A 144179-nucleotide genomic window follows, 5' to 3' on the forward strand; every position below is an offset into this window, starting at 1 on the left:
TCTGGTGTGATAATGATAATATGCCAGTATACTCTTAGAAAAACTAACTGCTTGAATTCTGGAAATGAACAAACTTGTTAGTTTTGAGAGTTTAACACATATATAATTACACGTTGAGATGCAATGTTCCTAGACAAATAACCCTTTTCTATCATGCATTTCCTCGGCTGCTTGTGTCATCCCAGCTTTTCTTGATATTTCTTTTTATTGTCACTCACTCTTTATTTTATTCCTTTTTGTGGTCGAATCTTATAGAGATTGCCTACGTATCATGACCCCGCATGAATCAGACCTTGCGTAGTTCGGCGTAAAGCAATTGTCAACACTTTTATTTATTCTTGAAATAATACAAAGATGGAATAGACTTTACATTTGGAAAACATTATAAGAAAATGGTTTAAAAACTCGACACAAACCCAAAACAAAAGACATAACTCTTAACAGCTCTGAGCATGCTCCACTCTCCACTTTTGTTTTCAATCCTTGGATCATCTACTCACGGTGGGGCTTGACCCGGCTGACCTCCTAGCATACGATACATTATTTCTAACTCCATTGCCAGATGACGGGCAAAAATAGGTGCATGCTCTATAAACCTTTCATAATCCATCCCTTGGTAGTTCACATAACTTTGAGAGGTGTAAACCGCCAAATCATGGATTTGTGCCCTGAAATCTTGGAGACGTTGGTCTTGGTTTTGCAGTTGCTGTTGGCGAGTGGTGGCTATATCTCTGATACGGTCTTCGCGATCTAAAGCTGACTCTAATTGAGCTCGGAGTCTGGCTTGATCGAGTATTGCCTGTGCTCTTTCTCTGTCGATGTCTGCGTGTTGATGTTCTCTATTGTACCTTTTCGCTTCTTCCAATTGTGCATGGAGTTGAGCTTCTGAATGTATCGGTCTTTCTCTTTCTTGAATTGTGCCTTGTCTTCTTCGGATTGCAATACTTGGCGTTCCTTATTAGATCTGGCCTCCTCGTTTAATTGTATGATTCTTTCTTTAGCTTTGCCCAACGCCTTTTCGGTTTTTGCCAAAATGGAATCATAATCTTGCATTTTTTTCAAAACACTAGCGATGATTTTTTGATCTTTCCAACTTCTCATTGGTGTTTCAGAAGCTTTCTTCATTTTTGTGAAATTGAGCGTGAAGCTTTTTATTTTCACAAGCCAGACTCTTCTTTTCACCTTCTGCTTCTTGTGCTTGCAAGTCTTTCTCCAAATTGAGGTTCCTCAGACTTTCATTTAAGGCATGAATAGTTGCTTTGTATCCCTTTTCCTTTTCTCCCCCAAACCAATCGTTCTTGAATTTTATTGTTAAAGGTTTGAACATGGGGTCTTTTTATAGGCCTTTTTAGATCGGGTTCTGGTGCATCATCCACGCGGGATCGTTTCTCAAACCACCTTGCATATCTTGGATTTATCTTGCCCTTTGTAGTGTCTGGAACTTGAGTATCATCTTTCAAGTATCGACATCCATTCCACATCTGCTGAATTAAAGCTTCGGGAAGAGTGGCTTCGGGGTGTAACTCGATTACTTGCATACTCAAATCCTCATCATCAGGCACCACTTGGTATCTCCCTAGTTGTCTTAGAACTCTCTGCGGCGCATATGGCTGGACGCTTCTCAATCCCAATAGCAGCAAATAACTATTCAAGGTTGACATGTGTATCACTTCCCTTACCGGGAGCCATCCCAAAGTCCACTCAATTTGACTTGCCGTTAAAGATCTTAGATGAGATACCTAGGCTTCCACCCCTTCTGGAGACTTATAATCTTTTATTCTTTCTTCATAACTCTCGATGAAATTATCATTGCTTGGACCATACTGCATGAACTTGGGGTGATGTTGGAGATGTTCAATCATCCACATTTGCAACAAAATTTTGCACCCTTCGAAGACCTTTGCCCCTGATTTACATAAAGTCAACGCCCGATAAATGTCTGAGAGAATGATCGGGGCAAGGGTGTGATTTTCCTTGGTAGTGAAGACCTGTACGACTTTTGCTGTGCAAATATCAATTGTTCGTTCTTTGTTTGGGAAGACCATGATTCCCAAAAAAGCCACCATGAAAGCGAAGCGACGGTGAATCTGCCAGGTGTCTTTGTTCTGTTTGTTAGTAAGGCCCTTTTCATGAATTTCAAATCCGTCCGGCTTTCCGAACCTTGAATATAGGAAGTTGAAAGAACAACACCCGTGGACAACATTGCTTTTTCTGATTTGATTACTGATGTTCAGAAGACCAAAGAATCGATGCACTGAGGGAGCCTTTGGGAATATCAGATTTTGATTTCTTAAATCTCCGTCAAAACTAGCATATCCAGCTATCACTTCTAATGTAGGAGTAAGCTCGAAATTAGAGAAACGAAAGACATTGTGAACAGGGTCCCAAAAAGTTACTAACGCCGCAATCAAATCATCACGTGGTTTAACTTTCATAATATCTGTGAGAGTTCTCAAATGCTTAATGACCCATTTCTGACCATCTTCTCCTAACTCATGCCACCATATCTGAAGCCGAAATAGAAGCTCATCTACATTTGCGAACGGTGGGTTTTGGGTGGTGCTCATTTTGTATCTGCGATTAATTTTAACAAAATCAAGACTCCTTTTGAAAACAGACACTCATAAAAAGAAAATCATTTTTTTATTTATTTATTTAACAATTCTTCTTCTTTTTTTTCAAAATGTAAAACTATTTTGGGAATTTTCTAAAACAGCCCATTTTATTTCTCGGTTCTCACAATGATTTTTTTTTCAATTAAGCTGGTCGATATGCAAATCCGAGGCAAATGAATGCACAAGTAGCAAGTAAGATGCATCAGGATGGTCTTTTTATTTCGGGTTCACCTGTCCTAGACAGACCCAACCCCTGTGTTGAGTCTCCAAGGTCAAATGTACATGATGCAAATAGACGTTCCTACTAGGGATCCGGTACGAGGCTGAGTTATTCTAAGTGAAAAACCTGAGGCAGATTGTTCTAGACCTGGCTTACCCAAACGGACAGCTTGAGCCGAAATGGGGGAAACGTACCGGGAGCACGAAAGTCTACCCGGCCTAGTTACTTGTCCCAACTTCGTCTTATTTGGTATGACTTCTAACAGAAAGGTGGGCCACGCGCACGTGTGCACCATAAATTCAGAAGACTCAGAAAGAAGAAGGGTTTCGTAGAAGTTTTATATATACAATTCAGATAATATTAAAGCGGTAAAAAGCAACATTTAGTACATTAAGCATAAATATGTGGAAAAATCAGATACCGAACAAAGCCAACTATAACAGTTATTTCAAGCTCGAATTCTCGAACCCCGAACCAGTGGTTCTGGGTTCACATTATCTTCCCCAGCGGAGTCGCCAGAGCTGCTCCTTTTTCCGCCCCGCAAGGGGTGAAGGAGTTTTTTCCAATTAAAGGACAGTCGAAACGGGATTTGTTTATTTATTTCAGAGTCGCCACTTGGGAATTTTATGTCATCCCAAGTCACCGGTTTTAATCCCGAATCGAGGAAAATATGACTCTGTTTGTCATTCTGCGAACCAGAAATCCAAGTAAGAAATTCTGTTAGTCCGGGAGAAGGTGTTAGGCATTCCCGAATTCCGTGGTTCTAGCACGGTCGCTTAACCATTTTTATACTTGGCCTAATTATCTTGATTTTACTAAATACATTTTTCTTGTTGCATGATTTGGTTACCGCTTTTGGTTAGATTGTTTACAATTATAGACCTTCCTTGAAACGAATCACGCGTACGTATATTCGTATTATATATTTTTTTTTATAAATGTAAAGAATCGTGTCACGCATACGTGTACACAATAAGATTGATAATATTTTTTTATATATATTTTTATTATAAAAATATATTATGGCCGAAATTGCGCGTGATTAAAATAAAATTATGAACATTCGTCACTCTTGTATGATTAAATAGTGAACTGCACATCTCGGGTTATATGAAATTAATTTAATTTAAATATCCTCCGAAAAACCCCTTTTATTAAGAAAGTTTGCTCGAAGTTGCGCGAACGCATACTCCGAATTGTCTTTAGAAATGTAATCATGTCACGCGAACGTGTCCCCAATTACACAAAATATTTTTTGATGGTAATATAAATTTTCTACAACTGTTTATTATGTCCATTTAATTTTTAAATATGAGAACCATGGGAAATCACCGAATGGAATGTCTTGAGATTTCTTAAAAAATCAAAATTTATTAGGTGTTGACCACAGATTATATTTTAAACGCGTGAATTATATACCTCAAAACTATTCAAATTAAAAGAATTAATGAGATGAAAAATAAATAAATAATGCGCAACTAAAACTATCATTTTTATCGTGAATACGGTATTCGTATTTTGCTTATGTATTTTTAATACTTGATAATTATATGCACAAGTTATTTATCATTTTCCTAAGCTTAAGACTAAGTGTATATGTTTGAAAACTTACCAAAAGCGAATTACGAGTAACAACTAGGAAAAATTTAATTGATAAGCAAACTAATAGTTTTCGTAGAATTTCCATTATTCTATTCGGAGCGAACTCTACTTTGCATATCTTTGACTTAAAATATTGCAATTCGTATTTATAAATCCGACCTTCTTCTACACGACTAGTTTTTAGTCCAAAGGTCAAATTATTTGGTTAATTTGCTTACGATGATTGAGTTTGGGATAAATAAGATCAAACCAATTTTTATCTAGGCTTATGCAAGCTATTTACAAATACTAAATCTATACTTTGTACAAATCATTGACATTATTTTTATATACTATTTATAAGGAAATGGGTTAATCGCATTCCTCAAATAAATGGCCATTTGTTGTTAAGAAAGAAAACTAATTTACAAATTTGATTAAATAAATTGACATTATATACCGCAAATACACATCTAAACCTTTTGGAATATCCCAATATCGTAACGGATTATGCCAATTTTCCTCTCACTTATGGTTATACACATAACCATTAACATGCCATATACAAACAAGAAACTCTTACATCAACTAGAAAAAATCTGATGCTTGACGAGATAAATGTGCAGAAAAATAAAAAAATAGCTCCTGTTTTGAAAGAACGAAATAACAATTTCAGCTTGATTTCATAGGCTCTCATCTAGATTTACTTCAAGGTTCAAATGTCTTTACATACCTGGAAATGAGGGTAAAAGAGGTGGTATTCAGCAGTAGCAGCACAAGAAGCTCAACAACAGAAATAAAATGCCAAACAATTCAGCAGATTTGAGCAAAACCGATAGAAACCATGAAAACCAGACGAATAGTAGCAGAAATTTTAAGAAAATTTCAGATTCAATCAAACAGTATCACCAAACAAACCCGGACAGATATGAGGAAATAATATTTCTGATTTTTCTTTCTTTCTTCTCTATTTTTCTGTTCTGTTTTCTCTTTTCTGTGTGTGTGTGTGTGTGCTTTTTTTCCTGTTTTTCTTTTTTCTATCTCTCTTTTCTGTCTGTATATCTCTCTGAGTGTCTGTCCTCTTTCTTCTGTGTTTTGTATATCTCTGTGTGTCTTTTTTTTAGAAATCAGTCCCAACACCCCTTCTTATACAACTTATTTTCCCCTCCTTTCCTACTGCCCGGACCCCTTCTGTTATCCAAGGCAGATTTTTCCACTCAAATCTGCCACTAAACTGCTTTTCTAATGAATCAGCCACTAAGGAAAACTTTCCCTTAATTTCAGCCCCTCCACTTCCTTTGGTTTCCCATTAGGATTAATTAATACCCCATTGATAAAGCACTAGCAATAAAGTATCATACTAACTGTTTTATTCCCCAAACACCCCTGAAATTCCCTTACTATTACTGCCCTGAAATTACTGCCCTACCCACTCCCTTTCAACCTGCATTAAACCTCTCCAGTCTACTCAAAATCCAACCACTATCTGAATTCAATTAACTACAACAGCTATAACCAATTCAAAGGTTTTAAGGCAAAGAATACCTTAAATACTAAGACTCCCAGGATTCAGAACATTGTGTACAATCAAACAGAACTTTAACTAATCAGACCATCAACCATCGAAATTAAAACCAAACAGAATGCCAAAAATGATTTAAACTTATATGAACAAACTGAACATTGACATCTAATCAATCAATTACATACATACAACACAAACAGAGTTAATCATACTAACAGGGTAATTCATGGTTTTGTTCAACACAGGGGGTTTATGAAGCTAACTATTCGACGACATTAATCAAATCGACTACGTAGTTTATAACATGTACAACTTAATTACGGAAGAGAAATCGACCAAATAAAAGGGATACTGGGAATGAAAAGATGAATTGAAAGAGTGTGGAAAATTAATCAAAACTAAAATACACAAATACACAGATAAACAAAAACCATAAATACAGGAAAAGAAAAAGGAAAAATACCTCAAACCTTCAGAACTTATACGGACATAGGCTCAAACTAGGATTCGGACATTTTGAGGTTGAACAGACTTTACTCGAAGTATTCTCAATTGAGAATACCTCGATTAAAGTCTCTTAGACCCCAATCTCTCATTTAATTTGGACAAATTCCACGATTTGGATTTTTAGGGTTCCTGATTCTTTGATCTAAAATTCGAGCATTTCTAGACATATTCGAACCAAACCAACGGTGTTTTAGGCACGAGGGAGGTCAGGTGGATAACTGGTGTGCGTTTGGGGTAGGGTTAGGTTTTACTCGAATCTTCGATTGAAGATTCGAGCAAAATGGTTAAAGGATTCATGGAGAGGGAGGTTAGGTGATCTAGTGGTGTGAATTTCACGGCCACCGGAACCGGCGCCGCCGGGTTTACGGCGAGGGAACGGGGTGGCGGCTATTAGGGTTCCTCGTCTCTGAAAGAGACGAGGTTTGATGAGAAATGAGAGGAGGGGGCCTGGTTTGGGGGGGCGGGGTTAGTTTGGACCCTTTATATATGCATGTGAGGGTTGGATCCAGACCGTTTGATCTGATGAGATCAATGGTCTGGATTTATCGAGTAAGTGGAGCGACGTCGTTTTGTTTATCCTCTAGACCGGATCAATTTTGGACGGGCACGGGTCGGGTGTGGAAGAATTGATCTGGAGCGTTGATCAAGTGAAATCAACGAACCAGATTTGAGCATGATGAAACGACGTCGTCTAATTTAGCTACAGGTGGACTGGATTTGGCCGGGTATAGAGAAAGTTTTGGGCCTGATTTTTTGTTTAAAATTTCTTGGCCCAGATCTGATTTGCCTATTTTCAACTCTTTTCATTTTCTACTTTTATTCCAAATTTTACACAATTCTTAATTAAATTGTAAAATCAATTAACATTTTGACATACAAATTAAAACAAGTAGTTAAAAATCACAATCACTCAAAGGCATACTTAAATGACAAAAATTATAATAATTATATATTTTTTGTGATTTTCCTTCTTTCAAAACCAAACTATGGTTTATAATTTCCTAAATATATTATTTTTTATTATTATCCTTTTATATAAACCAATGATTAATTAATTCTAAAAATGCAATATTAATTCCGGAATGCATACGCATCTACATTACTATTTTTTTTTTTGTATTTTTCCTTAATTAGAATAAAAATGAACATGCACAGACGAAATGCCACGAAAAAATTCAAAAGTTGCACACAAAGGAAAATTATTTGTAATTTCTTTTGGAGTAGTTCTTGTGAGGCAAAAATCACGTGCTCACAGGAAGCAGTTCTAAAAAAGATAATTTCTAGTTAGAAGAAAAATGGTTCAGAGGGCAGGAAGGAGCAACAGCAATAAAACGCATTGTTAAGAAATTGTCGAAGTCAGGAGCCCGCCTGGAAAATGGAGGTATTATCTCTAAATTGTTTATTTGAAGTCAGGAGCCCGCCTGAAAAATGGAGGTGTTATATTTCTTGAGAAGGTTGAAGCAGGAGCCGCCTGGAGAATGGAGGTGTTATGTTTTTAAAAAATTGTCAAGGTCAGGAGCCCGCCTAGAAAATGGAGTTGTTGAAGTCAGGAACCCGCCTGGAGAATGGAGGTGTTATGTCTTTAAGAAATAGTCGAAGTCAGGAGCCCGCCTGAAAAATGGAGGTATTACATTTTGAGTTACTGTTGAAATCAGGAGCCCGCCTGGAGAATGGAGGTATTATATTTTTAAGAAGTAGCCGAAGTCAGGAGCCCACCTGTGAAACAGAGGTTGTTATAATTTTAAGTCAAAGAAGACAGGAGCCCGCCTGTAGAACAGAGGTTGTTATACTTTAAGTTGAAGAAGTCAGGAGCCCGCCTGTAGAATGGAGGTCATTAAATTTCAAGTTGCTGTCGAAGTCAGGAGACCGCCTGTAAAACGGAGGTTGTTATAATTTTAAGTCAAAGAAGTCAGGAGCCCTCCTGTAGAACAGAGGTTGTTATACTTTAAGTTGAAGAAGTCAGGAGCCCGCCTGTAGAATGGAGGTCGTTAAATTTCAAGTTGCTGTCGAAGTCAGGAGCCCGCCTGTAAAACGGAGGTTGTTATAATTTTAAGTCAAAGAAGTCAGGAGCCCGCCTGTAGAACGGAGGTTGTTATAATTTTAAGTCAAAGAAGTCAGGAGCCCGCCTGTAGAACGGAGGTTGTTATAATTTTAAGTCAAAGAAGTCAGGAGCCCGCCTGTAGAACGGAGGTTGTTATATTAGAAGTAGCTGAAGTCAGGAGCCCGCCTGTAGAACGGAGGTTGTTATATTTTAAGATAAAGGAGTCAGGAGCCCGCCTGTAGAATGGAGGTTGTTATGGAGGTGTCATGTCTTTAAGAAGCTGTTGAAGTTAGGAGCCCGCCTGAAAAATAGAGGAGTTATATTTTTAAAAAGTTGTCGAAGTCAGGAGCCCGCCTGAAAAATAGAGGTATTATATTTTTAAGAAGCTGTTGAAGTCAGGAGCCCGCCTGTAAAATGGAGGTTGTTATCATTGCAAGTTGCAGACGAAATCAGGAGCCCGCCTGGAGAATGGAGGTATTATATTTTTAAGAAGTAGTTGAAGTCAGGAGCTAGCCTGTAGAACGGAGGTTGTTATATTTTAAGATAAAGGAATCAGGAGCCCGCCTGTAGAACGAAGTTTGTTATATTTAAAGTTGATGAAGTCAGGAGCCCGCCTGTAGAACGGAGGTTGTTATATTTTAAGTTGAAGCAGTCAGGAGCCCGCCTGTTAGAACGGAGGTTGTTATATTTGAAGTTGATGAAGTCAGGAGCCCGCCTGGAGAATGGAGGCTGCATTATCTTTAAATTGCTATTGAAGTCAGGAACCCGCCTGGAGAATGGAGGCCGTATTATTTTTTTTTTAAAAAGGTTAAGCTGGAGTCAGGAGCCCGCCTGTAGAACGGAGGTTGTTAAATTTTAAAGTTGTTGCATTTGGGAGCCCACCCGTAGAACGGAGGCGTTACTTTTTAAGTTGTTAAAGTCAGGAGCCCGCCTGCAGAACAGAGGAATACATTTCAAGATCAAATCAGAGGTCAGTAATGCGGAGGGTTACAATAAAAATACCCCCAGCATGAATCCCATTTCAGAAATCAGAAAGAAGACTACAAGAGCAAGTCGGAGATAGATAAGATTTTGTAATTCCTAGTTTAAGTCTAGCTTTTTGTTTTCTCTCTAGCAATGGTGTAATAAGGAGGTCGGAAAGCAGTAGTAACAACATGTAATAGCAGTAACAGCAACATCGCAGTCCCATGGTAGTCCCACCTACCAAAACTTCTCGAACTACATTAACCTGATTCCCATCTAACCAGGGATATGTAGAAAACCTTTGAAGCAAAGGTTCAGTTAAATCTTTTCAAAAATGCTTCACACGGAGTATTCCAACGGGCAAAAATCACTCGTATCCGTTCACTTTATCTTTGCACGAAAACTCTTTGTGTTTTCGGACAAAGAGGGGCAGTTGTGAGCACGAGATTTTTGCCCTATGAGAACTATTCCCAAAAATTCAAAATAAAATGGTTTTGTGTTGTTTGTGATTTATTTGTAATTTGTCTGTGCATGTTTATTTCTACTTTAATTAAGAAAAATACAAAAATATGTGTTGCATGTACATTTAGGATTTAATTTTACAATTTAGGAATTAATTAAACAATCAAGTTTGTTTTACAAAATGGAAAAATCACAAAAATATGTACTTTGCATTTTTGCATTTAATGTCTGAATTATGTGATTTTATCGTTATTCGATGTTTAATTTCGTGTGATAGCTATTATTAAGAGTAAATATTTTTGGTTAATTGTCGATTTTATAATTTAATTAGGATTTTTAGTTTTATTGTTGAAAAGGAAAATTGGAAAAAAAAAAGAATAAGAAGAGGAAAATTTAGTTGGGCCAATTTGGCCAAGCCCCACATCCAAACACAGCCAAACCTAGCCCAAAAACCAGCCCATACCCGCCCCAAATCTAGTCCACCTGCGACTAATCCAAACGATGTTGTTTTATGTCGGTCAATCTCAACCATTCGTTTGAATGGATCGGACGGTCCAGATCAACTCCTCCAATACCCGACCCATTCCCATCCAAGACCGATCCGGTCATCCAGGCAAGTGAAGCGACGTCGTTCCCATTAAGGAATGGAGCCAAGCCGTTGATACGACTTGATCAAATAGCCAGGATTTAATCCCCTCCCCCGTATATAAGCCCAACCTTTTACCCCACACCCCCCCTAAGCCATACCCTCCGTTCATCCTTCGTCTCTTTCAGAGAAAAACCAAACGACCCTCGAAACCCTAGCCGCCCTGAAACCCTTTCGCCTGAAAGCTGATGGTAACAATGCCGATGACCATGAAACTAACACCCCTAGAGCACCTGACCACCCTCTCCACGAATCCCTTACCCATTTTTCTCGAATCATCCTGTAGCTTCTCGAATCTTCAATCGAAGATTCGAGCAAAACTTGAAACCCACCCCAACTAGTCCCGAACTCACACCAAGCCACCCCTGACCACCCTCGTTACAGATCTGTTAACCGTTTGCCTCGAATCAGCCTGTAGTTTCTCGAATCTTCAATCGAAGATTCGAGCAGAACCTAAATATACCCCCAACCAGTACCAAACTCATACCGGACATCTCCCTGACCTCCCTCGTTCCCAAACCACCCTTAGGTTGCGTCGAATCACCCCGGAAAGTCTCGAATCAAAAGTTTCAGAATGGTGATCTGAAGCTAGTTCAGAGACTGAGGTCAAAACAGACCTTAGTTGAATGTGTTCTCATTCAAGAACACTCGACTAGGGGCCGTCTTGGCCCCAAGTCCAAAAGGCATCGGAGGTTCGAACCCAGGCCCCGTTTAATTGGTAGGTTTTCGTTTTATCTTCTTTTTCTATTAGTTTTTGTTCAGTAAATTCATCCTCTACTCCTTTCTTATTTTTTGTTTAAATTCGAATGTTTTGTGCTTACTCTGTATTATGTTTCTTCTTTGTTTTCCTGAATGATTCGAATCAGTCAGTATTAATAAGTTTTGTATAAACTGTAGCTACTCCCGTAATTGCTCGCTATTACTGTTAGTTCAAAGTATGTCATCTATGATTGCCCATCACTTTGTATATGAACTCAGTGTTTTCATTCAATGTATTTACAGTGTTCCTTGTTCGTATTTAGGTTTAACATGGAATTATGTTTAGTTTATCCCCTGAATCACCGTGTCCTTTATCTTGTTGCAATGTTATTTTGATCTGGTTTGAATTCAGTTGTTGTTTGAGTTTGCTGAGTTAAATAACAATGTTTGGGGTCTGATATGAATTAAATTTGAGTTCACCTTTGAGCCTTAGTTTATTCAGTTGTTGGGTTCCCCCCCCCCCCATAAGAGCATTGGTTATAGCTGATGTGTTCTTGGTCTAGATACAATTCATTATGTTTCAGTAATTAATTAAGAATGGGTTTAGGTTAATCAGTGATTAGGTTTCTTGTTAGATCAATTGGTCATAGTTTATGGGTTACAGGGGTGAGGCAGGACAGTAGGGGATTCCAGGATAATACACGGGGCTTTAGGAGGGTAATATGGGAATTGAAAAGTTTAAAATGGTTAGTTTAAGTGGGATGTTAGTAAAACACTTAATTAACCTTAAACTAATGCATTTGTTTAGTGCTAATGGGAAACAAAACATGATGGTGTGGAAGGTCTAAAGGAAATGGATTAAGAAATAGGTGTCCATACCTGTTTGAACAATTAAATAAGGAAAAGACAAGGGTAGTGGGGAACAAGTGAATTAAAAAGAGAGCAAAGTATGTAGTAGTGGGGGAGGAATATTATGGGCAGAAAATCTGATAAGGCAGAGGGGGAAGGCCTGTTCTGGGGGTTATATATAGAGTCATTTTTAGACAGAAGGGGAGGCTTTTTTTCTACACAGGATAGGGGGCTGGGTTTTGGAGCAGAAAATCAGTTCTTTTTCAAGCTTTTGAGTTTGGTCTGGCTGTTCTTTTAGGCAGACTTTAGAGGAAAAAAAAGAGAGAGCTTAAGAGCTGGGGAGAGGGTAACAAGATACAATTACAACTGCTGTTTCAGGGCATTTTGAGTGAACTTTTAGTTTTCTTTTCAATTCTTGAAATACTTTGCCGAGTAGGTTGAGACTAGAAAATGGATTACGCTTGATACTGTTGTGTGATTATATGGGTTTTGAGTTTGTCTGGGTGTTTACTGTGATTGTTGTTTCACACTTCATTCCTGCTGTGTTCAAGTGTGTTCTGGGCTGAACTGGTTGGGTTCATGGCTATTTGAACTCCAAGTCTGCTGTTATGCCTGCTGTTTGCTGCTACTGACTGCTCCTTCTTCATTGTTGTAAATCCCAGTTTTGAATTAGAACTCAGTCCCTTAATCTAGTGTTTAGTTCGTTTAAAATCGGAAGAGTGATGTGTTTTGTCGAAAAGAGATCGATAGCCCGTATTTAGGCGGATTAGGCCTCAGCACTTGAATAAGATGGCCCAGGTCATGTTTTTAACATTACATTTGTTTGGACCTGGGCCCAGGTTGGTGAATAGCCATGCCCGTCTGCGTACTTAGGTTCTGATCTTAAACTGGTGGTGTTCATGACCCGATTATAATAGCTCTTAAACCATATAATTAACCAAGACTCCTCGTTTCATTTTAGAAACGAACTAAGTAGAACACTATAGATTACTTTAGGTTTGCCCTTTAATTAATGAACGAGATGAGCCTCGCCAAATAAAGCACCTAGATTGCGGGGCCCTCGATAATTGTATATATTAAAATACTTAGATTTCGGGACATGTCGTTTAGCGAGTTTCACGGCCATTTCCCAAAATAACCCCGCGTTAGTCTTTTTAGGCGCGTACTTTAAATAACATTACCTTCTTAAACCCGGGTGCACATTTAGGTGACCTAAATCCAAATCCCAACGGAATCGAAATGTGTTGCTAATCACGGGTACATTAATTGTGATATGGTTCGAGATGCATTTCCATGATGTTGCAATTCTTTTTAAATAATGAATGAGACGAGCCTCGACAAACAAAATACATAAGCTGCGGGGCCCTCTATAAGTGTTTGTAAAATTCCTTAGACTTCGGGATGTGCCGTTTAGCAAAAGTTCACGGCCTTCCTCAAAATGATAATACGCTAGTCGCTTTAGGCGCTCCTTTAATAATTTACTTTCTTAAACTCGGGTGCACATTTATGTGACCCAAATCCAAATCTCAACGAAGTCGAAATGTGTCGATAACCACGGGTACATTGATGTGACGTGGTTCGAGATATGTTTTCACAACGTTGCAATTCTCTGTTAAAATAATAATGATAATAATAAAAGCGGTTAAAAGTTAAAATTTGCACATAGGTTCATAATTGTATAAAAATCAGATAATTAAGCCGAATATGACAGTTGAGTGACCGTGCTAGAACCACGGAACTCGGGAATGCCTAACACCTTCTTCCGGGTTAACAAAATTCCTTATCTGGATTTCTGGTTCGCTGACTGTAATACAGAGTCAATTTTTTCCTCGATTCGGGATTCAACTAGTGACTTGGGACACCATAAATCTCCTAAGTGGCGACTCTGAACTCTAAAAAAATAATCCCGTTTCGATTGTCCTTTAATTGGAAAAACTCCCTCTGCGCCCCTTTGCGGGGTGTAGGTAAAAAGGAGGTGTGACACTCGTCATTACACAAGTTTGATAACGAGGCATAAAGAAAAATTCATATCCCAAAATTTACGTATATTTTGCTAGTCTCGCAAGTTACGTATATTTTCCTAATTTTGTAAGTTACAATATTCTCCTTATCGGGACTTCATATTCATTTGAGTATTTCCTTCTTCCAGTCAAGAGAGCAGAGAGTCTATATATAAAGTATTACAGTATTTTCATTACCATCGAGCTATAATCGATAGGGAGGCCCCTATTGGGCAACCTCTGATCAGATGATAAGTTATATACCGAGCCTACTGTGGTCGAGCGCCTATGAGCGAGCCTAGTTGGTCAAGATACAGAGCCTAGTATGACCGAGCGCCTATGAGTGAGCCTACTACGGTAGAGCAGTTATACATATATATACCGAGCCTATAAGGCCGAACAACTATTTTACTTACTATATTGAGAGAGTTGAGTCATTATCAATAGGTAAGCATATCTTCAGATTATCTTTGACTTTCAGTTACTTGCAGTTATTATATTATCAGTTCAGTTTCAGCTTTCAGTATATTGCCTGACATACTCGGTACATTATTTCGTACTGACGTCCCTTTTTAGGGGGCGTTGCATTTCATGCGTGCAGGTTCAGACAGACAGGCGGGTAGATCTCCTCATTAAGTGTTTCCCGAGTTTAGCTTGATCGGTAAGCTCCAAGCCTTTAGGAGTTGCCGGGTCTAGAGCTTTAGGTCGGGGAACTGTTCCGATCACAGTATATCCATCAGTATAGGCTTGTAGACATATCTTGTCAATTAGTGCAGTATGTTGGGCTTGTAGGTCTTGTATATATATTCTGTTGGTTTGTCAGCTGTAATAATTATGATGGCCTTGTCGGCCCAGTTTTATATTGACATTTAGTCAGCATTTGCAGTTGTCTTGCAATGTGGCCCATGCCAAAGTATGACATCATATGTTCAGAGTCCATTAGTTGCAAGTTGGTACGCAAGGATAGGTGAGGCACCAGGTGCTGGTCTTGCCCCCAGGTTCGGGGCGTGACAAAGGCGGTGAGTATAAGCAGTCTTATATTTATTCCTGTTGGGGAGAGACCTCTTGCAGTTGATGTTTAGGCCTTGGCCGATCGGTTCGTGAGGTTGGATATTTCGGATCCTAATCGGGTATTGGCTTGTATGATTTCTCGGTCTTTCTTATTTGATAGCATCAGAGAGTGCCAGTATGATGATCCTTATTTGCTTGTCCTTAAGGACAGAGTTCAGCACGGCGATGCTAGAGATGTGGCTATTAATGATGATGGGGTGTTTAGGATGCAAGGGCGGATATGCGTGCCCAATGTGGATGGGCTTCGGGAGTTGATCTTGGAGGAGGCCCATAGCTCGCAGTATTCCATCCATCCAGGTGTCGTGAGGATATATCAGGATTTGAGATAGCATTACTGGTGGAGAAGAATGAAGAAGGATATTGTGGAATTTGTAGCTTGGTGTCTCAATTGTCAGCAGGTGAAATATGAGCATTAGAGACCCGATGGCTTGTTTCAGCAGATAGATATTCCAAAGTTGAAGTGGGAGCAGATTACTATTGACTTTGTAGTTGGACTCCCACGAACTTTGAAGAAGTTCGATGCTATTTGGGTGATTGTGGATTGACTGACCAAGTCCGTACACTTCATTCCTGTTTCCATCATTTTAGATAGAGGTACTCGGTTTACTTTGTTATTTTGGAGAGCCGTGCAGAGAGAGTTGGGTACTCAGGTTGAGTTGAGCACAACTTTTCACCCTCAGACAGACGGGTAGTCCGAGCGCACTATTTAGATATTGGAGAACATGTTGCGCACTTGTGTCATTGATTTTGGAGGGTCATGGGATTGGTTTCTAGTGCTTACAGAGTTTGCTTACAACAACAGTTATCAGTCGAGTATTCAGATGGCTCCATATGAGGCTTTGAATGGGAGACGGTGTAGATCTCCAGTTGGTTGGTTTGAGCCGGGTGAGGCTCGACTTTTGGGTACAGACTTGGTGCAAGACACTTTGAACAAGGTGAAGGTGATTCAGGAGCGGCTTTGTACAGCCAGTCGAGACAAAAGAGTTATGCTGATAGGAAGGTCCGTGATGTGTCCTACATGATTGGGGAGAAGGTTTTGTTAAAGGTTTCACCCATGAAGGGTGTTATGAGATTTGGGAAGAAGGGTAAATTAAGTCCTCGGTTCATCGAGGCCTTTTGAGGTGCTTCGGAGGATTGGGGAGGTGGCATATGAGCTTGCTTTGCCACCTAACTTGTCGAGTGTGCATCCAGTATTTCATGTTTCTATGCTCCGGAAGTATATTGGCAATCCGTCCCATGTTTTGGATTTCAGCATGGTTCAGTTGGATGATGATTTGACTTACGATGTGGAGCCAGTGGCTATTTTGGTGCATCAGGTTCGAAAGTTGAGATCAAACGATATAGCTTCAGTGAAAGTGCAGTGAGGAGGTTGGCCTGTGGAGGAGACTACTTGGGAGACCGAGCGGGAGATGCAGAGCGGATATCCTCACCTATTTGAGGCTTCAGGTATGTTTCTTGACTTGTTCTAGGATGAACGTGTGTTTAAGAGGGGGAGGATGTAATGACCCGGGCGATCGTTTCATGAGTTACCGCTCCATTTCCCCCATTTCTGCTTTTTATGTCCTGTTCAGCTGTATTATGTGGTATAGGGTTAGTTGGTTTGGGTTCAGAGTGATTTCGGAGAGGTTTGAGACACTTAGTCTCTTTTGAGTAAGCTTGAGTTGGAAACGTTAACCGGACGTTGACTTATGTGAAAATGGGCTCGGATGTGACTTTTGATGGTTCGGATAGCTTTGTTAAGTGATTTGGGACTTAGAAGCATGATCAGAATGTAATTTGGAGGTCCGTGGTAGATTTAGGCTTGAATTGGCGAAGTTGAAATTTTGGCGCTTTCCGGTTGGTAGTGGAAATATTGAAATCGGGGTTGTAATGGAATTCCGGAGATTGGAATAGGTCCGTTGTGTCATTTGTGACATGTGTATAAAATTTTAGGTCATTCGGAGGTGGTTTGATAGACTTTTTGATCGTTTGCGAAATTCGGAAGTTTTGGGAATCTTAGGCTTGAATCCAAGGGTGTTTTGACTATTCGATGTTGTTTGGGGTGTTCTAAAGGTTGGTATAGGTTTGAATAGTGTAATGTGACTTTTTCATACTTTTGGTTGAGGTCCCGGGGGCCTCGGGGTAATTTCGAATGGTTATCGGGAAGTTTGTAAGTTGGAGTTTGCAGCTGAAGCTGCTGAAGTTCTGTTATAACAGCACCTGCGGTTAGGGGGCCGCAGGTGCGATGATCGCAGAAGCAAGATCAACCCGCAGATGCGGTCATAGGTGAAGAAGGCAGAAGCCGCAGATGCAGAGAGTGGAGCGCAGATGCGGAGCGCACATGCGAAGGCGCAGGTGCGGATATTCGAGCATAGGTGCGGTAAGGGCAATTAAATAAAAAACCACAGAAGCGGTTGGTTATGCGCAGAAGCGGTCCCGCAGGTGCGGGAATTGGACCGCAGATGCAGTATTGCTGGGCAGAACATATAAATAGATGCCTTCGCGAAATTTTGCTAAGTTTCACCATTTTTGAAGATGGGAAGAGAGCTAGGGCTGTGATTTTCAAGGAAATCGAGGGGTTTCAGTTGGATAAGCTTCTTAAGCCTTATTATTTGTGTTTATGGCCATTTTCCCATTGTTTAATCATGGTATTAGTGAAAAATTAAGGAGAAATGTTGGGAGATTAGGGTTTGGAATTGGAGACTTTGATTTGGGGATTTGAGGGGTCATTTGTGGTCAGATTTTGGTGTATTTGGTGTGAGCACGTAATTTTTGCCCTATATGAATTGCTCCCATAAATTCAAGGAAATAGATTTTTTCCAGTTATTTGCCATTTTATAGGATTTTTGTAGAATTTTATAAATTATTTGCATTTTTGTGCACATTTAATTTCCACTAAAAATTATGAAAAAACCAAAAATAACATGCATTGCATTTAGGTTTGTTTTACATTTTTTGGAATTAATTAGTAATTATTTCTTTTATTAAAAAATAAAAATCACAAAAATATCTCATTTTACACCTTTTAATTTTTAGTTTATTGATTTTTCCCTTTTAATTTAGGATTAAGTAATTTTTATAATTATTATGATTAGGTAATTAGTTTAATTTTACAATTTAGATAATTTAGGATTTCATTAATTTAAATTTTTTTTTGAAAGGGTTAGTTTCATTTGGGCTGAAAATTCAAAGGGACCCAACTTCCCCCAGCCCAAATACCATTTAAACCGCCCCAGCCTAAGACCTGTGACCCTAACCCGCGACCCATTCCCTTGACCTGCCCCACATTCCCTAATATACGATACAAACAAATACACCCCAGCCTTAAATCTGATCCCAAACGACGCTAAGTACTATTCACTATCTTCTTCGCCCAAAATTTGTTCCGAAACTCGCCAAAATTAAGGCCAGAACCCAAACTCACACCACGTATTCCCCCTTCTCTCCTCTTTTCATATTGTAACGGTTTCTGACACCAAAAGATTCCTCCCCTTACTCGCCCGATTTCGAGCTATATCACGCGATTGGAAGGTTCTAGAGGAGGAGTGTTGGATGAGTGAGAGGCGTTGGATCAATTTCACTCAATCCGAGCCTCACATTCATCAGGTCCTCATTTTCAAAAGGACCTCATCCGATTTTGTAAAGGAGAGAGATTTTCGGGTAAAACGGGAAGAGAAAAGGTTGAAGGATTTTTCTTTCTTTGGCTTTTCATTTTTTCTCTGAAAGCTTCTTTTAAAGGTTAGAAGAAGAATACACGAATTTTCTTTTTAATTTTCAATCTGACTTTGGGTTCCAAAGACATGAAAAATGAGTTGAGGTCTATTGATTGTTCGTGAGGTTCACGTTCGTCGACTTCGTGTTCTACTGTTGTCCTGCTAATTTGCTACTGAACCTCGCTAGGATTTGGAGTAAAAAGGTGTATTGTTGATTCTATAATTAATAATGGAAGTTTGTAATTTCATGTTTGATCTTTTCTCCTCTGTAACTCTGTTTTTTTAGGTGTTCTTGAGCTATGGGATTTCTGTCTTAGAATGGTTTGGTCTTTGTTCTGTGATCAAACTTCATGAAGGAGTCGAGCTTGGGTTGATCATTTAGTCTCGATTCGTATTCGAAAACGATATTCGATATGTTATTTTGCAAATGAATCCCTTCTCACTGGTTTGATGCGCTGAGCATTGTTCAGTCAATAGGAGCTGATTTGAGTGGTTGTCTTCTATTCCTTGTATGTTGTAATTGATATTATGGTCGAAATATATTTTGAGTCAAGATTTCATCACTTTCAAATGAACGATGTGTTCAGTTTTTGTGATTTTTAAGCGAGCATGAATCTATGATGCTTATTCTCGTGATGTTTGTTTTCCGGGCTCTAAATGATTTGTTCTTGTGAAATATTCATCATCTACTAGAAGCTTTAAACTAGAACCACCCTCTTTATTCGAGCAGTTGGTTTTTCAAAGTTTTGTTGGTCAGAATTTTTGGTCATGTTGTTAAGGAACGATCGCTTCATAAGATGAGCTTTCCTTGTGTTTCTTCTGTTGCATATGAAATACTTTGATATTGAAGGATATCTGCTCGTATCTTCTGTCTTGGTCTCAATATATTCGACATGAATCACTGAAGAGTTTCCCCTTTCTCTGATTTCATGATCATTTTCGCATGTTTTTGCTGGTTTGAAGCTGCTGAAGTTCCCCTTTGATAATATTTTCTCTTTGAGGCTCACCATGTTGAAAGGATCAGTGGGTGTTCATGTTTTTTTAGCATGTAAATTCTGTCACTGAACTCCTTAAACAGAATATCATATGAAGCTTGTGTAATAGTGTGGATTTGCTTTCTTTGAGATCATTTTGCATTTGCCAGTCGAGCTATATGCCTTTGTCCATTCTGATAAGCATTGTATTTTAGGTACAAAGTCGCGTTGAGTTCTGTTGAAATTGCCATGAGCCAGCTACCTTGTTTAACATTCTTTGTGTGCTTGAGTGCCCTTTCAATTGTCTTGACTCGCCAATTCAGGTTGTCCATATGTCCTGGAATTCTGAATTCAATTAAGAACGAACCTAGGAGTTTGACACGAATTGAGACCGAGAATACCTAAACAGTTCCTTCCGATGGCTTTGATTCATATTTTGGCTTTGTTGTTTACTGACTCTGGTCCTTGACTCGTTCAAACGTGTGTTCGTTTGGTTTTACTAATTGTTTAGTTAGATTTTATATTGCTTTCATATTCTTTAATTGGCTTTAGAGAAAATTTGGCTGACTATTGTTTTTTTGTGGAGAATCCCTCTGTTTCTGTCCGTTCCTTCAAATTCCTTGGCAGCACTTTGTATCTGATTGAGACATTCTTTGTCTACAATGGATGTCTCCTTAAAGGCTCTAATTCTGTTGCAAATGTAGCTACTGAAAATTAGATTTTCTTGGTCCATTTGAATCTCGTTATGCAAACTTCCCCCTACAGGCAAGCCTTCTGTGGTACTATCATCTATGGTTTCTTCAGTTGTCTTTTTATCTGGGATGGAAATCTTCTGTAGTGTATAAACTTTTCTAGCAGAGGCTGAAGCAATTTTAGGATCACTATGGTTGACTTAATGAAAATTGAGGTGTGCCATACAATCACCTAGTCTATGGCCCTCACGTCGATATCTTAACTAATGTAGAAAAATGCCCTGAACTCTCGTAGTTTGCTTTAGGTGCGTTAATTAAATAAATAATCATAGCTACGGGTACGGTTCCCGTGATGTAGTGGTGATGCTTAATTTCTAAAATCCGGGGGTACATTTATGTGATCCAGCCCTAATTTAATCTTGTTAAATAAATAAATACGTTGTAGATCGTGGGTACGGTTCTCGTGACATAATTTGCAATGTGTAATTAAATAATTATTTGTATAACAATTAGATTTTTAAAAGCGGTCAAAGGGTAAAAAAATGCACATAGGTTTCAAAGATGTTGTTAAAATCAAATAAATTGGCCAATAATAACAGTTGAGCGACCGTGCTAAAACCACAGAACCCGGGAATGCCTAACACCTTCTCCAGGGTTAACAGAATTCCTTACCCGAATTTTTGTGTTTGCAGATTGTAAATAGAGTCAAACTTCCTCGACTCGGAATTTTAAACCGGTGACTTGGGATACCACAAATTATCCCAAGTGGTGACTCTGATTTTAATAAATAATCCCGTTTGGATTGTCACTTAAATTGGAAAAAACTCCCTTGTACTCCTTCCAGGGTAGTAAAACGGAGGTGTGATAGCTCTGGCGACTCTGCTGAGGAACAAGAACCCAGAATCTCTGGTTCAGGGTTCAAGAACTCGAGCTTAGAATAATTGTTATATTTGGCTTTATTTATTATCTGACTTTATTTACATGTTTGAGCCTAATGTGCTAAATGTTGCTTTTTACTGCTTTGATATTATTTGAACTGTATATAAACCGCTACGAAACCCCTCTTTTCTAATCTTTTGAGAAGTGCACGCTGGCGTGACTTCTTTCTGTTAGTGTCATATCCCAATTTAGAACGAGGTTCGAACAAGTTGCAAAGCCAGATGATCTTTTGGTTACCGGTACGCTGCCCCCCTCGGCTCGAGTTGTCCGCTCGGGTAAGCCAGGTCTAGAACAATACACCCAAGTTTTAAACCTAGAATAATTCAGCTTCATGCCGGATCCCTAGTAGGAATACTTGTTTGCGTCATGTGCATTTGATTTTGGGGACTCAATACACGAGTTGAGTCCATCTAGGACAGGCGTACCTGAAAATAAAAAGACCAACCTGATGTATTTTATGTGCTACCTGTGCATTTAATTTGTTTCGGATTGCATGTTGACCGGCTTCTAGATTAAGTGAGGAAAACCAAAAGAAAAAAAATCAAGTTTGAGGTATGAGAAAGAATTTCACTCGTTTCCAAAAATGGTGCCCAAAATATCCCGAAACTCTGCCGAATTTTTTGAAAAAAAAAAGAGAAGAAAAAGATTTCTTGAAAAAAAGGGTTTCTTGAGAAAGAAAAGAGTTAGTCCAAAATGGTTTATATTTTTTCTTTTTCACGTCAAGATTGGCCGAACTACGCGGGTTTGATTCTCACCGGACGTGGGATACGTAGGTAACTCTCATCGCGTTCAGCCACGTTTTTTGGAAAATTTTGGAAAAATATATGAAGTGTCGTCATTCTTGTCATAAATAAGTGGGTAATGTCGTTTTGTCTAAATAGCCGAATGTCCCAGCGGGACGCCGGAAGGCTGCTTTGCAAAAAATAGCCACCGACGGTTTCTTTATTAATTTTGGCCATTAGCGAACACGGCCCTAAGAACTTCCATTCCGAAGTAATTAAAGGCCGTATTCGCAAAAGTAGCCCTGATTTATTTTTGTTTTGCAAAAATACGCCTTCGTCAGTTTTCAAATAAGATTCACTTTGTCTTTAAACCAATCGCCTTAATCTAAATGTGCAGAATGAGCACGAGTCAAAATTTACCAATGAAGGTTATGTCCAAGATTCTGTTGGATCTACTCGTGTGGTGGGAAGATTTGGGTAAAGAAGGACGAAATGTGGTCAACTTTTATTTGGAGGGCTCACCGGATTGCTAAAGATCAGGCCTAGAGGAGACATAATAAGGGCACTTGTAACATTTTGGGACCTAGCTCACAACGTCCTACATTTCTCAGATTCTGAACTCACACCCACCTTGGAAGAGATAGCGGGTTATGTGGGAAGTACTGAAGGTCTAAGGCATAAGTACCTGATCGCTCCAAGGGTCGTTACCCCTTACAAGTTCCTAGATTTACTAAAAATAAGCAGGGGGTCCAGTATGCAGATTTGGCGGTTGGTTTTTCCACTCTACGCTTCATATACCAGAGGTACGGGCATGTAGGAGGATTTGACAACCCAAAAAGTGGGATTTGTAGCAAAGGGAACCGAGCGAAATGGGATGAGCATAGGCGCTTCGCTTTCATGGTAGCTTTCTTAGATCTCGTGGTGTTTCCCCGGAAGGATGGGAACATTGATTTGCGGGTAGCTAGAGTCGTCAATGTTTTTATTACCAATGCCAAGAGCACCCTCGCCCCTATGATAATGTCTGAGATATATCGAGCTCTCACGGCTTGTAAAGCTGGGTTAGATTTTTTCGAGGGGTGCAATTTGCTACTACAAATGTGGATGATTGAGCATTAGTGTCACCGCCCTCAATATATGAATTATAGATCCACGGAGAAAAGCTGCATTGAAGAGTTCGACACAAGGATCTCTGGGTTCAAATTGCTAGAAGGGTTTGGAGATTGGGTATCCCGCCTTCGCTCCATAACTGCGGGGCAAATAGAGTGGACACTGGGTTGGCTTCCTATTGAAGAAATTGTATATATGCCTGCCACCGGTCCTTGCCTCATCCTAATGGGTCTTCGAGGCATTCAGCCTTACGCTCCATATTGGGTGATGAGACAGTTGAGAAGATGCCAGGTGACGCACCCAGATGAAGATCTTAGTGTTTATGCGGTCGAAGTCAGCTCCGACGGCTAATTTCATGAAGAAACAGTTCGTCATATTTGGAACGAGTGCCAGTATTTGACAGCAAACACTCGAGTGTGTGACCTATATAAAGGCGAGGACTCGCCCGCCTATCTTGCTTGGTATAGAAAGAAGAACACTGCAAGGGCTGAACCTGAAAGACCAACCAAAAGGCCCCACATCCAGGAATTTGTTGAAGCGTCGCAGGAACAGTGGGCTTGGTTGGCCAAGGAGAATGAGTACAGGGCCACAATAGGCAAATTGGAAAAACAAGTCAGGGATCTTCAATTTGAGAATGGTTTGCAAGCCACCGCGGATGAGGGTGAAAAGAAAAGATTAGCCAAAGAAAATGACGCCCTCCGAGCCCAAATTCAGGAAATGAAAATAGCAGCCGAGAACCCCGCCAGAAGTGTAAAAGATGAAAAGCTTATAGATAACCTTAGACGGAAAGTGGGCGAATATGGTTTTTATCTTAAGAACACCAAGGGCGAACTGACAAAGGCTCCAACAAAATTGGCCAAGAATGCGGAGGAACCAGCACTCTTTGTTCAACAGTTAAAAGGAAAATATGACAATGGAATAATGGGGTTGAAGAAAAAGATCACCCTTCTTGAGAACGAAATGACCAAGCAGGCAAGAGATTTCAAAGCAGAAAGAGAGCACTGCTATGCCCTGATGTCGCAGCTAGAAAAAGACCTACAACAGCTTCAAGAGCAAAATCATACAGCCAAACAAGTTTTGGGGACCAGATCTCAGCAGATCGGGCGGTTGCTACAAGAGAAGGGTATTATCAGGGAAATGGTTAGGAGGATTGCGGACTACATTATGATGAAGTGCAACAAATGTGAAGACATGACCAGGTCCATGTTCTTCGCTTCCGTTATGATTTTTGTCCGGCAGATTATGGATGACCTATTTTGCCTCCAAGAAGATATGGCGCGTAGGCCCGCAGCGACTGATGTTTTGGAGACCGACTGATGTCCCGCGGGCCCCTGGAGCAGCAGTTGAGGCACTCATGTATTTCTGATTTTATTGTTCGAGTCTCTGTTTTCAGTTTCTGTTGGAGTTCATTAGTCCACTTTCGAGTCTGCATTTTCATTTTTTCTTTTGGAGTCTATTAGTCCACCTTTCGAGTTTGTTAGTTTTTATGATTAATTCTGTAGGAGAAGTCGTTGTAATTAGGATATTTGGTTTTAATTTTATTTTATGAAAATTTGAAAACCCAAAAATGTATCTTTCTTTTATTTTACACTTATCTCCAGAACTACGTAATGATCTGATTCATGCGGTGTCATGAAACGTAGGCAATCCCCATAAGATTCAATCATAACCATAAAATGAAAAGAAAAAAAAAGAGAAAGAAAATAAAGAAAATTGAGTGGAAGGAAATAATGGCAAAACAAGAGAGAAAATGAGTGCAAAATAAAAGGGAAGTAACAAAAACAAGTGGGAAAGGCCAATAATGATCAAAGAGGGATTGGAGTAAAAAGAAAAGAAAAAAAAGAGAAGAGAGAAAAGAAAGCGCAAAATGCGAAGAGTTAGTTAAAAGCCGGGATGAAGCATGCAGCCGTTCAAATGCACGATAGAAGCTTTAACTGTTTAGGTGCATTGCATCCCAAATGTGCGGTTGCCTATCTGTTAAATCTTTAACATTGACAAGTTCGCCGTTGTCATTTCAGTACAGGAAGGTGGTTAGTTTGTGTGACATTCTGCAACTCACCCGTACAACACCAGGTCCAAAGACAAGTTGATCATAACTGGCCAAGAATTGGATTCAAGCATTATTGATCCACCGAGGGAGGTGGAGGAAACTGAATCGGGTCTGAAAGAGGAGTTACATAAGTTGAAACACCAGATGGCTGAAATGTACCCGGTGTGGATGAAAGGGCACCCCCCACCATCATACCCTGCCAACCCTGTTTTCATTCCGCCGCTAGCTCAGTACCAAGAACCTCCCACTACAGGTTCATCCCTACAACATGCACCAGGCTTCATCCCTTACCACAACTATCATGGCACCACTTCCCAAACCATACAAGCTCCACCAACCAAAACAGCCCCTTACCCTCCTCCACCAGCTACCCTTATTTTCGTAGCACCTCCACTAGCTACACTCCATCAATCTTCCAGTAAGCCATTATTCTTGACCCAAGATAATCAGTACTATCCCCTAGAGCCCACTTTCAAGGCCCCAAATCATTACTCTTACACTCCTCGTTTCGACCTCCCTGTTGAGATTGAGAAACCACCTAAAAACCTGGAACAGGAGGAGATATTAAGAAAGGTGAGAATCTTGGAACAATCGCTCAGAAACATGCAAGGGTTGGGGGGGTCAAGTAAGTGTAGCCTACAAAGATCTATGTTTGTTCCCTGATGTACAGCTACCTGTTGGATTCAAAATGCCCAAATTTGATTTGTATGAAGAGCACGGAGACCCAGTGGCCCACATAAGGGGATTCTACAGTAAAATGAGAGGAGACGATGGGAAAGATAAGCTATTAATGGCATACTTTAGCCAGAGTTTGAGTGGCGCGACATTGGAGTGGTACACTCGTCAGGATCACAGCAGATGGTATACTTGAGATGATTTGGCCCAAGAATTTGCTCGTAATTTCCAATACAACATCAAGATTGTTCCTGATCATTTGTCTTTAACTAAGATTGAGAAGAAGCCTAGTAAAAGTTTTAGGTAATACGGTTTCCGCTGGAGAGAACAGGCAGCAAGGGTTAACCCTCAAATGGAGGAGAACAAAATGGTGGAATACTTTCTTCAGGCCTTAGAGCCTACTTACTTTGGTCATCCGATCTCAGCCATAGGTAAGTCTTTCAATGAAGTAGTAAAAATGGGAGGAATGGTAGAGGAGGGGCTCAAATCAAGCAAAATCATGAGCTACTCCGCTATCAAAGCAACTACGCAGGCAATCCAGAATGGCACCAGAGGCGTTCTTAGGAAAAAGAAGAAAGAGGATATCGCTATGGTCGTTTCAGGATCATGGCATGGACCAGGGGATTCTCCTACCCACTACACCCAACCTTGGTCCCAACTTCAAGCCTATACCTCAACTCTATATAGTCCACCCCAGCACTACTTCCCACCACCAGAGCCTCAATACTCAGTCAGGCCACCCCAATATCATGCCCATCATGCACAGTCATATGCTCAACCCCCTCCTCACCCGCAATGACGTGCACCAGCCCCACGAAACCCTTAACCACCACCACAAACATACCGAAACCCCACTGGTCCAAATTTTCGAACCAAGCCAGAATTTAGGAATGAAAGGTTGCAGCGGAAGAAAACCTTCACCCCGCTTGGGGAATTTTATACTAGCTTATTTCAAAGATTGAGGCAGTTGGATGTTCTGAGGCCAATTGAGTCAAAACTACCAAACCCCCTCCAAAGAACCTAGACTATTCTCTCAGATGTGCGTACTGTTCTGATACTCAGGGGCACGGCACATAAAAGTGTTGGCACTTGAAGAACGCCATCCAAGAGCTCATTGATACAAACCAGATTGTGGTCCAGAGCACAGAAACACCTAACATCAATCAGAACCCATTGATGGCCCATGCTGAAACGCACATGATTGAGATAGTGCACAAAGATGGGAAGCCCAAGAAGCTTTCACAATCTGTCATGATGATCTGGTCTAGTGAAAGTAAGTCGGTCAAGGACCCGGTTGTCACAAAAGCAACCTCTTAGATAGCTGAAGGATTGGTGGACAAGTTGAGCATGCCAAATGATAAGCCAGTTGTGGTAGTTGAAAAGAGGTCCCTAAGTGATGTTGTAGCAAAGCAAGAAAAGCCAAAGGTGATCGTGCCGGGGGTCGCAAGTAAACCAGTCATAATTGTGGAGGGTGCTAGGACAGACCCTATCATTATCAAACCTGTGACCCAGCTGTCGGTAGCTGACACCAAGACTGTCCCATGGAATTATGAACGAGTGATAGTGACCTATACGGGGAAGGAAGTGAAAGTGAAAGTTAACGAGGCCCAGAGATTAACTCGTTCGAGGAGATGCTTTGCCTCGAAAGAGTTAAGGAAATCTAAAACACTCAGAGACAATCCAGTTCTAGTGAAGAAACCAGTCACTGAAGAAGAAACGGAGGAGTTTTTGAGAAAAATGAAGGTACAAGATTACTCTATCGTAGAACAGTTGAGAAAGACTCCTTCTCCGATTTCCCTGTTATCATTGTTGATCAATTCATATGAACATCGCCGGGCCCTGATGAAGATTCTGAACGAAGCTCATGTCCCCGACAAAATCACTGTAAACCATCTGGAGAAGATTTCCAATAAGATATTTGATTCTAACCGAATTACATTCTCTGATGATGATTTGCCTCTGGAGGGTACGAAACACAATCGAGCTTTCTATCTCACAGTGAAATGCGAAGAGTCTGTGGTTACAAGGGTGTTAATTGACAATGGTTCCAGTGCAAACATCTGCCCTCTCTCTACTCTGAACAAGTTAAAAGTTGATGATGAAAGGATTCACAAGAACATCATATGCTTCCGAGGTTTTGACGGAGGAGGAAAAGACTCTATTGGCGACATCATGCTCGAATTGACAATAGGACCAGTCGAATTCACCATGGAGTTCCAGGTATTAGATGTGGTTGTTTCTTACAATTTGTTGTTGGGTAGGCCTTGGATACATGTTGCCAAGGCGGTTCCGTCCTCTTTACATCAAATGGAGAAGTTCGAATGGGATAGACAAGAAATTGTCATGCATGGCGATGAGAATTTATGTGCTTTCAATGATACCTCCGTCCCATTTATTGAAGCTGAAGAGGATAAGGGGTCGTGGGTCTATCAAGTGTCTGAGACGGTGTCAATTGAAAAGGTTCTAGAAGGGGAATACATCCCGAGTCCAAAGTTAGCTTCGGCAATTGTCATGGTAGCAACCGAGATGTTGAAAAATGGTTTTATGTAGGGCAAGGGAATGGGTGCATCTCTGCAAGGTATCATGCAGCCAGTATCCTTGTGGGAAAATCTGGGCACACTTGGTCTGGGGTTCAAGCCTATTGGGGATGATGTGAAGAAGGCTCAAAAGTTGAAAAAGAAGGCATGGTCGCTCCCTAAGCCAGTCCCACGTCTCTCTAGGTCTTTCATCAAGGTAGGGGTGGTGAAGCGTCCAGTGACAACAGTTCCAAGGCCGGTGGTTGATTTTGATGAGGAAATGGTTAAAAGGTTGTAGAGTCTGTTTGATGAAGTGAACATGGTAGAAACTGGGAAAGGTTCCAGCAAAGTGGATGTGCAGTTTGTTGGGCCAAAAGTGAAGATTAACAATTGGGATGTCACTCCTCTCCCTACCCGGAAGAAGTTTTGGTAGTTAGCTTTGTTTTCCTTTTAGTTTATCTGGATTATTCTAGGGTTGTAATTCAGATTTTATTTTCCGTCTATTTTGATGTACAAACCCTTCTATCCTTTATTTTAATAAAATGCAATTTCCCTTTTCCATTACTCCTAATAGTGTTGTTTTCTTTTCTTTCCTTGCATAGTTCTTTTTATGCTGGTTTCAATGACATGACATGCATGAGGAATCTTCAGCCAAATCTTAAAAGCCAATCTAACTCTGAAATAATAATCCAAGAAATAGAGTGTGATGATGAAATGGAATATGATGAGGAGGAAGCATTTGAGGAAATTAGTAAAGAGCTAAGTCACTTCGAAGAGAAACCCAAGCCTAATTTGAATGAAACTGAAGCAATCAATTTAGGGGATTCGGATAATATCAGGGAAACCAAGATAAGTGTACACCTGGAACCACAAATCAGGGAGGAAATGATCAAAGACTGTTTGAATATAAAGACATTTTTGCATTGTCATACGACAACATGCCGGGTCTAAGCACTGACTTTGTGGTTCACAAATTGCCCATTGACCCGGCATTCCCTCCCATCAAGCAGAAGTTAAGAAAGTTCAAAACTGACATGAGTGTGAAGATCAAGGAGGAAATCACAAAGCAGTTGAACGCAAAGGTCATTCGAGTCACGCGATACCCCACTTGGTTAGCTAATGTTGTGCCAATACCAAAGAAGGACGAGACCAGGGCGTGCGTTGATTACCGCAATCTCAACAAAGCAAGTCCAAATGATAATTTTTCATTACCAAATATTCACATTTTGATTGACAATTGTGCCAAGCGTGAGATTGGTTCTTTTGTGGATTGCTATGGGGGATACCACTAGATCTTGATGGACGAGGAGGATGCAGAAAAGACCGCATTCATCACACCATGGGGAACTTATTGCTACCGGATAATGCCATTTGGTTTGAAAAATGCAGGGCAACTTACATGAGGGAAATGACTACTATGTTCCATGACATGACACATAAGGAGATTGAGGTTTATGTGGATGATGTGATCGTAAAGTCAAAGCAACAGGCTGACCATGTCGGAGATTTGAGGAAGTTTTTCTAGAGGCTCTGCGGGTACAATCTTAAGCTCAACCCTGCCAAGTGTGCATTCGGCATTCCATCTGGAAAACTGTTGGGATTCATAGTTAGTCGTCGAGGCATTGAATTGGACCCGTCAAAAATCAAAGCTATCCAAGAATTTCCACCTCCAAGGAACAAGACTGAGGTGATGAGTCTGCTCGGGCATTTGAACTACATCAGTAGGTTTATTGCTCAACTCACAACAAATTTTTGAGCCCATCTTTAAGTTGCTGAAGAAGGATGTTGCGGTCAAATGGACTGATGAGTACCAGGAGGCATTTGATAAGATCAAGGGGTACTTGTCGAACCCACCTATGTTGGTCCCGTCGGACCCGGTAGGCCTTTAATTATTTATTTGATAGTCCTGGACAATTCGTTCTGTTGCGTACTGGGTCGACATGACATCACCGGCAGAAAGGAGCAAGCCATCTATTATCACATCAAGAAGTTCACATCCTATGAGGTTAAGTATACTCCCCTTGAAAAGACATGTTGCGCCTTGACTTGGGTGGCACAAAAGTTGAAGCATTATCTGTCATCCTACACTACTTACCTCATTTCTCACCTGAATCCTCTAAAGTATATCTTTAAGAAGCCTATGCCCACAGGAAGACTTGCAAAGTGGCAGATTTTGCTTACAGAGTTTGATATCATCTATGTGACTCGGACCGCGATGAAAGCCCAAGCATTGGCCGATTATTTGGCCGAGAATCCGGTAGATGAAGAGTACGAACCATTGAGAACTTATTTTCCCGATGAAAAGGTGATGCATATTGATGAGGTGGAGTAGGTTGAAAAACCAGGTTGGAAACTTTTCTTTCATGGAGCCACTAATATGAAAGGTGTCAGAATAGGGGCTGTGCTTATTTCTGAAATAGGGCATCACTACCCTGTTACAGCCCAGCTTCGTTTCTATTGTAACAATAACATGGCTGAGTACGAGGCATGCATTTTAGGATTGAGGTTAGCGGTAGATATAGGGGTTCAGGGAGTCTTGGTCTTGGGAGACCGTGATCTTTTGGTGCACTAAATTCAAGGAGAATGAGAGACTCGGGATTTAAAGCTCATACCGTATCGACAATGCTTGAATGATCTTTGTTAACGGTTTCGATTAATAGAATTCAGGCATATTCCGAGGATCCATAATGAGGTTGCCGATACTTTGGCTACCTTGGCATCAATGTTGCACCATCCGGATAAAACTTATGTTGACCCTCTACATATTCAAGTTCATGATCAGCATGCTTATTGTAATGTGGTTGAGGAAGAACTTGATGGTGAACCGTGGTTCCATGATATCAGAAAGTACATCAGGATGAGGGTATATCTGATACAAGCCACAGGTGATCAAAAGAGAACAATTCGACGTTTGGCTAGTGGATTTTTCTTGAGCGGAGGAATTTTGTACAAAAGAACTCCAGATCTTGGGTTATTAAGGTGCATCGATGCTAAGCAAGTCACGACTATCATGACCGAGGTACATTCCAGAGTTTGCGGGCCGCATATGAGCGGGTATGTTCTGGCAAAGAAGATTCTTCGAACAGGGTATTACTGGCTCACCATGGAACGAGATTGCATTAGTTTTGTGCGCAAGTGCCATCAATGCTAAGTACACGGAGACTTGATTCATTCTACGCCATCTAAGTTGCATACAATGACCGCACCGTGGCCTTTGTTGCTTGGGGCATGGATGTCATTAGACCAATTGAGCCCGCAGCATCAAACATGCACAAGTTCATTCTGGTGGCCATCGATTATTTCACTAAGTGGGTTGAAGCTAAGACTTTTAATTTTGTGACCAAGAAGGCATTGGTAGATTTCGTTCATTCAAATATCATTTGTCGATTTGGAATTCCAAAGGTGATCATCACAGATAACGGTGCTAATCATTACTGTCATTTGATGAAAGAAGTATGTCAACAGTTTAAGATCATGCATCAAAATTCCACTTCGTATCGCCCCAAGGAAAATGGAGCTATTGAGGCAGCCAACAAGAACATAAAGAAGATACTTCAGAAAATGGTGCAAGGTTCCAAGCAATGGCATGAAAAGTTGCCCTTTGCTTTGCTGGGTTATCGCACTACTGTTAGCACTTCAGTAGGTGCAACTACTTATCTGTTGGTATATGGCACTGAATTAGTGATACCCGCGAAAGTTGAAATTCCATCCCTTCGGATTGTTGCTGAAGCCGAAATTGATGATGATGAGTGGGTCAAAACCCGTTTGGAGCAATTGAGTCTGATTAACGAGAAAAGATTGGTTGCAGTGTGTCATGGCCAGTTGTATCAAAAGAGAATGGCAAGAGCATACAATAAGAAGGTGCGTCCCCGGAAATTTGAAGTGGGTCAGCAAGTATTGAAGTGCATCCTTCCACATCAGACGGAAGCGAAAGGCAAGTTCGCACCAAATTGGCAAGGGTCGTTCATTGTAAAAATAGTGTTGTCCAATGGTCCTTTGTATTTAACAGATATAGAAGGAAAATGTGTAGATATGGATATCAATTTTGATGTAGTCAAAAGATATTATGTATGATTTCTTTGGTTTAAATCGTGTTGTTTGTACTTGGCATGTTTTGAAAATTGGAATGACGAAGGCATTTTATTCCGCTATCTAAACACTTTATCCTTTGTTACCCCTCTTGAGACTTATTTATTTTATTTCATACCCCTTTTTGGAATCAGTATCAAAGTTTAGAAATACGAACACGAAAGGTAAATAAAGAAGGAAAGAGGAAAAAGAAGAGAAAAAGATAAAGAAAAATGAAAAAAAAAAGAAAAGAAAAGAAAAAAAATATATAGAGAAAGAAAAAGAAAAAGAGAAGAGTAACAAAAACAAAGCAATTCCTATGACATGAACTACGTTCGATCTGATTCCTTTAAAAGGATACGTAGGTAGCCTCATGGTTTGGTCCCATCAAAATAAAAATTCAAAAGTCCCCAGGCAAAGAAACTGAGGCAGAAGTTGCAGTTTCGCAAGAGATCTGATTCCAAAAGTTGTAATCTTGAACCCATTTCAGTTGTTTTTGAGCCTTTATAATATCCTTTCCCCCCCTATCCAATAGCCCATATTACGGTCCAAAGAAAGACCTTCCGATCAATCTTTGAGGAATGCCAAGACAGGCGAGGTAAAGGTATGAGTCATCAGGGGCAACACTCCGTTCTACATAGGGAAAATGAATAAATGAGAGAGTCCTATTGGTGAAAACCCCCGTGGGCACCGTAGATCGATGGAAAGATGAGAGAAATTAAAATGATAGAGTCTTATTGGTGAAAACCCTTACGGGCACCGTAAGGCGACAGTGAGTTGAGAGATGAACAAATAAGAGACGTTTGTTGGTGAAAACCCTTCACGGCACCACAAGCTGAACAAGGTCAGTGACTTTGCAAAAGGATTGGATTGTGGAGATCCCGGGGCATAAAGCATGACAACTGAAAGGTGATTGGCTGAACATTCTGAGCTGATTAATCCAAAATGCATGTCATGATCATTGGTGCCAGTTGCCACACTCAGATAAGTCTCCTTCCTTTTCTCCCTCAAACAGTCATCCTGTTTCAAGTCTTCTTCTTTATTTCTAACTCTCGAAGTCATTGCATTTCATTTCTTTTGGGTTTATTTCTCGAAGGCTTTTCCCATGTTAGCCTTGTTTAATAAAAAAAGAAAGGATTTCAAAGTTTATTACCAACTTCCAAATTGCACAAAGCAAAGTGTGGCCAAAGCATACCAGAAATAGCATGATGCAAAGTGAAAAATAAGGTGTTAATGAAAGTTCAAGCGCTCGAGTGGTTTGTGAATTTTGTGGAAAATACAGAGCTTCAAATTGGAAGGACAGAAATGTAAAACAACAGGTTGAGTGCAGGTCACTCGGATCATTCAGGTTCCTTTTGGTTGAAATTCAGTCAGAAGGTCAAACAATTCTTGGCCAGTTCAAGGCAGCCAGTCAAAACAAAGCACGGCAGTGAAAGGGCCACCTTCAGCAAGAATGCCGCAAACTAACCACCACATTTTCAAACTTATAAAATTTTCTTTGACTGAACCAGGGGCAGGAAATTTCATTTATTCCGGAGGAATCCTCCATGGGAAAGCATGCACCGGAAAGGTTCAACCGTAAATCTTCAGGACCCTCCTGGATAATGGGATTTAGTTTAAAATTTTCAGGACCCTCCTGGATAATGAGATTTAATTTAAAAATTTCAGGGCCCTCCTGGATAATGGGATTTAATCTTAAAAGTTCTCAGGACTCTCCTGGACAATGAGACCTAGTAAATTCCAAGATCTTCATAGATAACAAGATTCAGCATAAGCTCTGCCTTTAGGAAATATAAGTTGACTTTAAAGCTTTCACTCGTAAGATGAGATTCAATTTGAAATTGTTAGGACCCTTCTGGATAATGAGATTTTAGTTTTAAATTTTTAGAGATTTTGGGTAACATGATTCGATTAACACTCACAGATGTGCCCAATACCAAACCGGGGCAGCAAAGTTTCTTTGTTTGTCTGTTTTGTTGTAATCAGGTGCCCACCTAGAGAACAAGGAAATACAATTCAAGTTTTTGTTAATCAGGCGCCCACCTGGAGAACAAAGGAATACATTTCAAGTTTTGTTAATCAAGCGCCCACCTGGAGAACAAGGGAATACAGTTCAAGTTTTGGTAATCAGGCGCCCACCTGGGAAACAAGGGAATACAGTTCAAGTTTTGGCAATCAGGCGCCCACCTGGGAAACAAGGGAATACAGTTCAAGTTTTGGCAATCAGGCGCCCACCTGGGAAACAAGGGAATACAATTCAAGTTTTGGCAATCAGGCGCCCACCTGGAGAATAAGGGAATATAGTTCAAGTTTTGGCAATCAGGCGCCCACCTGGATAACAAGGGAATACAATTCAAGTTTTGTTAATCAGGCACCCACCTGGAGAACAAGAGAATACAATTCAAGTTTTGGTAATCAGGCACCCACCTTGAGAACAAGGGAATACAGTTCAAGTCTCGGCAATCAGGCGCCCACCTGGAGAACAAGGGAATACAGTTCAAGTTTTGGCAATCAGGCGCCCACCTAGAGAACAAAGGAATACAATTCAAGTTTTAGCAATCAGGCGCCCACCTGGAGAACAAGGGAATACAGTTCAAGTCTCGACAATCAGGCGCCCACCTGGAGAACAAGGGAATACAGTTCAAGTTTCGGCAATCAGGCGCTCCGCCCACCTGGAGAACAAGGGAATACAATTAAAGTTTTGGCAATCAGGCGCCCACTTGGAGAACAAGGGAACACAGTTCAAGTTTTGGCAATCAGGCGCCCACCTGGTGAACAAGGGAATACCGTTCAAGTTTTAGCAATCAGGCGCCCACCTGGAGAACAAGGGAATACAGTTCAAGTTTTAGCAATCAGGCGCCCACCTGGAGAACAAGGGAATACAGTTCAAGTTTTGGCAATCAGGCGCCCACCTGAAGAACAAGGGAACGAAATTCACATGTCGGCAATCAGGCACCCACCTGGAAAACAAGGGAACTCATTTCAGAATTCAATTCGCATTAGAAACAACAGAAATTCGCCTCGAAAGTGCAGGTCAACAGTTCAAGATGCACAACAGAACTGTAGAAGTAGCAAGACCAAGTTTGAAGATGGTAGATAGGATTCTTGTAATTCATAGATTATATTTTAGCCTAGCTTTTTTTCATTTTGTCTCGGTGTAATAATAAGGAGTTCAGCGAGCAATAGCAGCAGCAGCAACAACAGTGAAATCACAGCTTCCCGGTAGTCCCAGCTACCAAAACTTTCCGAACTACATTGATCTGATTTTTTTATAGCCAAGGATATGTAGGCAACCTCGGAAGCAATGTGCGGTCAAATCTCTCAAAAATGTTTCCCACGGAGTATTCAAACAGACAAAAATCACTCGTATCCGCTCACTTTATCTTTGCATGAAAACTCTTCATGTTTCCGAGCAAAGAGGGGCTGCTGTGAGCATGTGATTTTTGCCCTATATGAATTGCTCCCATAAATTCAAGAAAAAACATTTTTTCCAGTTATTTGCCATTTTATAGGATTTTTGTAGGATTTTATTAATTATTTACATTTTTGTGCACATTTAATTTCCATTAAAAATCATGAAAAAAATACCAAAAATACCATTCATTGCATTTAGGTTTGTTTTTACATTTTTTGGAATTAATTAGTAATTATTTCTTTTATTAAAAAATAAAAATCACAAAAATAGCTCATTTTACACCTTTTAATTTTTAGTTTATTGATTTTTTCCTTTTAATTTAGGATTAAGTAATTTTTATAATTATTGTGATTAGGTAGTTAGTTTAATTTTACAATTTAGATAATTTAGGATTTCACTTTAAAAAAATTTTGAAAGAGTTAGTTTCATTTGGGATGAAAATTCAAAGGGACCCAACTTCCCCCAGCCCAAATACCATTTAAACCGCCCCAGCCCAAGACCTTTGACCCTAACCCGCGACCCATTCCCCTGACCCGCCCCACATTCCCTAATATAAGATACAAACAAATACACCCCAACCCTAAATCTGATCCCAAACGACGCTTACTATTCACTGTCTTCTTCGCCCAAAATTCATTCCCAAACTCGCCAAAATTCAGGCGAGTGAACCCAAACTCACACCACGCGTTCCCCCCTTCTCTCCTCTTGCCATATTGTAACGGTTTCTGACACCAAAAGATTCCCCCCCACTCGCCCGATTTCGGGCTATATCACGCGATTGGAGGGTTTTAGAGGAGGAGCGTTGGATGAGTGAGAGGCGTTGGATTGATTTCACTCAATCCGAGCCTCACATTCATCAGGTGCTCGTTTTCAAAAGGACCTCATCCGATTTTGTAAAGGAGAGAGATTTTCGGGAAAAACGGGGAGAGAAAAGGTTGAAGGATTTTTCTTTCTTTGGCTTTTCATTTTTTTCTCTGAAAGCTTCTTTCAAAGGTTCGAAGAAGAATACACAATTTTTTTTTTAATTGTCAATCTGACTTTGGGTTCCAAAGACATGAAAAATGAACTGAGGTCTATTGATTGTTCGTGAGGTTCAAGTTCGTCGACTTTGTGTTCTACTGTTGTCCTGCTAATTTGCTGCTGAACCTCGCTAGGATTTGGAGTCAAAAGGTGTATTGTTGATTTTATAATTAATAAAGGAAGTTTGCAATTTCAGGTTTGATCTTTTCTCCTCTGAACTTTGTATTTTTAGGTGTTCTTGAGCTATGGGATTTCTGTCTTTAGAATGGTTTGGTCTTTGTTCTGTGATCAAACTTCATGAAGGAGTCGAGCTTGGGTTGATCATTTAGTCTCGATTCATATTCGAAAACAATATTCGATATGTTATTTTGCAAATGAATCCCTTCTCACTAGTTTGATGTGCTAAGCATTGTTCAGCCAATAGGAACTGATTTGAGTGGTTGTCTTCTATTCCTTGTATGCCATAATTGTTATTATGGGGTCGAAATATATTTTGAGTCAAGATTTCATCGCTTTCAAATGAACGATGTGTTCAGTTTTTGTGATTTTTAAGCGAGCATGAATCTATGATGCTTATTCTCGTAATGTTTGTTTTCCGGACTCTAAATGATTTGTTCTTGTGAAATCTTCCTCATCTACTAGAAGCTTTAAACTAGATCCACCCTCTTTGTTCAAGCAGTTGGTTTTTCAAAGTTTTGTTGGTCAGAATTTTTGGTCATGTTGTTAAGGAACGATCGCTTCATAAGATGAGCTTTCCTTGTATTTCTTCTCTTGCATATGCCATGCTTTGATATTCAAGGATATCTGCTCGTATCTTCTGTCTTGGTCTCAATATATTCGACATGAATCACTGACGAGTTTCCCTTTTCTCTGATTTCATGATCATTTTCGCATGTTTTTGCTGGTTTGAAGCTGCTGAAGTTCCCCTTTGATAATATTTGCTCTTTGAGGCTCACCATGTTGAAAGGATCAGTGGGTGTTCATATTTTTTTAGCATGTAAATTCTGTCACTGAACTCCTTAAACAGAATATCATATGAAGCATGTGAAATAGTGTGGATTTGCTTTCTTTGAGATCATTTTGCATTTGCCAGTCGAGCTATATGCCTTTGTCCATTCTGATAAGCATTGTATTTTAGGTACAAAGTCGCGTTGAGTTCTGTTGAAATTGCCATGAGCCAGCTACCTTGTTTAACATTCTTTGCGTGCTTGAGTGCCCTTTCAATTGTCTTGACTCGCCAATTCAGGTCGTCCCTATGTCCTGGAATTCTGAATTCAATTAAGAACGAACCTAGGAGTTTGACATGAATTGAGACCTAGAATACCTAAACAGTTCCTTCCGATGGCTTTGATTCATATTTTGGCTTTGTTGTTTACTGATTCTGGTCCTTGACTTGTTCAAATGTGTATTCGTTTTGTTTTACTAATTGTTTAGTTAGATTTTATATTGCTTTCATGTTCTTTAATTGGCTTTAGAGATCACTTGGGCTGACTATTGTTTTTTTGTGGAGAATCCCTATGTTTCTGTCCGTTTCTTCAAATTCCTTGGCAGCACTTTGTATCTGATTGAGACATTCTTTGTCTACAATGGATGTCTCCTTAAGGGCTCTAATTCTGTTGTAAATATAGCTACTGGGAATTAGATTTTCTTGGTCCATTTGAATCTCCTTATGCAAACTTCCCCCTACAGACATGCCTTCTGTGGTCCTATCATCTATGGTTTCTTCAGTTGTCTTTTTATCTGGGATGGAAATCTTCTGCAGTGTATAAACTTTTCTAGCAGAGGCTGAAGCAATTTTAGGATCACTATGTTGACTTAATGAAAATTGAGGTGTGCCATACAATCACCTAGTCTATGGCCCTCACGTCGATATCTTAACTAATGTAGAAAAATGCCCTGAACTCTCGTAGTTTGTTTTAGACGTGTTAATTAAATAAATAGTCATAGCTACGGGTACAGTTCCCGTGACGTAGTGGTGATGCTTAATTTCTAAAATCCGGGGTACATTTATGGGTCCCGACCCCAATTTAATCTTGTTAAAAAAATAAACACGTTGTAGATCGTGGGTTTGGTTCCCGTGACATGATTCGCAATGTGTAATTAAATAATTATTTGTATAACAATTGGATTATTAAAAGCGGTCAAAGGTTAAAAAAGGCACATAGGTTTCAAAGATGTTTTTAAAATCAAATAAATAGGCCAATAATAACAGTTGAGCGGCCATGCTAAAACCACGGAATCCGGGAATGCCTAACACCTTCTCCCGGGTTAACAAAATTCCTTACCCGGATTTCTGTGTTCGCAGACCGTAAATAGAGTCAAACTTCCTCGACTCAGAATTTTAAACCGGTGACTTGGGACACCACAAATTATCCCAAGTGGCGACTCTGATTTTAATAAATAATCCCGTTTCGCTTGTCACTTAAATTGGAAAAAACTCCCTTATACTTCTTCCGGGGTAGTAAAACGGAGGTGTGACATTTGGTATGTATGAACTCGTGAGAGTGTGAGGATTCTAGTTTTGTAATTTTTATTGGAATTCGAGATGTGGGCCCGGGGTTCGGGTTTGGACAATTTCGGGATTTTTGAGCTAAATTGATAATTTTCATATGGGTTTCGTTCCTTTAGCATATATTGATGGTTGTACGCTGATTTTGGTTAGATTCGGGGCATTTGGAGGCCGAATTGAGAGGAAAAGGCGTCGCGGATTAGAGTTTGGCTTGTCTTGAGGTAAGTAACACTTCCAAACTTGGCTTTGAGGGTTCAAAACCCCGAACTGTGTGTTCTATGATTACTATTGAGGTGACACAATGCCAAGTGACGGGCGAGTGGGCGCGCACCGTGACAAATATGGCCTGGATCATTCCGTCGCACCACTTAGTGACTCTTTTATGCTGATATCTGTGTTGTAATTATGTGATTAAGTTAATGAGCTGCAAATCATGCTAATCATCATGTTATGGCTTCACGCCAACACTGTTGAGACCCGAGAGGTCGTTTCTTGCTGTCATATCATTAGCTTCATTTATATTCTATACTTAGTCCTGTTCATGCATATTATATCATGCCTCAGTCTCGATTATTGCTATTTGACATATTATATCATTGTTCTAGATTGTATCATGACATTTTACCCCATGTGTGTGAGACTGGAGAGTATTGACTGAGTGAGGGCGAGAGCCTGATATTGATTGACAGTATGGGATCGGGCTGCACGCCGCAGCGAGATATTGATCATGCCTTAACTGGCATTGATATAGTTCTTGGGCTAAGAGAAGCCCCTCCGGAGTCTTTACACCCCCAGTGAGCGCAGTTGATGATATTGAGGGATGAATCTTCCCTGGACATGGATCTTGTCCAAAGTATTGGTATGAAGATGGATCTTTTCCATGAAGCTGGATTGGCCTGTTTCCTCGGTACTGGGTGACTTATAGTTTGTGATGTATATATATTCCGGGCTGGATCTTCCCTAGGCCGAATGGGCCATATACAGTACCGAATGGTTGAGCATTGTGAGTGGAAGTATTATACGTAATATTAATCATGCTATTTGTGCATTGGTACTTAGAGGTTCCTGAGGTTTATACTCTGTATCGTTCATATTGTGTTTAATTACTACTGAGAAACTACATGAACTGTAAGCATGTCTACTGTTCCGTACAATTAACCATTGCAACCTGTTGAGGTTTGGTTCGTCACTACCGTTAGTCCATAGTTTGGACTTGTTACTTACTGAGTTAGTGTACTCATGTTACCCCCTGCACCCCTGTGTGCAGATCCAGGTATCTCGGGGCATGGCAGCGGTTGTTGATCACACCAGTTGGAGACTTTCTGTGGAGATTGCGAGGTAGCTGCTTGGCGACCGTAGTTCCGCCTTCTCCTTTCTTTATCTTCCTTTAGTATATTTATTTGGATATTCTCAGACCGTGTTGGTCATGTTATTTCGAACAGATGTAGTAGTTCTAGCTCATGACTTAGTGACACCCGAGATCGGGATTGTGTTTCTTCCCACTGGATTTTTGATTTCTACTTTTATCTTATTGAATTTCTGTTAAAATTATGATTTTCTTAAGTTTTTATTTGAAAAATGGAGTATTTGGATATAAGTGGCTGGCCTAGTATTACGATAGGCGCCATCACGACATGGTTAGATTTTGGGTCGTGACAGACTCAGTATTACCAGTCTTGGGAGGTAGTTTGATTATTTTCGTTGTTAGTCAGAATCACCAACATGTTTAGGCACATGAACAAGAATATCAAGAGAACCACGAGGTATATCAAAATAAGAGCAAAATACGATGACATACGAAAATAAGTAGACCCGGATCAAACAACACAGAAGCATCTCTATGACAGACCGAAACTATACCTATGATCACAATATTTGAGGTCACTGTTCACACTCAATTTTGACCCTCCTAAAAATTAAGTTCTGCAGGCTTCCTAATAAAAATAATGATAAAATATAGTTTTTGCACATTATTTGGCTTTAATGCAATTTATTGATAATTATTCCTATTTTGTGTTTTACAAAATATAGGAATTTCTATCATTTTATTGCAATTAATTAAATACTACAAGTTTTGTTCATTTTCATGAATTTCAAAAATAATTTATTGATAATTGTCCTATTTTTTTCAAATATTAAGATATTCTATCAATTTATTTTCTTTTATAAATAATAAAAAATAATAATTATTGCATCACAATTGTAGTAATTATATTTTTAAATAAATATTTTAATATTTTTCTAATTAAATAATTATTTCCTAATTTATAGCACAGTCTAGTAATTACAAGAAAGCCGATAGAATTTATTTCAAATATGGATCAAATCCAGTGAAACTCAATGTTCCGTTAACACCTGACGTGACAAGACATCATGACGTGACTAGTACTTGTTGTAGCTTGATATGACTCGATGTGATCTAACCTTCTTTTATTTTAGACCATATCTTTATTTTTTTAGATTGTCTTTTATTTTTAGTTAAATGTAGTCCACATATTTTAAAAATCATAAAATATCTACTACTACACTACACCACCCCCTTCTGTCTCATCATATTTTTAATGGGGAGATGAAAAACCCTAATTCTCATTATCTCCTATTCTCTCAAATGAGAGACTAGCTGCACACCCAAAATAATATGGTGCTCTCTCCCAATTTTGAACTCCAGCCGCCTCTCCCATGACCCTCATCTCTCTCGCTGTCATCTTCCCCCCTCACGCCTATGTTATTACTGCTGGTTGGCCGGTATCCCACGGCTACCATCCCTATTCTTTCACTGCTGGTCTTCCTTTTCTCTCTCCCTCTAACATCTTTGCCTCACCGGAATTGACTACTCGCGACTGGTCGGATATATATAGTGTCTCGACCCGAAATTCCTATCCTCGGGACAGTGATGACACCTAACATTTCACTTGCTAGATAAGCCAATATTAGCTAAATTATTTAACCAGTTTTAACTATTCAGTTCAAAACATAAATAATACTAAAGTGTACTGATTTGAAATAGAATAACAAATGCCAAATGACGAATTCTAAACATATCCAAAATATGGATTCACGAATACATGATCGTCTAGAATGTTACTAATATGATTTGAAATGAAGTACAACTATTTGATACTAAGTAAACAGTGAAATTAGATAAAGGAGGGGACTCTAGGGCTGCGAATGCTGTGCAACAATACCTCAAGTCGCCAAAGCAGCTGAATTCGAGCAGTCTCGCTATGCGTTGCTGGGATCAACACCGGTATCTGCACAAGAAGTGCAGAAGTGTAGTATGAGTATAACCGATCCCATGTATTCTGTAAGTGCGGAGCCTAACCTCGATGAAGTAATGACGAGGGTAAGGCAAGTCACTTACAAATAACCTGCACGAAAAAATAATAATAACAGAAAAATAGGAATAGAAATAAAGAAATAAAATCATATAAATGGACCCGAAGGTCAACTTCCAGATAGCCCTAGAATACCAAAGTCTCAAGCCTTATATCACAGTATCAAGGATAACTCTACAATCTCAAACAATTACAACATATCAAATCTGTTGCGGTGTGCAACCCAAACTCACCACACCATCATCTGTTCATATCATAGTCCATCCTTATTCCTTCATATCATTTCAATACTATTCAATATTGTGGTGGCATGCAACCCGATCCTCAAACAATTTTAAATTATTAGCATAAACAACTCAACAACAATATTTGCAAAATATCAACACAAATGAGGTGGAATGTACAAACAGTAAAGAACCACCGAATAAATGGAGAATATCCAACATCTCGGAATCTCAAAAGGTATAAAAACAGGTAAAACATGTGACAATTAAAATATACAATTAAAGCAGGTAGAAACAAGTAGCAAATAAGCATAATCATGCGAGAAATGAACAAATTAAGGCAAATAACAATTAAATAACAAGTCAAATATAACATGGATTGTCAAGTAAAAACATGCAACAGTTAAAGCATAAAACAAGAAATAACATGGAATAAATGAAGACATGGAAATAAATATCCCAATCCGGCATGCTACATCTTATGACGGCGTATATACACTCGTAACCTCGCACCTACGCCGTTTCCCCCAACATAATTTCACATAACAAATAGTTCAACAAGTCCTAATTCTCTCAAGTCAAGGTTAGACACAACACTTACCTCACTCTGCAAAACAGGCAATCAATCAACCATGGCCTTGCCCTTTGAACAAGCCTCCAAACCGACCCACGTGAAACTACCCACGTGTGAAAAAGATTCAATCTTTGATAAAATTTGAAAAAGTCAACAAAATTCAACCTCGGACCCGCTTGATAAAAATTCGAGATTCAGACCAAAATCCGATTACCCATTCAACCCCGAGTCCGATCATGTGATTTGTTTCAAAATCCGACCTCAATTTCAGGAATCTCAATTTTGCAAAATCCCTAAATTCTATCCAAATCCCTAATTTCTACCATGGAAATCCTAGATTTGATGTTGAAATCTCATGAAAAGCAATGGTGAATTCAAAGAAAGTAGATTAGAGTTGCTTACCAATGATTTTAGGAAGAAAAAACTCTTGAAAAATCGCCTCTAGAGTGTTTAGGGCTGAGAAATGATGTAAATGAGCTAAGTCCCGATTTTTCCCTCTTTTACCCACATGCAGATGTCGCAATTGCGAGCTCTTGTTCACAATTGTGAGCGTCGCAAATGCGAGAAATAGATCGCAATTGCAAACTGTGTCCCCAGCCTGCTTTGGTCGCAATTACGACAAATATATCGCAAATGCAATATCCCTTCCACTGCAAATGCGATCAAAGGTTTGCATTTGAAAACTATCTAAGCCTAGGGCTCAGTCGCAAATGCGACCAAGCCATCACAAATGCGATATCTGAGGTGTCCGCAATTGTGAATATTTCTTCGCAAATGCGAAGACTACCATGCCCATTCCCCCATCGCAATTGTGAGCTCAACTTCCCAAAAGCGGAGTTCGCAATTGCGAACAGGTCTTCGCAATTGTGAGACCTGCAACCCAGCACCAAAATCGAAGCACACCAGTAGTCCTTACACTATCCAAACTCATTCGAAACGCATACGAAACTCACCCGAGCCCCTCGGGCTCCATACCAAACATGCACAAAAATTTAATAATATCATACAAACTCGCTTGCTCGATTAAAATACCAAAATAACATCTAAAACTACAAAGTGAACATCAAAACGAATGAAATTTCAAAGAAAACTCAAGAATATGTAGAATCACAACTAAGCATCCGAATCCTATCAAACCAACTTTGATTTGCACCAAATTTTGCACACAAGTTTCAAATAGCAAAATGGACCTATACCAAGTCTCAAAAACAAAATTTGAACCCGATATTCATAGAGTCAACCTATGGTCAAACTTGAGAAATTTTCAAACATTCAATTTGTTAACTTTCGGCAAAACAAGTCAAATCATCCTAGGGACCTTCGAATTTAATTTTGGGCATATGCACAAGTCCAAAATCACAATACGAACCTACCAAATTGTCAAAATACCAATCCGGGCTCATTTACCAAGAATGTTCGCTGTGGTAAACTCTGAGGGCCTCTTATCATATCATCTCGGCCTCAGTGGATAAAATCATCAATGTATACCAATTGATCAAGTGGTGGTGCATATATAACGCCGTAACTTTTTCCCATACCTTATATATAGGAGTCCTTATGGTTCAGTTTGGATCAGTTTTTTTCCTAAAGAGAAATCAAACCAAGTAAGTCGATTCTTCAAATATTGGAACCAAACCAAACCAATTAAATCAATTTTTGTCAAATTTTGTCGGTTTTTCAGTTTTTTCTGTTAATTATCATTTTTTCCCGTAAATATGAGACATACACTATCGAACACATATTGCGACGACTATAATTTTTAACGTATCACTATCAAACCAATTGTTCTTTGAGAAATCTATCATTTACCAAGATATATTGATGATAATTGAATCAAATAGTGATGAATAATTTCAGTACTCAATTAAAAATTAATTATTTTTAACATGAAATAAATTCTTGTACTTAACAAAAGAAAACTACCAATCAAACTAGAATTTAAAGGCAATGAATTAGATTATTATAATATCAAAGAACTAGACTAATAATACAAACGACTAATATGTACCATAAAATTTTAGAAACTTTATATAAAAATATACATATATGTACACATATATAGCTATTCTACAGTCGGGTTAGTTCAAAATTTTCGGTTATTTTTTGATTAAAACTAAACCCAAACCAAATTTGATTGGTTTTTAAAACTCAAAACCAAACCAAACTAAACCTAAAAAGTATCTGTTTTTAGTCGGTTTGGTTCGATTTTCGTTTTAGTTTGATTTTTCGGGTTTTTATGAAGACCCCTACCCCCATATATGCAATGCATAAGGAAGTAAGTCAATAAGATCTCTCGAAAAGTAATAAGATCAACATGCCTTCGGTTAATATCATGAAATAAACTTTATCAACTTATGTATTTTCTGTAACCCATGAACAACTGATATAATAATAGGACATATGGGGAATCAAGAACATATGCACCTCTAGTAGTTCTATGAATAGTGTCATTTGTGAAAGTTGCACGTTTGCTCGTTTTGTTTGTATCATATGAATCATGAAAAAAGGAAAGAAGGGATAGCCTTAACATACCTTTGTCGGTTACTTAACCACACGACATTGGTTCAACCCGTTAGTACTTCAATATACAACAAACAATAAGGGACCATTATTAAGCTTACGGAAGCTAGAACTCAATACAAATGAGCGACTTGCTTGTCTACAAAATTTTGAACAACACCTCCCCTTATTCTTTTCACTTTCCTCAAATCAAACAACACAACAAAAAATATATAAATAAGGTCCTTCTCGAGTAACCCAACCACGATTTCAATTTAGAAATATGTTCACTACAAACCAATGATGGTACAACAGTAATAACAACAAACGAGCATTAAACTCGATTTTACAATATCAACAACACTTCTCCAAGCCTTCTCTTCTTCCAAACACATCAACTACAATAGCAATAGTATTCTTAAGTTATTTCTACTAATTTTCAGACATAAAACATCAAGAATTCAGCTCTAAAATAGTCCAACAACTACAAAACTTCAACATGAAGTTCAACCTACTTCACAAGTTTCCTTTATCAAACCAGCTACATATCCATAGATGATCTTAAATACATATAGGAGAAGTTAAACCTTACATTGATAGCAAGAATACTCATCCAACTAAGCTTTACTTCAAGCTCAAATAAGCTATTTACCCCAAACAACAAAGTAGAGAGATAACTAGGTGATCTTGATCTTCCAAGAGAGAAATCACCTTACCAACTTGTGGATTTGATCTTGAACCCTAGGATAATGTTGATAGAGGTTTTGGGATGATATTTTGGAGCTTCTTCACGTTGCAATAGAGAGAGAGAGAGAGAGAGGGATTCTAAATTGTTCTCCAAGTGAAATAGAGATATATCTATGTATATATGGTCCTACTAATGGGCTTGGGTAGATGGGTTGGGCTGCTCATCTCTATCCTTTTCCTTTCCCTTTTAATTTGGTCCACAAACTCTAAGAGGTGATGCACCTAGTTGTCACCTACTTAATCAAGTAAGTGATACATGTTTGTTCTTTTTTCCATTTTTAAACGTGTCTCATCCTCGTTAAATAATTTAGACATGTGTTGAGTAGATCAATCAAGTATGACCGAAAATAAGTTGGTGAAGCAGGCACATCGGGTAAGCAAGCAACTTGTTTTTATTTGTCCAAATCTCCTTTCTCATGTTTAAGTGAATTCGTCCTCAACTAGTCATGTATATGTTGAACAGAAACGAGATGTAACATCATTAAATTACTTTATACTTTCAAAGAGGATCTCATTTTCGAGCTTACATCAATTGACTTATGACGTACTTTTTCGTACGGAAACATAGGGTGTAACATCTCGATCCTTCTTCGTGATTGCGGAAGAAGCCTTCCGATCGCGAAGGCAAATCTCTCTTAGGCCCGGGAAACCTTCATCGTGAACACGAGGGAAGTCTCGCGATCGCGAAGGCTTGGCCTGCCTGAGCACTGCGAATGCGACGATACCTTCATGAACGCAAAGGGTAATGGGTGCTGACCCCCTCGCAGGTCCTTTTCTTCTAACGAATACGATAGAGACTTCGCGAACGTGTAGGCCTAGGAACTTAAACCTTCGCAAATGCGGCCACCTGATCACGAATGCGAAGAACAAACCACCCCACTGCCCAAATCCTTCATCGCGAACACGTGAGGACCTCCACATTCGCGAAGAAGGAAACCAGAACTAGTAATACAATAGTTTTGGACTTAGCTTCCGGCGGTCCGAAATACACCCGAGCCACCCGGAACCCCGTCTAATTGCACCAACAAATCCATAAATATAATATGGACCTGTTCGAACCCTCGGAACATGTAAACCAACATCAAAACCAAGAATAACACTCCAAAACTGAATTGAATAAACTTATGAACTTCAAACTTTTCAACTAACTGAACGCGTCGAATCATGCTGAGACAACTCGGATTGACGGTAAATTTTGCGTACAAGTCATAAATTGCCATACGGACCTATTTCGAGGACCGGAATCCCAAATGGACCTCAATAACACCAAACTCCACTCCAAACCAAATTTAAAGAACTAGAAAACCTTCAATGTGCCAACTTTCAACATTAAGCGCCAAAATGCTCCCGGGATCATCCGAAACCCGATCTGCACACACGCCCAAGTCCAAAATCATCACACAAACCTATTGGAACCATAAAATCCCAGTTCTGAGGCCATTTACTAAATATGTTGACTCAAGTCAAACTTGGCCATCTTAGGCCACTATCAAGGAACTAAGTGTTCCGCTTTCAACCCGAACCCTTCCAAACCTAAACCAACCATCCCCACAAGTCATAAAATAGCAAAACGCACATACGGGAAGTCTTATTTGGGGAACGGGGACCTAGAAATCAAAACGACCGATCGGGTCGTTACACTTGTGGTCTTAAAAGCTTAAGGGGTAAAAGTTTTATGGGTCATGGTATTTGTGTGTTTATAAAAGCTTCTCATTGAAAAAGGTAAAATGAAGAGTTTAAAGTTAAATTATTTTCCTTGTAAAAATGTGTCATTCTTTTTTGAAGGGACTAACAAAGAAAGTGTGTCATCTAAATTGAAAAAGAAGGAGTATCTCATAATTACCACATAAAGCTTATTCATGCTTGACTTTTAGCTAATGCAAACAGAGAAGAGAAGACAATTATTCATCCTATCATTCCAGAATCTAGGTGTTGAATCAAGACAAAAGTTTCTCCTTAAACATGTTCATTTGTTAATGCCAAGTCTAATTTATGTTGGCAGTGGAATCCATAGGTTCCCTAATAACTAAGAAAATTTGACTTAACACATATTGTGCTTATTCACCTTATCACATATACAAACTTTGTTAGATTAGTGTTTAGGACCTTACACACTGTTTACCCTTAAAATCGAATAACAATTAAATTTATAAGTGGTTTTAAGGATACGTAATTTCACCTAGCACCGGTAGATAAATACGATGATTAATAGTAGAAATTAACAGTAAAGTAAAGCAAACCCGTATTGAAATACAATTCAACCCTCGAGCTAGATCGCCCTCGAACCGACTGAGAATAGATTTATGGAATATGAAATAAACTGATGAACAAGAGAAAAAGTATTGTATTGCTTTGATATGCGAGAATGTATGATGGTTAAAAATGATTAGAACCTCCCTTTATATAGTAGAGGAATTCCAATTATGGTACAATTCTAATTACAAAAGGAAACCCCATGATTAGCTAAATAACAGCTCTTGATTAGATCTGTTCCGAGATTTCCGTCATGATCTTCGGCCAGTCACAAATATCTCGCATTTTCGTTATTATGCTATCTTCGATCTTGCTCGATGTCTATTCCGTTTGGTCTCGATCATTACTGGTCTTGATCTCGACAGGTACTTCGAATCCCGAACTTAGTACCTTATCCTTATGTCTTGCTCTGATATACTATGGGATCGATCCTCGATCCATCCCCCTGGTCTCGGTTAATCAGTAAAATTGGGTGGGCCTAATTTTAACCGTTTACAGATAGTCTCCTCATTTTTTGGAGTATAATGGCAAGAAACGAATTGAGTCCTCGATCTTTACCCCGATTTGTCATGACATCATCACCGTGATGTAAGCGATAGAGGTGACCAAAATATCCCGTCGATGCAGTTCTCTAGGCATTTAATACTTGTTAGTTGATGGTCGGCCACCACCGGTAGTGAACCGGCGCCTTCAACCTATAAATATATCTTCCTTCTTTTGCTTAAACTTTACTTTCAATCTTCATATTCCTTTGCCTTCTACAGATTCCCAAGCCTTTCTTTATTTGTTTTCCCCAAAATACCAAATATCCCAATCTATGTTCTTCCTTGTTCACAAAAACAAGATGGCCAAAACATGTAAAACCGGTCCGTAGAAAGAAAAAGCTTCCTTGCCTCAACTGGTCGACGAACAACCAGCGGTGGACCCACGCCCTGAATAATTCTTTCCTCCGTTGTACGTCCTTGACTCTGACTTCAAGGTTGAAAAGATCCCCTCGGTTCCTGGCCGATGCGAGCCAATATCGAGGTACATATGCACAATCACCGGTGGCCTCTTAGACCAAGTTAAAAAGGATCGCAACTAGTTAAACAAGCACATGGTGGTGCTCTTGCCTGAGGAGTCAATCACTACGTATGCGGAGGGGTTTCTAAGTGTTTACACCTACCCTTTCACATTGGGCCCCTTGGACCCAGTTATTGTGGACTTCTGCAAGAAGTATGAAGTGACCCTCGGCCAAATTCACCCCTTCTTTTGGAGAATAGTGATATTGCTCCGCTTCTTTGTGAGCCAAGTCGACGGGCTTCCCTTTACCCTCGACTACCTTACATGGTTATATAGCCCCTGACTTTATCGAGGGGGCTAATAAAGCTTCAACGTCGGGCCTTCAAGACAACTTTCTCGAGCATAGATGAGGACAATGACCGGGGTTGGATGAGCCGATTTGTCCGAGTAAAGACCTCAGACCTAATCCCAACTGAAAGCATGCCATTTCCGGAGAAATGGAATATGAGACGTAAGTATAACCCCATCTTTTAACTTGCGCTTATTATCTTCAATGAAAATACTGAAAAGAAAAAAAGGAAGATAAAAGTATCGTATCTTTTAGGGGAAAGATTCACTTTTAGCACTATTGTGACTTATGTATATAGATTTTGGGTTGGGTCATTCTCTTTTAATTGGATTATTATTTGTTAGAGTGAAAAATAAAAAAATAGAGTAAAAAAATATTATCGAAAAGTTTTTTTCGATTTTTGAGAAAAGATAGTTATACTTGGTGAAAAAAAATGTAGAAATGACACTAGGTAGCAACTAAAATGTAGAAATGACACTAGGTAGCAACTATAAAGGCTTGCTATTTAAGAATTAACCAGTGTGTCCTTGCTTGCTATTTAAGAATTAACCAGTGTGTCCTTACTTTTAGTTTTTTAGGACAAAAATATCCTGAATTGTCCTGAAATTAAGATTTCTTGGTTAAAATTTCAAGACAGAATAAATACCGACTAATCTGTAAATAACATCCAGAATGGATGTCCGTGCACTTACCCCGAAAAAAGACATAATGACCATTTGTGCAAAGGGATTTTTCATACCTATACAAAATTAGAAACTTTATTACCAAAAATATTCATATTTACATAATTACCCGACCTACCCATATTTAGTCTACAACATATATAATCCACCTCAAATTCATTATTTGTGCCTTGAATCAAGAGATTTAGTTATATTTTTTCCTTTTTTCTCTCATCTTTGCCCTTTCTCTCCCGATCTACCACCCTTTTCACAAATGGCAATTCCCAAACACTGAAATGAATGATCTGAATTGTAGTATTTGATTTTTGAATTGGAGTTCACAGAGCCTAACCTATAATAGAATATCCAGAAAATTCTCAATCAATCTCAAAATAGGGTGCGGTATGCTTCACCTGGGGAATTCCTTTAGTTGTTCCCAAGTAAATGTAGTTGCTAATTTAAACCACATTTGCTGCATCGAATCCCAGCTTATAACATCAATAAAGATGAAGTACACCCAAAAATTGATGAGAACTACGCAGAACCCAAGTTAATTGATGTCAAAATGAACAAATCAGCATTTACCAAAAAGGGAATAAAATGCACAGTATCAACTACCCAGATTATAAATCAACAGAGCAGAGAAACAATGGACCCAGATCAAACCAAAAAAGCTCCACATATTCCCCTCTCTCTCTTACGATATACTGATACCTACAATAGCCGTTGGATGAAAAGTTAGTCGAGATTCGACGGCGAAATTAAATGGTGCCAGATGTCCGAAAATGTCTTACTCCAAACGAGTAACTCTCAAGAAAACAAAATACACCAGAAAACAAATGTAGCTATTAAAAGACACAACTCAAATCAACACCAGTAAAAGCTAAGTAGACGGAAAGCAAAAAAAATGTGTGAAATGTGGAATTAAAAAAAAGAGGAGGTGAGGTAGGGACCCAATAGATATTATTTGGTTTTAGTAATAGTACATAGTTAAATACAACTACAATATCATACAACTTAAATATAATTTTTATACAAATTTTATACAATATGTCTTTTGTATATTTTGTATCTGATTTATACATAGTAAAAATAAATTTCATACAACTAATTATATATTATACAACTTATCTACAACTTATCTATAATTTTCATACATTATTTCTACTTAGTTATATACAACTACAATATCATACAACTTAAATATAATTTTTACACAATATTGTTCAACTTTCATATAATAGTTAAATAAAAAATTTATATAAACAAGAGAATATAATTTTTCTATAATTTTACTACAATTTCGTAAGTATAATGTACAACTTTCGTACATTATTTCTATCCAGTTATATATAACTACAATATCATACAAATTAAATACAATTTTATACAAGTATTGTTCAACTTTCATACAATATTTAAATAAAAAAATATAAACAACATAATATAATTTTTTTTACAATTTTACTACAACTGTACTACAATTTCGTAAGTATAATGTATGTCATATCGTCGTCATCTTCTTCTTCGAGTTTCAATTTGAAATTCAGCCAAAATCAAGTCTAATCTTCACCAAAACACCCTCAAAATTGACATATAAACTCCAACCCATATTCCCAATTGTTTGCAACAACACCCAATCCAAACAAATAATGGTTTTTAAAAACCCACATTCGAATTCAAAACTTTTTAATGACTCTCAATAATGAAATTGTCACTCTTTTTTCTTTTGCTTTACATTACCAAAAATAGGGATTGAGAGATAGAGAGAGACGTAGAGAGAATCTCAATTCTTTGCAACAACACCTAATTCAAACAAATAATATTTTTTAAAAATTTAAATTCAAATTTAAAGCTTCAAAACTTTTTAATAATTGCCAATAGTGTAATTGCTACTCTCTTGTGCAAAATAGATGGGTGAGGGGTAGGACGTGGAGAGAGAAACGTGGGAGGAGTGGGATTCGGAGAGAGAAACAAGAGGGGAGTCGGATTTGTACGCCGTAGGAATTGATTAATTATGATTAAATTCTAATAGTGTACATAATTGGTAATTTTGTATATTGGAGTTAATTAAAGTGAAAGTTGAGTAGCTAGGGCAATAAAATTTTCAAAAATCCTTTTCCTCGGCCCAATTGGATCAACGACTACTCATCTCCCTCCGCTGCAAACTTGCCATCCATTTTTCCGGCGAGCTTCTCCGGCGAAACCGAGTTGCAGATTTTCCCCATTCTTTTTCCAGCGATTTTAGCTGTAACAATGTGAACAGAGCTGCAATTCAAATTCATAAAGAAAGGCTCAACTTCAATTAGTCATAGTTCTTTGCAACTTTTACGAGTTACTTCGCATATTTGTTTGTTCCGCAAGTGGTAACGTATTCAAATCTTAATTAAGCTTATAGTTGAAGGGTAGAAATATTCAAATTGCATGCCAATTTTTGATTGAATTATCTGTATCCATTCAGCTCTATTTGTATCCTAGGGTTCCTGAATAAAATGATCTTGAATCATGTGCAGCTCAGGATATCCTAATTTTTTATTAAATGATCAAGAGGAAGGTAGTTAGCTATCACCATCAAAGGGTAGTGTAGTGGTAAGTACTCTTTCAGTCTTAACAAGAGGTCTCGGGTTTGGGTATGGAGTCGCCTTTGGTAAGGAGTGCTTTACCTCCAAAGTGGAACTTTACGGCACGAATCCTGATTAGTCGGGCCCAAAACGCGTACCGGACATTGCGTGAGAAACAGACAAAAAGAGAAAAGAGGAAATTAGCTGCCAGGATAAACCTGGGGGGAAGATTATTAATAATTTGTTGCACTGTGGAACTAGTGCAATCAATAGTGGAGTATAACTAGTGATGGACTTTGCTTCTAAATTTACTAAATTAATTACTATATACATTTTAGCCTTCTGTGTGATTTGCAGATAAGGGGATACTTTCTGCATATGACTAGTAGTTAATATCTATTTGGACAGACTCAACGTGCTCCTTTCATAGGACACAGCAATCTAAGGGTGTTCACAACCATGTGTTAGCGGTTCATAGTTAGAAGATCATTTTTATCTGATTAAACTTTCATTAAATGAAAACTATAGTAGCTCGCCTTAATAAAGATTGAGCGTGAGTATGTCTGTTTCATTGCTCACACATCTGTTGTATCATACTGTTCAGTGTGCACAAATAGGTCTTTCTATTTTCTGTTCTTCAGCAGAAAAGGATTAAGTAGGTCAATGCCTTAGACGAAACTTTTGGTCTTTGAAAACATGTACCGATAACACTTTCCTTTGATGATAAGTTGACAAATGATGAGGTATTAAACATGATCAACTGTTTTTCTTACACATGTCAAATCATATGGTATTGGTTATGGTAATTAGGACCTTTTCAGTTTTATGTACGCTTCATATTTTCTAACTGACCACTTCTCTAATACTCTCATCCTTGTCCAATCTTCTTGAAATACAATATTTCAGTGGCTAACATTTTTTTTTTTCATTTTGAGAATGGTAACATGTTCAGTGGCTAACATTTATGATGTTATCAGGATCCTAACTTAGCAAAATAAGGCATCATCTTAACTTGGTAACTAATGTTAACTAAGTAGAGAAGGTTTATATAGAATCCAAGCTCCACCTCTCCCTCAATATCTATTTCATTGTAGATACATTGTTTTGAGTGATTTTGTTGTCCATATCCTATTTGTTTCCCTTAGACCCTTACTTTTCTTTTATTATCCTTTCGGTTGCTCCGTGTCAATCTCTTTATTCACCTCCGCTTTCCCATTAATTGTTGTCGGTTTCTCCAACTTCCACCTTCCTTTTGTTCACCACTCTTCCTCTTTTTCTTCAGCACGACAGTTGTCATCTTCGATGTATCCATGCTTATCTTTGTTTCGGTGGTGTCTCTAGTCCTCATATTTTTCCCAGATTTGAAAGTTTTTTCTCTGTCGCTCTTTCACTTATGACCTTGCCTAATTGGTAGAGTTGTAAGTGCTTCATTTACTGGTGCTAATTTCCCTGTTCCTTTGATCTTGTAAAAGTTGTTCAAATCCGCTAGGCATCAGGCCAATCTTTTGGCACTTCTTTTGCCGTTACCATCTTAATAAGCACGATGATCTCTGCTGATCCACCTGGTGATGAAATGACAAACATTTTGTCAAGACTTCCTGTCAAAGCTCTCATGCAATTCAGGTCTGTTTGCAAATCTTGGTTTAATCTTATTAGAGATCCTCATTTTGTTAACATGCATATGAATCAGCATTCATCATATAAGAAAAGCTACTTGATAAGTAAAGATATCTTAGATGTTGGGGAAAAAGAATGTTGCACTTTGTACTGTGATGAAACATTTGCCGAGCACAAGAAACTGGAATTTCCCTTGTGGGAATCAACTAAAAGTTTTGAAGTCTTTGGCTGTTGCAATGGTGTTCTCTTTCTTCTTTACCCTATAACTCCTAGATCTGGTTGCAACATGTATTTTTGGAATCCAGCCACAGAAATAGTCAAGAATCTTAGCAGTTCTACTGTTCAGCTTCCTAACATTCCTGTTCATTTGGTGTTTGGGTTTGGTTACATTCCTAAATTGGATGAATATAAGGTGGTAAGGATTTTGTATTCTGAGCAAATGAATCTAACAGACCCCCCAAAACTTCCGCCTATTGTTGAAGTTTACTCATTGAAAACAGATTCTTGGACAAAGATTGAAATTGATCTTTCATACTTTATTACAAGCCATATGGCAAAGGCATTTCTAGATGGATCGATATATTGGGTTGCAAGAAATGTTAACGAAACTGTATATGATGACTTTATTGTATTTTTCGATATGGCTGGCCACATTTTTGAAGAAATAAAGCTGCCAAAGTCTTGCCTCGACGATGGTGCATTAACTGGATCGTTAGCAGTATTTCGTGATTCACTTTACCTATTTGTTCACGGCCCTGAATCACTAGATTGGTGGCATATTTGGATGTTGAAAGAAGATTGTTCTTTAAAAGTTTGGTGCCCTCAGTTTAAAATTGATTGCTCATTCAAAATCTGTTGGCCCCTATGTTTTATGAAGAATGGTGAGGTTATATTCGAATCCATTGAGGGCGACTTTTCTATTTATGACCCTATAAACCAACAATTTCAAGATCTTCACTTCCAAGGGAATCCTGAGATGATAGAACTATTTGCATACAAGGAGAGCTTGGTTTTACTTGATTTAGTAACTAAATCTTGGCCTAGCAAATTTCACGACAATGGGAACGAAAAAGTTTGAGAGCCAAACTCTGAGGCAAAAAAGCTTCACAGGTAATGATTATTGACTAATGAGCCAGTGAAGTCCATGTGAAATCTTTGACTGATTTTCTTCTTGTTTCTGGAGGTTTAGCTGTTCATTAGCTTTCTGCATGAAGTTTAAATTTTGGATTGTTAATATTAGTCACCTCTATGTTACATGTATAAATTGGTGAGAATGAAAGACATGGTAATTGTACCATTGTGTTACATGAGCTCTTTTACTGCCAATTTTTTATTACAATGAATCCGTGCAACATATAATCTTCTTTGCGATGAACACAGATGTGAGAGTTGGCTATTGATACTCAGTAATGGGGCTCTCAACAATATTGCATTGCTCAATTCGAAGAATGGATTTTGGAATGTTATTTGTATAGCTTGAAAACTGATTGGTCTTGGCTTAAGTCCTGCTAATGCACATCTTTTACATCCTTCCTCTCTGGTGGATCAGCCAATGCTGTTTCGATCCTTTTTTAACACCCTATGATGTCCTACTCTGGCGATCCTGTTCTGTTATTGCATTCGTAAAAGGTACACAATTTAAAGATCTTCTTGGTTCTTCATGCAGATTGACGGGTTACTATTCTTGAACATCTTTTGTATCGCGACTGCAAGGAATAATGCATCAGTGAATTTTGAAAGTTTGCAGGAACCAACTCTTTACTGATAGCTGTTACAAACTTGTTGATTGTTGTTGTTTGATGTATAATCTTAATAGAGCAGAACCTTCTTGTGTGAGAAGTTCATTGTTTGAAGAATAGCTTGTTTTGTATGGACTCTCTGTGTGTGTGTGTGTGTCATTGAAATTGTAAATGTTTGCTAGAAGCTAAGAATGCCACTATTGTACACAGGTAGAGGAAGGCAAAGAAATGTACACATGAAAAAGATTTGTTGATGTCGGAAGATGTGCTCAAGGAAATGGAGTTTTTACTCTTGAGGATTTAAGTCATGTAGATTATGAAAGATTTTGCTAAATATTAGTGTTTAACAATGTATTAAAAAAACGTAAAGTTAAATTAGAATATTTAATTTAGAACAAGGAGAGTAGTTGATAGCAAGACCAGTAAATTTAATAAAAGTTGAAACGTGGGCGAGATTTTTTTTGTTTTTTTAATATTTAAAAAAAGAGTGATTTTGCTGAAAATGGTGCAAGTACCCAATCCATATCAAGTCATCCAAATTTAACAAGTTAAATTCTAAAAAAAGTACAACCCGGTGCATAAAACATTCTCCATTCATGCAGAATTTGAGGAAAGGTAGCACCCCAATAGGTGTGATGTAGACAACCTATCCTAATACAAGCATTAGCGGCTGCTTACAGATGAGCGCGTGACCTATAGATCACACGGGGACAACTTTAACATTGCTTATAAATTTTTCTGTAAGAATAATCACGTAGCAACATAAACAATAGGAATGAAAGTGCAGGGAAATTCAATAGACACAGCAAGGGCAGTGAAACTACCCAGAAAGTAATTAAGAAGAGAGTCAAGTCAATAGCCGTCTGAGTGACGCTACTTATTGTCATTTTGTGTGGAATTCAAATGCACGAGGAAGAGTACAAACTACAAGCCTTGTTGAATTTAAGGCCCCTGCATTAAGACTAGTTCACACAAAGAGAGATTTTTCCTGAAATTTGAGGTCTCTGAGTAAGGGTAGATGAATCCATTCATCCACCACACCTCTTACTAGTGGTGACTCCTAGATTACTACTCCCCTCTGTTTAAAAAAGATTATCTTAGTTTGATTTGGCACAAACTTTAATAAAATTCACAATTACAATTACATGAATGTGGTCATGCCACAAATTGATTTCTCCTGCTTCAAAGTGAGGTGCAATTGAGTTTTAGAGATCTAATTCAGACCTTGAGTGAGGGCACGAAAATGCTTCTCAATTCGGCGTATTTCCTTTGCAACATGAATCATGTATGGTCTATCTTCTCCATTTGATAGTGTGCATCTCTTAACAAGATCCAAGCAGTCCTTCAATTGTTGTCGAATCTCAATTCCATTCTCTTCCAAAATTGCAGGATCCACTATATCCATTATATTACACTCTTCAATATTGAACGTGTTGTAGTACTTGTCACTCAGCTCGCCATTAACAATAAACGTTTTCTTTCCGGTCAATAGCTGAAAGAGAAAAACTCCGAAACTGAAGACGTCAGTCTTTTGAGTAACAACACCCGAGCGGAGATATTCTGGATCTAAATAACCAAATGTTCCGAGCGCACCTTTTGCTTCTACTTCCAACTCTCCTGGAGGCAATGATATGGACAATGAAAAGTCAAATAGTTTGGCAACTCCACTGTTCTGATCTATTAACACCTTTTTTGAGCGTAAGCCTACGTAAATAATGGGCGTAGTAAATTCACTATGGAGATAAAGAATTGCTGAAGCAATCGCATTGGCAATCCGCAATCTACTTTCCCAAGATACTGATGAATTTCTAGCATGAAAAAGTAAATCGTGAAGAGTTATAGCCTCAACCTATTCATACACTAGAACAAGTACTGCATATTCTAGACAACAACCAATAAGTTTAAGCACGTTATTAAGATGGCTCATTTGAGAAGTAATTGCTATATCATGACATATATCATTGGAATTTTCAACCAAAGTATCGTAGGTGAAGTAAACCAAAACAAAGCGTTTGTCTAGTAAGCCTTTTACCGTATGTCCTCTGTAGTTGTTAAATAATGACTTTTCTGAATGTTCAATTGCCCTCTCGATTTCTATGGCACTGAAGTAACGAAGGGGAATTCTGCTTTTTCCATCGCATAAAGCAATAAGCTCCTCTAGCACTGCACTTCCATTCTTCAAATAGTATTGCTCTTTCTTCAGCCTTTCTTCAGAGGCGCAGAGGATGAAGTTAGTTTGCTTATGAGTCCCCTAAAATGATGCATTTGTTCTTGCCAAATAAATTCCACAGAAAATGACAATAAATAGCATTAGACGGCTATTGATTTGACTCTCTTATGAATTACTTGGCAGTTTCGTTGCTTTTGTTTTGTTTTTTGAATCTCCAGGCACTTTCATTCCCATTGGTATTATTTATACTTTGTAACGTAAAGTCAAAGATTTTTTAGTGGTCCCTTTTCCTTCTTTATTTATTTATTTATTTTTGTGAAAGATAAAGTGTCCCTCATTGGTTGTGGAAAGTTTTTTTTTTCTTTTATATTGAATTGATCTTTGTTTGACTTGTAAAGGACTAGTAAAAGGGAGTGGCCTTGCGCACATGAGAAATTGGTCTTGACGGCAAAACGGGTGAATATGCCCCTTCCCCCTGTGAGATATATTTGGTTTTACTAAAATTATTTCTTCATTTTTCGAACTTACCAGATTCGTTCGATAAGTTGTTCTTGGTCAATATTATCTACTATTTTTCTTACGGTCTTCATGATTTTTTATCTCGCAATCAACTTTATTAACTTCCCGTAAAAATAATGAGAAAATCTCATTTTATACATGTTAAGCCAAAACTATTTATCCTTTAATATCCAGGCCCAAACTATTTATTGTTCCTACCTATGTGGCCCAGATTATTTACGTGGCCCACTCATTAGTAGCGAATTCCCATACCCGGCCCAAGCTATTTCACCCAGTAGCCTATGCAATTAGCGGGTTCCTATACACACCGTCATTTAATGCCTAATTTATTTTGTCTTCGTCCTTTAACGCTACAGACAGTTTCAAAACCTCCATAGTCAAACCATGAGGACCCATATTTCACCCAGTATTCATTGATTCGACTTTTGAATTTTGTCACGCTCCAAATCTGGGAACGCAGGCTCGCACCTGGTGCCATACTGGCCCGAGCGAACCACTCTATAACTCTTTTTTTTTATTTAACCATCATTGAATCGACAATGATTATTGTTTCAAGAAATTATCCATACTTTTTTTGGTTAAAACTATCATACAAAATACTTCAAAGATATAAGGATATAGTACTTCAAAAATGTTCGCGATGTTCAGTGGATTTTTTATGGCTTTTCTTGCATTACCATGTATGAGTGGTTTTGTTGCCAATTGATAGTATTTTTTGAAATAATTATCGGCCAATAATATCTTTTAATTCTAAAAATACTAATTACTTTTGTAATGACAATTGAAATGATATTAACTCCTATTTATTCATTATCTAATTCACGCCACGCTATATATTCTATGAATACAATCTATTTAATGCTTAACCATGTTATATTTCTTTCTTTCTTTGAAATATTTGCATGATATTCTGACCCCCAAAAAGGTATTAACAATTAGAGAGTTCTAAAAACAGCAATCGCTACCAATTGAATGAAAATATTCAAACAAAAAATAAAAGATAGAAGTACCTTATATTTTGAGAGAATAATTAGTTCACTTTTAGTATTATTTTTATCTATTTATGTGGATTTTATGTCTGATTGGGTCAGGTCATTCCTCTTTTAATTGGGTTATTGTTTATTAAAATAAAAATAATAAAACCACCTAAAATTTTCGGAAAGTTATGTTTTTAAGTCACTTGATTTTTGTATGGTACTGAGTGTCGGCCAGTCAAGAGCGCTCATGTCCAGAAAATGAAGGTAGCAGAGATGAGGATGTTGAGATCGATGTGCGGGCACACCAAGTTAGATAGGATCAGAAGTGAAGTTATTCGGGTGTGGCCCCTATTGAGGACAAGATGCGGGAAGCAATGCTTAGGTGGTTTGGTCATGTGAGGAGGAGGAGCACAGACGCTCCGGTGAGGAAGTGTGAGAGGTTGACATTGGAAGACCTACGGAAAGGTAGAGGTAGGCCAAAGAAGAGGTGGGCAGAGGTGATTAGGCAAGACATGACGTAGCTTCATCTGACCGAGGATATGACCCTTGATAGGAAGGTATGGAGGCCAAGGATTAGGGTAGTAGAGTAGGTAGCCTAGAGTGATCATAACAGTAGTATTGGAACACAGTCTCGCTTTCTGTTGGTAGTAGGTTTTTATGACTAACTATTGTTTTCTTCCATTGTTGATCACCTTACTATCTTGTTTATTCTGCTTTTATATGTCTTTTTAGTACTGTCTCTTCTTGTCTATATTTTTGATTAATGTAATGCTTATGCTTTCTTGAGTCGAAGGTCTATTGGAAACAACTTCTCTATCCTCACAAGGTAGGAGTAAGGTTTACATACACACTACCCTCCCCAGATCCCACGGTGTGGGATAATACTGGGTATGTTGTTGTTGTTGTTGATTTTTGTGTGAGTTAGTGAAAGTTATATTATTTTTGTGTGAGAAAACATAGTTATACTAATTTGGTAAAAAATAAAGTCATAGTTATATGATCATTTGTGAAATTTACCACTTTCTCCTATTATCGTAGTCTTGATTTCTATTACTACCTATTTGTTTTCTCTCGTTTAAATTTTCTTATCTATTTTACTATTTGTTACTATTCTTATCTTCACTATTTTTAACATGACTTTTTATTACTTTTTTTCTTGAGCCTAAAGACTATCGGAGACAGTTTTTTTAACTCTATAAGGTAAGGATAAGGTCTATATACATATTATCCTCTCTAGACCCCGTACTGTAAAATACACCGCATATATTTTATTGCTATTATTATTATTATTATTATTATTATTATTATTATTATTATTATTATAGTTATAGTATTATTGTTTTGCATAATTTTACTTTGTATTGGTTAAAATTTGACCGTGGATTGTACTTTATGAAAAACTTTGTTATCTTCAATTTATGTTACTTCTACTCCCTCCGTTTCAATTTATGTATATCTATTTTTTTTAATTTGTTTCAAAATAAATGACTACTTTCTAAATTCGAAAATAATTTAACTTAAATATCTTATTTACCCTTTTTGAAAATCTTTTTAGTTATACAAATATTATAACATGTTTAAGATCATAAGTTTCAAAAGTCTTTTATTCTTTCTTAAACTCCATGCCCAACTAAATATGTTCATATAAATTGAAATAGAGGGAGTATTGGTGTAATGACCCGGTCGGTCGTTTTGAGAATTTACGCTCTGATCCCCTATTAACTGCTTTTTCCGTATTTGTTTATGCTATTGTGAGTTGCTGAGAGGATTCGTTTAAGTTTCGGAGTGTTTTGGGACACTTCGTCCCTAAATGAGAGCTTAAGCTTTAGAATTTGGACCGTAGTCGGAATAGTGTGAAGACGACCTCAAGTAGGAATTCCGTCAATTTCGTTAGCTCCGTAGGGTGAATTCGGGCTTAGGGGCGTGTTCGAATTGTGTTTTAGAGGTTCGTAGCTTATTTAGGCTTGAAATGCCGAACGTTGCATGTTTGAAGTTTCCAGATCGATAGTAAGATTTGATATCGGGGTCGGAATCTGATTCCGAAAGTTGGAAGAGCTCCGTAGTATTGGATGTGACTTTTGTGAAATATTTGGGGTCAATCGGACATGGTTTGGTTGGTTTCGGCATCGGTTGTAGAATTCTTGAGATTTCAAGTTCATTAGGCTTGGATTGGAGGGTGAATCGTGGTTATAACATTGTTTGATGTGATCCGAGGGTTAGAATAAGTTCGTATGATATTTTAGGACTAGTTGGTATGTTTGGTTCAGGTCCCGGTGGCCTCGGGTGAGTTCCGGATGCTTAACGAAAGTGAATTTAGACTTAGGGAATTGCTGAACCTATTGGTTTCGCACCTGCGGAGCTTGGACCGCAGGTGCAGCGCCACAGAAGCGGTTTGGGAACCGCAGGTGCGGTCTAAGGCATAACTGAAGTTGGTCGCAGATGCGGCCCAAGGACCACAGAAGCGGACCACATCTGCGAGTAAGTGGGTGCATGTGCGAATTCTGGACGTTTAATGAAAACTCGCAGGTGTGGGTCCCAGCCACAGAAGCAGGACCGCAGGTACGGTCCCATGACCGCAGATGCGGAAATTGCTGGGCAGAAATATGAAATTTTGAGGGTTTGAAGCTCATAACACCAAATTTGTTTTTTGGCTCGGGAGAAGGCAATTTTGAGAAGATTTTAAAGAGGAAATCAATGGGTAACGAATCCTTATCCCTTTCTAGTTGTATTCCATTAATCTAATATTAGTTTTGTGTGATGACCCAAAAGGGTCATCTCCTATTTTAGAACCCAATCCGGGGTTCCGAGGCCTTCAAGACCTCATTTTCCTTCTCCTCGATTTGTGTGCACAGTCCGGGCGTGCTTACGGAAAGCCTATATGTGAAAATTTGAGAAAATGCTAAATTTTGCCTTTAAAATTGAAATAAGTTGACTTCGGTCAATATTTTGGATAAACGGACCTGGACCCATGATTTGATAGTCCCGGAAGGTCCGTAGAAAAATATGGGACTTGAGCGTATGCCCGGAATTGAATTCCGAGGTCCCTAGCCCGAGAAATAATTTTTTGAAGGAAATTGTTTAACTAAAAAATATAGGAAGTTTGGAAATTGAATAATGCTTGAATGTGATGGTATCGAGCCCGTATGTTGGTTCCGGAGCCCGGTAAAATCTAAAATAATGTTTATGTCTAATCTGTAAAATTTGATAGGAAACGAACCTGATTTGATATAAATTGGACCCTCGGTTGTGAAAATAGTAACATTAGGTGTTCTTGAGAATTTCATTGATTTTGAGGCTAAATTCATAGTTGTTGCTGTTATTTTGATGATTTGATCGCACGAGCAAGTTCGTATAATATTTTTGGACTTGCGTGCATGTTTGGTTTGGAGCCCCGAGGGCTCGGGTGAGTTTTGGATAGGTTGCGGAGTGTTTTGAACTTAGTAAAAATTGCAGGTGAGTTGCAGGTACGCAGGCTTCGCAATTGCTCGCAAATGCGAGCTCGCATTTGCGATGACTGGGCAGGGAGGGGACCTTCGCATTTGTGAAGCTCTATGTCGCAAAAGCGACTCCAGCAGTAATCACAATTGCGAACAATGGTTCGCAGTTGCGAAGTAATCTGGCCAGGGCAACCTTCGCAATTGCGAAGCCTTGGCCGCATTTGCGAACCTGGCATCGCAAATGCGATAACTACGCCTGGGTAAATTGTAACTTAGACGGGATTTTCTTTATTTTTCAAACTCTTCCAAACCCTAAGCTCTCTTGAGCAATTTTTCAAAGAAATGTTCTTCCCCAAATCATGGGTAAACAACTTTTAACTCATTTCTTTCAATCTACATCATCATTTTACAAGATTTCATCACAAAATCTAGGGATTTTCATGGGAATTTGGGTGTTTTGGGGTGAAAATTGGGAATTTTGAAATTTGGGAATTTAGACCTCAATTGAGGTCGGATTCCAAAACCAATTGCATATCCGGGCTCGTCGGTGAATGTGTAATCGGATTTTGGTCCGAACATGGGGTTTTGACCAAGCGGGCCGGGGTCAATTTTTGGGTTTTGGGGGAAAATGTTGGGAAAACTATAATTAAGAATTGGATGTGAGTTCTTTAGTATTTATTGATGTTATTAAACTATTTATGACTAGATACAAGTGAATTGGAGGCGAATTCTAGAGGGAAAGCAATAGTTGAGGCTTGATTTGTGGTCGTGGAATCGAGGTAAGTGTTTGGTCTAACCTTAGCTTGAGGGTATGTGTTGTACCTTATTTGCTATGTGCTGGTGTGGTGTACGGTGTAGAGGTGTGGTGACGAGTTTCTATACGTTGGTGTCAAGCATGCCTGTGAGTCTTAAATTGAAATTGTTGTAATTCTTAATAAGTACTATAAATGCCTAAATTGTTGGTTATCCATGTTGAGTAAGACTTATGATCATTTTTCGTAGTACTTGTCTATCGTTGAGCATTGGCTCCAGTTGAGGTTCATTTGTGAAGTTAATTATTGGATCAAGATTGGTTATGGTTGACTCCCTTGCCGGGATGTATTTATTCTTATTGTTGATTCCCTTGCTGGGATGTTGTGGTTTCCATTGTTTCGGTGAGGAAAGAGTGATAAATCACGAAGGGTGATGCCATGTACATTTACATTGATATTGATGCATATGGTGAGGAAAGAGTGATAAAGCACGAAGGGTGATGCCGTGCAAATTTACATTGATATTGATGCATTTGGTGAAGAAGAGCGATAAAGCACGAAGGGTGATGCCGTGCACATTTTCTGTATTGATTCGCATAGTGAGGATTGAGAGTAAAAACAAGAAGGGTGATGTCGTGCATTCTTTACCTACTTGTTTTTATTTCTTGTTGCTATCGGTTCAAGCGCCTTAATTGTTTCATTCCATTATTTCCGTGTTCCCTTATGTTGTTATCCCCTAAAACATGTTGCCCTTTCCCGTTAATCTCTGTTTAGCTTCTATTACTGTTATTCTGTTAGATATTGTTTAACTGTAGGTTATGTTGTTTGTTGTTTCCTAGCCTCATCACTACTTCGCCGAGGTTAGGCTCGACACTTACTCAGTATATGGGGTCGGTTGTACTGATACTACATTCTGCACTCTTTTGTGCAAATCACGGTATTGGAGCATACAGACCATAGATAGAGGTTGCTGCCTTCAGTCCATCGAAGATCCGAGGTAGTCCTGCAGGCGTTTACAAGCCTTGGCGTCCCCTTATATCCCGTTTCTTTCTGTTATTTTCTATTTTAAAGACATACATGTATTTTTCTTTGATCGGACCCCTACTTGTAGTATTCGTAGATAGTCCATGAAATTGTGACACCAGTTCTGGGTGAAGTATTATTATAGGTTTTGTATAGGTATTACTGTTAAAATTCTATTCTTCCGCATTTCTATTTCCGCTGTTTACTTGAACTAACTTGGTAAATTATTAAAGGTAAAGGTAAAGGTAAAAAGATAGAATAATCAATAATGTTTTCTTTCCTAGAGGGTTCAATGTTAGGCGCCATTACGGTCCCTGTCGGTGGGTAAATCGGGACAAGTTGGTATCAGAGCTCTAGGTTGCTTAGGTCTCACAATTCACGGACAAGATTAGTAGAGTCTGAAGGATTGGTACGGAGACGTCTGTGCTTATCCCCCAGAGGCTACAGAGTTAGGAACAGTTTCACTTCTATTCATCTTTGTCATGCGATTTTCTAAATGCTAATTGAACTTCTACTCTGTTCTTTCGCAGATGGCGAGAACACGTACCGCTTCAGCAGCCGACCAGCAGTCCGAGCCCCCAGCAGCAGCTCCTACGAGGGCTAGGGGACGAGGCCGATGCCGTGCTAGGGGACGAGGTAGGGCAGAGCTCAGCCCAGAGCAGCAGCACCAGCGGCGGAGCCTCAGGTAGAGTTTGACGATGAGGTTTCGACCCAGACAGTTCCAGCAGGCCCAGCTCAGGTCATAGAGGGGTTCATTACTACCTCGGTACTCCAGGATGCTCTGGATCGTCTAGTGGGCCTTATGGAGAGTGTCACCCAGGCAGGCTTACTTCTTGTAGCACTAGCCGTCTCTCAGGATGGGGGGGAGCATAGACTCCTACTACCCGCACTTTGGAGCATATAGCTCCCCAGTTTTAAACTCAAGCAGCTTAGCCAGTTGGAGCAGTTCAGCCGGGTATAGTAGCTCAGACCGGTGATGGAGTAGCTATGTCTGCCGATGCTTTGTGGAGGTTAGACAGGTTCACCAAGCTCTCCACTACAACCTATGGTGATACATCTTCACAGGATACCTAGGATTATTTAGACAGCTGTCATGAGGTTCTTCGGAACATGGGGATAGTGGAGACCAATGGGGTCGACTTTACTGCTTTTCATCTGTCAAGTTCCGCCAAGAAATGGTGGAGAAATTATTGTTTGGCTAGACCAGCTAGATCACCACCTCTCACTTGGGGCCAGTTCTCGTAGCTATTTCTCGAGAAGTTCCTTCCTGTCACTCAGAGAGAGGAGTACCGCAGAAGGTTCGAGCGTCTTCAGCAGGTTCTATCACTGTCACCCAGTACGAGATGAGGTTTATTGATTTGGCTCGTCATGCTCTTCTGATACTCCCCACCGAGAGAGAGAGAGAGAGAGAGAGAGAGAGAGAGAGAGAGAGAGAGAGAGAGAGAGAGATAGAGGGTGAGGAGGTTTATTGAGGGACTCGCCCAGCCTATTAGATCGCAGATGGCTAAGGAGACAGGTAGCAAGATTTCTTTCCAGGATGCGGCCAATGTGGCCAGGCGAGTTGAGATGGTTCTAGCTTAGGGGAGAGGTAAGGGGTATGACAAGAGGCCTCATCATTCTGGCAGATTTAGTGGTGCCTCATTTGGAGGCAGGGATTCCTTTGGTAGAGGCCATCCTCCCAGGCCGATTTAGTCAGCACTTCAGGCTTCTCACGGTGCTCCAGGTGACCGTGGTTCTCATATGCAGTATTCTGATCAGTTGCCCTACAGTGCACCACCAACTTCTATTAGTGCACCTCCGCTCCAGAGTTTTTGCAGGGTGATTATCCAGGCCGTCAGGGTCAGTTTTAGGGTTAGCAGTCTCAGCAGCCTAAGTCTTGCTATACTTGTGGCGATACAAGGTACATTGCTAGGTTTTACCCTCGAGACTTGAGCAGTTCTCAACACCAAGGTTCTTGTGCTATGGTTCCAGAACCGGGTGTTCCACCGCCTGCTCAGCCAACTAGAGGTAGGGGTCGAGGTGTTAGGGGTAGAGGTCAGGGCGTTAAAGGTGGAGGCCAGCCAGTAGGAGGCCGTCCTAGGTATGTAGTTTAGAGTGGTGGGGCCTAACCCCGATGTTATGCTATTCTAGCCCGACCTGAGGCTGAGGCCTCCGATGCGGTTATCACAGGTACAGTTTCAGTTTGTAGTAGAGATGCCTCAGTTCTATTTGATCCAAGGTCCACATATTCTTATGTATCATCTTATTTTGCCCCTTATCTGGTTGTGCCTCATTATTCTTTGAGTGCTCCTATATATATGTCTACGCCAATGGGTAATTCTATTGTGGTAAATCATGTTTATCGTGCTTGCGTGGTCGTTATTGGGGGTCTTGAGACCCGTGTAGATTTCCTACTTCTCGATATGGTGGATTTCGATGTCATTTTGGGGATAGATTGGTTATTCCCTTATCATGCTATATTGGACTATCATGCCAAGACTGTAACCTTAGCATTGTTGGGGTTGCCTCATTTGGAGTAGAGAGGGACTCCTGGTCATTCTACCAGCAGGGTTAGCTCATATATGAAGGCTCGGCGTATGGTTGACAAGGGATGTTTGGCCTATTTTGCGTATGTTCGGGATTTCAGTGCTGAGGTTCCTTATATGGATTTTGTGCACCTTATTCAGGAGTTTCTAGAGGTATTTCCTTCAGACCTGCCGGGGATGCCACTCGACAAGGACATTACTTTTGCATTGATTTGGTTCCGGGCACTCAGCCCATTTATATTCCACCATATCGTATGGCCCCGCCAGAGTTGAAAGAATTAAAAGAACAGTTGCAGGACTTGTTGGATAAAGGCTTTTTTAAACCTAGTGTCTCGTCTTGGGGTGCACCGGTGTTGTTCGTTAAGAAGAAGGATGGGTCGATGTGGATGTGCATAGATTATCGACAGTTGAACAAAGTCACCATCAAACACAAGTATCCATTGCAGGGATTGATGATTTGTTTTATCACCTTCAGGGTGCCAAGGTATTTTCGAAGATTGATTTGAAATCTGCTACCATCAGTTGAGGACTAGGGCATCCGATGTCCCTAAGACAGCTTTTCGCACTTGGTATGGGCATTGTGAGTTCTTAGTGATGTCATTCAGATTGACAAATGCCCTAGCAACTTTCATGGATTTGATGAACCGAGTGTTCAAGACTTATTTAGATTCCTTCGTGATTGTCTTCATTAATGATATTTTGATCTATTCCCGTAGCCGGGAGGAGCACGAGCAACATCTTCAAGTTGTTCTTCAGACTCTGAGAGACAGTCAGTTGTATGCAAAATTTTCGAAGTGTGAGTTTTGGTTGAGTTTAGTAGCATTCCTGGGTCACATTATATCTGCAGAGGGTATTCAGGTGGATCCTAAGAAGATTGCGACAGTCAAGGACTGGCCTAGACCTACATCAGCTACAAAGATTCGGAGTTTCTTGGGTTTGGCAGGCTATTACCATCGGTTTGTGGAGGGTTTTTCATCTATCGCAGCCCCGATGAACTAGTTGACCCAGAAGGGTGCCCAACTCAGGTGGTCAGAGGAGTGTGAGGCAAGCTTTTAGAAGCTTAAGACAGCTCTGACTATGACGCCGATGTTGGTTTTGCCCACAGGTTCAGGGCCATATACAGTATATTGTGATGCATCTCGTATTGGGCTTGGTGCGGTGTTGATGCAGAATGACAAGGTTATTGCATATGCTTCGCGATAGTTAAAGATTCACGAGAAGAATTATCCAGTTCATGATTTGGAGCTAGCAACCATTATTCACGCGCTGAAGATTTAGAGGCATTACTTATATGGCGTGTCATGTGAGGTGTTCACGGATCACAAGAGTTTGCAATACTTGTTCAAGCAAAAGGAGCTAAATTTGAGGCAGAGGTGGTGGTTGGAGTTATTGAAAGACTATGATATCACCATCTTGTATCATCCGGGGAAGGCCAATCTAGTGGCCGATGCTTTGAATAGGAAGTCAGCCAGTATGGGCAGCCTTGCATATATTCCGATCGGTGAGAGACCTCTTGCTTTGGATGTTCAGGCTCTAGCCAATCAGTTCGTGAGTTTGGATGTTTTTGAGCCCATCCGTGTGCTAGCTTGCACAATCGCTCATTCTTTATTATTTGAGCATATCCGAGATTGGCAGTGTGATGATCCTCATTTGCTTTGCCCTTAGAGACACAGTGCATCACAGAGGTGCCAAGTAGGTTACAGTCGGAGATGATGGAGTTTTGAGGATGCAGGGTCATGTTTGTGTGCCTAATTTGGATAAACTTTGTGATTTGATTCTAGAGGAGGCCCATAGTTCCCGGTATTTTATTCATTCGGGCACTGCTAAGATGTATCAGGACTTGCGGCAGCATTATTGGTGGAGGAGGATGAAGAAGGAAATTGTCGCGTATGTAGCTCGGTGTTTGAATTGCCAACAAGTAAAGTACGAGCATTAGAGGCCTGGTGGTTTGTTTCAGAAGATCGAGATTCCTGAGTGGAAGTGGGAACGTATCACTATGGACTTCGTTGTTAGACTCTCACGGACTTAGAGGAAGTTTGACGCAGTATGGGTTATTGTGGATAGGCTGGCTAAGTCAACGCATTTCATTCCTGTGGCAGTTTTTTATTCTTCTGAGCGGTTGGCTGAGATTTTTATCCGTGAGATCGTTCGTCTTCATGGTGTGCCCGTGTCTATCATTTCTGATCAAGGTACGTAGTTTACCTCGCATTTCTGGATGGCAGTGCATCGTGAGTTGGGTATGCGGGTCGAGTTGAGCACAACATTTCATCCTCAGACGGATGGAATATGCTCCGAGCATGTGTTATTGACTTTGGAGGTTCTTGGGATCAGTTCTTGCCACTAGCTGAGTTTGCCTACAACAACAGTTATCAATCGAGCATCCAGATGGCTCCCTATGAGGCATTATATGGTAGGCGGTTTCGGTCACCAGTTGGGTGGTTTGAGCTGGGAGAGGCTCGATTGTTGGGTATAGATTTAGTTTAGGATGCCTTGGATAAGGTTAAGATCATTCAGGATAGGCTTCGTACAGCTTAGTCCAGGCAAAAGAGTTATGTTGACCGTAAGGTTCGCGATGTGGCATTCATGGTTGGAGAGCGAGTGTTGCTTCGGGTGTCGCCCATAAAGGGCGTGATGAGATTTGGGAAGAAGGGAAAGTTTAGCCCTAGGTTTATCCGTCCTTTCGAGATTCTTGACTGAGTGGGAGAGGTGGCTTATAGACTTGCATTGCCACCGAGTTTATCACTTGTGCATCCAGTGTTTCATGTGTCCATGCTTCGAAAATATCACGGCGATCCATCTCACGTGTTAGACTTCAGCACTGTCCAGTTGGACAAGGACTTGACCTATGAGGAGGAGCCGGTAGCTATTCAAGACCGACATGTTCGCTGAGATCAAAGAATTTTCCTTCAGTTTGTGTGTAGTGAAGAGGTCAGCCTATTGAGGCAACGACCTGGGAGTCCGAGTCTGATATACGGAGCCTATATCCCCATCTTTTCCCTGACTCAGGTACTCAATTTACGTGCGCGCTTCCGAAAAGCCTATATGTGAAAAATTGAGAAAATGCTAAATTTTGCCTTTAAAATTGAATTAAGTTGACTTCGGTCAGCATTTTGGGTAAACGGACCCGGATCCATGATTTGACGGTTCCGAAAGGTCCGTAGGAAAATATGGGACTTGAGCGTATGCCCGGAATTGAATTTCGAGGTCCCTAGCCCGAGAAATGAACTTTTGAAGAAAATTGTTTAACTGAAAATTATAGGAAGTTTGGAAATTGAATAATGCTTGAATGTGATGGTATCGGGCCCGTATGTTGGTTCCGGATCCCGGCGCAAGTCTAAAATATTGTTTAAGTCTATTATGTGAAATGTGGTAGGAAACAGATCTGATTTGATATAAATTGGACCCTCGGTTGTGAAAATAGCAACTTTAGGTGTTCTTGAGAATTTCATTGATTTTGAGGCTAAATTCATAGTTGTTGGTGTTATTTTGATGATTTGATTGCACGAGTAAGTCCATATGATGTTTTTGGACTTATGTGCTTGTTTGGTTTAGAGCTCCGAGGGCTCGGGTGAGTTTTGGATAGGACGCGGAGTGTTTTGAACTTAGGAAAACTTGCAGGTGAGTTGCAGGTATGCAGGCTTCGCAATTGCTCGCAAATGCAAGCTCGCATTTGTGATGACTAGGCAAGGAGGGGACCTTCGCATTTGTGAAGCTCTATGTCTCAAAAGCGACTCTAGTAGTAATCGTAATTGCGAATGATGGTTCGCATTTGCGAAGTAATCAGGCCAGGCCAACCTTCGCAATTGCGAAGCCTTGGCCGCATTTGCGAGTTCGCATTTGTGAACATGGCATCGCAAATGTGATAACTGCGCCTGGGTAAATTGTAACTTAGTCGGGATTTTCTTTATTTTTCAAACCCTTTCAAACCCTAAGCTCTCTTGGGTGATTTTTTAAAGAAAGGTTCTTCCCCAAATCATAGGTAAACAACTTTTAACTCATTTCTTTCAATCTACATCATCATTTTACAAGATTTCATCACATAATCTAGGGATTTTCATGGGAATTTGGGTGTTTTTGGGTGAAAATTGGTAATTTCAAAATTTGGGGATTTAGACCTCAATTGAGGTCGGATTCCAAAATTAATTGCATATCCGGGCTCGGGGGTGAATGAGTAATCGGGTTTTGGTCCGAACATCAGATTTTGATCGGGAACTGTAATTAAGCATTGGGTGTGAGTTCTTTAGCATTTATTGATGTTATTAAACTAATTATGCCTAGATACAAGTGAATTGGAGGTGAATTAAAGAGGGAAAGCGATAGTTCAGGCTTGATTTGTGGTCGTGGAATCGAGGTAAGTGTTTGGTTTAACCTTAGCTTGAGGGAATATGTGTTATGCCTTATTTTCTATGTACTAGTGTGGTGTATGACATATAGGTATGGTGACGAGTATCTATACGTTGGTGTCAAGCATACCCGTGAGTCTTAAATTGAAATCGTTGTAATTCTTAATAAGTACTATAAATGCCTAAATTGTTCGTTATCCATGTTGAGTAAGACTTATGATCATTTTTCGTATTACTTGTCTATTGTTGAGCATTGGCTCCAGTAGTGGTTCATTTGTGAAGTTAATTGTTGGAGCAAGATTGGTTATGGTTGACTCCCTTGCCGGGATGTATTTATTCTTATTGTTGATTCCCTTAACGAGATATTGTGGTTTCCATTGTTTGGGTGAGGAAAGAGTGATAAAGCATGAAAGGTGATGCTGAACATTCATACTTTTGCATTTGGTGAGGAAAGAGTGATAAAGCACAAAGGGTGATGCCATGCACATTTACATTGATATTGATGCATATGGTGAGGAAGAGATATAAAACACGAAGGGTGATGCCGTGCACATTTCTAATATTCATTTGGTGAGGAAGATCGATAAAGCACGAAGGGTGATGCCGTGCACATTTTCTTTATTGATTGCATAGTGAGGATTGAGAGTAAAAGCACGAAGGGGGATACCGTGCATTTTTTGCCTACTTGTTGTGATTTCTTGTTGCTAGTGGTTCATGCGCCTTAATTGTTTCATTCCATTATTTCCGTGTTCCCTTATGTTGTTATCCCCTAAAGCATGTTGCCCCTTCCCGTTAATCTTTGTTTAGTTTCTATTACTGTTATTCTGTTAGATATTATTTAACTGCAGGTTATGTTGTTTGTTGTGTCCTAGCCTCGTCACCACTTCGCCGAGGTTAGGCTTGACATTTACTCAGTATATGGGGTCGGTTGTACTGATACTACACTCTGCACTCTTTTGTGCAAATCTCGGTACTGGAGCATACAGACAATAGATAGAGGTTGGTTCCTTCAGTCCATCACAAACCCGAGGTAATCCTGCAGGCATCCACAAGCCTTGGCATCCCCTTCTATCCTGTTTCTTTCTGTTCTTTTCTATTTCAGAGACAGACATGCATTTTTCTTTGATCGGACCCCTACTATAGTATTCGTAGATAGTCCATAAGATTGTGACACTAGTTCTGGGCGAAGTATTGTTATGGGTTTTGTATATGTATTAGTTAGACTGTTAAAATTATGCTCTTCCGCATTTCTATTTCCGCTATTTACTTGCATTAACTTGGTAAATTGTTATAGGTAAAGGTAAAAAGATAGTATAACCAATAACGTTGTCTTGTCTAGCGGGTTCAATGTTAGGCGGTGGGTAAATCGGGTCGTGACATTTTGTAATTTAATTTCGGGTTTGGGGTGAAAATTTGTGAAAATTGAGGAAAAGTTCCCCAACTTAAAATCTGAGTTTTGAGGGAGATTTTGGCGTCGGATTTTGATAATTTTTTGACGAGTGTTCTCGTGAATGAATGGGCGTTCTAAATTGGTAACTTTTACCCGATTCCGAGACGTGGGCTCGTAGAGGATTTTTGGGCGTTTTTCTATTTTGTTATCTTAGCTTCGATTCCTTTAGCTAAATTAGTTTCTTATTGTTTTATTTACGTTATGTAATTAATTTGATTAGATTTTGGCCACTCAGAGTTGGATACTCTTGGCAAGAGCATGGTTTCGAGTTGATTTTGAGCTGGTTTAAGGTAAGTGGCTTGCCTAACCTTGTGCGGGGGAACTCCCCTTAGGATTTTGGTACTGTTGTTATATGAGTGTCGTGTACGTGAGGTGACGAGTGCGTACATGTGCTAATTATTAAAAACTCCATTTTCATTAAGTAAATATCTATGTTTTCTTGTAATTGAGTAATACTTGTACTTGAAGCCTCTTGTTTAGTTTAGGAAAAGCATGCTTATGTGATCTAATTGTCTTACCTACTTTATCTGCTTACTTTTATTCTGTGCAGCATGTTTAGAGTAAAATTCCTGTTTATTCTCGAATAGAACTGTAGATTTTTCCTTGATACTGTTGTGTGTTTACTTTGGGACTACGGGACGATATCCCGGGAGATCCCCATGCATGTTTACTTTGAGACTACGGATCGATATTCCGGGAGATTCCCCTGCACGTTTACATTAGGGACTACGGAACGACACCCGGGAGGTTCCCCTGTACTGGATATTTACTTTGGGACTACGGATTGGTATTCCGGGCGTTTCCCCTGCATATTTATTATTCGGACTACGGGATAATATCCTAGGAGATCCTCTATATATTTACGTTTGGGACTACGGGACGATATCCTGGGAGATCCTCTATTGCTATCTCTGTGTACTGAGTATATTCTGTCTGTGATTTTACTCTTTATCGACTGTTAGTGTTTTTAATTATACTGTCGTACTTCATACTATTTTACCTTATTTTATTTATATATAACCAGTAGGGCCCTGACCTTCCTCGTCACTACCCGATTGAGGTTAGGCTTGGCACTTGCTGGGTACCACTATGGTATACTCATGCCCTTTCCTGCACATGTTTTTGTGTGCAGATCCAGGTTCTTTTGCTCAGCCTTTCTATCAGTGAGATGGGTGACATCAGAGACCTTTGAGGTATATCTACCATGTCCGCATACCGAGGAGTCCCTCTCTATTCTCTCTTTTAGCTATAGACCTTTTGTACTTTATTTTGATTAGACATTCTAGAGTTAGAACACTATGTAGTATCTATAGCTTGTGATTTCATGAGATTTTAAGTTTTGAGAGTTGATTCAGTTTTGAGAGCGTGTATTTGTATATGCCGAGCGGCATCTTAAACGCTTTTATTATGTTTTTTTCGTAGTTTTTGCTAGTTTCGTATTTCGTTTCCTTTTTTCCGCAATTTGTTAGGCTTACCTAGTCCTAGAGACTGGGTGCCGTTATGACAGTTCACGGAGGGCAAACTTGGGTCGTGACAAGTTGTTATCAGAGCTATTGGTTCATAGGAGTCATGAATCACAAACCAGTTTATTAGTGTCTCGCGGATCGATAGAGAGAAGTCTGTACTTATCTATAAGAGGTTGATTCCCCTTGCTGCAGCCACATCCCAGGCCGGGGGAGGAGCACAAAATCCCACCGCCCACACTCCTGAGCAGCAGGTCCAGGTTGATCAGATCCTAGAGGTTATACCGGTATCTTCTGTGGCCCTAATTCAACACTAAGATAGGGCAACAACTTCCGAGGATGAGTAGCGGAGGCTTGAGAGGTTCAAGAAGTACAAGCCACCTGTATTCAGTGGTCTAGCATCAAATGATGCTCTGGGATTTCTGGAGTAGTGCTACCGTATCCTCCGCACTATGGGTATATCAAGATCGAGTGGGGTTTCTTTCACTGCCTTCCAGCTTCGAGGAGCAGCCTACTAGTGGTGGCATACTTATGAGTTAGAAATCCTAGTAAGGTAGATTTCCTTACATGGACCAAGTTTTCAGATATGTTTTTGAGGGAGTATGTCCCTCAAAGCCTCAGGGACGCATAACGCACAGAGTTTGAGCATTTGCGTCAGGGTACTATGACTGTTTCAGAGTATGTTATCCGTTTCACTGACTTGGCTAGGCATGCACCAGCCTTGGTTTCTACAGTTCGTGAGAGAGTTTGCCGGTTTATTGAGGGGCTCATTCCCAACATCAGGTCTAGGATGGCTCGGATTGGTTTCTACAGTTCGTGAGAGAGTTTTCCAGTTTATCGAGGGTAGGGGTGTGCATTCGAATCGGTTTATCGATAAATCAAATCGTTTATTTGTTATCAGTTTATCGATTTCGAAATTTTCCTTATCGAGTTATCGATTTCGATTTTGTCCTCTTTGGTTATCAATTTATCGATAAACCGATAAGATATACTAAATTTTTTTATACCCTTATTCTATAATACCCTTTCCTTTACCCTAAGTCTCTAACCCTATTATTTCATCTACCACATTTAAGGAATGATCATATTTATGAAGTTCAAATTAATGGAAAATAGAATTAGCCGTGATGATGTAATTTTTTTATATACTGTTGGAGTGTTGGTGGCATACATTTGATCCCTTACTTTAGTTTCATTGCATGTGCTTGTTGACACATTTTTTATGTTATAAAAGTTGTTCGTCTTATTTTAGCTTCTTTTTGTCTCTATTAGTTAGGCGTGTTTATAGCGATATACTTTTCGTGGAATCCCGCAAATGTTCTTATTGGTGTAATCGATAACCGAATCGATAAGCCCCAAAAATCGATAAATCAAAATTGAAACCTTATTGAAACAATAACGATAAGCATATGTACAAATCGATAATCGATAAGTAATTATCGATAAGGGTCAAAATCGAATCGATAAATCGAATGCACACCCCTAATTGAGGGGCTCATTCCCAACATCAGGTCTAGGATGGCTTAGGAGTTGGAGATGGATATTTTTATCAGCAGGTGGTGAGCATTGCTAGGAGAGTAGAGGATATGCATGCTCGGGATAGAGAGGAGAGGGAGGCCAAGAGGTCTCGAGAGTCAGGCCATTATTCTGGTGCCCGTGCCCCAGCTGCAGTTCATTATGGTAGGAATTATATGAGTCGTCCCGTTCATTTAGCTTTTCCAGCAACCAGTGGTGTTCCAGCTCCTCCTAGACCTTAGGAGCCGTATTATGCACCTCCAGTATCTAGTGCGCCTCCTATACGGGGTGCTTTCAGTGATCAATCTAGCAGACCTATCCTGAGCCAATCACAGTTGCCACGTCCTCCCAAAGCTTATTTTGAGTGTGGCGATACTCGCCATATGGTTAAGGATATCCCAGGACTTAGGAGGGGTGCACCTCCGTAGACTTCTCAGCCACATCGTGCTCTGCAGAGTTCCTCTATGATTACAGCACCAGTTGCTGCCCCACCTGCCCATCTAGCCAGGGGTGGAGGTCAGGGAGGTAGAGGTCGCCCTAGAGGGGGAGACCAGGCCAAATATTATGCCCTTCCTACCTGTACTGAGGCTGTCGCCTCCGATTCTATCATCACGGGTATTGTCATAGTTTGTCATAGAGATGCATTGGTTTTATTCAATCCAGGCTCCACTTATTCTTATGTGTCCTCTTATTTTGCCCCGCATTTAGGCGTATCTCGGGATTCTTTGAGTTCCCCTGTTTATGTTTCTACTCCTATGGGTGATTCTCTTGTTGTGGACCGCATTTATCGGTCGTGTTTGATTGATCTGAGTAGTTTTGAGACTAGAGCCAATTTATTATTGCTCAGCATGATAGATTTTGATGTTATCTTGGGCATGGACTAGTTGTCGCCCCATTTTGCTATTCTTGATTGTCACGCCAAAACCGTGATGATGGTTATGCCAGGTGTACCACGGGTAGAGTGGAGGGGTACCTTAGATCACACTCCCAGTAGAGTTATTTCATTTCTTAAAGCTGAGCGAATGGTTGAGAAGGGGTGTGACGCGTATCTAGCTTATATGAGAGATGTTAGTATTGATACCCCTACAGTTGATTCAGTCCCAGTAGTACGAAATTTTCCTGATGTGTTTCCAGTTGATCTTCCGGGCATGCTGCCCGATAGAGATATTAATTTTGGCATTGATCTGTTACTGAGCATTCATCCCATTTCTATTCCTCCGTATTGTATGGCCCCTCCTGAGTTGAAGGATCAGTTACAGGAATTGCTTGATAAGGGTTTTATTCGGCCCAGTGTAACACCTTGGGGTGCTCTTGTCTTGTTTGTGAATAAAAATGATGGTTATATGCATATGTGCATTGATTATCGCCAGTTGAACAAAGTTACAGTGAAGCATCAGTATCTTTTTCCTCGTATTGGCGATTTGTTTGACTAGTTACAGGGTGCACGAGTGTTTTCTAAGATTGACTTGTGTTCAGGTTACCATCATTTGAAGATTCAGGAGCCAGATATCCCGAAGACTGCTTTCAAGACTCGGTATGGTCATTACGATTTCCTTGTTATGTCATTTGGGCTGACCAATTCCCCTGTAGCCTTCATGCATTTGATGCACAGTGTGTTCTAGCCATATCTTGACTCGTTCGTCATTGTCTTTATTGATGATATTCTGGTATACTCCCGGAGTCGGGAAGATCATGAGCAACACCCGAGGACAGTGTTTCAGACTTTGAGAGAAAAAAATTATATGCAAAGTTCTCGAAATATTAGTTCTGGTTGAATTCCATGGCATTCTTGGGTCACGTGGTATCGAGCGAGGGGATAAAGGTGGATCCGAAGAAAGTGGAAGCAGTGCAGAGTTGGCCCAGATCATCATTAGCTACAAAGATCCGTAGTTTCCTTGGCTTGGAAGGTTCTTACCATCGATTTTTGCGGGATTTTCATCTATTGCAGCACTTATGAGCAGGCTGACCCAGAAGGGTGCTCCGTTCCAGTGGATGGAAGAGTGTGAGGAGAGCTTCCAGAAGCTTAAGACAGCTTTGACTACAGCCCCAATATTGATATTGCCTACGGGTTCGGGGTCTTATACTGTCTATTGTGATGCCTCAAGGATTGGCCTTGGAGTGATATTGATACAGGACGGTAGAGTGATTGCCTACGTATCCAGACAATTAAAGGTACATGAGAAGAATTATCCTTTCCATGATCTCGAGTTAGCTACGATTGTTCACGCTTTAAAGATCTGGCATCATTATTTGTACTGTGTTCCTTGTGAGATTTATACTGATCACCGGAGTTTGCAACATCTGTTCAAGCAGAAGGATCTTAATTTGTGCCATAGGAGGTGGTTAGAGCTACTGAAGGACTATGATATCACTATCTTGTATCACTCAGGCAAGGTCAATATAGTAGCCGATGCCTTGAGTCACCGGGCGGAGAGTTTGGGGAGTTTGGCTTATTTACCAGTAGCGGAGAGGCCCATGGCAATGGATGTTCGGGCCTTAGCCAACCAGTTTGTGAGATTGGATCTTTCGAAGCCCAGTCGGGTTCTAGCTTGTGTGATTTCTTGGTCTTCCTTATTTGATCGTATCGGAGAGAGTCAGTATGATGACCCTCAATTGCTCATCCTCAAGGAAAAGGTTATGTATGGTGATGCCAGAGATGTGAATATTGGTGATGATGGGGTATTGATGATGTAGGGTCGGGTATGTGTACCCAATGTTGATGGGCTTTGGGTGTTGATTCTAGAGGAGGCCCATAGTTGGCGGTATTCCATCCATCCAGGTGCCACGAAGATGTACCAGGATTTGACACAACACTATTGGTGGAGGCAGATAAAGAAAGATATAGTTAGGTTTGTAGCTTGGTGCCTCAATTGTCAGCAGGTGAAGTGTGAGCACCATAGAATGAGTGGTTTGCTTCAGCAGATAGAGATTCCGAAGTGGAGGTGGGAGTGGATCACCATGGACTTCGTAGTTGGACTCCTATGGACTTTGAGGAAGTTCGATGCCATTTGAGTAATTGTGGATCGTCTGACCAAGTCTGCGCATTTCATTCCTGTGTGTACTACCTATTCTTCAGAGCGGTTGGTAGAGATTTATATCCGGGAGATTGTTCGTCTGCATGGTATTCCAGTTTCCATCATTTCAGATAGAGGTACTCAGTTCACATCACGGTTCTGGAGGTCCGTACAACATGAGTTGGGTACTCGGGTGGAGTTGAGCATAACATTTCACCCCCAGACTGAGCGCACTATTCAGATTCTTGAGGATATCCTCCGTGCATGTGTGATGGAGTTTGGAGGTTCTTGGGATCAGTACTTGCCACTAGCAGAGTTTGCCTACAACAACAGTTATCAGTCCAGCATTCAGATGGCACCGTATAAGGCTTTGTATGGTAGGCAGTGTAGATCCCCGGTGGATTGGTTTGAGCCGAGTGAGGCTAGATTATTGGTCACAGACTTGGTTCAGGATAACTTAAAGAAGGTTAAGGTAATTCAGGATAGACTCCGTACAGCCCAGTCCAGACAGAAGAGTTATGCGAACCGGAAGGTTCGTGATGTTTCCTACATGGTTGGAGTGCGGGTCTTGCTTCGAGTTTCACCTATGAAGAGTGTTATGAGATTTGGGAAGAAGGGGAAATGAGTCCGAGGTTTATTGGTCCTTTTGAGGTATTGCAGCGTGTTGGAAAGGTTTCTTATGAGCTTGCCTTACCTCCCAGCTTGGCAGTATTTCATCCGGTATTTCATGTTTCGATGCTCCCGAAGTATCACAGTGATCCGTCACACATGTTGGATTTCAGTTCAGTCTAGTTGGACAAGGATCTATCTTATATTGAGGAGCCAGTGGCAATATTGGACAAGCATGTTTAAAAGCTGAGGTCAAAGAACGTTACATTAGTGAAGGTTCAATGGCGGGGTCATCCGGTCGAGGAGGCGACTTGGGAGACCGAGCAGGATATGCACAGCCGTTACCCTCATTTTTTCACTACTTCAAGTATGTCTCTATGCTCGTTCGAGAATGAACAAATGTTTTAAGAGGGGGAGGATGTAATGACCCGGCCGATCATTTTGAGAATATACGCCCTGATCCCCTATTAATTGCTTTCCTCGTATTTGTTTCTGCTATTGTAAGTTGCCGGTAGGATTCGTTTTGAGTTTCGGAGTGTTTTGGGATACTTAGTCCCTAAATGAGAGCTTAAGCTTTAGAATTTGGACCATAGTTGGAATAGTGTGAAGACAGCCTCGTAATGGAATTTTGTCGATTCCGTTAGCTCTGTAGGGTGATTTCGGGCTTAGGGGCGTGTTCGAATTGTGTTTTAGAGGTCCGTAGCTTATTTAGGCTTGAAATGCCAAAAGTTTCATTTTTAAAGTTTCCGGATCGATAATGAGATTTTGATATCGGGGTCGAATCCGATTCCAAAAGTTAGAATAACTCTGTAGTATTGAATGTGACTTGTGTGAAAAATTTAGGGTCAATCGGACATGGTTTGGTTGGTTTCGACATCGGTTGTAGAATTCTTGAGATTTCAAGTTCATTAGGCTTGGATTGGAGGGTTAATCATGGTTACAGTGTTGTTTGATGTGATCTGAGGGTTAGAATAAGTTCGTATGATGTTTTAGGACTGATTGGTATGTTTGGTTGAGGTCCCGGGGGCCTCGGGTGAGTTTTGGATGCTTAACGACAGTGAATTTGAACTTAGGAAATTGCTGAACCTGTTGGTTTCGCACCTGTGGAGCTTGGACCGCAGGTGCAGCGCGCAAAAGCGATTTGCGAAACGTAGATGCGGTTTAAGGCATAACTGAAGTTGGTCACAGATGCGGCCCAAGAACCGCAGAAATGGACCACATCTGGGAGTAAGTAGGTGCAAGTGCGGATTCTGGACGTTAAATGAAAACTCGCAGGTGCGGCCGTAGAAGCGGGACCATAGGTGCGGTCCTATGACCGCAGATGCGAAAATCGCTGGGCAAAAATATGAAATTTCGAGGGTTTCAAGCTCATAACACCAAATTTGATTTTTGGCTCGGGAGAAGGCGATTTTGGGAGAATTTTGAAGAGGATATCAGTGTGGTAACGAATCCTTATCCCTTTCAAGTTTTATTCCATTAATCTAATCTTAGTTTTGTCATTTAATTTGGGGTTTGGGGTGAAAAATTGTGAGAATTGAGGAAAAGTTCTCCAACTTAAAATATGAGTTTTGAGGGTGATTTTGACGTCAGATTTCGATAATTTTGGACGAGTGTTCTCGTGAGTGAATGTGTGTTCTAAATTGGTAACTTTTACCCGATTTCGAGACGTGGGCCTGGAGAGGATTTTTGGGAATTTTTCTATTTTCTTATCTTAACTTTGATTTCTTTAGCTAAATTAGTTGCTTATTGTTTTATTTACGTTATGTAATTAATTTGATTAGATTTGAGCCACTCGGAGTTAGATACTCGTGGCAAGAGCGTGGTTTCAGGTTGATTTTGAGCTGGTTCGAGATAAGTGGCTTGCCTAACCTTGTGTGGGGGAACTCCCCTTAGGATTTTGGTACTGTTGTTCTATGAGTGCCGTGTACGTGAGGTGATGAGTGCGTACACGTGCTAATTGCTGAAAAACCCCATTTTCAATAAGTAAATATCTGTGTTTTCTTGTAATTGAGCAATACTTGTACTTGAAGCCTCTTGTTTAGTTTAGAAAAAGCATGCTTATGTGATCTAATTGTCTTACCTGTTTTAACTGCTTACTTGTATTCTGTGCAGCATGTTTAGAGTAGAATTCCTGTTTATTCTCGAACAGAAATGTAGATTCTTCCTTGATAGTGTTGTGAGTTTACTTTGGGACTACGGGATGATATTCCGGGAGATCCCCATGCATGTTTACTTTGGGACTACAGATCGGTATTCTGGGAGATCCCCTGCATGTTTACATTTGGGACTATGGAATGGCACCTAGGAGGTTCCCCTGTACTGGATATTTACTTTGGGACTACGGATTGGTATTCCGGGAGTTTTTCCTGCATATTTATGATTCGGACTATGGGACGATATCCCGGGATATCCTCTGTACATTTACGTTTGGGACTACGGAACGATATCCTGGGAGATCCCCTATTGCTATCTCTGTGTACTGAGTATATTCTATTTGTAATTTTACTCTTTATCGACTGTTAGTGTTTTTAATTATACTGTCGTACTTCATACTATTTTACCTTTTGTTTTTATATATATATATATATATATATATATATATATATATATATATATATATATATATATATATATATATATATATATAACTAATAGGGCCCTGACCTTCCTCGTCACTACTCGATCGAGGTTAGGCTTGGCACTTACAGGGTACCGCTGTGGTGTACTCATGCCCTTTCCTGGACATGTTTTCGTGTACAAATCCAGGTTCTTTTGCTCAACCGTTCTATCAGTGAGGTGGGTGACATTAGAGACTTCAAGATATATCTGCCGCGTCCGCGGACCTAGAAGTCCCTCTCTATTCCCCCTTCAGCTTTAGACTTCCTGTATTTTCTTTTGATTAGACATTCTGGAGTTAGAACACTATGTAGTATCTATAGCTTGTGATTTCATGAGATTCCGCATTTTGGGAGTTGATTCAGTTTTGAGAGTGTGTATTTGTATATGCCGAGCAGCATCTTAAACGCTTTTATTATGTTTTATCTGCAGTTTTTGCTAGTTTCATATTTCGTTTCCTTTTTTTCCGCAATTTGTTAGGCTTACATAGTCGTAGAGACTAAGTGCCGTCACGACAATTCACGGAGGGAGAACTTGGGTCGTGACAATTGGAATAGAGGGAGTATTAGTTATTGGAATTTAACTTATATACACTAATATTTACACTATTAGAGGACTCTAACATGTTGTGGCATGTTATGTCTTCCTTATTTTTTTTCCGATTATTAATTCACTTTTTGTGAACGGTTACGTGTAGTTATCTTTTAAATGATTTGATAGTGTAAAAATTCATTATGTATTCTAACATATTGTCGCATGTTATGTTTGCGTTATCTTTCAATTTATTAGTCTACTTTCACTGGACAGTTACCTTAAGATATCTTTTAGGTGACCTGGTAGTATAAAAGCTCATCAGTATATTCTAACATGTTGTAGCTTGCTATGTCCACCTTATTTTCCAAGTTATTCATCCACTTTTAATAGATAACTAGTATACTTACCAGCGTAATGCGCGGACCAATTAAGCGAAAAAAAAGAGGAGATAGATATTTGAAACAGATGTATATTGCAGACTAAATTTATCGATCTACATTAAAAAGAATTAAACCAAAAACAAAAAGATGAATTTCGTTGGATTGTCTATCTAAATTTATTTGCTAGAGACCACCAATCCTCAAGAGCTGTTACAACATACTTGTGTAATGCTACACCAATGCTTGATTTTAAAAGGGTTAGTCCACATGAAAATTCATAAATTTTATCTCAAGTAAATTCATAAAGGACATCACATTTGGTTCAAATCTTATTTTACCAAATGAAGCTTAATCAAGTCGCACCAACTCTGTTCTTATCGAATTTGAGAAACATCTTTGCTCTTCTCTCGTCGAGAGAAAGGAACTCACATGCATCGGTTACAAAATCATCATCGAATCCCGATTTTTTTTTATCATGCCAAACAACTCGACTAATTAGAGAAAATTAACAACAATAAAATATAATTCATACAGACTAATCTATACAATCTAACTAAATTAATTTGAGCGATATTTAGAACCAATAACCATCCTCAAAGGTAAGTATAGAATAATCGACGGTCTGATTTGAATTGTTATTTATCTCTACTTGCTACTTATTAAAGACAGTATAAAAGCGACTAATTAGATGACACATCTATACAACTAACTGTCAAAAGAATTAAAGTTTACAAATGCCAGATATATTTAATCATCTCAGTCAATTTTATAATTAGTTATTGTTGAAGGTGCTAGTAACAATGTATTAATAATAATGTGTTATATATCAGTATGCTAAATATAGTATTAGAAAATTCAACGATATTATGAATCGGCAAAAAAGTTTGTATTTCTAGATATTATTTTATTGATTAAAAAGGTTTTTCATCATTGAGTTTGAGTAAGGTATTTCTATGATCTTATCCATACATTACTTTTATTAAGCTCTATAACATATTCCAAATTTATTATTTATCATTCTTGCATTTAATATAGATCTTTTACGCCATCGACTTCATCGTGCAAAACATGATTTTAATGAACAATTCAGAACTATATAAATTCAAATAACTCTAATTTCACTATTTCTTTCGGAATAGAGAAATTTCTAACGTTATTAGAATGTACACAAATAATATGCAAGAGCTTTGAATGTACACATATGAAGTATTGTCATCAAATTACATATGAAATATGACTCCGAGGTACACAAGCTATTATTTATAAGGGAGACGTACATAAGATATTAAAAGTTAAAAATCATCAAAAAGAAAATAATATTTTGGATTATTCTCCTAAAGGAACACTAATCACGACAACATTAATAAAAATATGATGAACATAAGAGATCCTATCTATCTGAAACATAGTTACAAATTGTGAAGGAAAACTAAAGGGAAAATAAAATTCCAATTACACACTTTTCTTTTTTGGGGGTCCTATTACCCCTGAACTATTTTAAAATAAAATTATTACCCCTGAAAGGCCACAATCACATCATATGCTGGTCGTTGAAGCCACGCGCCGGGTACATTTCTTAAAAAAAAATTTAATTTTTTCTAATTCTTTCCCTTGTTTTTGTACTATTATTCTATTCTTTTTTTCTTTTTCTTTCCCTTTTCTTCCTCCAATTACCTAACTTCTTCCCAAAACGTGACCACCCCCATCCCATAAAATTCTTTTCAGATTTTTTTATGTCCTTTTTCTTTTGAAATTATTATTTAGTTTGTGGTTATGCAAGAAGAATATAATCATAAATGGTAGGATCTGCTGTTAATATGATGGATCCACTGATGAAAGTTCTGCAAATTTTGGCTAGAAAAAATGGATTTGGATGATCGGAAAACTTTCCGGCGAGGGACTTCCTTCCTAACCTGGTTAATTTTCTTACAAATTTATGGACTGATAATAAATTTTTTTTATACAATCCTGAATCCTTCACATATTTGTTTACTTCTCAAATCATTTAGAATGAATCTGAATTACTGAGTCGTTTAAACAATTTTTGTATTCTTAAAAAGCTAGGTACACTGAGGGAGATAGTTGACAGAGAGAGGGAGGTTGTGATCGCCGACCAGCCAAGCCGCCGGGGCAGCAGCGACGACAGACCCAATTAGAGAGAGAGATGAGAGTTGTTGGGGAGTTGGAAAAATGGGAGGTGTAGCTATGGACTTAGGAAAATAAGAGGGTGGAGAGTATAAATTAGGGTTTTAGCGGTGAAGAAATTTGGGGATTGTGACGCAGTGGTGGTGTCGGCTATGTTGCTAGTCGGGTGGAGGAAGACAAGAAATTAAAAAAGAGATAGAAGAAAAAAAGAAAAGAAAAACTAAAAAGCTTTATATATTTAATAAAGGGCATATTAAAAATAAAAAATTAGTATTTGCTTTTGTCGCTCACTCTCTTTAAGAGAGTGAAATGCACTCACTTTGCCGCGTAAACATTTAGGGAAGTAATAATTTTATTTTAAAATAGTTCAGGGGGTAAGGACCCCCAAAAAGAAAAAGTGTGTAGTTGGGATTTCGGTCGTAAATTGGGGGGTACTTATGCATTTTCCCAAAACTAAAGGAACACTAATCAAGACATCATTAATAAAAACATGATCGATGTAAGAGAACTTATCTACAATAATAAATCATTTTAAAAATCAGATTTCATAAACATACCAAACTTAGTGAAATATAGTACAATTTATTATGAATAATTCAAAAAAATGTACTAAATTTAGGAAACAAAGAAAAAATTTTCATAACATTTGATACAATATACTGGAATTTCCCTTAAAACTAACAAAGCATACAACTATACACCTGGCCATTTCACATGACTGTGCAATTACTTCAAACTCACAATGAAGAAAAATGGTTGAAGTATAAGTTAATTCAATTTTTCACCTTTGATATAGTCTATAGCAATTGTTAAAACAAATTTGCATCAGAAACTTCTATCATAGGAGGAGAACGTCAATAATGCTTATCATATCCATTAGTATTCCAAGTAACAACCATTACAAAGGCTCTGAACCATTTTCCTTTAGCATATGACATTTCGACGTCTTAAATGTATGACTTTCAACTTAAGTTAGATTAAAAAATATATAACTACCTAGTAGTAAGGTGCGCTTAGGAAAAAAATTCTGGGCAAAAATAGCAGTAAGTTAGCATAATAAAATCACAGGAAAAGCTCAAAAGGAATCATTATTTGCACCATAGGTTTTTTCCCAATTCCCATTTGGTCAAATCACACGTAACTTGTGATAACTCCACTAAAATATAACAAAAAAATAAAATAAAAGTTTAACTTTGAAAAAACTGAAAGGTCTTTTTCTTTCCAATTTTTTTAAGCTTAATAGGTATACGTATATAACTTTATAACCTCATTATCTATATGGAGAGTCTGTACAACGACAAAAAGTTTAACAACCTCAAATTCTAATAATATGCAATTAGTATTTATGAACTATTCATGTTATAGAAATAAAGTTAAGTCAAATAAAAACCTTGAGATAATAGTAGCTCATTTAAACCACACCGCAGATCTTGTTCTTGCATTGAGCTTGGATTGTGCCCAAGACTAAGACGATGAAATGTGTCCGCAACTCTTTATGGGTGTAATCATGGGCGAAGCTACCTTTAGCAAAGGGTGGTCAACTGACCACCCTTCGCTGAAAAATTATGAAAAATTACACTGTGTATATTAGTAAATATTGATTTTAGATATATAAAACTTATATTGAACACCCTTTGTCGGAATTTTTTTCCTACTTTTTTCAAGTTTGAACACCCTTACAAACATTTCTAGTTTCGCCATTGGGTGTAATACGTAATCGAGTGGGATTTTATCGATTTATTATGCCATTAATGGTTGTTTCATTTTTCCCTTTTCAAAAGCATTCCTTCTAATAGTAGTAGGATCAATAAAGTTTGTAAACCATAAAATAAAAAAAATTAGCTAACTGTTAGAAGATGGAAAACTTAGGGAAACTAACAAACCAATAAAGGATGTCGTGCCGGGACGTGTTTTATTTATAAATTTGTTTCTATGTTCACATACCAAAGTGCGTTTGCGTGTCAAAAAAGAAGGTTATACTTCGTTGACCCTAACTTTATTCAAGGAATATAAGAACAATAAAAAGTAGTTCCTACAGAGTAATCTATACAATATAATCAACTAATCTAAGCGATGTTTAAAGCCAACGACCATAGTTAAAAATATAAGTAATGAAGGGCTGATTTGTTTTGTGGTTTTTCTCTAATTGCAACAGACTAAAGCATGTAGAAAATCGATTAATAAATACGATAGACCTATACAACTAATTTTGTCAAAAGAACTTTGAAAAAATGCTATTAGATTCAATAACTACACAAGAAGTATGGGATGGTCAAACAGAGTAGAGATGATAACAAATTATATAGCCTCGTGCTAGCATGAAAGGACCACCCTCTGAATGTTCACCTTGTTTATTCTATAGGAAGCTATAGACGATAATGACATGAATTTAAAACTCTATAAATTTTTGAATGTTCACTTTTTTTAGTCCAAGAAGAGCTCGAACGTGAAAATAATTTAGATAAATAAATTTTATCAAGTCCACGATAGTTCTTGTTAGGAGCTCTAACATAATTCAAGTTAAAAATCTTTCTATTTCAGACTAAAACATCAAATTGCAGAACCTTAAAAGATTAATTTATTTTAAAGTAAAGTGTATGAGGAATTGACAAAGATAATTTGGACTTCAAGCAATTAATTTATTGACGAAAGAGGTGTTTCTGATTTTAATTAGAGCAACGCATTTGTTTTGTCTTAATCATGTATTTTGTTAATATTTATAAATTCTTCAAAATTTAATATTTGACATTCTCGCATACAATATGGATCCTTTACGTCATCCCTTCATAATGAAATGCATAGTTTCAATGAACAATTTAGAACTATGTAAACTCAAATAAGTCTAAATTCACTATTTTTTTTCAGCGGAGATATTTCTTACATCATTAGAGTGTACACAAATAATATGCAAGAGCTTTAAATAGTTAAAGAAAATTAAGGACATCACCAACGTTTTTGGGCAGATTATTTCTGGTCAATTAGAAAAACGAATGAGGTAAAAAGAAGGAAAAACTAATTTAAGTAAAACAAAAAGAACAGCGGACAACTGTATTAGAACAAAAGGACTACATATGGTTGTGACGACCTGACCCGTCGTCTCGTGAGTTACGGCCCTGTTTTCACCATTTCCTATTTCTTTATGCTTCATTATCAGTGTTGGGTGTGAACAAGTTGATTTGGATTGGTCTTAGTAAGAAATGAGACACTTAGTCTCTTTAAGGAAGGTTTGTTTTGGAAAAGTCAACCGGACGTTGACTTATGTGTTAGAGGGCTCGGATTTGAATCCCGACGATTCGGTTAGCTTCGGGGGATGATTTGTGACTTAGGAGTGTGATCAGAAGTAATTTTGGAGGTCCGGTGTAGAATTAGGCTTGAATTGGCGAAGTTAGTATTTTGGCGAATTCCGGTTGATAGGTGAGATTTTGATCTGAGGGTCGGAATGGAATTCCGAGAGTTGTTGTAGCTTCGTTATGTCATTTGTGATGTGTGTGCAAACTTTCAGGTCATTCGGACGTGGTTTGGTTGGGTTTTTGATCGAATGCGTGTTTTGGAAGTTTTAAAAGAACTTAGGCTTGAATTCGATGTAATTCGATGATTTTAGTGTTAGTTGAGGTGTTTTGATGATTGGAGCAAGTTTGGATGATGTTTTAAGACATGTTGGCATATTTGGTTAGAGTCCCGAGGGGCTCGGGTGAGTTTCAGAATGGTTTCGGGCCATTTTTAGGCCAATTTAACTTGCTGGATTTTTGACAGCAAGGTTCAAAAATTTTGATGCGAGGAGCATAATTTGGAAGCTTATATCTCGTAATCTATAACGAATCTAAAAAGGTATAAAACATGAAAGTTGTAGCCCTTATATTCTAGTTTCCAGAAATATAAACCATTCATCATTTGGATATTTGTACAGAAAGTTATAATCGATTGAATAAGGGCTAGTAAAGTTATTTTAAAATTTTCCAGAAATTTCTGATGCGAGGAGGCTAATTTGGAAGCTTATATCTCGAAATATATATGGAATCTGAAAATGTATAAAACATGAAAGTTGTAGCCCTTGTATTCTAGTTTTCAGAAATTTAAACCATTTGGCATTCGGATATTTGTACAGAAAGTTATGATCGATTGAATATGGCTGGTAAAGCTGTCTCTGGTGGGCTTTTAGTGACGAAATTAGACTTTTAGTGACGGGCGAACAGAAACTTAAGGACCAAAAATGCTGATTTCTTCATTTTCGTTTTGGGATTTTTGGAGCTCGGTTCTTGGGAGATTTTGAGGTGTTCTTCACGATTTCAACTCAAGTAAGTGTCCTATACTCGAAAGTGTTTATATTACATAAATCCAAGGTTATTTTCATCGTTTAATTCGGATTTAAATGGAAGAAATCAAGTTTTTTGCAAAATCTTCCAAAAATGAAAAATTAAGATTTGGAGGTCGAGTTGTTGTCGGAATTTGATAATTTTGGTATGGTTGAACTCGTATCGGAATGGGTTGTCGGATTTTATAAGTTTCGCTGGATTCCGAGACGCGGGCCCCACGGGCGAATTTTGAGTGCAATTTCGGATTTTTAATGGAAAGTGTAGAATTCCATATGGAATTAATTCCTATAATTTTTATTGATTGAATCGAATTATTGTGGCTAGAGTCGAGGCATTCGGAGGTCGATTTGAGAGGAAAAGGCATTGTGGAGTAGTATTTTGCTCGGGTTTTTGCTAATTTCGAGAATTTTGGTATTTTTCGATTGTTTTGATTGGACTTTGTTCCTTTATCATATTATGACATATTCCTTCTGATTTTGGATAGATTCGACGCACGTGGAGGCCAATTCGAGGGGCAAAGGCGTCGCGAGCTAAAGAAGTAGCCGGTTCGAGGTGAGTAATTGATGTAAATGATGTCCTGAGGGTTTGAAACCCCGGAATTTCACATCGTAACGCTTTATTGAGATGACTTGCACGCCGGATAACGGGCGTGGGGTAGAGCACCATTGGGGATTGTGACTTGGTCCGTCCCGAGAGATGTTTGTACCGTGTTTTCTACTTGAACTAAATTGAGAATCATCCTTACTTAGATTTAATTGTTACATTTGGGCTTCTTGCCAATTATTTGAATCCTTCAGGGATTGATATCACTGCTTTCGCATATTTTGCATATCATTTGACCTTAGTCCAAGGTTTTAAATACTGTTTTGCAAACTCAGTCATCTTTCTAAGATTTAAAAACTTAAATGATATATCTAAATGATATGTCAGGCTGAGAACTACTATTTTACAAATGCCCAAGGGGCTTATGATGGTTTCTGAACTGAGCATGGATCGGGCTGCGCGCCACAGCAGTATTACATTGATATTGAGGCCGAGTGCCTGGTCGAGTACATTGATAGTGAGGCCGAGAGCCTGGTTGATTATACTGATATTGATATGAGGCCGAGGGCCTAGATTTGATGCCACGAGATGGCTTGATATTGCGCTTGGGCTGTAGGAGCCCCTCCGGAGTCTGCACACACCCCCAGTGAGCGCCGTCGACGATAAATAAATGGATGGCTCGGGCTGCACGCTGCAGTGGGTACTAGAGTGTACCATCATATGCATTGCATTGCACTCATGCATTTGTTTTTTTATCTGTTATACCTGTCTCAGTTTTTGGTACTCTGACTTAATTGACTTGTTGCTTCACTATTTGTTGTTCTAAACTGCCAGTTATAGTTTACTTTGTATTTTTCCATGATTTCTTATTCTCAGCCTTTATTTATGTTTATTACTCACTGGGTCGGGGTACTCACATTACTCTCTGCACCTTGCGTGCAGATCCAGGTACACCACAGGCTGAGTGAGGATTTGTTTAGCTGAACAGTAGTATCCGGGAGTATTGAGGTAGTTGCATGGCATTCGCAGCCTTGATCTCTCCCCTCTATCTCTATCTTTTATTCCGTATTTTTCCTAGACAGACTTGTAATAGGCGGATATTCTGTATTAGAGGATCATATTCGTGACACCGGATTTTGTTAGGCTATGGTGTGGTATTTTAATTGAACTTCCGCAGATTTTATTATTAATTATACACTTGAATGTAATGACTTAGTAAATTCTCTGTGATATTTATCTATAATCTGAATAAGAATTTGGGATAATGTTGTTGAATGGTTGGGCTTGCCTAGCAGTGTGTTGTGCGCCATTATGACCGGGGTTGGGGTCGTGACTAGTTGGTATCAGAGCCTATGTTACTTGGTCTCACAGGTCATGATCCGGTTTAGTAGAGTCTCGCGGATCGGTACAGAGACGTCTGTATTTATCCTCGAGAGGCTGCAGAACCTTTAGGAAAACTTCACATTCTTGAATTATTATCGTGCGTCCTTGATTCAACTTGATATATAACACTTTGAATTCCTTCCACGCATTTGTACGCGAGAACGAGCGCTCAGTATCAAATGTGTCTTGGTGGCTTGTGATTCCCCGATCGAGGGGCGAGATGTAATCTCTATGAGTTGGAGGACTTGAGGTTGGATCCTTGCCTATGGCTGGAGCACCGAGGTATTGATTGTGTGAACAAGTGTTTTTGAACTTATATGTTCGGTAGTTTCCCTGTTAGTGGAAATGACGGTTGCGGCTATGTGATGAGTATGTTAGTACTGCGAGGCGTATATATATGATTTGTAAGCGATGAGAAGGGTCTGCTGAACGATGGAAGAACTAATAGATGCTTGAAGTCCATCGTGATTCAAGTTATAGCCCGAGTTATGGGCGTGTGAAGAATCTTTTCATGTCTCCTAGTTGGGAGTGAAGTAAATTTCATGTTGCGGTATGAGTACAGACTCAGGAAGATCAAGTGACTACGTAATGTTTATGGCGGTGGAAGGTATGCAGAAATGTTAGTTGGAGGCAAAGCAGGTGGGTCATCTCCTGCGGGGTGTTCTAAAGTTGTGTTATCCTTATGTTATCTATTAGAAGACCTCAATTGCAAGTGAATAAAATGTGTTGAAATCTAAATTGGATCGCCTAGAGAGTGGGCTTAACTGTTGTGTGAGTGAATGCGAGATTTGCAGAAGAGTTAAAAATTCTAAATGATTTATGTTTCCACAAGCTTATGAAGGATCGAGTTTAATCTCACTATGGTATTGAGGCAACAATGGAGTATATGCGTTATGAGTATAGTATGTTGTGATCTATGGCTTCGAGCCAAGTTGGGGAGCTTGCTATTGGTTAGTTGATTGTACGGTTATGTGCTATGTTGGTTCCGATTTGAGGCATGCTGGCGAATCAGTTCTGGTTGTGGAAATTGGGCCGAGAATGGCACGAGTGAAGGAATTTTTTTTTGACAAAGATGTCATGAGCTCGGATGAGTTGGAAAGAAGTTTCGATGTTACGGTAAGTTGGTATTGTCTTCAACGTCACCTAAGATCGGTGTTTCGTAAAAAAGGTTTTGCGTCCTGGTTAATGATTCTTGATCGCTCTTCAGCTTTAGTGCAACCGGTGGTTGGTACGCTCCAGATATTGTTGTGGTAGGTTGTGGGAGTGTGTCCCATGGGAAGATTATATAAGTGTGGCATATGATCACTTGATTGATTAAAGATGTAAACCAAGTATGAAGTTTGTGATGGTGTCGTTAAATTGAAGATTCATGCCTGGAGGGCACTTGGCATATTGGGTTGTGAACTGGGGAGGATTACTCCGATTGTGATGGTTGTTCTTGTGTGTTATGAGAAAAATGGGAGTTATTATGGACCTTTAAAAGGTTATCAGACTAGTTTAGTGTGATCAGAATCAACTTGAAGTCGGTGGATAGATTTAATGTGAATAATGGCTCTATATCAGGCCAGATGTGTGTATTTTAGTAACGCGGTCCTCATAGAGGAGTAGTTAAGTTGTTGTTTCGTTGTCAGATATTTTGCGTAGTAATGCATTGCGCTGTGTGAGTTGTGAGACGGCTTGAGAAATTGCTATGTGTTGAGAATCCACGTAGGAATGACGTTATATGAGCATCTTAGCTCTTGAAATTCAGACTATACATTGCACCTCAGTTGTGCTTGAGTTTTGTAGCTTATAACGCTATATGTCCCTCAGAGATATTATTATGCACTTAGCATGCTTATGACCGATACTCGGTATTTTGTTGTAATGAGCAAATTTGGCTCGATGTGCATCTCTTTATGTGAGATCTATGTGTGGATCGGGTGGCATGCCGCCATGGGTATGTTATCTGGATCGGGTTGCACGCCGCAACAGTGTGATGTTGAGTATAGTTTTCTATATGCTATTTTGTATGCCTTGTTTCCTGTTTTCTAAGGAAAGTCCGTATTAGTGCGTGGGATTGGTAATTCCTTCCAGAGTTCGTTTTCTTTTTTTGTATCGCGTTCGAATTGGTAGCCTATTGGCATATTAGGGCATCATATGCGGTTTTTGATTATGTCTGGGGTGGCTTATTGCCTGAGCAGTTCGTAATGGGTGAGACGAGATCATTGAATTCGAGATCAGTGCAATCTGAGTATATGAAGTAAATTAAGGGGCTAAGACCATTGTTTGGTTCATAATGAGGTGATAGTTTTTGCCAGGAGTATAGACCCAATGAATTGTTGATTCGGCAGTGTTATGAATTTATACAGATCTCATTCGTCGTATCGGTATTGTAAGAATTTGAACAAGACCTATGTATGTCATGCAGAGCATGGGATGTGTCATGATTTTTCTTCTAGATGGGATCAATGGAAGTTCTGGACTAGTTGAGTACGTAAACGTTCATGGTTCGGAAAGGAGGTGAAGTCCTCATGTTACCTTAGGATGGTATGGTATATGCGATATGTTGTGAAGGGTTGAGATTTGCATGTGTAAGGTTACAGTTCAGTTCTGAATGGAAATTCATAACATTCTTAGGCGATACGAGCAGCTTTAGGTAATTAGAGAAATGAGCTTTAGATGATTAGGGTGAATGATCTTCATATGATTAAGGAAATGGTATTGCTAATTGGAAGTGATTTGATGAGAGTATATGTCTCAGAAAAAGGTAATGTGATTAAACTGAGGATATTTTGGTAGTATTGCGGCATGTTCTTGGTGGGTCCACTGGTAGTATTCGGGTTTGTTTGGTAGCACAGGGAAATTTTGAGTATCTGTCGTGGAATGATTGGGTATCAAAAGTGTGCATGTATTCACACGGTGGAAACTGGAATTAGGTATGATGATATGTATGCCATATGGAGTTGGAGACTGGGAGTTCTTATGTACATGCTAGGTTGTGGTGGTGGATCGTGTGTATTCGGCACCGTTTAGCGGCAATCGGGATTTGGAGGCTCGAGTGGATCTTTGTTTGCTGGTATATTAGATTTTGGATGTGATGTCGGAATTTAGACTGGTTATCTTAGTGTTGAGTGATTCTGAACTATTGCGCTACGGGCAATACCGAAAATGCCACGGGTTGAGTGATGAAGTGCATTGGATTATGTTCTAGCAGAGTGGTTTATATTTCAAAGGACCAGCGGACGGTTGGGAAGGATTGCTTTCTTAATTGGGCATTCGTGATGGATGTCAATGCAAAGATTGCTATCATTAATTCAGTTCCGGTGTTGGGGGACTTTTCATATGGCTAGGCATGTCGCCAGGCGAGGTTGTTGATTTTGGTATTAATTTGGTGCCGGGCACCGGATCGTCTGGCTCCGATAGGAGTTGTAGTAGTGGAAGTCGAGCGGGATGAGTAATTGGGTGTTGCTCGGTGAATAACGTACCGATTATGTTCTATCAGGTTTGCATGGTGTGTGTTATTTGTTTCACCATGGGTGTAATGATTTGCTTTGTCTCCAGACATCAATTGAGCAAGGTTGTCGATTTCAAGCATAGTGACTTGAGGTGTTTCCTGTGGAGTAGTATTTGGATAGGAACGCGCGTTGCATCAAAGCTGTGTGGAAACATGACATTGCGGGTCAAATTTGTGTGTCCTGTTTCTATGATGTGAGACAGGGTCTCAGCCTTGTGTTGTGGCAGTACTGGTGAGTTTGAGGTACAACTCTCTCAGTTGAGTCATTTTCATGAATTGAGTATGTTCGGATCGTTTCTTATCGGTGCACGTATTATACAAGTTGTGGCTTAGGCATGTATTGATGTGTCATGTCACCTGAGTAGTGTGTTTGGTCAAAAGAGATCGTTGAAATCATTAATGAATGCGAACGGATTCGATTTCAGTATGTGTGATGGGTAAATATTGAGGTTCATTCAAAATTTGCTATGGTAATTACCAGGAGAGAAATGACTTCATGAATGGTTGACATAGGAAATGGTTATGACTTATTGCGTGTTTCCTTTATCATTGACAGTATGTGAAAGTGTTGGAATGAGGCTTTAGTTGTTAAGAGGTTTCCTATCGATATTCGATTATTATGTGCAGCTACTGTGAATAGAAATTATCGTTCCGAGTGTCTGAGTTATGTGGTATATCAGATAATTGCACCTGATGTTGCAGGTATGGGTTATTACAGCTGGTTCGGGCTTATTCTAAGTATGGATGTGAAGTTCTAATCTTGTGTATGATTTCGGAAGGTGCAGTGTGGTTCTATGGTTTATGGACTAGATGGATTGTGAAATTTCAGCTATGTTATGTTATCGGACCTATGCAAGATAGGGTAGTATGGGATCACCCACGGGTATATTCTTGGTAAAGGCGTTCAGCTATTGGTTGGCTTCTAGGACAACTCTGGTTACGCTCGAGGACGAGCGTTTGTTTCAGTTGAGGAGGATGTGATGACCCGACCCGTCGTCTCGTGAGTTATCGCCCCGTTTTCCCCATTTTCTATTTCTTTATGCTTCATTATCAGTGTTGGGTGTGAACAAGTTGATTTGGATTGTTTTTAGCAGGAAATGAGACACTTAGTCTCTTTAAGGAAGGTTTGTTTTGGAAAAGTCAATCGGACGTTGACTTATGTGTTAGAGGGATCGGATTTGAATCCCGATGATTCGGTTAGCTTCAGGGGATGATTTGTGACTTAGGAGTGTGATCGGAAGTAATTTTGGAGGTTCGGTGTAGAATTAGGCTTGAAATGGCGAAGTTAGTATTTTGGCGAATTCCGGTTGATAGGTGAGATTTTGTTTTGAGGGTCGGAATGGAATTCCGAGAGTTGCTGTAGCTTCGTTATGTCATTTGTGATATGTGTGCAAAATTTCAGGTCATTCGGACGTGGTTTGGTTGGGTTTTTGATCAAATGCGTGTTTTGGAAGTTTTAAAAGAACTTAAGCTTGAATTCGATGTAATTCGATGATTTTAGTGTTAGTTGAGGTGTTTTGATGATTGGAGCAAGTTTGGATGATGTTTTAAGACATGTTGGCATATTTGGTTAGAGTCCCGAGGGGCTCGGGTGAGTTTCGGAATGGCTTCGGGCCATTTTTAAGCCAATTTAACTTGGTGGATTTTTGACAGCAAGGTTCGAAAATTTTGATGCGAGGAGCATAATTTGGAAGCTTATATCGCGTAATCTATAAGGAATAGAAAAATGTATAAAACATAAAAGTTGTAGCCCTTGTATTCTAGTCTCCAGAAATATAAACCATTCATCATTTGGATATTTGTACAGAAAGTTATAATCAATTGAATAAGGGTTAGTAAAGCTGTTTTGAAAATTCCCAGAAATTTCTGATGCGAGGAGGCTAATTTGGAAGCTTATATCTCGAAATATATATGGAATCGGAAAATGTTTAAACATGAAAGTTGTAGCCCTTGTATTCTAGTTTCCAAAAATTTAAACCATTTGGCATTCGAACATTTGTACAGAAAGTTATGATCGTTTGAATATGGCTGGTAAAGCTGTCTCTGGTGGACTTTTAGTGACGAAACTGGACTTCTAGTAACGGGCGGACAGAAACTTAAGGACCAAAAATGCTGATTTCTTCATTTTCGTTTTGGGATTTTTGGAGCTCGGTTCTTGGGCGATTTTGAGGTGTTCTTCACGATTTCAAATCAAGTAAGTGTCCTATACTCGAAAGTGTTTATATTACATAAATCCATGGTTATTTTCATCGTTTAATTCGAATTTAAATGGAAGAAATCAAGATTTTTGCAAAATCTTTCAAAAATAAAAAATTAAGATTTGGAGGTCGAGTTATTGTCGGAATTTGATAATTTTGGTATGGTTGAACTCGTATCGGAATGGGTTGTCGGATTTTATAAGTTTCGCCGGATTCCGAGACGCGGGCCCCACGGGCGAATTTTGAGTGCAATTTCGGATTTTTAATGGAAAGTGTAGAATTCCATATGGAATTAATTCCTATAATTTTTATTGATTGAATCGAATTATTGTGGCTAGATTCGAGGCATTCGGAGGTCGATTTGAGAGGAAAAGGCATTGTGGAGTAGTATTTTGCTCGGGTTTTTGCTAATTTCGAGAATTTTGGTATTTTTTCGATTGTTTTGATTGGGCTTTGTTCCCTTATCATATTATGACATATTCGTTCTGATTTTGGATAGATTCGACGCACGTGGAGGCCAATTCGAGGGGCAAAGGCGTCGCGAGCTAAAGAAGTAGCCGGTTCGAGGTGAGTAATTGATGTAAATGATGTCCTGAGGGTTTGAAACCCCGGAATTTCACATCGTAACGCTTTATTGAGGTGACTTGCACACCGGATAACGGGCGTGGGGTAGAGCACCATTGGGGATTGTGACTTGGTCCGTCCCGAGAGATGTTTGTACCGTGTTTTCTACTTGAACTAAATTGAGAATCATCCTTACTTAGATTTAATTGTTACATTTGGGCTTCTTGCCAATTATTTGAATCTTTCAGGGATTGATATCACTGCTTTCGCATATTTTGCATATCATTTGACCTCAGTCCACGGTTTTAAATACTGTTTTGCAAACTCAGCCATCTTTCTAAGATTTAAAAACTTAAATGATATTTTGGGCTGAGAACTACTGTTTTACAAATGCCCAAGGGCTTATGATGGTTTCTTGACTGAGCATGGATCGGGCTGCGCGCCGCAGCAGTATTACATTAATATTAAGTCCGAGTGCCTGGTTGAGTACATTGATATTGAGGCCGAGAGCCTGGTTGATTATACTGATATTGATATGAGGTCGAGGGCCTAGATTTGATGCTACGAGATGGCTTGATATTGCGCTTGGGCTGTAGGAGCCCCTCCGGAGTCTGCACACACCCCCAGTGAGCGCCGTCGACGATAAATAAATGGATGGCTCGGGCTGCACGCCGCAGTGGGTACTAGAGTGTACCATCATATGCATTGCATTGCACTCATGCATTTGTTTTTATCTGTTATACCTGTCTCAGTATTTGGTACTCTGACTTAATTGACTTGTTGCTTCACTATTTGTTGTTCTAAACTGCCAGTTATAGTTTACTTTGTATTTTTTCATGATTTCTTATTCTCAGCCTTTATTTATGTTTATTACTCACTGGATCGGGGTACTCACATTACTCTCTGCATCTTGCGTGCAGATCCAGGTACACCACAGGCTGAGTGAGGATTTGTTTAGCTGAACAGTAGTATCAGGGAGTATTGAGGTAGCTGCATGGCATTCACAGCCTTGATCTCTCCCCTCTATCTCTATCTTTTATTCCGTATTTTTCCTAGACAGACTTGTAATAAGTGGATATTCTGTATTAGAGGCTCATATTCGTGACACCGGATTCTGTTGGGCTATGGTGTGGTATTTTAATTGAACTTCCGCAGATTTTATTATTAATTATACACTTGAATGTAATGACTTAGTAAATTCTCTGTGATATTTATCTATAATCTGAATAAAAATTTGGGATAATGTTGTTGAATGGTCGGGCTTGCCTAGCAGTGTATTGGACGCCATCATGACCGGGGTTGGGGTCGTGACAATGGTACATATTTTTCTCTTCATCATTAGAATGTAGACAAATAATATGCTAAATTTTTGAATAGTTAAAGAAACTTAAGGAGTTGATCAATAGTTTATGGCAGAATAAAAAGTCAGGGAGAAAGACAAATCAAGTTAGAAGAAGGAAAATCTAATTTAGCAAAGAAAAGAACAAAGTACAACGATATTGTAACAAAGGGACTGCATAATATTATATTTGTCTATTTTCATGTGTCACAATCAGGTTTTAGCATTCGCAACTTTAAGTATAATATTATATGATTTTATGTTAAAAATCTATAAATAGTAATGATAACAGTTCATACCTTTGTTATCCAAGGAATGTTTAGGCCGTTTCGGTTCCATATGCATAATCCATTTTTTCTTGCGAGTTTTCTCTGTTCTTCCATGTCAAAGTATCGTAGAAACATAATTTGGTGTGAGAAATTGTAGAGTCTTTTGGAAAAGCAAAGCCAAATTTGGTGGGGCTAGTTGCCAACCATCAATGTGATCAATCTGATGCACAACAAACTATATTTTCTGGTGATCTCATATGATTCTTTCAACTATTTCTGAAGCAACCACAACAGGCTTGAAAATAATACTAATTTCTAAGAGAAAGTACCAACAAACTAAAAGCATGAGAGCCTTGGGTGCATATCACACAAATTAACAACATTTGAGATTGGTAGTTGGTTGGAATATGCTACCTATCCAGATTTGAGCATTTACAGATGGTTGCCAATCGTGCGTAGGTTTAGATTAAATCTAAAATTTAGGGCAAGTGGGATATAAACGTGTGTACTCACGTTCACATGTAAAGTTAGTTATTACTTGTTTAAAAAAACTGAAACTTTTGGTTCACAAAAATAGAATATCGAATTTTGGAAGAAACTTTTCTCCAAATAGAGGTCTAAAAAGTAGCCCCTCTTAAACGTGCACATAAGCTTTAGGATGCTTTTGACCTTTGCTTCTTAAGAAATAAAAATAACTGATATTTTTAATTCATTCACAAAAGTATTTTGTTTGAGATTTTCCCCCCAAATTATCTTTTAGTTCCTATTTTGTTGGAGCTATGTCCTAAAGTGTCAAATGTCTTATTGTGATGATGCCACCTGTCAAAAATAGTGGCTTTTGCCTCTCCTTTTATTAATAGATAGATTACCTGTAGTTATCTTTTAGGCGAACTGATAGCGCAAAAATTCATCGGCATACTCAAAAGATTAAAATGTTGAAACATGTTATGTTTGCCTTATATTTCAGTTAAATAATTATTTTTAATGGACGGTTACCTTTAGCTATATATCTTTTAAGTTAGCTGATAGTGTAAAATTCATTAGTGTAATCTAATATGTTGTAGCATGTGATATCTATCTTATTTTCAGGTTATTAATCCATTTTTGATGGACGACTTACCTGCAGTTATCTTTTAGATACGACCTAGTAGTTTAAAAGTTTTTTACACGGTTACTTTATAGAAGTTAAACTCTTATTATTTATGTTTGGCAAACTTAAAAGTTGGATTTTTATTAATGTGCAGCATATGCTACCTGCATTCCAATTTACTGCTTGTGAGATGTTGAGCAAATTGGATGTGATGACCTTTCGTCATCACTTGTGTTGCAAGTGAATTCAGTGTTCCAAGGCCTAAAAATCTCCTTTTTACCTCATCTTGATTTACGTGCGTGGTTCGGACCTATATCTGAAAAGCCTTCTATGTGAAAATATGAGAATAGAAATTTCTAGAGTTAAAATTTTATTATGGTTGACTTTGGTCAATATTTTGAGCAAACGGACCCGGATCCGTGTTCCGACGATCCCTGGAGGTCCGCAGTAAAATATGAGACTTGGGCGAATGCCCGGAAATGAATTCCGAGGTCTCAAGCCTTAGCAATTAATTTTTGAAAGAAATTATTTTACTGAATTATCTAAGAAATGAAGAAAAGAATTAATGTTTGAAACCATTGTTATCTGGACCGTATTTTGGTTCTGGAGCCCGGTACAAACTTGCTATAGTATTTGAAAGATAACTGTGAAATTTGGTGAAAAACAAAGTTTATTTGACGTGAGTTGGACTTCCGGTTGAAGAGTTATGAACTTTGAGAGTTCTTGATGAAAATGTTGAGTTTTGAGGTTTAATTCATGATTATACATGTTATTTTGATGATGTACTCGCATGAGTAGATCCATATGATGTCTTTGAGTTAGTATGCACACTTGGTTTGGAGTTCCGAGGGCTCGGGTGAGTTTCGGGTAGGTTCCGGGATGTCTTAGGCTTAAAACAGGGATGTTGCAGGTTCAGAGAAGTGCGAATCTCTGAACCTGCCAGTACTGACAACATTGGTTTTAGTGTTATCTGCGGTGGGGGTTGTGCGGTCCCACTCGATTTTGTGCGGTCCGCACAGGTTCACTGGTCCGACTTCGGAAGCCTATATCTTTTGATCTACAGGGAATTGTGAGATGATTCAAACGCGAAAGTTGTAGCCCTTCGTGTCTAGTTTCTAGAAAGATAAGGGAATTACAATTTGGACATCTGTAGAGAAAGTTATGGCCAAAGTACTAAAGCATATCACTGCAGTCCACATGGAGAGCTGTGCGGCCGCAGTCCAATTTTGTACGGTCCGCACAGGGGGTCTAAGAGGGGTATATTAAAACAGGATTTTCAGTTATTTTTCTTTTTTAAAAACCCCCAAAAACATAAGAGGTGATTTTTCAAAGACAACTCTTCTTCCAAATCGATTGTAAGTGATTTCTAATTAGTTTTCTTCAATCTTTAACATTTTTTCACATGATTTCAACTCAATATCAATGATTTTCATGGGAAAAATTAGGTATTTTGGGTAGAACCTAGGTTTTTTAAAAATTTGGGATTGTGTGAGGTGAGCTTTCATAAGCTCAAGACAGCTCTGACTACGACACTGGTGTTGGTTTTGCCCTCAGACTCAGGGCCATATACAGTTTATTGTGATGCATCTCGTATTGGGCTTGGTGCGGTGTTGATGTAGGATGGCAAGGTCATTGCTTCTGCTTCGCGGCAATTGAAAATTCATGAGAAGAATTATCCGGTCTATGATTTAGAGTTGGCAGCCATTGTTCACGCGTTAAAGATTTAGAGGCATTATCTATATGGCGTGGCATGTGAGGTGTTCACGGATCACAAGAGTCTGCAGTACTTGTTCAAGCAGAAGGAGTTGAATTTAAGACAAAGAATGTGGTTTGAGATATTAAAGGACTATGATATCACCATCTTATATCATCCGGAAAAGGCCAATGTGGTGGCCGATGCTTTGAGTAGGAAGTCAGCCAGTATGGGCAGTCTTGCTTATATTCCGGTCGGTGAGAGACCGCTTGATTTGGATGTTCAGGCTTTGGCCAATCAGTTCGTGAGGATGGATGTTTCTAAGCCCAGCCGTGTGTTAGCTTGCACAATCGCTCGTTCTTCATTATTGGAACGTATCCGTGATTGGCAATATGATGATCCCCATTTGTGTGTCCTTAGAGACACAGTGCAGCACGGAGGTGCCCAGCAGGTTACCTTAGGAGATGATGGAGTCTTGAGGTTGCAGGGTTGAGTTTGTGTGCCTAATGTGGATGGGCTCCGAGAGTTGATTTTAGAGGAGGCCCATAGCTCCTGGTACTCTATTCATCCGGGCGCCGCAAAGATGTATCAGGATTTGCGGCAGCATTATTGGTGGCGTAGAATGAAGAAGGATATCGTAGCATTTGTGGCTCGGTGTTTGAATTATCGCAGGTTAAGTATGAGCATTAGAGGCCTGGTAGTTTGTTCCAGAAGATTGAGATTCCTGAGTGGAAGTGGGAGCGGATCACTATGGACTTCGTTGTTGGAATCCTACGGACTCAGAGGAAGTTCGATGCAGTGTGGGTTATTGTTGATAGGCTGACCAAGTCAGCACATTTCATTCTTGTGGCAGTCTCCTATTCTTCCGAGAGGTTAGCTGAGATCTATATCCGGGAGATTGTTCGTCTTCATGGTGTGCCCGGGTCTATCATTTTGGACTGAGGTATGCAGTTTACCTCACATTTTTAGAGAGCAGTTCAGTGAGAGTTGGGCACACGGGTTGAGTTGAGTATAACATTTCATCCTTAAACGGACGAGCAGTCCGAGCGGACCATTCAGATTTTGGAGGATATGCTCCAAGCTTGTGTCATTGACTTTGGAGGCTTGTGGGATCAGTTTTTCCCTTTAGCAGAGTTTGCATACAACAACAGCTACCAGTCGAGTATTCTGATGGCTCCTTATGAGGCTTTATATGGTAGGCGGTGTCGATCTCCGGTTGGATTGTTTGAGCCGGGAGAGGCTCGGTATTGGGTACAGATCTAGTGCAGGATGCCTTGGACAAGGTCATGATTATTCAGGATTGGCTTCGTACAGCTCAGTCCAGGCAAAAGAGCTATAATGAACGTAAGGTTCGAGATTTGGCTTTCATGGTCGGTGAGCGGGTATTGCTTCGAGTGTCGCCTATGAAAGGCGTGATGAGATTTGGGAAGAAGGGAAAGCTTAGCCCTAGGTTTATTAGCCCGTTTGAGATTCTTGATCGAGTAGAAGAGGTGGCTTACAGACTTGCATTGCCGCCAAGCTTATCAGCCGTGAATCCAGTGTTTCATGTGCCCATGCTTCGGAAATATCAAAGCGATCCATCCCACGTGTTAGATTTCAGCACTGTCCAGTTGGACAAGGACTTGTCCTATGAGGAGGAGCCGGTAGCTATTCTAGACCGGCAAGTTCGTCAGTTGAGGGCAAAGAATTTCCCCTTTGTTCGTGTTCAGTGGAGAGGTCAGCCTGCTGAGGCATCAACCTGGGAGTCCGAGTCCGATATGCAGAGCCGTTATCCGCATCTTTTTCCCGACTCAGGTACTTCCTTCTTATGTACGTTCGAGGACGAACGGTTATTTTAGAGGTGGAGAATGTGAGGACCCTTTTGTGTTGTAAGTGAATTCAGTATTCTGAGGCCTAAAAACCTCCTTTTTACCTCATCTTGATTTACGTGCATGGTCCGGACCTATATCCGGAAAGCCTTCTATGAGAAAATATAAGAAATAGAAATTTCTAGAGTTAAAATTTAATTATGGTTGACTTTGGTCAACATTTTGAACAAATGGACCCGGATCCGTGTTACGATGATCCCGGGAGGTCCGCAATAAAATATGAGACTTGGGCGTATGCCCAAAAATGAATTCCGAGGTCCCAAGCCTTAGAAATCAATTTTTGAAAGAAATTATTTTACTGAATTATCTAAGAAATGAAGAAAAGAATTAATGTTTGAAACCATTGTTATCGGAACCGAATTTTGGTTCCGGAGCCCGGTACAAACTTGAAATAGTATTTGAAAGATAACCGTGAAATTTGGTGAAAAAACGAAGTTTATTTGACGTGAGTTGGACTTCCGGTTGAAGAGTTATGAACTTTGAGAGTTCTTGATGAAAATGTTGAGTTTTGAGGTTTAATTCATAATTTTACATGTTATTTTGATGATGTAATCGCACGAGTAGCTCCATATGATGTCTTTGAGTAAGTATGCACACTTGGTTTGGAGTTCCGAGGGCTCGGGTGAGTTTCAGGATGTTTTAGGCTTAAAACAGGGATGTTGCAGGTTCAGAGAAGTGCAAATCTCTGAACCCTCCAGTGCTGACCGCATTGGTTTTAGTGTTGTCCGCGGTGGGGGCTGTGCGGCCGCACTTGATTTTGTGCGGTCCGCACAGGTTCACTGGTCCGACTTCGGAAGCCTATATCTTTTGATATACAAGGAATTTTGAGATGATTCAAAAACGAGAGTTGTGGCCCTTTGTGTCTAGTTTCTAGAAAGGTAAGAAAATCACAATTTGGACATCTGTAGAGAAAGTTATGGCCAAAGTACTAAAGCATGTCACTGCAGTACGACCACACTCGATTTTGTGCGGTCCGCACAGGGGGTCTGAGAGGGGTATATTAAAACAGGATTTTCAGTTATTTTTCATTTTTAAAAACCCCAAAAACATAAGAGGTAATTTTTTAAAGACAACTCTTCTTCCAAATCGATTGTAAGTGATTTCTAACTAGTTTTCTTCAATCTTTAACATCTTTTCACACGATTTCAACTCAAAATCAATGATTTTCATGGGAAACATTGGGTGTTTTGAGTAGAACCTAGATTTTTTAAAAATTGGGATTTGGACCTCGATTTGAGATCCGATTTTAAAACAAATTATATATTTGAGTTTGTGGGGGAATGGGTAATCGGGTTTTGGTTCGAACCTCGGGTTTTGACCATGTGGGCCTGGGGGCGATTATTGACTTTTTAGGTAAAACTTTAGAAAACTCATTTTCATGCATTAGAACTGATTCATTTAGCATTTATTGATGTAATTAAGTAACTTATGGCTAGATACGAGCAAATTGGTGGTGGAATCAAGAGGTAAAACGATAGTAGAGACTTGAATTGTGCTCGTGGCTTACGAGATAAATGAAATGGGAGCGGGTGACATTCCTGCCACGAGATAAATGAAATGGGAGTGGATGGCACGCCTGCCACGAGATAAACGAAATGGGAGCGGGTGGCACGCTCGTGGCTCACGAGATAAATGAAATGGGAGCGGGTGGCACGCTTGCCACGAGATATATGAAATGGGAGCGGGTTGTACGCCTGCAACAAGATGTGAAATGAAAGTGAATTCTGCCTTTGTTTCCCTTATCCTTGTTAGTAGTTGGATTTTGGTTCCTTTATAATTCTCTTGATATTCTGTTTTTACCTGTTATTCCCCGAAGCATGCTTTCCCCCTCCCATCTTTACTTGTTTATTCCTGCTTTACTTTTCGCTATATATGATTTAACTGCACAGATTTATTTGGTAGTCTGGTCTTAGCCTCGTCACTACTTCGCCGAGGTTTGGCTAGGCACTTACCAGCACATGTGGTCGGTTGTGCTGATATTACACTCTGCACTATGTGCAGATCCCGAAGCAGTTCTTGGACCGTATTTTGGAGGCTACCTTCAGTCCACGCGGAGATCCTAGGTTGACCTGCAGGCGTCCGCAGGCCCTGGCGTCTCCTCTATCCTTTATTTCCAGTTTCATCTCTTTGCTTCAGAAACAATGTTTTTTTTATTTTCAGACCTTGTATTTAGCAGTCTTAGACCGTCTGTGGTATTGTGACACCAGTTCTGGGTGATTAAGGTTTAAGCTATTGTAATAGACACATGTTCAGATATTTAATTGCTTTCTTCCGCTTATTCTAAATTTCTGTTGTTTACACGTTATTGTTTGATATAATGTTAAAGAGAATAAAAATTGGTAGAAGGGTAATTTGTCTAATAATTGGCTTGCCTAGCTCACATTAGTAGGCGCCATCACGACTACCAAAGGTGGAAAATCTGGGTTGTAACATTAGAGAAAATAGTTTCACCAAAAGGAACAGAGATAGATGTGTGGCCATATGTACAAACTTTGACAAGTGATGCCATTTCAAGAACTGCTTTTGGCAGTGGTTATGAAGAAGGAAGAAAGATTTTTGAACTTCATAAAGAACAACTTTCACTAATTCTAGAAGTGTCACGCACCATATACATCCCAGGATGGAGGTAGAATTATTAACTTTTTGGATTATAAATTAAATCTGTTAGATAATGTTCCAATAATCTTGAAAAAGTATTGCAAATGCGGTGATTTATGAATCTTGAAAATGGAAGGGATTTATTTTCTTTAACAGGAGGAGAATAGTTTTTTCCTTCTTCTTTAGTCTCAATATCGACAACTTTAGGACCCTTAATTTTGTCAGGAGACAACTTAGCAAAAGAAATAGTTAACACACCATTTTCAAGCTTAGCTTTAAGAGTATCAATATCAGCATTTTCTGGTAGGCGGACTTGCCTCCAGAATTTGCCATAGCTCCTTTCAACACAGTGCCAATCATCATCTTTCTTCTCTTCTTCTTTTTTCCTCTCTCCACTCACTCTCAACACCCTATTTTCCTCCATCTCTATCTTTATCTCTTCTTTCTTTAAACCTGGAACGTCTACTGTTACCACGTGTCCCTCTGGCGTTTCTATTGGGAAAAATAATATCCCGCCCAGGAATAATACTCATGACAAATAATAATAACACAAGAGAGTAACAACGATACCAAATCTTTTAACGGGGTAAAATACAATACCCGAGCAAAGCAATATTATACCACTAATATTACAACTTAGTAATGTCAAGAGACTACTACAACTTCGAAAGAAATAACACTCTTTATTTAAAATACCTCACAATAATATTACTTACACTCACTATTTATCTCACGGACTATAATATGTGGATTACTCTCTCTATGCTCTATTCGCTCTCTGATTTTGGTGTGATTGAATGAACGAACAAAGCTCCTATTTATAGGAGCGAATGACCTCCCATAGAACCAATCAGGAGATTGGATTTCATATGCAAGTTGCATATTGCAATTTGCAAATCTAAAACCAAATCTGTTACAAAACCAATTTGATAGATCCGGCTACCTTGCCTTTTGTTTAGCCAATAATATTTATTCTTTCTTTATTCTTTTTTTTTTCTTTTATTCAGGGACCCCACAAATCTCTCCCCTTAATTTTGATTTTTCTTCTTCACTTCAAGACTTTCAATCTCTGAAAATCTTCAAACTTGAGAGGTTTGGTAAAAATAACTGCAACTTGATCATGAGATTTCACATACTTGAGTTCGACTTCTTTCTTGGCAATGCATTCTCTGATGAAGTGACACCTTGTATCAATATGCTTGCATCGATCATGATATACCGAATTCTTTGCGAGTGCCTGTGCGGATTTGTTGTCAATACAAATATCTGTAGCTTCAATTTGTGGCAAATTGAGCTCCTTCAACAATCTTCTCAGCCAAATAGCATGACATGTACTTGATGTTGCTACTATATATTCTGCTTCACAAGTCGAGAGAGTAACAATTGATTGTTTCTTTGAACTCCAAGAAATAACAGAATCACCCAAGAAAAATACAAAACCAGTTGTACTTTTTCTATCATCAATATCTCCCGCATAATCACTATCACAAATCCCATAAGGCTAAAATCATTAGAAGAAGAATAAAATAATCTAAAGTCAATCGTACCTTTTAGGTAACGAATAATTCTTCTAGTGACTTTCAAATGAGTGGATGTAGGAGCTTCCATGAATCGACTTACTACACCAACTGCAAAGAGTATATCTGGCCTGGTACAAGTCAAGTACCTCAAGCTTCCCACAAAACTTTTGAAAAATGTGGGATCCACTTTTTCTCCTTCATCAAACTTGGACAATTTTGTCCCACTCTCCATCGGCGTGTTCACGGGATTGCAATCAAGCATGTTGAACTTCTTCAATATATCTTTTGTATAGCTTACTTGAGAGATAAAAATTCCATCTTCCATCTGCTTCACTTCTAGGCCCAAGTAGTATGACATGAGCCCTACGTTCGTCATCTCGAACTTGCGGAACATATCTTTCTTAAAAGCTTCAAACAAACTTGGGTTATTACCCGTGAAAATAAGATCATCAACATAAAGACAAACAAGCAAAATATCTCCATTAGTATGAACTTTAAGGTAAAGAGCATATTCATGGAGACAACGAGTAAACCCATTTTCTTGAATATACTTGTCGATGCAACTGTTCCATGCCTGTGGGGTTTGCTTCAACCCATATAAAGCTTTGTTCAACTTCAACACTTTATCTTCATGCTTTTTGACCACTAAGCCCAATGGTTGTTCAACATAGACTTGTTCTTCAAGATAGCCATTCAAGAAGGCTGATTTGAAGTCTAGTTGGTGGATCTTTCACTATATTTGCACCGCCAAAGAGATCAGCAAACGTATTGTCTCCATGCGAGCAACAAGTGCATAGACTTATTCATAGTCAATGCCTTGCCCTTGCTTGTAGCATTTAGCCACAAGTCGTTCCTTGTATCTCTCCACATCTCTATCAGCATTTTTCTTTGTCTTGTATACCCATTTTACTCCAATTGCTCGATGACCCTTGGGAAGAGTTTTTAACTCCCAAGTGTTGTTCTTCTCTATTGACTAAATCTACTTCTCCATGGCTTGTCTCCACTTTTTGTTTGTAACAGCTTCATCAAAGTTCATTGGTTCACTGTCAGTAAAGAGACAACATAAAAAATTAAAATTAGTAACTTCTTTTGTGTTCTCATAGAGCTCTTGAATACTCCTTGTCTTTTGCGGCTGTCATTTGAACTTTCTTGAGAAGAGGAAGATGCAACATTGGTTGGAGAAGGATGTGGAGTTGTATCCTGCACAGGTTCCACGGTCTCTGATTCTTCTTCATCACCAAAGTATGAAAGAAAATCATATGAAGTTTCTTCCTAAACTTCCCAATCCCATGCCAATTCTTCATCAAATTCAACATCGCGACTTACTACCACCTTGCCACTGCTTGAGTTGTATAACTTATAGCCTTTTGAACTCGTATCACAGCCAACAAACACATGCTTGACACTTTGATCGTCAAGCTTTCTCTACCTTGATGTGGCACATAAGCATAGGCTATGCTCCCAAAGATTCTCAAGTGCTTGACACTTGAATTTCTTCCACTCCATGATTCTTGAGGGGTTTGTTATCTAACATTCCTTGTTGGAGACCTGTTGTTCAAATAAATTGCACAAGAAACAGCTTCGGCCCAAAATTCCTTGAGCATACATTTAGCTTTCAACATACATCTAGCCATATTAAGAATTGTTCGATTCTTTCTCTCTGCAACTCCATTTTGTTGGGGTGAATAAGGTACCGTTAGAGGGAAGCCAATTCCATAAGTGACAAAATTCATTAAATTCTTTTGAAGTGAATTCGCCTCCTCTATCTGACCTTAAAGCTTTTATTTCATAACTACTTTCTTTTTCACAAGTACTTTGAAATTTTTAAAAGCAGCAAAAGTTTCAGATTTGTGGTTCAAGAAATAAACCCAAGTCTTTCTACTAAAGTCATCAATGAAGAGAAGAAAGTATTTACTTTTACCAAAGGAAGGTGGATTGATTGGTCCACATACATCAGTGTGAACAAGCTGGAGTGGTTTGGTTGATCTCGACATGGTCTACTTTGAAAAACTCCTCCTTGCATGTTTTCCAAGAAGACAAGCTTTACACAATTGATTTGGATGATTGATTGATGGTATCTCATGTACCATGTTCTTTTCTCCCATTGATTTGGGCACTTCAAAATTCAAGTGTCCAAATCGCATGTGCCAACACCATGATTCATCTTGCACATTTGCCTTTAAACACTTTGCATCAATTGTCTTAAGATTCAAAAAAAAATAACCTATTCTTTGCCATGTGCACTTTAGCAATTAGAGTTCCACTTGAATCTCTAAGCCAAATATGCATATTTTTCATGTGGATGTCATATTCCTTTTCAAAAAGTTGGCCCAAACTCAAAATATTACTTTTTAATTTTGGCACATAATAAATATCTTGAATTAGCTTGTGACTACCATCTTTACAGGAGATCAGAATCGTACATATCCCTTCGATTTGAATCTTTGAGGTATCTCCAAAGGATACATTAACTCTCACTATTTTATTGATCTCCACAAACTTCTCTTTTGCATCCACACATATGATTGCTTGCTCCGTTGTCCAAATACCACGAGCTACAATCATCTATGTCTTCTTCCTTGAGTGCAAACAATAATGTTGACTCATCTTCTTCTTTCTTGTCATCATTGAGGTTAGCCTTTTCTTCAACATCGCTACGACATTCCCAGGAGTAGTGGCCAAATTTATGACAATTATAACACTCAATGTTTGATTTGTCATATCTTTGTCCATTATTTTCTTATTAGTATCCACGTCCTCTTCCTCTTCTTTGTCCACGATCACGGCCTCTGAATGTTTGGTGGATTTTAACTTCATTGTTGAAGTTGTTACCATTACTTATTCCTCTTCCATGACCGCCACGGCCTCGTCCTCGTCCATTCTCGATAGCTTTTTTCACCTCCATAATCCTTGAAGGATGCCTGAGTTTTAAGAAGTTGCTCCAATGGCACTTCTTATCTCCTCTTGACCTTTTCTTCATGGGTTTGTAAAGAACCTTCTAATTGCTCCACCGTCATAGAGTCTAAATCTTTAGACTCTTCAATAGCACACACCACAAAATTAAATTTAGGTGTTAAAGTACGAAGGATCTTTTCTACCACACGAACATCTTCTATGTCCACCCAGTATCTTCTTAGTTGATTCACAACAGCCTTCACTTTTGAACAATAATCCGAAATGCATTCGGATTCTTTCATTTTTAAAATTTCAAAATCAGCCCTTAGAGTTTGAAGTTTTACCTTCCTCACCTTCTCAACTCCTTGGAGAGAATTTTGTAAAATCTCCCAAGCTTCTTTTGAGGTGGTAGCATCTGCCACCTTCTCAAACATGGCATCATCAAAACATTGGTGGATGAGCGTGAGGGTTTGTTGATCCTTCTTCCTTGTCTTTGCCAAGCCATCTTTTTCATTTTGAGGCAGAGCTTCCTCATTATCGGGTTTGCATGCCCTCTGTCTACGATTTCCCACACATCCTGGGAGCCAAGAATGACTTTCATACTTAGACACCATTATTCATAATTATCTTTTGTGAGACGGGGGTACTGAAAAGACAGCGGACCATTATTCGTCATGGCTCTAATACCACGTTGTTGGAAAAAATAATATCTCGCCCAGGAATAATACCCACGGCAAATAATAATAACACAAGAGAGTAACAACGACACCAAGTCTTTTAACGGGGTAAAATACAATATTCGAGTAGAGCAATATTATACCACTAATATTACAACTTAGTAGTGTCAAGATACTACTATAACTTTGAAAGAAATAACACTCTTTATTTTAAACACCTCATAATAATATTACTCACACTCCCTATTTTTCTCACGGACTACAATATGTGGATTTCTCTCTATGCTCTATTCGCTCTCTGATTTTGGTGTGATTGAATGAACGAACAAAGCTCCTATTTATAGGAGCGAATGACCGCCCATAGAACCAATCAGGAGATTGGATTTCATATGCAAGTTGCATATTGCAATTTGCAAATCTAAAACCAAATTTGTTACAAAACCAATTTGATAGATCCATCTACCTTGCCTTTTGTTTAGCCAATAGTATTTATTCTTTCTTTATTCTTTTGTTTCTTTTATTCAGGGACCCCACAGTTTCTTTCCAGTCTACTTTTGCAACAAAATCATCACTAGAACATTTAATTTTCTTGTTTGCAACTTCATATTAAATCTCTTGAACTGCAGGTTTTTGCCAACAAAAAGGAACAAAAGGATGAAACAAATATTTAATGAAATACGTGCACTGGTATTGGGAATTATAAAGAAAAGAATGGGTATGATTGAAAATGGAGAAGCTCCTGATGATTTATTAGGAATATTATTGGCATCCAATTTAAAAGAAATCCAACAACATGCATGGAAATAACAAGAAATTTGGTATGAGTATTGATGAGGTGATTGAAGAGAGTAAACACTTTTAGGAAGCGTACGTATTAAGTTTGAATATGGTTTAAATATACTTTATTATGTTGCTAGTGATTAGGAAGCATATTAAGTTAATTAAAAATGGAGGGCTAAAATTGGTCATCAACACCAGGTCATCGACAACCTCAAGAGTTGTTCTTGCTATTGCACCCCAAAATTCTACTAGCGGAGGACTCCTAAATGATGCTGGATTGGGAGGTCCATGTATAATTGATAATTCAGATTTGCAAAACGTAACTTTTACCTTGTAGAAATAGATCACGAACCAAGATGAACATATAGAACAAATTTCAGGAATTCCTCCCATAATCCAAGGGATTGATATGGACAAATTCTCGCAACGGCCTTGTAAAGCAAGTTTGGCTATGTTACCAATTCCAAAAAGTTCCAGATGGGACGTCAAATCTCGGGTATTACGTCATAGCATATACAACTGGAATAAAAAGAAATGACTTGCTAAAATCGGAGATTGAATCAGTGCTCATGAAGAAATACAGAAAAACACTCATGAAATAAGCATTAACTCGGTATTCTCTACTATCCAAAAATTCAATTAACTCTTTTGCACAACTTGCCAAAGTCTTTATCAAGGAACATACCAGAGCACAAAAACTTGAATAGAGAATGGAAGATATCTTCAAGATCCAGCAAGAAACACTGGGCTACTCCGGGAATTCGTTAATCAATTTCAGAGAGAAAGGATGTTGTTACCTCCGGCTTGTGACAATTAGGCAACAATAGCTTCTTCTAAGAACCTCAGCTAAAGAAGTTCCGAAGCCGCTAGGAGGTTGAAGGAGAGTCTACGAGAATTTCCACCGACAACTTGGAATTACATGTACAATGGATATGCACCAAACTCCAAATAGAAGAAGATATAATAAGTCGTTATAACAATTATAACACGCCAGGAGGCAAATACATCGAGTGACCAGATAGTTCATCAAGACAAACAAACTCTGAAGTTAGAGGAAATGATACAAACATTATTCTGAACCCTCACGGTTCGACAATGGAAGGAGATGGGAACCAAATTGGGATAGCTGATGAGCCACTCTGAAAGTACAAGAGGGGGGTGAATTGTTTATTTTTAAACATAATTGCTATTAGTTGACTAGTTTTTCAATTAGTCGACTAGATGTAATAAGTTGACAACAGTAACAATAGAATTTAAGATGCTGAAATTAAATGCAGGAACTAAAGACACCAGAATTTTTATAATGGTTCGGATTCAATGTGAATCCCAGTCCAGTCCTCTTGGGTTGCAAGGGAGTTCTTTTCAGTGAACGAGTTTCTTCGAGTACACAGAGAATGGTGTGATTTACACTAATAAGTTCATATATCACTCGTCTCTTTTGATACAATGCTTCACTAGTGTTGTTCTCTCTTTCTTCTCTAACTTGTTACACAGCAGGTCTTAGTAAAGCTACAATGTTTGTTTGCAGTAGAACAAAGAGAGGGTATTTGGTTCGATCAAAGTATATGTGCTAAGGTGTGATTACAAGTTTAAATACTTTGAGAGGGGCTTGAATTTTGGAAAGATTTGCCAGCCCAAGAGATTTGATCCTTGGAAAGAGATTAATTCTTTCCAAGAATAAGGCTATTCCGCAACGGCTCTTTCGGACGAGAGGCTGTAAAGATTTTCCCTTGTGTGTGAACTCTGAATCTTGATCCTCCCATATTTAGATGCTTGGTTGAATATACGGCAGGATCTTCAATATACTTGATTTGTTTGATTCCTTTAGTTTAGCCTTTATTGATTTCGTCAGTATCAATTTCCTTGATGTCGTGTGATTGATTCCGTCAATCTTGCAAACCAATCCATATGTTCCTTGATCATTGTTGATTAATTTCTCCAATCTTAAATGCTATCCAAGAGTTCCTATACAAAGAGCAAATACATTATTTTCATCATTAAAATTAGATGTAACAGTCTCCCCCTTTTTGATAATGATAAAATAATATATATGTATAAACATCAGTTGATTTCCCTGTAGTTTGCTCCCTCTCAATAAGAGCAGTTAACTCTATCTTGTACTAGTTAGTTTGAGGCGCATGTAGTCGACTTCTTCAAGTTTTGTGACTCCCCCTCAAAGAGTGCGAAGGCTGACTTACCATAGTCGACTTATTATGTACCTGCACAATACATATATCCTTTCTCCCCCTTTTTGACATCAGCAAAGAGGGAATAAAAAAATGTGGCATGCATAAACATGATTCATAGCAGAATGTACTAGCAAAGTTAGAACATAACAAAAGAAGAAAAAAATTATCCACCGACTAATATCTTAGTCCAAAAACAGCACATAAAAAAAATTGTCTTAAACTTCCACATTAACGACGCAGAAAATAGGTAAGAGTATTGCAGATGGCCTCCTTCAGTCGATCAAAGCTGGCATTGGATGAGACACTCATTCCATCAAGCCTGTCATGAACCTCCTTGAATGCCTTGACAACATTTTCCCTTACTCTGAGAACCGCAACTCGTATCTTGGAGACATCAGACCCTGTTTCTTTAGAGATAGCATGAATGGTACCAACAGTAGACTGAGGGGCAATGAGAAGATCTTTGATTGCAGAGAGTTGACTATCAATGGCACTAAGTTTCTCAGCAAGTTCAGGATTACTATGGCTAGGATGGGAAGCAGAAGGTTTGGGCTTGGAGTCTGTATGAGCAGTTTTGACATCTCCTTCTTGTTTTTTAACCCATGAACCCTTTACACACACATAACCCATACTTGCAAAGGCTTTGGAGTTGTACGATTTTGAAACAGAGGTAAAAGGATATTCAGAGATGGAAATATTGTGAGCTTCCAGAATGTGAGTGATGGCCATTCCATAGGGTAGAATTGGGATCTTCTGCACTTTCAATCATGAAATTGATGACCCAGGATGACAGTTTGATTTTGAGTTTGGTCATAAGACAATAGACCAGAAAAGTGTCTCGTAGAGAGAAGGTGGATAAAGAGCCAGTACGGGGAAGCAGAGTGGTTGCCACAAAGTGGGCTAGAACACGAGTTTCGAAACTAACATCACTAGGGCCTAGCTGGTTTGGAAGTGATTCAGAGGGACACTCAATTATACATCTTTTGGCTTGATCAAAGGAAATTTCAAAATCATCGGGCTAGGAATTTTTAAAGAGCATAGGGAAACCAAAACACTTGCACTGAAAAATTGAATCAAACATGGCATAGTCAAGAACAATACGCTTTCCTAACACTAAGGACTCCAATTTATCAAACCTACTAGAATGAAGATTAGCATAGAACATTCTCACTAGGGGTTCATAGACTTTAGGCGGAGGAATAGAGAAGAACTTCGACCACACTTGATAAACGAAAAGGTCCTTTACCTTACAATTTAGGGCTTCCATGTCATCAAGGTCGACTACCCTCCCATGAGCAATAGGCTTGTCTTTTAGGGCAAGAAAGAAGTCCATATTTGGAGAATCCCAGAAATTGAGTTCCGACTCAAGAGAACTGAAAAGGTCGATTTTTGATTTCTTTGGAGTGAAGGAGACAGGGGGTTCTTCCATGGGTCTTTTTCCCAGGGCTTTTTCTCCTAGTGGCTGAGAATGATAAGAGAAGTCTGCCTGAAAGGAGGCAAACCCCTCAGAATGATCAGACCCTAGGACTACTTGTTTGGGGGGATGAGAAGGGGGTTTTGCCCTAGAGCGAGTGCTCTTTCTAGTGAAGGCAGATGGATTTTTGGATTGTTTAGCCATTAAAGAAGGTTGACGGTTGAGCAGGTTTTGGGAGAAGGGTTGTTAAGCGATAGAGACGATAGAGGTTGAAAAGAAAGTTCAACATAAAAAGAGAGTTTCTGACGGTTGAGTACAAAAAAGGAAAAGCCGTCAGTTGATCAGACGCGATGATTGGTTTTCTTTCTTTGAACTCTGCAACTAATGTGAAAGAGAAGAAAAAGGAGGGAAAACGGAGGCGTAATTAATGAGTAAGAAAAAGATATGGAATATTTTACATACAAAATTAAATAGTGGCACATAGGTCCTAATTTTAACTATTAATGAAAATAATACCAAGTAATTTTTTTAGTGAAAAAAATCTCTCTTCTAACAAAGGCTTGGTAATAATATCCGCTAATTGATCAGTTGTTCCAACAAAAGATATTTCTATATTTCCCTTAAGAACATGATCTCTAATGAAGTGATGTTTGATGTCTATATGCTTTGCCCTATAGTGATGTACATGATTTTTAGAGAGACATATAGCACTAGAATTATCACAGAAAAATTGGTATAGGATTAAAAGAAAGTTCATAGTCACCAAGTTGATGGGACTCCACAATAGTTGTGCACAACATTGTCCAATAGCGATGTATTCAGCTTCAGTAGTAGATAATGCAATTGATGCTTGTTTTTTACTGTTCCATGATATCAATGCTTTAGCAAGTAATTGACATGTTTTGCTTGTGCCTTTTCTATCTTCCTTATCACCTGCAAGATTAGCCTCTGAAAGACCTTCTAATTTAAACGAGTTAGAGCGAGGATACCATAGTCTATGAGAGACATTTCCAATAATATATCGAATAATGCTTTTTACTGCAGTCAGATGTGATTCCTTAAAAGCTGACTGAAACCTGGCACATTTATAGATACTAAACATAATATCCAGTCAACTAGCAATCAGATAAAGAAGTGAGCCAATCATTCCACGATACTTAGTTTCATCAACAAGGATTCCCCATTCGTCTTTGTCACGACTCATTGAAGGACTCATTGGTGTGCAAATGGCTTTAGCATTGCTCATGCCAAATTTTTGAATCAATTCCTTTGTGTATTTGGTCTGACATATAAATGTTCCTTCTTCAGATTGTTGGATTTGAAGTCCAAGGAAGAATGTTAGCTCTCCTATCATGCTCATTTCGAATTCACTTTGCATAAGATTTGAGAATTCCTTGCATATATGAGGGTTAGCACTACCAAATATAATATCATCAACATAAATCTAAATAATGAGATTACCTTCTGATGATCTTTTAATAAATAGAGTAGTGTTTACTTTACCTCTTGTAAAACCATGATTAATAAGAAATGAATTGAGTCTATCATACCATGCTCGTGGAGCTTGCTTTAGTCCATACAGTGCTTTGGTTAGCTTATATACATGGTATGGAAACTTTGAATCTACAAACCCAGGAGGTTGCTTCATGTACACTTCTTCCTCAATAAATCCATTAAAAGGAACTTTTGACGTCTATTTGAAACAACCTGATTCCCTTAAACAATGCATATGCCAGAAGGATTCGTATAGACTTCAGTCGAGCTACTGGAGCAAAAGTTTCATCATAGTCGACTCCTTTCTGTTGTGAATATCCTTGAGCAACTAATCTGTCTTTGTTCTTTACAACTTTTCCATCCTCATTCAATTTATTTCTGAAAACCTACGTTGTTCCAATTACAGAAACATTTTCAGGTTTGGGTATCAGTTTCCATACTAGATTTTTGCCAAATTTATCTAACTCTTCCTGCATCGCTTGTATCCAACTTGAGTCTTTTAGAGCTTCCTCTATGTTCTTTGGCTCAACCTGAGAGATTAATGCTATGTTTGCTTTCTTTTTGAGAGCTCCCCTGGTTTTCATTCCTTCATTTGGGTCCCCTATGATGAATTTTTGAGGATATTCAAGTTCATTTCTCCATTCATTTGGACGAACTGTATGAGTAGTTGACTCCTTCATATGTTCTGGTATACTTGCTAATTTCATTAGTTGACTCTATCATAGCATTAGATTCATCAGTCGACTTTTGAGATTTGCTTGTCCCTTGAATTTCTTGAGCTTGATCTTCATCACCTTTCGATAGTTCATAAGGAGTCTTCTTCAGAATGGGCCTTAAGAGACATCGGTTGAGAATATGACATGCTGTACTTATACCTTCTGCCCAGAAATGAATTGGTAGTGAATGATCTAGTAACATGGTTCTTGCCATATTTGGAGGGTTCTGTTTTTCCTTTCAACAACTCCATTTTGTTGAGGTGATCGTGGTGCAGAGAAGTTATGAGTATATCCCTGATCACTACAGAAGTCTTCAAATGATCTGCTTTCAAATTCTCCTCCATGATCACTCTGGATTGTTGCAATCAAATACCCCTTTTCTCTTTCAACCTTCTTACAGAAGATCTCAAAATTTTTCAATGCTTCATCTTTATGAGATAAGAAAATCACCCAAGTGAAACATGAGTAATCATCAACAATAACAAAATCATATCTTTTTTCTCCTATACTGGCAGTTCTAGTAGGCTTAAATAAATCCATGTGAAGCAATTACAAAGGTTTAGAAGTAGATACAATATCTTTATTTTTGAAAAGGTTTCTAGTTTATTTTCTTATTTGACAGGCATCACAGATAGGAGTTCTAGAAAAATTCAGTTTGGGTAGACCAATAACCAAATCATGCTTGGACAATTTTTCTATCAAATGCATGCTTGTATGACAAAGTTTCCTATGCCATAACCAAAGATCATTAGCTATAGATGTTAAACAGATATGACCATCTATATTTTCAAAACTGTCAAGAATATAAACATTTCCATACCTTTTACCTGGGAGGATTATTTTACCTGTCTCATCTTCAATAGTACGGCCTATTTTCTTAAAATTTACCTCATATTCTAAGTCGCATAGCTGACTTATACTCAGAAGATTGTAGTTAAGTCCATCGATGAGATAAACTTCAGTAATATCGCAGTTGTTATTGAAAGGAATTTTTCCAATATCGATTATCTTTCCTTTTGAGTTATCTCCAAACTTAACGCTTCCTCCATCTATTTTGTAACTTCCTTGAAAAGGTTTATATCACCTGTCATATGACTGGAACACGCACTATCTAAATACCATTTTCCTTTATGGCTTCTCCTGTGGTGTTCCTACAAAATATAGTTATTACTTTCTTTTAGGTACCCAAGCTTGCTTTGGTCCTGGTGGGTTAGTACTGCTAGGTTCAGAATTGTTTTTGGGTTTCCAAATCCATCCTGAAATATTTAACTTATGAAAGCGACAAAAAGAATATTTATGTCCACTTTTATTGTAGTAGTGACACTTAATTCCTGACCCCATTTTTAGGTCTTTTATTAGTGTTAGTACTAGTGGACTCCGTTCTGACTGGTCCTTCTCCAATTGACTTGTAAGTCGCCTAGTTTGACTTGATAGAACTATGACTGGTGGATTTGCGTATGCTATTGAGTTGCATTTGCAATTCCTCAAACTCTTTTTGAAGTACTTCTTTTTCAATTTCACATACTTCATGTTTGAGCTTCCAGTCTTTTACTTCTTTGTTGAGTTTCTTAAGCGCATTCATCATTTTTTGAGACTCTTTCAAAGTTAGATCAAGAATATCCTGCAATTCATTGCATCTTTCACAGTTATAAGATCTTACCTCGTTTGTTTCATCTCGTGCCATGAAGCAGTTCTCATTGTTATCTTTGCATTTGACATCTGAAGTGTCCTCGTCTATCCAGCATCCTGAAGATTTGTTCATCTCATTTTCCAGAATCGTCATGAAGCAAAGATTTGCTATCTCTTCGTGTTTTGAACTGTCTTCATCACTTCAACTTCCAAATGATTTGTTCTTGTTAAAGCTTCTGGAAATGTTCCTTTTTAGATATGGGCACTCAGCTTGAATGTGTCCAAATCTTCCACATTCATAGCATTTTATATCATTCTTATCCTGTTCATGTATTGCATGGATTGCCTAGGTGGAATCCTTGTTCTCCTCGTATTCTTGAATCTTCTCATTAAACCATCCATGTTTCTTGACATCATAGCAATTTCTTCTTGAAGGGATTCAGGATCATCATCAATATCATTTTTAGCTATTTCAGTTGTGGCCTTGAATGCGACTGTTTTCTTTTTTTCTTCTTGATTGGTTTTCTTAAGATGTGTCTTTTCAAAAACTATGAGTTATCCCCATAGTTCATCATAAGATAACTTATTTAGATCCTGAGATTCAAGAGTGACTACTTTGGTCTGCCAGGTAGTTGGTAGGCTTCTGAGAATCTTTCTAACTTGATCACCACTTGAATATGGTTTGCCGAAGGCTTTTAGATCACTAATTATTTTGCTGAATCTGGCAAACATCTCTTCAATAGACTCTCCTTCTTTCATTTGGAAGAGTTCGTAATCATGAACTAACATGTTGATATGTGTTTCCTTTACCTTGCTGGTTCCTTTGTATGTAACCTCAAGCTTGTCCCACATCTCTTTGGTTGTGTCACAGCTAGAGATTTTCTCATACTCTTCACCTCTTATAGCATTATAAAGCAAGTTTCTTGACTTATTGTTGACTTGTACCACTGCCATTTGCTCGTTTGTATATGAATCTACATCTTCAGGATCAGCAAGTGGTTGAGCGGAAGCTGGCAGAGGAAAATTCCCCTTTTTGATGACTCTCCAAACTTTCACATCATACGCCTTTGCATATATCTTCATACGCACTTTCCAGTGGGAGAAATGTTGTCCATCGAAGTATAGTGGCCTTACTTGCGAAGTTCCTTCCCAGAAAAGTGCTCCTACGATAACTTGATTTGCCATTATCTTTTCTCACGAGCTATTAAGCAAAAGAAAAATGTGAGCCTCGCTCTGATACCAATTGAAAGTACAAAAGGGGGTAAATTATTTATTTTTAAACTTAATTGCTATTAGTTGACTAGTTTTGCAGTTAGTTGACTAGATGTAATAAGTTGACAACAGTAACAATAGAATTTAAGATGTTGAAATTAAATGCAGGAATTAAAGACACCAGAATTTTTATACTGGTTCGGATTCAATGTGAATCCTAGTCCAATCCCCTTGGGTTGCAAGGGAGTTCTTTTCAGTGAATGAGTTTCTTCGAGTACATAGAGAATGGTGTGATCTATACCGATAGCTCAGTTCCTATATTACTCGTCTCTTTTGATACAATGCCTCACCAGTGTTGTTCTCTCTTTCTTCTCTAACTTGTTACACAACAGGTCTTAGTAGAGCTACAATATTTGTTTATAATAGAACAAAGAGAGGGTGTTTGGTTCGATCAAAGTATATATGCTAAGGTGTGATTACAAGTTTAAATACTTTGAGAGAGGCTTGAAGTCTAGAAAGATTTGCCAACCCAAGAGATTTGATCCTTGGAAAGAGATTGATTCTTTCCAAGAATAAGGCTATTCTGCAACGGCTCTTTCGGACGAGAGGCTGTAAAGATTTTCCCTTGTGTGTGAACCCGGAATCTTGATCCTCCCATATTTAATATACATGATTTATTTGATTTCTTTAGTTTAGCCTTGATTGATTCCGTCAGTATCAATTTCCTTGATGTTCTCTGATTGATTTCGTCAATCTTGTATACCAATCCATACATTCCTTGATCATTGCTGATTGATTTCTCCAATCTTGAATGCTATCCAAGAGTTCCTATACAAATAGCAAATACATTATTTTCATCATCAAAATTTGATCTAATACACTCAATATAGCAACGTCGGTTCATGGTAAGGAAAAGAATTAGATAAACCTGGAATCGGAAATTTTAACATCAATGTAAGTATCTCTGAACTAGTGGTTGTTTTTAGGAGAAATTAGAGACTAGGTAAGATATCCTAGAGAAATGAGGTTGAACCTCAGCAAAAGAAGTCAAGAATTTTTGTGTGACTTCCACAATGATCATGGTCTCAAAATCATGGATTGTAAAATCTTACAAAGCGAGGTAGCTCATCTTTTAAAGGAAGGATATCTCATAGAACTATTCAGCAAAAAAGGCGAGCAATCCTATATGAAGAATTGAAGCAAAGATGGACCTTCGAGAGCCCTATCTCCAAAAAGAACAGTTAATGTCATATCCAAAGGTGAACAAATCACGGGGTAATGTTCACATCCACAAAAAAGGTTTGCTAAGATGTCAACCCAATATGAAAAATATTCCCAAAAAACATTGATAGGAGAATGTAGTACCTTTAATGATGAAGATGCAGATGGCTTGACAACGCCACATAACAATTCCTTGGTAATTATGTAACCTATTTTAGATACTAATGTACAATGAGTTTTGATTGACCCATCTACTTCAGTCAACTCATCCCATTATGAGTTCTCGAGGAGATACAACTAACATATTAGATCATTCTGATATCTCCAATCACTTTTCGAGTTTGGCAGTTCAAGTTTAACAACACGAGGTGAGATTATTGTAACAAATTCTATCGAGGAAGTAGTTAAAGAAAATCTATTCAGGTAGTAGCCGTAGATAGGTCCTACAATATTATTCCTGCAAGACCATGGACCTATGATATGGATGCAGTACCATCAACATTGTACCAAGTCGTCAAGTTTCCATCCAAAGTGAGAATCGGGCAGACCAAGCAAGATGAATAAGCTGCTCAGGAGATAAAATCGGTAGCTATTGCTAAGGGTTTATCCAAAGATAGAGACATCGAATATCAATTAAACAAGTCGAGATCAAGGGATGTCAAAGCTCCTTCAATTAAGAAAGACCATGCACCTGAGCAACTAAATGAAGACATTTCTGATAGAAAAATCTCGAGTGCAGTCATTGAGCCAGAGGAAACGAATGCTACTAAGTCTACCATCGAGGAATTGGAAACTATCATACTGTTCATCAACTTCTGGGATACGAAGTTTTATATTGGTTGGGGACTCGACCCAGAAATTAGAGGTAAATTAATTGAATTTTTACAGGCTAATGCAAACTGCTTTGCTTGGTCCCATGTTGACATAAGCTTACCAGCAGAAGTGATGACTGTATGTAGTCAAAATCGAGGAGCATGATATTTTGAAGTCTTAAAACGGGCTATAGGTCCGAGCCCGGGAGACTCGAAGTGGAGATCGGATACGACTGAGGGACATCCTCCTCAAGGAAGCTAATCGAAGGCCTGTCACGATCTATATCGAGGGCATCACAATCTCGAAGTCAATCAAGAAAGAGCGGGAATTTCTTAGGAACACGTGGACCGGGGCATTAATTGAAGGATAAGGTTTGTACGAAATGGTACAGATCCGTACTAGACCGTTATACACCTGTACCAATAGAATCCTTTAATTTTATGAGGAATGTACTATGTTGGGGTTTTCCCCTCCTATATAAAGGAGAACCTAATCATTTTGTAAGGCATCAGATCATTCACTGCAATAGAACATTCTTATTCTTCTTGTTTAACGTGCTCGACAATTATTTTTCAGCTTTACATCCTTTACTTTATTGTTCATACTTTATTGATCTTCACCGATCTCGAGCCCCCTGGATAGCCAAGCTCGAGGCCCCTACTGCTTCAACAAATTTGGTTTAGTCTATTATTTCTTCTTATGTAAGCTCAATATTACTTGTTTAATCACTAGTATTAGAATATATCACGTATCTTTAAAACCACAAATTATCTTTAATTGTTAAACCCATTTTTTGAGGTAAGCAGTTTGGTGCCCACCGTGGGGATAAATATAATAATGATTATTTTAGTGTTAGTTTCCTGATAACACACGTTATTCTTCACACTTTTTCTTGTCAAAGATTCTTTGATTTCAGGAATTATCATGTCTAGCACACAGAATGCACCTATTCACGAGGACGAAGGTCTAGGAGAAAACATCGGCATAGGGCTCGATATACCACTTGTAAACCCTGAGGGAGTGCCAAACATGGAGCCAGTTGATATCAGCTCCCATAGCGCTCTAAATACGGAAGAAGCCATAGACCCCATAAGGAATGGACACAGGGAAGCCCAGGCTAGAGGCCAGGAAACACGAGGACCGGAAGAAGGAGGATTCAGCCTCCAGGTGATATTTGGGATGTTTCAAGCTCAGCAAGTTGCCATTCCTCAGCTTCAGAGTTAGAACAGAACTCCTAACACTACCGAACCAGTAAACAAACAACACGAAATTATATTTGAAAGGCCCGATGAAAGCGGCTCGAGGACTGCACAATCATGAAAATACTCAAGGAACTGACTAAAAGAATCGAGTCAGGAGAAAAGAGGATAGAAGACAACGATGAAAAGGTGGAAACTTACAACTCCCAGGTGGACCAAATACCGGGAGCACCTCCAGATTTGAAGGGACTAGATGACAAAAAAGTCATACAAAAACTTTTCCCCTCGAGTGCGGCTCCGATACCCATTCCCAAGAAGTTTTGCATGCCCAATATACTGAAGTACAATGGAATGACTGACCCTAATGAACATATTACTTCTTACACTTGTGGAATTAAAGGAAATGACCTGAATGACGATGAAATTGAGTCAATATTGTTAAAAACGTTTGGAGAAACACTATTAAAAGGAGCTATGATCTGGTATCATAACTTAGCTCCTAACTCCATTGATTCATTTGCCATGTTGGCAGATGCCTTCGTGAAAGCACACATCGGGGCCATAAATGTGGCCATAAAAAATCGGACGTGTTCAAGGTAAAGAAAAGGGACGACGAAATGCTAAGGGAGTTCATGTACCGATTTCAGATGGAAAGGATGGAACTACCCTTGGTCTCCGATGACTGGGCAGTTCAGTCCTTCATGCAAGGTTTGAATGAAAGAAGCTCCATAGCATTTCGGTAGCTAAACCAGAACTTGATTGAGTATCCAGTTGTGTCATGGTCGGATGTGCACAATCAGTATCAATCAAAAATTAGGGTCGAGGATGACCAGTTGGGAGCCCCCTCAGGTGCAGTTCACCCTAATAGATTCGCAGTTAAGCCCCGAAGGACACAGACCGGGGATCAAGATTCAACAAAGAACGGTACCAAACATATGATCGAAGAAACAACGGCCCGAACCGCTATACCACTCGGAGCGATCGAGGAAGTAACCAAGGTGCAGGTTCTCGGGGGCTCATGAGCAAGAACGGGTTTGATTAGCACGTCTACCCCGCCGAAGCCCCCCGATTATTAAAATACAATTTCAGCATAGATGCATCAGAGATCGTCTCGGCTATTAAGAGAATCAAAGATACTAAGTGGCCCAGGCCAATAAAGACTGAGCCCTCCCAAAGGAACCCGAACTTGATGTGTAAGTATTATGGCACACATGGTCATAGAATAGAGGACTGCAGACAACTAAGAGAGGACGTGGCTAGGTTGTTCAATGAGGGCCACCTTCGTGAATTCTAAGTGATCGGGCTAAGAATCACTTCAGGGATAGGTATGCAGGCGGGAAGAGTGAACCAAAAGAACCCCAACATGTCATTCACATGATCATCGGCGGAGTCGACGTCCCGCAGGGACCAATATTCAAACGCGTCAAAATATCCATCACAAGGGAAAAATGGACTCGGGATTACTTGCCTGAGGACACCCTCACATTTAGTGAGGAAGACATCGAGGCTCTATATCAACCTCACAATGATGCACTGGTAATTTCTATCCTTTTAAATAAAGTTCAAGTTAAACGTGTTCTCGTGGATCCAGGTAGTTCGGCGAATATATTCAGGTCCAAGGTCATGGAGCAGCTCGGGTTGCTTGATCAAATCATATCGGCATCTCGGGTCTTGAATAACTTTAACATGGCAAGTGAAACGACAAAGGGAGAAATCATCCTCCCAATCAATGTGGTTGGAACCATACAAGACACCAAATTTCATGTCATCGAAGGTGACATGAGATATAATGCTTTGCTCGGAAGGCCATGGATCCATAGCATGAGAGCGGTACCATTGACCCTACATCAAATGAAGAAGTTCCCGACGAAGGATGGCGTGAAAACAGTATATGGAGAGCAGCATGCAGCCAAGGAGATATTTGCAGTGCATGACTCAGCACTAGTATCAACTCCATCCACATCGGAAAAGTCAAAGGACGAATAGGTGACCAAATAGAAATCACAGCTCGTGCCCTCAGTTGAGACCGAGGGACAAATGTCCGATGAACAGGTGGCCTTGAACGAAGAAGAAGATCTCCTCACCCCTCAAACTTTCGTCGCCCCTGAAGAATCAGATGCAAAGAAATCTACGATTGAAGAGCTCGAACAGGTCATATTGATCGAGCATCTTCCAGAACAAAAGGTATACCTGGGGATGGGGTTAACTCCTGAACTCGAGAAAAAAATCATTTAATTTCTCATCGATAATATTGATTGCTTCGCTTGTTCCCATTTAGAAATGACAGGAATCCCACCAGAGATAACTACCCATAGACTAAGTGTCGATCCCAGGTTTAGACCGGTAAAGCAGAAGAGGAGACCTCAGTCCGAGGTAAAGCATGCATTCATCAAAGAAGAGGTATCCAAACTTCTCAAAATAGGATCCATTAGGGAAGTAAAATATCCGGAATGGCTAGCTAATGTGGTGGTAGTCTCTAAAAAGGGAATAAACTTAGAATGTGTGTAGATTACAAAGACTTGAACAAAGCATGTCCCAAAGATTCTTTACTATTGGCTAACATCGATCGATTGATCGATGCTACGACTGGCCACAAGATTCTTACCTTTCTCGATGCCTACTCCGGGTATAATTAGATTCAAATGAACCCGGAGGACCGGGAAAAAACTTCATTCATCACAAAGTTTGGTACATACTGCTTTAATGTAACGCCCTTCGGGCTAAAGAATGTAGGGGCCACATATTAACGTTTAGTTAATAGGATGTTCGAGCACTAAATAGGCAAATCCATGGAAGTTTATATTGATGATATGCTAGTTAAATCCCTGAGCGCAGAGAACCATTTGACCCATTTGCAGGTAACGTTCGACATCCTTAGAAAATATAACATGAAGATCAACCCCGAGAAATGCTCTTTTGGGGTCGGCTCGGGCAAGTTCTTGAGCTTTATGGTATCAAACAGAGGCATCGAAATCAATCCCGATAAAATCAAAGCCATTGAGGAAATCACTGTGGTGAACAATGTGAAAGCCGTGCAACGGCTGACCGGACGGATAGCTGCCCTAGGTCGATTCATCTCGAGATCATCAGATTGGAGCCATCATTTCATCTCCCTACTTAAAAAGAAGAACAACTTTGCATGGACTCCGGAATCCCAGCGAGCCCTGGAAGAATTAAAATGGTATCTCTCGAGCCCTCCTTTGCTCCATACTCCAAAGGAGGGTGAAACACTCTACTTGTATCTGTCCGTGTCAGAGGTAGCGGTAAGTGGCGTGTTGGTTCAACAAGAGCAAGGTACACAATTTCCTGTTTATTATGTGAGTCAGACCCTAGGGGATGCTGAAACCACGTATCCACACTTGTAAAAATTAGCTCTTGCATTAATAAACGCTCTAGGAAATTAAAACCATATTTTCAATGCTATCCTATATGTGTACTAACTACATATCCACTTCGAAATGTCTTGCATAAGCCTGAATTATCAGGCAGATTAGCCAAGTGGGCCATCGAACTTGGAGGATATGATATCGAATATCAACCTCGGACATCCATCAAGTCTCAAATTTTGGCAGACTTCGTGGCCGACTTCGCACCTGCCCTCAAACCCGAAGTAAAAAAGGAACTATTGCTAAAAATGGGTACATCGGCGGAGGTTTGGACCCTCTTCATGGACGGTGCCTCAAATGTGAAAGGGTCTGGGCTCGACATCATTTTGATATCGCCTATGGGCAGTGTTATTAGGCAATCTATCAAAACATCTAAATTGACTAACAATGAGTCTGAGTGTGAAGCCATGATCACATGTCTTAAACTAGCCAAGGGCCTTAGAGCAGAGGTCATCAAGGCAAAATGTGATTCCCTTTTGGTGGTAAACCATGTAAACGGAAACTTCGAGGTTCGAGACTATCGAATGCAGAGGTACTTGGACAAACTTCAAATAACACTACACCGCTTCAAGTAATGGACACTAGATCATGTACCTCGAGAACAGAACAGCGAGGCCGATGCACTAGCAAACTTGGGATTGTCAGTCGAAGAAGACGATATTTTCCCAGGGGTTGTCATCCAGTTGTCAAAGTCAGTGATCGAAGAAGGCCATGCAGAGATTAAATCGACAAGCTTAACATGGGAATGAGGAACAAGTACATTGATTATTTAAAGCACAGGAAGCTCCCCCCGGACCCAAAGGAGTCAAGAACACTCCGAGCCAAAGTGGCTCGATTCTCACTCGATGAAAATGGAATGTTATACAGAAGAACATTCGATGGACCACTGGCAGTGTGCTTGGGCCCCGGGGATACAAATTATGTACTATGGGAAATACACGAAGGCTTCTCTAGAACCATTCTGGTGCAGACTCTCTGGTTCATAACATGGAAAAACATACCAAGGAGTTCATTTGGAAGTGTGATAAATGCCAGAGATACCAATAATTCATCAACCTGGTGAACAAATCCACTCGGTCCTATCCCTATGGCCATTCATGAAATGGGGGATGGACATTGTCTGCCCCCTACCAATGGTGCCAGGTAAAGCTAGATTCATTTTGTTTATGACTGACTATTTCTCAAAATGGGTTGAAGCACATGCCTTCAAGAAGGTAAGAGAAAAAGAAGTCATCAATTTCATATGGGACCACATCATATGCTGGTTCGGGATACCCGCCGAAATAACATGTGACAATGGAAAACAGTTCATCTGCAGCGAAGTGACAAAATTCCTCGAGGACTATAAAATCAAAAAGATCCTATCGGCACCTTTCCACCCAAATGCAAATGGGCAGGCCGAGTCCACCAACAAAACCATTATTCAAAACTTGAAGAAAAGGCCGGATGATACAAAGGGAAAATGGAGAGAGGTGTTGCCCAAGGTATTATGGGCATACCGAACAACATCGAAGTCAAGTACGGGGGAGAACCCGTTTTCTTTGGTATATGGATCCGAAGCTTTAATCCTAGTAGAAGTCGGGGAGCCTAGCACAAGGTTTCAGCATGCCACCGAAGTCTCAAATCACGAAGCAATGACCACTTCTCTCAAGCTACTAGATGGAAAACGTAAGGCTGCATTAATACGAATGGCTGCGCAAAAACAAAGAATTGAAAGACATTACAAAAGAAGGATAAAACTTCGATATTTCAAAGTCGGGGACTTAGTACTGAAGAAAGTCACTCTTAACACTCGAGACCTAAATAAAGGGAAGCTAGGTCCCAATTGGGAAGGACCGTATCATGTCCTCGGAGTTATAGGGAAAAGATCCTACAAACTCAACACATTGGAAGGCGAGCAACTACCAAATAATTGGAATATGTCAATGCTCAAGCAATATTACTACTAAGCTCGAAGACCTTGGGTTTGAAAGCATGTGTTGCACTCTATTTCCCTTAGATCGGTTTTTATCCCAAAAGGGTTTTACCGGCAAGGTTTTTAACGAGACAACACCTATATGCTACCCAAGGATCACTCAGTGAGTATTCAAGGCTTCTTTTCAATCAACCTTGAATACTGGGGGGCATCACCCTCGGAGTTTATAGCTCAAGGAAAGACATTTCGTGCCTAAGAGGGCCTCGGTAGGGGAACTTTGTAATGGGCCAAACAGTCAAATGAACTGCGTCCACATAGAATAATCGAGGTCCAATGGCGAATCGTGTACGCATGTATTAACTATTTAAAGAAGCATTCTGCTTATATCAAAAAACACTTTGTATCTCATACGAGCTCTATACTTACAATCCTATGAGAACCGGCTCAAGGGCCAAAACACCCTGAAATACTCGGGGAGTGTCACTGACAGACAACACATCTGAGTCATCAAAAACTTGGACCCATAAGACCTCAAAGAGGCACTTCCCTCGAATAAAAGGCCAAGGCCAATATACTCAGGGACTAGCTCTTCGGACAAGTTCAAAGAGTTATCGAGAAACAAGTCCAAGTGACATACCCGAAGGCTACGGCCATATTAAAGACTACGATCACATAAAGGCTACGGCCATAATAACGTAATTCAGAGACGTCCAATTTTCTTTATAAAACTAAAGGCCTTCAAACATTGAAAAACACATTAAAACATGCTACCCCCGACAAAAGCAAAATATAATGGGCTTCAATAAATTCGGCCCCCGAAAATCAAAGGGCTTCAATAAATTCGTGCCTCGAAAAATCTATGGGCTTCGATAAATCAACCCTCGAACAATCCAAGGGCTTCGACAACACCAGCTTTCAGAAAACCCTTAAGAGACATTCGACTATGTCCACACAAACAAAACGACTAATAAGGTTCCGATACTTCGAGCCTTCAAAAAACCCAACGGGTATAAAAATATATGCTAAGGCATAACTAAAATTTCATTAAGTCTTTAGCTGAAGTGAGGGAAAACTATATAGCCATTTTTATAGGCCGAAATGGCCCAATTTAAAGAGCCTAAGGGCCAACCTAAAAGAGCCTAAGGACCAACCAAAAGAGCTTAAAGGCCAACTCTAAAACAGAGCCTAAGGGCCAATATACTAAAGCCTAAGGGCCAGCTTAAAAAGAAAGAAATATAAGGTCAAAGACCTATGGGAGTTTGAGGTCCCGTTTAACCCGGACCCAAAGGCCTCGAGCTCACGTTAATTTGACTTTAAGTGTGGCTCGAGGATCGTCTAAAACCCTAAGGGGTACGATCTTGGGCAATAGAAGCCTAAGGGATTATTACGAGTCTAAACCAATACTCGAACTTAAAATGTAAATCATCGGAAATTTTCATGAACGAAGGCAAAATAAAAAGTTAGCACACGTCAAGAAGAGAGCAAAAAGCTACTTTATATTCATCCGAGAAATTTACAAATCCTATTACAATGAAGGACCCTTATACAAAAATAGAAACCTAATCTATTTTCGAGGCCACGTCCCCGGGAGTGCCATCTTCATCTCTGGAAGCTTTATCTTCTGGAGCATCTTCCTTTCAGGAGAACCTTCTTCACTTTCATCGTCCTCGGAGCCACTCACCACGTCTTCATCATCAGAGGAGACAAGAAACCTAGCATTGGTTTCCCGTGCCTGTGCTTCGGCTATCTCCTCGGCAAGGTTGAACCCTCGAGCACGAAATTCCTCGAGAGTCTCCCTCCAGGCTTGACACTTAGCCAATTCATTGCTCTGTTTTGCCCGGTTGGAGTACTCAGCTTGAACGACCGCGGTTTCTCTCTTGTATATAGCAATGGATTTATTGGCCACAACCTTCGTCTTCTCAGCTTTGGCCTTGGCTTGTGTAGCTTCAGCCTTAGCATATGCAGCTTCAGTCTGGGCTTTGGCCAGCTCGGCCCTCAGCACCTCGATTTCCCTTGCCTGAGCCAAGCTTTCGCTTCGGCACCACGGAGCTGAGCTTTATCTGAGGTCAGTTGAGCCTTTATAGCTTCCTTTTCAGCAGCAAGTTGATCCATGTTCTCCTTCTACTAGTTGCAATCAGCCCGAACTTGATTCACCTTGCCCTGGAGCTGCCCAACCATGTCTAGATTTTGCTGCAGCTGAGACATCAAAGTATTAGCCTCCGAGGCAGGGCCAAGAATGCCAAACTCTGTAAAAATCAAAGTTACCTGCTCGTCCAGCTCGGACTCACTTTTTTGAGCTTTGGCCAAAGCAATGTAGAGGTCCTTAAGCTCCTTTTCCTTATGACAACAAAGGAACCTCAAGGCTTTCTCTTTGCATGAGACTCTCTTGAGCTCAACCTCACATTGTTTCAGATCATCCTTGAACTTTTCAACAACCTATACATAAAATAAAGACGCATCAGTAGAAGAGGAAGACAAAGGGAGAGAAACTTGCAATAGATAGGGCAGATCCTTACCCGAGAAAAGAGATGTTGGGCCTCTTCAAAAATGGAGGATGTATCATTGAAGTCATCAGCATCCTCAACTCCAGCATAGAAACTCTAGAAAGGATCGTCCCCGATGACCTTTCTTGTATCAGGCATATACGAAGTGTTGGCTTCCTCGATTGCCTCCCCGGAATAGGTTGGCAATGAAAGGGAATGACCTACTGTCGCGGCCTCGAGCTTGTCACTCAGGGAATTCTCTTTAACCTCGGGGGCCTCAGCATTTACCCCCTATGGTATAGTTGTTAAAGACGGAGGGACAATCTCAACCTCCATAGATATGGGGGCCTTGCCCATCTTTTCCCTTCGGGTATCCTCACCACAAGGTGAATTTCCTAGTTCGGAAGGATTGGTGGCCTCAACTAGCCCCCTGGTCTGAGTCACAAGCTTCGATTATTCCTCATCATTCTCCTCACCATCCGGGGAGTCATGGGCTGAGTCTATGCCCGTCTGAGCAAACCTTTTTTGCAGCCTTCGAGTGGAGGTTTTCTTGTCTTGAGGGTCTTCGGGTGTCGAGACCCTCTTTCTTTTATTGTCTTTCTCGACCTTTGGATTTGAAGACATGGTTTTTTCCCCAGGCGGGGACAGCCTAATCTCTGACACATCTCCAAGGCCGTGGTTCTTGGCCTCCTATTTGCCCTTCGCCAAATCACACCACTTACGATTGTCATAAGAGGATGTGGCATCTAGTTTCCTAACCCAATCCTCAAGGTTGGGCACCGCCAAGGGCGCCCAAGCATCGGCTGCCAAAAGAAAGATGAGTAAGATATGAAAAATGAAAAAACAAGAATAGATACAAAGGAAAATGCGGACACCACTAACGGTTAAAATTCCACCTCTCCGGGAACGTCATTTTTTCCTCGGGGATGATGTCCGAAGTCCTGACTCTAATAAATTGGCTCATCCAACCTCGATCTTTGGTTTCATCGGTACTGGAAAAGAAGGACTTCATGGTTCGACGTTGCAGCTTGATGAGCCCTCGGAATAACTGGGGCTGATACAACCGAACTAGGTGGCTGAGGGTGAATTCTAAACCCCTGGCCTTCTCAGAGAAGTACTGCGACATGATAAAAATATGCCAGAACGAAAGGTGGATTTGGCCAAGGGTGACTTCATATGTCTTGAAAAAGTCGATCACCACCGGATCGAGGGGGACCAGTGTGAAGGGGTAAGTGTAAACACTCAAAAACCCCTCCTTGTGGGTAGTTATGCTTTCGTCAGGCTTCGGGATCTGAATCTTGACCTCGTCCCCCCATTGACAATACCTCCTTACATCCTTAATGAACTGCTCCGTTATCAGGCTAATGTACCGGGATACGTGCTCACATCGGCCTTCGATATTGGAGGATTCTCGATACTGAAGTCCTTCTTGATGATGCAATCACTAAGCGTGATCTCTTCAAGTGTCGGCGGTGCCACCGGTTTGGCCGGCCGGGAGATAGAGGAAGATGATGCTGTATCTTTTTTAGGGACCATCTTGGAGGTTTTGGCCATGGTTGTAAGGTAAGGAATGCGGATGAACAGGGATGCAGGGTTTCCGGCTAAAGCTTGGTATTTAACGGCGTTTAAAGAGGTGGAGGAAATAGGTGATTGAAGAAAGAACTGACGATTGGTAGGGATTGAAGAAAGGTAAAGTTATTTACTAAAGGAAGACGCCCCTCATTTATAGAGGGGCAGCGATAATTTGAAGGTGTTAATGGCCAACCAATACTGATGTGCATTTAATATTTTTGGGGAAGTGGGCCGATGGGACGTTCGATCACTGCAAACGTTGGCTTCGCAAGGATGATGTCATCACTAGAGGCTTGATAAAATCGAGGTCAAAATCATTTCATATCATTCCATTCTAAGAAACGTGAGGACTATCTATATGCGGTCAAAATCGAGGAGCAAGATATTTTGAAGTCTTAAAACGGGCTATAGGTCCGAGCCCGGGAGACTCGAAGTGGAGATTGGATACGACTGAGGGACATCCTCCTCAAGGAAGCTAATCGAAGGCCTGTCATGATCTATATCGAGGGCATCACAATCTCGAAGTCAATCAAGAAAGAGCGGGAATTTCTTAGGAACACGTGGACCGGGGCATTAATTGAAGGATAAGGTTTGTACGAAATGGTACAGATCCGTACTAGATTGTTATACACCTGTACCAATAGAATCCTTTAATTTTATGAGGAATGTACTATGTTGGGGTTTTCCCCCCCTATATAAAGGAGACCCTAATCATTTTGTAAGGCATCAGATCATTCACTGCAATAGAACATTCTTATTCTTCTTGTTTAACGTGCTCGACAATTATTTTTCAGCTTTACAGCCTTTACTTTATTGTTCATACTTTATTGATCTTCACCGATCTCGAACTCCCTAGATAGCCAAGCTCGAGGCCCCTACTGCTTCAACAACTTTGGTTTAGTCTATTATTTCTTCTTACTTAAGCTCAATATTACTTGTTTAATCACTAGTATTAGAATATATCACGTATCTTTAAAACCACAAATTATCTTTAATTGTTAAATCCATCTTTTGAGGTAAACAATGACATATAAGCTTAACATAAACTCGTTGTGTCCCCTTCAAGCAAAAGAAAAAGAAACAAGGGCCATTTCGAAATCAATATAAGAGGAGGAGGTTAACAAGCTTTGGAAGATTGGATCAGTCCGAGAGGTAAAGTACCCGGATTGGTTAGCTAATATCGTAGTAGTTCCAAATAAGAACGGTAAGTGGAGGGTAGGTGTTATGTTCCTATTATGTAACATTCTTCATAAACCCCAAGCTCTCGGGACGACTCGCCAAGTGGGTAATCAAACTTAATGAGTATGACAGTACTTATTATCCTCGTACTGCATCAAATCGAAAGTCCTAGTGGATTTTGTGGCTTACTTCAGTACATGCATACTTCCTGAAGAAGAAAAAGAAACATTGCTTCAGGGGAAGTCCATGGAACTTGAACCCTCTTTACATATGGTTCATCAAACGTTAAAGGGTATGGACTAGGGATATTACTTGAGGCTCCTTTCAGGGAAGAAATTAGGCAGTCTATTAAATTCCATTCGATTACTAACAATAAAGTTGAGTACGAAGTTATGGATGTAGGGCTTGATTAGCCAAGGAATTAGGAGTTGAAAGCATCGGGCTGAAAAGAGACTCCCAACTGTGATTAATCAAATACAAGGATCATATGAATCCCCATATAACATGATGCAACTTTGTTTGGAGAAGGATAACACAATTCTATGAATGGAAGTGGTTTAAAGACAACTGGAAGAGAACTCTGAGGTAGATGTACTCGCAAAATCTCGGATCAGCTATTGATATCACCAAATCCGATAACAATTAGTCATCCACTTATTTTTATATGCTATTACCAAAGTAAAAACGAGATAAATTCAACCAATTTAACTTGGGATTGTCTTAATGAATTTATCAATTATTTACCTAATGGAACATTACTCGAGGATAAGAGCGCGTCTCGGCAACTCCGAGTGCGAGATGCCCGATACTCCTTCACTGAAAGTGAACCATATCGAAGAATATTTAAAGGCTCCCTTAGCTAAATACCTAGGTTTTATACAAATCGAGAATGTCATGCAAGAAATCCACGAAGAAAATTATGAAAAATATTTCAGAGACAGCTTTAGTTCGGAACTTATCATAGCAGGGTAATATTGGTCGCGGATGCAAGATGATGTGAACGATTTTGTCAAAAAATGTGACAACCAACAACGGTATGCGCATTTACACATCAACCGGTAAAACCCTTCATTCAGTGTTAGCCCCTTGACCTTTCATGAAGTGTGGGATGACATAGTCGGACCACTTGCTTAAGCTCCAGGGCAAGTAAAATTTTTGTTGGTCTTAATTGATTACTTCAATGAGTGGGTTGAAATAGGTGCATTTTCAAGCGTTCGTGATAAAGAGGTGATAAATTTCATTTGGAGAAACATAATTGCCAATTTAGTGTACCGAGGGAAATAGTAAACGATATTTGATCACAATTCGTTCGTATAAAAATTAAATAACTAACTTCTTCGATGAACGAAAAAAAAATCGAAAAGATCATGTCATCTCCTAACCATCTCGGGGCTAATTTCGAACTAAGTCTTAATAGATAGTTTGAAAAAACGGCTAGAAGCGTCTAAGGGGTGATGTCCAGAAGAATTACCCAGATTCTTATGGGTGCCTCGTCTCATACGACAACAAAGACAAGTATAGGGGAAACTCCCTTTTCGCTCACGTATAGATCAAATGCATTAATTTTGGTGTAGATAGGTGAGCCTAGCTTAAAGTTTGCTCATGCAAAGAGGGACTCTAATAATGAAGAATTGGAAGCAAATATAGATTTAGTGGAAGGAAAAAGAGAAATGGCTTCAATCTGGATGACTACGCAAAAGAAAAGGATTGAAAAATATTATAGTTAGAAACGAATCTCCAGTATTTCAAATTTGAGGACTATGTACTTTAAAAGGTGTTTCCGTCTACACATAAACTTAATGCTAGAAAATATAGCCCTAGTTGGGAAGGTCCATATAGAGTCAGTGGAATTGCAAAAAATAAGCTTATCAGGTTGAAACAATAGAAGGAAAGTTGATCCAGTCTAAGTGGAGTGTTGCTCACCTGAAGCGCTACAACTACTAGTGCCTTCATGACAGTGGCATCCCTTTAATGTATTTGTTTATTTGTTTATTTATTTATACTAACATTTTTAGATAATAGACATATAGTTGGCCCAGCTAGAATGATGACAACATCAATCCTCAGCAATAATTTGGAACCTCCGTAGTTTCCAGTCAGGATCAATCAATGTCTGACCGAAGAGGCTAAGGCACCAGTCTTCATCTATAAAAAAAGTCCTCCTATACTTCCTCTTCAGGAATTGGATCGAGGGAATAGCCGGATGACGAGACAAGAAGGCCAAATATCGAATTTAGACATCACGCACAAGAGCAGTGTTGGAGTTTTCATACTTACAACTCAAACACTAGGATGACTATCAGGGGCGAACCCAAGTGGTGAGGAGTATATGTATAAATTATACTGAACCAAGTGGGTTCAACTGAACCCGCTTCGTCAAAAAATAATACTGTGTATATGTATAAATTATGGCTAAAGCAAGGTAAATTTTGTATAGAAATTATTTTGAACCCGTTTATACGGCTTATATCGCTTATGTTAGTTATGGACTTCTCCGACTGAACCCGCTTGCACAAAATTCTGGGTCCGCCACTGATTACCATACACACTAGATGAAGACCTGCAACCTCAAAGATCAGTCGGGAAGCTATACCTCATAAGGTTACTTCGGGAAGCTCTATTTCTTTTGGAAATTTCTGATTTTTCTATACTTAAAAGATGCGTAAAAATGTAACTAGAACAAATTCGGTCCAAATGAATACTTGTATTTTGTATCTAGTCCAACAGAAACCATTTTTTGCGGCCTTTTTCAAAATGGCTCAATGTTTTGTATTTTGGATACTACATCCCATCTCATTAGTTAAGTCTACCAAAATAACTTACTATTTGACATTGTACTCAATCGACCATCCTATATCTTTTATTGAAAATCTTAAGTGTTATTTTCAGTATCCAAACATGTGTCTTTTCATTCTTAAAAGTTTTTACACTAATTCAAAATTCAATATTCATTTATACTAAGAAGTCTGCGGATTCAATAAGTCCAATTTACGCCTAAGTGGAGAGGAGATGTTCTATTCATAATGGTAAAAAATACAAAAGGCTCATATATTACATCTAAAGCCAAAAGCTCAAGGTTACGGCTCTAAGACTGATATTTCGAAAATGATGCGTCGAAATTAATTAACTTCAAAATTTGTAAGACTTGACAAAAGTACCCGATAAATATCAGAAGCTCAATAAAGTACTATTCGAAAAAAATATTCAAGTGCGAAAGCAAAGAGTAAATTGTTCATTGATAAAAGGCACAAAGGACCAAGGAGAACATTCCACAACCAACAAAAACAAAAGTTAAAACATCTAGAAACTGGTCATTGCACTGATACTCACTACTAGAAATTCGAAAAAAAAAACGACCACAAAAAGCTATCAAAGTTGGTCGCTTACAGGTCAAAAAGCGACCAAAAAGCGTCCAAACTGGCTTGGTCGCTTTACCTTAGAGACCAAAGTTGGTCGCTAATTAGCGACCAACTTTGATCTCTAAGGTAAAAGGACCAAATATTCCGGGTTTTAAATATAGAGACCAACTTTGGTCACTTTAGTATTTTAATAATATAAATTTAGCGACCAAAGTTGATCTCTATATTTAAATTACGTTATTTATTTATTTATTATTAATCAAAATATAGCGACCAACTTTGGTCTGTAAACCAAATATTATATTTTAAAATCTGGAAAATAGCGACCAAAATTGGTCGCTTTTTTAAATTTTTTTTAACATAAGCGACCAAAATTGGTCGCTAATTGCAAGAATTTAATTATTTTTTAAACATATTTTCCAGAAATTATTTTTTTTAATAGAATAGCGACCAAAGTTGGTCGCTTTATAAGAAATCTGGGTTAATTAGCGACCAACCTTGGTCGCTATTGCCCAGAAAATATTTTTTTTAATAAGAAAATCGAGCAACAAGCGACCAATTTTCTGGGTATAATTTTGGAAGAAACTACCTGTTTTGGCAGCTACACCACCTGCCAACATACCAAATTCCCTATTACAAGCAGCAGCAGCAACAACAACAACAACAACATTAAAACCAACAAAGTATAAAGTTCAATACAACTAACACATTAAGCTAACAAAACTAAGTTAACGCTTATTACAAGCCCATTCGAAAACTAGTTCTATTGTCTAGTTCAAAGTATATAAAGTACTCAAGGAGTGTTCTTTCCGCTTCCTCGTCCGAAAGTTGGATTACCTCGCCCGACTCATTAGGTGACTGACTGCGTATGAATTCCTCCACGTCAGTTGTGAAGCGGACCTATAAGAAAAATTACATTGAATTAGTATTTCAAAATTTATACAAAAGTATATCAAAATGCTTAATGAAAAGTAAAAAACTTACATGTAGGGCCGACCCACCTTTCTGGATCAGTCTCTTTCGTCTTCTTTACAATACGAGTCTCATTGAATAGCTCATCTTGCTTCATTGGCATCAATTCATATCCTAAAATTTTAATTTATAAACTAAAATTCAAATACATAAACTAAAAGTCCAATTCATATCCTAAAGGCTCAATTCATATCCTAAAAGTTCAATTCATACACAAAAATTTCAATTCATATCCTAAAGGTTCAACTCATATCCACAAAAGTTCAATTCATATCCTAAAATTTTAATTTATAAACTAAAATTCCAATACATAAACTAAAAGTTCAATTCATATCTGTCACGACCCTAACCCCTAACCCGGTCGTGATGGCGCCTCTCGTGAAGACAAGTCTAGCCAGACCAAAGCAGAACACCTCATTTAAACAATTAAATACCATAAATAGTTCTAGAACATGATATAATAACCATAATTTGAGGAAGTAACGATAACAAAAGTAGAAACCATCCCGACACAGCCCAAACCGGGGTGTCACAAGTCATGAGCCACTAATAAATCTGGATACTGTTCTACTAGATACAAAATCCGATACAGAAGTTCAAGGACATGAAAATAGTAAGATAAGGGAGGCACGGGGCTGCGTATGCCAATAACTACCTCGTAGTCTCCGAAAATACTACCTGTACTGGGAGGATCAGCACTCAAGAGCGGACTCTGCGATGCCTGAATCTGCACACACGGTGCAGGGAGTAATGTGAGTACTCCGACTCAGTAAGTAATAATCATAAATAATGGTTGAAAGCAAGAAAACATGTAAAGGCACAAAGAAATTCTATATCAAGTAGTAAAAGTCACTTAAATAGTAAATCAGTGAAGATAGCAAGTGAAATCTCTTTACATCAGGTAAAACATTAATTTAGCATGTAAATAACAAGCAAAAATCCACCCCTCGAGCACAGTGTCAATCACTCATAACAGTATCAGCTCCTCGGGCTCACTTTTATCACTTGGTGCTCATTCTCAGCTGTCGACCCATATATCTCTCATAATAACAGAAATCAGAATAACCGCTGCGACGTGCAGCCCGATTCGTATATCGTTGCGGCATACAGCCCGATCCATATATATAGTCGACTGCCTCAGGGGTGTGCAGACTCCAGAGGGGCTCCTACAGCCCGATCCATATAAGTATTGCTGCGGCATGCAGCCCGATCCATATAAGTATTGTTGCGACGTGCATCCCGATCCATAACATATATAATATCCTCACCATTGGGTTCTCAACCCCTCTCGGTCATTAACCTCACAGCCTCTCGGCAAAATAATAAAAGATAGGGATCTCAGCCCACAAATTCCTCTCATTTAGGAATAATATGACAAAACCGGCTCGAATTGTTTAAAACAGAAAGAAACATGATCGAGGATACGATTTTTAACAAGTATAGTGAGGAAAATTAGTTAAAATCCCCGAATGGTTCAAATAGTTGACACGTAGCCCAAATATGGCAATTAGCCCTAAATCATGATGATAACAAATAAGTTTCAGTCAAATACGCAGTAAAATCATCAATCAGGACGGACCAAGTCTCAATCCCCAGTAGTAAAAAACCCCCCGCTCATCATCGAATGTGCGTCTCAACTCAATATAGCACTACGATGTGCAATCCGGGGTTTCAAACCCTCAGAGCATCATTTACAATCATTACTCAACTTGAACCGGCTAAATCTCTATCTCGCGACGCCTTTGCCCCTCGAATCCACCTCCACGCATGTCGAATCTATCCAAAATCAGAACGAATACATCACAATAGGCTAAGGGAACAAAGCCCAAGCGAAAACAATCGAATTACCACAAAATTCTAAAATTTGGTCAAACCCGACCCCCGGGCCCACATCTCAGAATTTGACAAAATTCACAAAACTCGAATCCTTATACTCTCACGAGTCTAACCATATGAAAATTATCCAATTCTGATACCATTTGGTCTTTCAAATCATCATTTTACATTGTTGAAAGATTTCACAATTTTCTTCCCAAATTCCATCCCAAATCACGAATTAAATGATGAATTCAATGATAGATTCATGTACTCTAGCCAAATCTAAGTTAGAATCACTTACCCCGATGAATTTCTTGAAAAACCTTCGAAAAATCACCAAAATCCGAGCTCTGTAGGTCAAAATATCAAATAAAACCCAAAATCTCATATTTATAGAGTACCCCACAGATCTCCACCTCCGCGGGCCGCACAAAAACGACCGCGGTCCGCACAAAACCAGTGCGGTCCGCACAAAAACGACTGCGGTCGCACATGCTTTCCTTTACAGTGAATGGCTCTAGTATTTTGACCATAACTTTCGCTACAGATGTCCCAATTACAATATCTTTATCTTTCTGGCAACTAAAACGAAGGGCTACAACTTTCATTTTTGAATCATCCCAAAATTCATTGTAGATCAAAAGATATGAGCTTCCGAAATAGGACCAGTGGAATGTTCTTCACTACGGCCGCACACCATTTTATGCGGTCCGCACAACACCTACCGCGGTCGCACTTCATTTTGTGCGGTCCGTACAACACATACCGCGGCCGCACCTCTTTTTGTGCGGACCGCGCGGGTGAGTTCCGAGGCCTGCAACCCTTCTGGACCTGCTACAAGTATGATTTTCGGCCTAAAACATCCCGGAACCTACCCGGAACTTCAAACCAATTGTACCAACACATATCATGACATCATTCAAACTTGTTCAAAACTTCGGAACGCTCACAACAATATTAAATCACCAGTTTAACATAGGATCCAAGCCTAAGAACTCCAAGAACTCTTAAATTATGTTTTCGATCAAAAGTCTATTTAATCTTGTTCGAATGACCTGAAATTTTGCACACACATCCCAAATGACAAAACAAAGCTAATGTCACTCTCGGAATTCCATTCCGACCTCTATATCAAAATCTCGCCTATCAACTGGAAAAAGCCGAAATCTCAATTTTGCCAATTCAAGCCTAAACCTTCCACGGACTTCCAAATTGCATTCCGATCACGCTCCTAAGTCCCAAATCACCCAACGAAGCTAACCAAATCATAAAATTTCCGATCCGACATCATATACAATAAGTCAAATCTTGGTCAAACCTTTCAAATTTCAAGCTACAAACTGAGAATTGTTCTTCCAAATTCGTTTAGATTAATCTGAAAACCAAGACCAATGATCATGCCCAACTATGCCTTACAAAAGGACAATGCGGACGTTGCAAATATAACCTGAGTATTTATGTCCAGAGTTGAATCCACAGAGAATTAACCTATCAATTACTTTTGTTGGACCTTTTAAATTCTTTAGAATCAACTTCCCCAAACGCTGTGAATAACAGTTGATGGTATATTTAATAACTAAGATTAAAAGTCAATAAACAGTTGTAAACTAAATATGCTTAAGTTGTGAACAATAATGAGAAGGTTCTAAGGTAGTGATTTCCCCTATTGATGGAATCCCTTCTGTTTATGTTTCATATAGATTTACCAACACATCTCTATCAACCATGAACACTCAAATTATCATGAATCTCTCCCGAGTAATCTCGATAATTTACTAGACACACTCTCC

General features: G+C 39.2%; 2 protein-coding genes and 1 pseudogene across 3 annotated transcripts; 1 reads left to right on the top strand and 2 right to left on the bottom strand.

Moving 5' to 3' along the window:
* The first annotated feature begins 53184 nt into the window (after positions 1 to 53184).
* On the top strand, positions 53185 to 57216 carry LOC107799830 (F-box protein CPR1-like). Of its 2 annotated transcripts, none has more exons than XM_016622975.2 (2): positions 53185 to 56491; positions 56762 to 57216. In XM_016622975.2, exon 1 carries the CDS (start codon positions 55308 to 55310, stop codon positions 56457 to 56459), a length of 1152 nt encoding a protein of 383 aa, XP_016478461.1. In that variant the 5' UTR covers positions 53185 to 55307; the 3' UTR covers positions 56460 to 56491; positions 56762 to 57216. The 2 variants fall into 2 exon arrangements, with proteins under 2 accessions (XP_016478461.1, XP_016478462.1); XM_016622976.2 differs by having other exon boundaries at positions 57048 to 57216.
* A 752-nt stretch (positions 57217 to 57968) lies between these two features.
* Positions 57969 to 109698, bottom strand: LOC107799829 (serine/threonine-protein kinase ZRK3-like; annotated as a pseudogene).
* A 12117-nt stretch (positions 109699 to 121815) lies between these two features.
* Positions 121816 to 122445, bottom strand: LOC107831411 (uncharacterized). The gene has a single exon (XM_016659171.1). The coding sequence runs from the start codon at positions 122443 to 122445 to the stop codon at positions 121816 to 121818; it is 630 nt and encodes a 209-aa protein (XP_016514657.1).
* Between the last annotated feature and the right edge of the window lie 21734 nt (positions 122446 to 144179).

Source organism: Nicotiana tabacum, chromosome 6 (assembly GCF_000715075.1).
Source record: "Nicotiana tabacum cultivar K326 chromosome 6, ASM71507v2, whole genome shotgun sequence".
Classification (NCBI taxonomy): Eukaryota; Viridiplantae; Streptophyta; class Magnoliopsida; order Solanales; family Solanaceae; genus Nicotiana; species Nicotiana tabacum.

What these genes read in the sequence shown, in the direction of transcription:
- LOC107831411 (XM_016659171.1), bottom strand. Translation starts at nt 122,445, where the DNA reads ATGGCAAATCAAGTTATCGTAGGAGCACTTTTCTGGGAAGGAACTTCG.
- LOC107799830 (XM_016622975.2), top strand. Translation starts at nt 55,308, where the DNA reads ATGATCTCTGCTGATCCACCTGGTGATGAAATGACAAACATTTTGTCA.